Consider the following 144,179-nt stretch of genomic DNA (forward strand, 5'->3'; position numbering starts at 1 on the left):
GTTGTCCCCGCTGTAGCAAGCTAGTGCCGCTGCTAGCTCCCCGCTGCTGCTGCTAGCTCCCTGTTGCTAGCTCCCTTTTGCTGCTGCTTGCTCCCTGCTGCTGCTGCTAGCTCCCCGCTGCTGCTGCTAGCGCTGCTAGCTCCCCGCTGCTGCTACTAGCTTTCCGCTGCTGCTGCTAGCTCCCTGTTGCTAGCTCCCCGTTGCTGCTGCTAGCTCCCCGTTGCTGCTGCTGCTACTGCCCGCGTCCCCTCTGCCCGAGTCGGGTGTTGAGCCGGGGCTGGTCCCGCTACCTTCGGTGGTTGTCGGGGAACTAGCGAGAGCTAGCGGAAGTTAGCAGGGAACTAGCAGCAACAGCGGGGAACTAGCGGGGACACCCACCGAACGTAGTGGCGGCTTGTAACCCGACTTTTACGGTAGTCAGAGTTCCTTCTTCAACTGTTCAGCAGCAATCATCTGTAAACACATGTTTTTCTTCCAGAGATCTTTGGTTGGTGTTGTGTTTTTTCTTCCTCTTTTTTAACTCCTTTCATGAGAACTCATGACAGATCTGTGACGTGTGACGCATTCAGCCGTCTTTCTTTTCCAGTATAATTGTGCATTGTCTAGCTGATCCTTCAAGTTCAATGGAATTTGCTGAAACTTTTCCCTTGTGCGACAGCAAAACAGCTGTGCTGCTGTTGAAGGTGTTGAATGTGTTTCTCGCAACTTTAATGCTAAATAGGAAAAACGACCTTCGGTGTTATTGTCGCGGGGGCGACTGACAGCAGGTGATGAGTCATAGAAAGGAAACGCAGATGCAGAAAACATTGAATTAATTAAGTTGTCCCCAATTTCTACGTGAACTGTCTTTGTGGCCACTTCTGAAATGACCAAAAATCTAGACAATGTCAGCTGATAAGAATTCATAAACTCTATACCCCATCAGAATGTATTTCTTCCAATATTCACTTCAGTACGACGAGGAAGCGTGACTATTATTAAAGCAATTGCTTTAAGGACTTTGACATTTTCTGTATCCTTATTACCTCTCACCAGTCGTGAATTTGTATTTCATGTTCTTACGTATGGTGATGACACAAACAGAAAATTACTACTTTTACTTCCTACAATTTCAGAGCTGCATTTATCCACATGATTCATTTCCATGAATGTTCAGAGGCACAGCTAACTGTTCACGGACGCATGAGATGTGCCGAAGAAAAGGAAAATCACATTTACAGCTCAGGTGATGCACATTTCATTGCTGGTGTTTTCAAAAAGGTAAATGCTCACGACAAACGTTACGCAATATTTAATTCGAGTAAACCTCCACAATCTATATGTGAGAGGGTCTAGTTGACACGTAACATCTTGTTAAAGGAGATAAAACAAGTGGGATGTCACTGAAGAATTGTGCTTTTTACACTTTATTAATAGATTAGCGAGCTTTCGAGGCGCTGGATAAACATCACACAGGTGTCGCTTCACATTTAGCGGGAAAACGTGAGAGAGGTGTGGATCTTCTTATTTGACGTGTGCACTATTTTAACAGACTAACAAGATGTGAGCTAAAATATGTTAATCAATGGAGCAGTGCCACTTTCCATTTTTTAAATATCCCCAACAGCAAGAATATTTTCGAAGGGCTGAATATTTAATTTATTGTATTATTTTAGTTTCACCTTCAAATATAAGCTTATTAATCAGCTTCGAGCAGCTCCTTTATTTCCATTGTGCATCGCACTGTTGCACAATAAAGTTCAGTAAAAAGAGTGGAGACATTTTTGTATGTAAAATGGCCTGTTTCAAGTATACTTTATTTTGTGATGTGAAGGCCATACAGACTGAAAACGAATAAGTCGATGTCGATGTCTAACTGGAACTGGTTGGACGAGAAAAATGTGTATCTTGCATCATTTTGGTAATCCATCACTCTTTGTGTTATATTCATGACACAAAGGCTTTTACATTGAGACCCCAAGCACAGGAGTATTGACCGTTTGATAGTCGTCAACACAGCGGAGAGGGAGGCGCCAGGAGAATCCCAAACACGGGTCGTGCGCTCTTAAAGCCCGACCCGAGCCCCGCCGAGGCCGATGGGAACTAATTGTTAATTAAGCCGGTGCTGATGAAAGAGAGCTCAAGTGTAAATGAATGTGTCAGTCTGGAGGAGCACGCAGACACACCTTTTACCCACACAAAGGGAAAATCAGCATTATTTTAAACTTGACAGGGCACTCCAGCAGTTCAGAACGGCTGCTTATTATTCACGGGGAAATTAAAGTTCTGATGTTGTTGAGTGGGGAAAAAGAAATTAAGGAGGAAGAAAAAAGAAAACGACGAGGTATAAATCACGGGAGAGGTGGAGGAGGCCGTGTGCTTCTGGTGAGACGGTGCATCAAGGTGGTAGCATTTCATTTATCTTGGGGCGAAAGCTTGAAAAAGGGAAGAATTTAATGATTTAACTGACTTTTTTTGAAGCAGAATAATAATAAAAACGACCATAGACACTTTTATTAACAAAATCCGTGGTGAAATAAAATGTACCTTGGGGCCAAAGATGGGGGAATTTTTCTTTTTTAAGGATATAACTGACCTTTTTGAAGCAGAATACTAATAAAATAAAATAAAACCCGGCCCATGAACAAAATCCTCAGACTTCTACGATGTTCAGCTGTCTTGTCACAACCCAATGTCTCTCATCTAGGCTTTACCTGCTCCTGTGGCCTGAGGGCACGACAGAGGCAGGTTCAAAGCGATGTCCCTGAGACTGTCTCTCTCCTCGCGGATCTCCTGTAAGTCCTGTTCGATGAAGGACATCCTGCTGTGCTGCTCCTTAGCGGCCAATTTCAGCTTCTGGATCTTGGAGCCCAGCGTCGGGCTCTCCACGCTCCCGCGGAGCGAGCTCAGGCGGCGCGCCGTCTCATCCAAGATCCGGTCGAAGCGCTCCAGCGGCACGTTGTCGTCTGGAGGAGAGGGGACAAAAAGACGCTTTGGAAGGTAAACGTCGCTCCTACATCAGTGATTCGACGCCCATTACAGTGACGTGGTCATTATCCTCTCCATCGTGTTCACAATGTACAAAACATTACACAACAATGTGTTTTAATGAATATAGGTCAGATGATATGAGGTCAGAAAGACGCCGCTGAATTAATCCAACGCGCAAAATCTCACTTTAGCACGGGGATACCAATCACGGGAGATATTTCCATGCTAAATGAGGCATTAAAAAGCACAGAGCTCTGACATTTAAGAAATAATGAAGATTTACGATTTTTATACGGAAGACTAAGAAGGTGGCACAATAAAAAAAAGATCTATAACTCACCAATCTTGCTGATTAGCTCGGTGAGGGTAACAGAATAGGCCTTTAACTGCAGCTTGGCGGCTTCCATGTCCTCCATGACGCTGGTCAGGGACGCCGCAGGCTGGAAACCAGAAGACACACTCTAGAAACCTCAACTTTAAGCTGCACACGGACAGAACTGATGCATGGGCATCCACTCTGCTGTTTAAACGTATGTCTGTGTTATACCTCCGAGGGGATCTGGGAGGTGACGGCGTCGGTACGCATCTCCTGCTGAGCCAGCTGCTGTAGAGCCGAGTCTATGTGGGAGCTCAGGTGAGCAGAGGCAGTCCTGGTGTGCTTGGCCTGGATCAGCATGGCTTTGGACTCCTGCACACGGAGAGAGGAACGACAGAGCTGAGGAACGGGTATTGAGCATCAACTTTTAAATGGCCTTTAATCTGCGTGATGCACCTGCACATCGCTATCTATCTATTTGCTGAATGGCGGATTCAGCAAATTGGAAAAGAGCGTTTTGTTGTTGTTTTATTTGAAGGCAGAACGCCGACAAATATGGATGGAAATTATTACATTTTCCTTGTTTTTAAATCATTTTTATTTTTGGACTTAAAGCTCTGGAGCTATTGGACATGTTTGGATCACACAACTCCACAAATAGAATAATACTATACATATTAGAGTCGCCTTTATCTTTATCTGCAACTTTAAATGCACTTTATGCACTCTGTGAAACTGATGTGCAAAACTGTTCTCACATTTCTGTGCCTTATTTTATACACATGCATTTACTTCCTTTTTTTTGTATTTTAATTTGTAATTTGTACCTTAAAGTGATTGTAATTCTGTGAGGAAGGAGGACCTAGCAAAGTAAGGTTGTTATTGTACAGAGGAACCGTCTGTTCACTGCATGCATATGACAAAACAAATATCTTGAAGCTTTCAAAATGCGAATGAAAACGTTATGAATAAAGCTTCCAACTATTGGGCACAGCCCTAGAATTGTGTGAAATGAATGAGCTTCATATTGTGTTGACTGATAGAAGGTGCAGAATACAGAGGCGGCGTTGCACTCGGCCTGCAGCCCCGAGGGAGAGAAGCTGCGTAATGAGCGGAGACACGAGCCTCAAACTTTGAAGTACACGTCGCCAGAAGGATGACGAAAGGCTGGAGCACCGTGGACACGAGGCATACTAATATATCACCAGACACAATGGGACTTTGTGTTTTCCTTCACATAAAGAAAGACATTTATTCAACGGAATGCAGGAAACGAAGTGCGGGACCTCAAATTGTGTTTAAATATCAGGAAAATACGGCGCAGTGAACTTTTGACCACGTATTTGTTGGTCAATTTGGTCAACATTTCACAACCAAAACATGATTGACGACCCGGACCGATGAACACACACACACACACACACACACACACACACACACACACCTTTGCCACAGCATGCGCCGTCCGCTCCGCCTCCTTTGATGTGTTCCCGGAGAGGCTCGAGTTCTCCAGCGCCGGCTTGAGCATCTTCTCGATCTGCGAGACCCTTTTCCTGACGTCGGCGAGAACCTTCTCCTGCAGGGGTCTTTCCTTCTTCAGCGCGGCCTTGGTCTGGGCCTGCCGGCGGGGCCACTCCCGCGCCATGTCTGCGTGGAAGAAGGAAGAGATCTAAGCCCAGAGAACTACCAAGTATTTGAATAAATTAAAGAAAAGACATCACATATTTTCAACGGAGCTCCACCCACTTAGACAACATCACAAATACAGATATATCTCATGTGCAATGACCAAAAAAATGTAGTATTTGTATTCATCAGATGATTAATAGTAAAAAGCTGATTAAGAAAATAGGTTTAAAGGGCCTTTAAGACGGATTCAGCTAAAATGGCGGATTCAAATAGATCATTGTCTACTGGCTGAATTAAACTTTCATTACTCATCCTTAGTCTGTGCTACTTTACTAATACCACAAAAGGCCGAGGAGACAAAACCCCTAAAGATTCTCTTCACGTCTCATAAACCACCAACATTTCATTCGGGGAGTTGAAGCTGTGAAAAAAAGTCTCAAAACATTCCACTTCATTGCAATTTCCTACACAAGACGCCGCTGCATTCAATACATGACAATTAGGTCAAAACGCTACAATGGTGATGACATATTTATTATACTGACACTTCAGTCTGTCGCGCTTGTATTTGTTTTCAGTCTATGCACTTGACATTTCAATTTGAGCAGAGTAATGCAGTCGGACGTTCAAGAAAAACAACATTGCAAGACAGACAGCGAAGAGAGAAACACGTCAGAAAGAAAGATGGAGAGAGAGACTCACACTGGAGTTCTCTGTGCAGGGCGATGGCGTCGGATTCCACCTCTTTCCCCGCCACCACGGACGACAGAGCCGTGACCTTTGGCCCCTGAGCGAGAGCTTGCAGCTTGAAAGAGACACACAAGAGGAGGCATGAGCTCAGCTGAAGTGTATAAGCTTAAGTGTTAGCATTAAGCTTGGAGCTAAACGCTAACAGCTACAAGCGTTTCTTTTCTTTCTTTTTTTTGCTCACTGATTTGAAACCAAGCAAATCTTTGTTAAATCAGACTTTCATCACTCGCATATCGCCTGAATGGAAAGATCCTTTGTTTCATATCATATTTCTCACATAAATCAGGGTCGGCCTTAGTCTGTCTTTTGTTTTAATCACCTGAAAGGACCACCTTTTTATCTGTTTTTATTCATTTATTTTTCACTACTTGTTTTATTGTGTTTTTTACTCCATCTTTGAATGTGTTTTAATGTGTTTTTTAAACTGTACAGCACTTTGTGACCTCTTTTGTCTGCAAAATGTGCTTTATAAATACAATCATTATTAATTATTACATTATATAAGCATGCTAACATTAGCTAATTAGCAATAAACACAGTACAGCAGAGGCTGATGGAATTGTCAGTAGATTTACAGGTTATTTGGTTATAATGCAATTCATTGCACACATAAAAAATGTTGACTTGATGACGGAGTTACAGTTCCTCCTCAGGGGAGCATGAACGCCTGGAACAGGTATCATGGACATCCTTCCAGGACTTAACCAGGCATTAAATTGGAGTAGCGATTCAATTAAAATGTTCTTTTATTAAACTTTCATTTAGAACCACTAACGCGGCGGTGCTTGAATTCATCCTCTGGGAACCTCGAATATCTGTCATAAAATTTCACGGCAATCCGTCTGATAGTCGTCGCGGCGAATAAAAAAACTTCACATTCACCATTAAAAAGGAAAAATCCAATATACATTGAAAGTATGAAGACATGAAGCCACATGTGGCTCATTCACTCACCTCCCTGATGTCTCCCACCACTCCCAGCTTCTTACTGGCCGTCTGCTTCAGAGGCTCCAGCTCCTCTCCGATTTTACTGATGAGATGGTCTTGGGTCTGGATTTGCTTTTCCAGTTCTTCTTTTTGCTTTAGCAGGTCCTCGCCCCACTAAACAGGAAGCAGAAATACACACAACTTTAATGTTTTTATAAATATATATATATATATTTAAAAAAAAAATCTCATTTTGCTTTCTCCATCAGTTTTACAAAATATTCTGCCTTTAATCAGACATTTTCAGGAGTAAAATTGGCCTATTTCTGTGTCATTTGACACTGTTTGGTCTGCTCAGAGAGGCTGCTGGTTAATCGGCCTCCTCTGGAACAACATGTACCCCATGAGCAGCTCACCCTGCCAGGAGCCTCTCTCCTGCGCCTCCTCTGCTTGCCAAATGTAACACCAAGAAGAACACAAAAATGATGTGGAGGTAACAGCCCACTCTTCAAAAAAAAAACGAGATACTTGTATTTGTATATTAGCCTAGATACATGTCCCGGAATGGTTTCTTATATAATACGTGCAGCTATCAAACCGGCTCTAATGAGATGAAATGGATCCACTTATGGGTCTGTAATGCAACATAATAACGCTTCAAATTACACCTGTACTCTGCAGGTGCGGTCCAAACTGACCTCTGCTGTGCGGTTGGTCGTGCGTGTTTGGTTGAGCTCTGGTGGTGACGGGGCCGGAGCCAGCTGACGCAAGGAGGACGTGATGTCACCGAGGGCGAGCTCCAAACCGGCAGCTTCCTCCTCCAGGGCCAGCTGCTCGGCCGCCGTCTCATTCACCTGAGCCGTCAGGTTCTCCTTCTGCTGCTGCATTCCTGTTATCCTGAGATGAGAACACCGGACACTATTAGACACCCGCTATGCTTTCCGGTCACTTGATTTGTAACTGAGATTCTACGCCGCAGACTCATTAGAGCGTCACGTATTTTTGCACATAACTCCGTGCATTCAATTTCATATCGTCGGCTGCATCCCGCTGCCGTGTATTTAAATCAAAATGAATCTGAGAAGGAGACAAGGCGGCTTGTTATAACTGAGTAAAGAGGATTAAAAGGTACGGCGGCATTGTGCAAAGACAGCATGATGAAGTCACGGGAGGTGTTGCAGGCACAGCGCAGTAGATGTTAAAGAGCTGTTTTTATCACCTCCACAGCTGTAATGATATCCAATCTGTTTTACCTCAACAGAGCAGAAACAGATTCAAACTGTGACACCTGCGCTTTTTTATATCCTATTTATGTTCAGTGACAAGCACAGGTCCCTTCTCTTGGGTTAAAATGATCCATTTACACAGAACACTAGAATGCTGGAAGATGACTTTCAGAACAAAGAAACAAGTATAATGTAGAAATAAGTGTAGAAGAAGTATTAGATAAATACACTTAAAGTATCAACAGTACTTCAGAGAAATGACGAATATATTTGATCTTATACTACAAAGGATTGTTCAGACTGAAGCATCAGTGCATTAGTACTATTTTACAGGTCAGTTTTAGCTACTTTAATACAGTTATTTAGTCCAGATGTTACCAACCCAGGGTCCAAGAATAGCCCCAAAAAAGTAGATAATAAATATATCTGGTATTTACATGTAGTGGAGTAAAACATTACAATATTCCACTTTGAGTGTAAAGTAGCAGAAAGTGGAAATACTGTATCAAGTATCTCAAAACTGTGTTTAAGTACTTGAATAAATACACTTGGTTACTTTCCACGGCTGACCGGCGTTCTCCAGGGTTAAAGTCACACGCGTGTGCGGTGGTTTAATGTCACACTATTTCTGCGTTTGCTTTCTGAATATAAAGGATGGGGTTGATCGTCAACACGGGCTATTTTAAGGATAGTGATCTTGTGAGACAGTCGGGCTTTCTGATTGGATAGCTGTCCTGCCGATACAAAGTGTCAACGATATGGGGAAATATGTGTAGGAAATGCAATTTTATGCTCCCCATCTGTGCATAAACTGCTCAATTCACATCCTGTAAACTGACACACACACACACACACACACACACACACACACACACACACACACACGCACACACAGTGTCGTACAGCGGCGCTCCAAAGATTAACAGAAGTCTCCTGAACTGAGCTGACTACTGTTAGAAGGGGGTAATCAATTTTGAGTTCCTCGCTTCTTGCTCTCATCACGGCCACCGGAGGGCTTTTTGCATCATTCTGTCTGGCATTCAGGATAATCCTCAGAGCAATCACACGCTAGGAGATGCAGCGGGCGTGCGGCAAATCCAAGAAAGCAATAGGCTTACAGTGCGAGAGAAGCTGTCCCCCTGTGGCTAAATGTCTTACTCCTAAACTCCAATGTGCTTTAAGAGGCTGCTGTGAAGAAGAGGACCTGGAGCTGTTACACAGGGATAGGTGCACTTTGTTAGGAATATACTGCCAGAGCACAATAATCCAGGGAGTCATGCGGCTTGTTAAAGATTTTTCAATACAGGATGCTTCATGTGAACGGGAGGCGTTCTGTCTGCTCGTGCTCGTCAGAGTGGGCGTGTCTTTGCATTGGTTATCGTGCTCGTTAAAGTGGGCGTGTCTTTGCATTGGTTATCGTGCTCGTCAGAGTGGGCGTGTCTTTGCATTGGTTATCGTGCTCGTCAGAGTGGGCGTGTCTTTGCATTGGTTATCGTGCTCGTCAGAGTGGGCGTGTCTTTGCATTGGTTATCGTCAGAGTGGGCGTGTCTTTGCATTGGTTATCGTGCTCGTTGAAGTGGGCGTGTCTTTGCATTGGTTATCGTGCTCGTCAGAGTGAGCGTATCTTTGCATTGTTATCGTGCTCGCTAAAGTGGGCGTGTCTTTGCATTGGTTATCGTGCTCGTTAAAGTGGGCGTGTCTTTGCATTGGTTATTGTGCTCGTCAGAGTGGGCGTGTCTTTGCATTGGTTATCGTGCTCGTTAGAGTGGGCGTGTCTTTGCATTGGTTATTGTGCTCGTCAGAGTGGGCGTGTCTTTGCATTGGTTATCGTGCTCGTTAGAGTGGGCGTGTCTTTGCATTGGTTATTGTGCTCGTCAGAGTGGGCGTGTCTTTGCATTGGTTATCGTGCTCGTTAAAGTGGGCGTGTCTTTGCATTGGTTATTGTGCTCGTCAGAGTGGGCGTGTCTTTGCATTGGTTATCGTGCTCGTTAAAGTGGGCGTGTCTTTGCATTGGTTATTGTGCTCGTCAGAGTGGGCGTGTCTTTGCATTGTTATCGTGCTCGTTAGAGTGGGCGTGTCTTTGCATTGGTTATCGCGCTTGTCAGAGTGGGCGTGTCTTTGCAGTGTCTTTGCATTGGTTATCGTGCTTGTCAGAGTGGGCGTGTCTTTGCAGTGTCTTTGCATTGGTTATCGTGCTCGTCAGGGTGGGCGTGTCTTTGCATTGGTTATCGTGCTCGTCAAAGTGGGCGTGTCTTTGCATTGGTTATCGTGCTCACTGCTCCGCCAGCGTCCTGATGTACTCCTCTGTGGAGTTGTCCTGCAGTAGATCCGTCAGGAAGCCGAAGGTCTTCTCCGAGGCTCTCGCCGCCCCGCTGGCTATGGCCTCGATGTGTTCTGCTGTTTCCATGTGACTACAAAGAATGGAGGGGGAGGAAGGGGATAAAGTGAAAGGAGGAGAAAAAGGAAGTAACAGAGCATTACAACCGCCCGAGGAGCGATATAATGGATTTCGACATCAATGACTTCCCTCTCCAGTCCAGATTTCTGTAACTACCACATAATAATGCTGCATACTCTGAGTGGCCCAGGGCATCGATTCACAATGACCTAACCCCAGTGTCAGTGACAAGAAGCTGAAAGATGGCGGCAAAGAGAGACGCAGTTCCACAGATGACTCGTCCTTTTTCTTGTAATTGGTCCGTCTTACCTTTTCATTAGTGCTTGTGAGTCGTTGACCAAAATGTTCCATTTGTTGGGCTCCGACACCGCATCAAAAGGAATGATCTATGGAAAAGGAGGAGAGGGAACGCAACATGTTGAGCAGGCCTGAGAGTTGAAAAAAGAGACTTTGAAGAAACTTTGAATCACGTGATTCTCAAATTTAAAGTATTTTCTTCCACACAACAGCTGGGTGGAGAGTTTTTCTTTAGACCCAGTGCTGTTCGCTCAGACACTTCAGCATCTAGAAGAAAGCAGTGATCAAAATCTGGGCACAGATTTGAAAACATACATATATCGAAGAGAGGTTCATTAGATTAGCTTCGTCTCGATTTAAAATGCTTTTCTGGACTGCAGCCCAGCCTAAAAATTTAATTCTGCAAATAATGAAACTCATCTAATGAACCTCTACACTTAAGTATATGTATTAAAAAATGTTCAAAGCAGGGGCATATGAAAAAATAAATCCCCTCAAGTTTAGTCCCGATAAATGTAATGTGTATACAGTAACATGCAGAATTCTTCCCCTAGTGACATTTAATTTTGAGAAAATGCAAATAAAAATGGGAAAACCGAATTATCAATTGACACTCTTGCATTGCTCTGCTTATTAATATGGAATTAAATTGCAGCCGCTTCAGGCTTACCCGAGTGATAAGGGCTATGTAGGTACGATGTGTGTGTGTGTCTGCGCACACACAGACACACAATCAGAAATAGAGAGTTGTACACTGGCAAAAAAAAAACAAGCTCTCTCTCATCTCTCAGAATCTGAATAAACATGGCAGCGGTATCCGTAATAGATTCCCCGCAAAGCGTCATGCTGAGGCGGAGAGAAGTTGTTCATTTTAGCGTCCGTCAAACAGTCTTTCAATTTTTTCCTTTGGAGGCAAGAATTTTCCAGGCGGAGGGAGGAGGAGGAGGAGGAGGTGTGGGTAAGAAATATTGTTTTGCCTTGGGGGAACTTTGTGATCTATACAGAGGAGCTCCACCAAACTGCAGAATCCAGTACTAAAAATCAATCGTGTTACCTACAATATCAGGCTGCTTGTGGACCCGTACATCTTCGCCATTATAACCCAATGTGTGAAGAAACAACACGGTCCATTCTCCTACCATGTTGTCCAGGTCCAGTGTCGCCTGCTTCAGCTGTTCCTGCGTCGCTCCGACCACAGACGCCGTTTCCGTGAAGGCTCGACACACACCGGCGCTTCCTCCATCCTTCCTCCTCCTCCTCTCTTCCCCCTCCTCCTCCGTCGCGCCGACGCTGCAGTTCAAAGTGGATGTGATGCCGTGCAGCTGGGCTAAGAGCGTGCCGGCGGACGCTTCCAGCGAGGAGAATTGTTTTATGAAGGCCTCCCGAGCTTCTGAAAGAACAAAAGAGCGAAAAAGCAAATAAAACCACATTAAATCCGTCACGGTAGAACATTATCCCTCCAATTCTTTGGAGCTAGAACGCAGTATTTTAACACGTCTCTCATGTTGCCGTGTGATTTCAGACTTTCATCCTTTCTGTACACACCTGAAAAAAAAGTTCTGTCCACTTTTGTCACAGCCTCACTTTGTATTCAGTGTTTCTGCTCGAGATGAGCACAATTAGTCCAATATGTCCAGGTGTTTGCTGCTTTATTGTGTGAAACATACTTTGCTTGTCTCTTTGACTTTGTGAGATAACAAGTGTGTGTGTGTGTGTGTGATTTGTCTGGCTCCTGGGTGCCCGCACAGTGCGCCTGTGGCTCCCACACACTCATTAGATCATTATTGGGCCCCCTAGTGTCATAAAGGGCATGGCTGGTCACTATGTGTGTGTATGTGTGTGTAAGTAAGTGGGTGTTGGGGGGGAGGGCTTGTAAGACAACTATTATCGTGATTGCAACTATAATCACAATAAACCAGGGATTAGAGATGCATCGCCTGTCATATAAATAGGGATTAAATTGGTCGCACGGCGCCTTGTTCTATATTGTTATGATTTGTCTCCATTCGGCCTGTGCAGCTGAGCCTGTAAGCCCTTTACCCTCCAAAGATAATGAGGATATATCAGCATTGTGTTCAGTAATTGGGAGAGGTTTGTGTCGTCGCCTTCTTCCTGATTTAATCGCTTTGTTTTTGTTGTATCCGTAACGGTGTCACAACGAGGCGACTCAGACGGCATGTCAAATTTCGTAGCCACGCTTGTGCCGGTCTTGTGCCCGCAAGCCAAACACGTGACACAGGACGCGGCTCACAAAAGGCAGAGCGTCTCTTCTCCGTGACCGCATCCGGAAACAGGCCGAGCGGGATTATTATCTCGGCCGTTCTGTACCTTGGAAGGCCAGAAAGTCCTCCAGAGCGTTGGGCAGAGCGTCCTCCCTCTGGTGCTCATGCTCGGAAAGCCGGGCCATGTGATACTTCAGCAGGTGGTGCTGCTTCCCAAATCTACCTCGGCAATCAAAGTGGGCCAGCAGCTTCTCCAGATCCTGCAGGCGGGTCCTCATCTCTTCTGCCTGTACAGTAACAGCACAGAGATTTATCACTGACGCCGGCGATGTGAATGCAGTTTTTCCGAGAGCCAAAAAAAACACATATATCCATCCAGATCTGTATTTATTTATTTATTCAGACGCGAGGATTGAGATAAGGCTTTGATTCTTGGTACACCATGACATTAATATGTAGTATTTCAACAAAAAGCAATGAATAAATGAATAGCAACAACAGGATAAGGGTAGAACACAGGTTTTCATACCCACACACACACACACACTGCTCTCTGCATAGCATGTGGCCAAAGAAAGCGCTTCAGAAGATAACTGGATTAGACTTCTCGGAGAATGGAAGTCCGGGTCGGAAAATTGAATGAAGGAGCTGTGATTGGCACCAATTTGTCGACCCTGGAAGTTAAATGGTCCGGACCTGTAAAGGAGCCTGTGAACGCACCTCATTTTCACACCACATGTCTCACACGTGTGTGTGTGTGTGTGTGTTTACGAGCTGTCGTCTCCGGTCGCAGAAATAACTGCTTCCTGATCGTTTTAGTTAGCGACCGAGGTGTTAACGAGCTCACATCTTCCATCCAGTACATGTTTTTTGCTCCCATTTATTTCCCCCTGTTATCCGGTGCCTTCTTGATCATCGATCACATATCTCCGTCTTATCCAACCGTGCTCTCTTTGCGCTTGTTAGCCTTTTCCTTTCCTGCGTGCAAAGCCAGATGAAAATGTGAGAAGAGAAAGAGGGGGTGAACGAGGGAGAGGAGGAGAGCCGGGGGAGACCGAGGAGTAATTGCAGGTGTTCAGAGCAGACAAGGCTCGGCTTGTTCACTGAATTGCTAATACTGTAGGAATCACAGTGTGCATTCACACAGGTACAAGTCGGTCCGGGGAGAAACACGCAGCTCCCTTTTAGCTGAAAAAAAAAAAACGTGTCGGCGGTATTGGATGTGCTCCAGGAGGCAAATCTAGGGACGCGGCACCTTAGCACACAGACGTGGGCCGCAACAAATCTAAAGGGACGGAAAGAAGCTGCCCAGGAGATCATTAGAGCAAATGTCTCTTTCTGTTACTCGCAATCTACAAACACAAAGGAGCCACATGGCTTTCACCAGGGTCCACAAAGGCAAGGTGTGCAGCTTATGATACATTAGTGAGAGCCAAGGCGGTGAGGAAAACATGGATATACATTTTGGGCAGCAAACACACACTAATAAGTGTTTGATAAGGAGCAATGTACGACATTCAAAGCATTAATGAAGCAGCGAACATCTATTTGATATGTATAAATAGACTGGATTAAAGTGCAGCATATTATTATATCTATATACCGTAAAAGTTGGGTTACAAGCCGCTCCTACCTCCGGTCAGTGTCCTGCTGCTAGCTAGCGCTGCTGCTAGCTCCCCGCTCCTGCTGCTAGCTCCCCGCTGCTAGGTAGCGCTGCTGCTAGCTCCCCGCTCCTGCTGCTACGTCCCCTCTGCCCGAGTCGGGTCTCGAGCCGGGGCTGGTCCCGCTTCCTTCGGTGGTTGTTGGGGAGCTAGCGGACGTTAGCGGGGGAACTAGCATGGCTACAGCGGGGAGCAAACGGGGACACTGACCGAAGGTAGTAGCGGCGCGTAACCCGACTTTTACGGTATATACTCTTTATGTCAGTATAGTGCAATATGTGTGTTGTTATCCGTGCTCTTCTTCCTAGCTTCGGTTCGTCCGCGCATGCGTTTAGCGCTTGTACGAGAGCGCCCCCTACTGGCGCTGCGCTGTACTGCTCTCAAATAGCGGTGACAGCTGATAACGTCGACGTGCAAATGTAGCACCCGCCCAAACTTTTGGTTCCCTCTCAGGTCCACTGTTGTTTTGTACAGATAGCGCTGTTAGCGCTCTTGGCTACGAGCCGCCGACTCAGGCGGTGCCGTCGTGAGAGCCATTTAGAGGCAATCAAAATGCTCCTGATGTTGTATCTTGCACCTGTAAATGGTTTATTGATATTTCAATGTTGTGTTCGCATCTCGCCCGCCGCACACACACATAAAAACAATCACAATCAAACAAGAAACTCACCTGTTTCTTGACAAGACCGTAGCAAACCGGGCATTCCTCACACTGGTGAGTGTCCCTGCTGTGGAAGTAGTTCATCTCACATTTGTCACACTTGTAACCCAAGAAGCCCTGGCGGCAGTGGCAGGTACCGTTACTGTGACACTGCATTGAAATGGAGCCCATTGGGTCACAGTTACAGGCTGGGAGAGGACAGAGGACAGAGGACAGAGGACAGCAGGATGGGACCACAAGGAAAGACGGGGGAGCCGAGTTATAAACTGTCTTTCTGTGTGATCTGTATTAGAAGATGTATTAAAGGATTAGAGGAGGGCTCATAGTGCAGTTGTGATGCCTGAAGTGAAGTCCTGTACCTCTGCAACCTCGTGACGAGAATCCAAAGAAGCCCACTCGGCAGGAATCACACAGTCTCCCCTCCACTCCGGCACGACACACACACCGCCCTGTGATTGGATGACACGCGATGGACGACGAGCCAATTGGATTACACTTGCACCTAAGGAAGGCAGGGAGAAGATAGACTCAGTTTATGAGCTCACTTATTATGTATATACAAAGAAAAACCATGCTGGTTGTTTAGAGGTGATCTCATACCTCTCACATCCTACACCTGCTTGCAGGTTGAAGAAGCCGACTTCACAATAACTGCAATCCCGGCCGGTCACATGACCGAGGCACCGGCAAGCTCCTGTCTGAGGGTGGCATTCATGCACATGCTCAGAGGTTCCTCCGGGGTTGCAGCCGCACGCTAGAGGAAAACACATATAAACAATGAACACGTGACATTGTTACCTGCAAATATGTTTGTAATGCATCACCTTGGTATGGATCACTGTTTTATTGATTTGATTCCAGAGTGCTTGAGGGCAAAATGGAAGAAAATGACAGCGCAAAAGCTGCAAACAGGGCGAACAGAGTAGCAGCTGTGATGCGTTCATCCTCTGGTTTACTTCATACCTCAGTTCTACCGGTACGCCTCGGGATCAAACCTCCGCACAGATTAATGTCAAGGAGAGATCGGAGAGTCTCCGGCACCGAAGCTGAACTCCGGCTCCACGCGAAAGCATCATCTTCTGCATTCCTTTACAAAAGCTAGGCCTCGCAGTCTTTAGTGGAATTTATCTTCTTATTCTTGTACTTGACCCGACCCGTCACGCGGTGAACTGAACAATCTGACTCCTAAAAGGCATCCCGATGGCATGGCATGCATGTCTTGCATAAAAAAAGAAAAAGAAAAGCTCAACTTTGGCATAACAACATGATGATTTTCTGTTTTCCATCAAAGTTCACCATGTTGAACATTATTAAATTACATTCTTGTGAAATCTTCAGCTCCAAATACGCAAAAAAAAAGGCCTTGTGGCCTTATGCTTCATGAAAACGTCTTTAATAACTCAGATTTGAAAGGAACACTTCACTTTCAAAAGGATCATTTGTATTTCAATTACTCTTCACCTTGAATTCTTGAAGAAACCTTTCTTGCCGGCCTCCACAGTGAACTACTCATCCAAAAAAACTGAGAAAAAGTCTTGATGAAAGTGGATGTTTAACAACAGCAAGACGATATGAAAACATCCATTTACGAGTTTCATATTTAAAACACTTCGCTGTACTTGCTCATCCAGAGTAGAAGCTTGAGACTCTTTATGTGTTTTATATATATATATATATATATATATATATATATATACGGAAGTTTTGATATAGTTTTTATTGTTAGGATTTAGTTTGTGTTATTGTACTATGGAGTCAAATTATGGTCAATAGTTTTGTTCATTTGAAAAAAAGATTTGAACCCGAAAAATAAGATTCAAAACTGTAAAAAATAAGAGTGAAAGTTGAATCTATAATCAATAATAATAATAATAATCTATATAAATGAACAAAACTATTGACCCTGATTTGCCTCCCTACTTCCATCAAGACCTTTCTCTGTTGCTGGATCTTCTTTGACCACGGAAAGTATCTGTTGAAGAGCTCGGATAAACTTTCCTCAGCAGGCGAACGTAAAAACTCTGCAGGTGCATCGTTCTGCACGGTGAAGGTCAGACATCCAGGTGAGCTGAGAGCAAGACTTCAACATCTCCTCCTCCATCCGTCTCAGTGCTTGTGACCATTGAAGTCCCCGTTCTCCGTTACTTACGCTTGCACTTCTGTCCGGCCGTCTGGTTCAGAGCGTCGCCGTAGAAACCCCTTCGGCATCGCTGGCACCGGTCGCCCTCCGTGTGCCGCAGACACTTCAGACACCGGCCGGTCGCGTGGTCGCACGCTCCCAACGCGTTGGCGTCCACGTTGCCGTTGCAGTCGCATCTCACGCACCGCCGGGCGTCACCGGATTGTCCCAGGGGGTCCCCAAAGTAGCCGTCTTCACACGTCTGACAGCGCATCCCTGCACACACACAGGTGAAAGAAGTGGGCGGGATTAAAGGGATGACAGAGCTTGAACACCGTTGGGGGTCATCCCCATGTCACCGCAGGCTCCCACTGCTTTGTTCTTCACATAAAGCCCATTTGTTTGCTGTGTGGTGCCAGAGTGATAGATATATATATTTTTTTCCGTTGGTGATGGTGGTCCAGCTCACCTGTCTGTCCTGCGGGGCAGTTGGTACAGACCACCTGTCCCGTCGCCGCAATTTCGGCACAGCTGCTCCGGCCCGGGCACGGGCACGGCCGGCAATCGCCCGGCGTGCCAATCAAAGCGTTGCCGTAGTAACCGTCCAGGCAGCGCTCGCAGGTCATCCCGACGGTGAAGTCCGAGCACTCGCACGCACCTGCAAACAGAGAGGGAGGTGACGAACACACACACACACACACACACACACACACCTGCTTCCACGGGTTATTGTTTTCCACACTCAAGGTCTGACTCAGAGGGCCTCAGAGGGCGCTGTTCTCTCCATCGCCAGCAGAGTGCGCTGTGTCTCTGACCATAACTGCAGCCGGGACATGCAAACGCAACAAAACGGTTACAAAAATAAATAAAAAACATCCCCCCCCACAGCCCACCGTGGAGAGCGGAAGACAACTAAATTCCCCCCGACTATAATTGCTTTGGGAAATATAAGAGCCAAATGCAGTCCGAAAGACCTTCAAGTAAAGCAATTCCCCCGCCAAGTGGGAGAGATTACCAATTCTATGATGTCTTGGAAAAACAAACTGTTGTTTCAAAGGCCTCACAGCTTTAAACCCCCTTTCAGGGATTCGACCGCGTGCAACATGTGCCGACACACGGGTACACGCACCGAATCTCTGCAGGTTTTCAGTCGGTTTCAAGGTACAGGCAGAGCTGAACGAGTACACCACGATAAACAGAAAATATCTACAGCAGTGGAGGAACTGACATGTCTGAACGACTATGAAATAGCCAAAGCAAAAACTCCGGCTGCAGATCAGTGGCTCTAAGATGGTCGGACCCGCATGCAGAAGCTGCTGTGTGGTGATGAATTAGTGCAACGGCAACTTGTGCAATGAAAGCAGGGAAAATGTGACAGGATACAATGTGGCATTCTAATTTAATAAGTAAGGACCACAAAGTAATACATGTTTCCATTCATAGTAAACCACAAAAAAAGAAAGAAAAGCAACTGCTATGAAGCTCAGAAGACCACAATAAGCAGACAAACATTTAAAATATAACAAATAATAACGGCTGTTTTTGCTGCAAGAAGATATTCAGCATTCCAGCAGCGCTGCACGGTGTTTCCCGTTTAGTATTCACCGGGTGTCTCTATATCAGAGAACTTATGCTTTTTTTCTTTTTTTTTAATCATTTAAATAAAATGTCAAAGTTTCTGAAAAGACTTCGGCACGAGCTGATAACAATAATTGCGCTGATTTTTCTAGAGAACACCAATAAGATCTCGATGCACAGCAAATAATCCGCGGGCGTGCGGTTTTTTTTTTACAGAGTCCTCATTAAAATTTCCCATCACTCCCTCATCGCCTCCGGTTGTGATTCAGCGAGCAGCTCTTTGCTGTGCATTTTTAAATCCGCTCGCACCGCTGAGCATGGTAAAGAAAATCCTGCTGCTAGTTAAAGGGTCACTGCAACAAATGCCCATCGCTGCATAAAGCCCTGTGAACCTCAGACCTTGCACATGTGAGATGGAGTAGCGGCTGCGAAGCTAAATTGATCACACATGCCATGAGGGGGCGGGAACAATTAGATGAATGTAAACTTCTGGGTAGAAATCATTAGTTTCTGGGAGAGGTGAGGTGAATAACGCGTGACTTCCAAGCATGTCATTGTCATTTCAAGAGTATTTAGGGACGATTGTTGCCGAGCAGAAAGAAGTGAATTTTTCTTGCGTTTCACGAGGCATTAACAGTGACACTGATGGCGTGCGGCGTCAACCCCCAATGAGCCGTGGGAATATTTAACGGCGGCAGGAATGTGCTGACTTTACCGAGTGTGAAGATGACTGAGCGTGATGCGAGGGCCTCCTCGGCGCTATTATCATTCCGGCGGCTCCTCTGTAAAGCTAACGGCACGCATCACAAAACCGCCGCCGTCTGGCTTCCTCCCGTGACCCTCGCTAATCGTTATCACTTCGTAACCCCCCCACCAGCAGAATCGTTTTTATCAACCAATCAACGAGCGTTCGTGTCGGCCAACCCTTTACAAATCCCCCTGCTCCTATTATCAGACAAAAAACAACCACATATTATCTCCGGAACCACATCGTTGTTTAACTTCATTTAAATTGCTACAATAACGCAACCCTTGTGAGAAGATACATCTGGTGTGAAACATCATTAAAGTAACCGCTAAGTTTAAGCACTTGAGTAAACTCCATTTTTTAACCGAACGACACAGTTCTTTGACAGAAACTCCTTTGAACACCAAAATGCTGTGTTCTACTATGATTGATGATCAGATTCTGGTTCTTTAGGTCCTAATCTTTCCAGAAAGGTGTGTTATTAGTATGTGGGCTGTTGTTAGGGCTCCATAATATAGTTTGAAAAACTCGGTAACCGCTCAAGGATGCATTTTGGGAAATCTTGCTCATATCGTGCTGGATGTTCATAATTATGATCAAAATATCTTAGCGTTCCTGTAAAATTTGAGGTATACCCAAAGTAAATTGGAAGCTGTACTTGAACTATGTGGAGTAAATGCACGGTCTTGGTCTCTTTTGAAAGGTAACAATCTGAAGTTTTTTTCCCTCAATATTCAGAATCACTTTAAGTGCTGCTGACACTGAGTTATATGACTTTGAACACACTAAAGTATAAGGTTTTTATTTCCGCCTGAACATTTCTTTGTAAATAGATACCTGTAGATGACTATAAATGCAATGTAACCATAGCCTGAAGCCTTTTCTAGTCTAAGTAAAAAGCAGATAACAATATCACAGAAAATTTATATTTTACACATGTTTTTCTAATGAAATGTCTCGGCGTTTTTCCATTTTGAGACTGAAAACATTCATGATATATACCTATTAAAAAGGCTTAAAGTCTTGCAAACATATAGAGGTACTATTCATATTTACTACAAGTATTGCTGACAGAGAAAATGAAGTATAAATGCATTTTCATGCTAATTCAAGGTCAAACAGCATCTGTCTCTTCTCATCAAATTGAAGTTGAAATTGATTACACTAGAATGTCCAGTAAAGGACGCCCGTGGGATGGCAGAACGTTAACAGGTTGAAAGTGATTTTTTTTTGGCAGATATAAAAAAAAAATCCCAAGACTTTGCTGAACAAATACATACAATAAACACAAGTATTGGAATTAATTTAGGGTTCCTACGACGACTCAAACACAGGGGAAAACGAAAACGAGGTCTAGAGCCACAATTGGCTCCAGGGTGCTTAAAGGGTTTGGATTTCTGCGGCGCCGCACACTTGGGATCCTTCGACAAATCCACACAATCCCGCCACGCCGCTCCCGCCCTCTCGCTCTCCTCCCCCTCCTTTCAGCGCCGCACTCTGCGCCTGAACTCTGCTTGTCTGTTGTGAGATGGCAAAGCAATATTTCTGTATGGGAGACAAGCAGTCTGGAGGTGTTTTTCTTCTTCAAAGAGCCTGATACACACATTACACTCCACACAGCTCCTTTCTACCAGCGCTCATTCTACCTGCACCTCGTCCCTGCACTCCTCATTGTGCTCTCTAAAGACACACATACACACACACACAGGTCTAATGCACTTCTTTAAGGAAGCCACTTGTATAGGTTAGGGATGCATACATGGCTGTGTTGTGGCCGCAGACGCACGGAGAGGCACTACAGAACGGATGAAAGACGGGCAGCTTCGCATCCACATTTCCCTCATTGAGTGTGTTTATAGTTGTGCGTCATTCAGAGTTCCTCTCAAACAAAGTGCGACGAGTAGCTCTCCCAGAGATTGGGGGTTATCATTGTTTGCAGTCGCTTGTAACAGCTTTAACGCCAGATGGAGATAGAAAAGTGGGAAAGAGAAATGGATTTTATGGAAGTGTGCTTTTGCCGAGGAGAAGATAAGAGCGGGCCTCTCTTCTGTTATTACGTTCGTGCCCCGGAAATTGAATTTATTTGCCGACCAAATTGAGTTTCTAAAGATCGCTGCATGTCATTCGGCACCATCTCGGGAGGTCCGACTGAAGGAGCGGGGTCTTTGGTGATGTGTGAGCTCGGAAATACAAGAACAACAACTCGCCGAGCTCAAAGCAACATGTGGCTGCGTGAGTTAAGCGGGCGCTCCGGATACTTCTTGCTTTTCCAAGCGATGATGAAAAGACGTTCAACAAAGTGGTTCTTTTTTTTTTTTTTTTTTTACATAAACACAACATGGATGTGAAGTCAAAAAGCTTTCCACTGCATCCACAATCTTCTGCTCAGCCCATGTGGAACATTCAAAACGCTTCGGGCCAAGGAAATGTATTTACTAATGCATGTGAGCTCCCTGTTTTTAATGAAGGAGACAAAACCGAAAGAGGGAGGACGAGAGAGAGAGGAGAAGTCGGTTGTATACGCTGTCCACACACAATGTGCACAATAAGGACGACGGGGGATACATGTTTCTTCGTACTGTGACCGTGGAAAATAAATGCATCAATTCTTATTTTGTGCATAGCGGCTGTCAGGGACGCAAACTCTAAGAGCAGCGGTTGTATTTCATGTCGTCTCGCTCCGGCTCGCCAAGTTATAAACGGTTTACTGTGTATTTGACTCTACTCACATGTCAGCGTTTGAATATCTTGCACTTTTATTCAGCTGATTTGACAACTTTAAAACTTTCTCCGGCTTACTCTTTTATTTATGTTCTCGCTCTTTTTAGCCACGCTAGCAGATCGGATCGGTGCAGCCGCTCTGGATTATCTCAACATCCATCTAGTTGGATGAAGCTTTGAATTCTTCAGACGTTCATGGTCCCCGGATGATGATTCCCCTGACAGTTCAGTATCTCAACATCTACTGGATGGGCTCACACACTCAGATGACGCCTCTTCATCACTGTGATGATCCCTGACCTTTCCTCCAGTGCCATCATGATGTTGACGTTTGTGATCTTTGGGTGAACAACCATTGGATGGATTGCCATTGAAGCGGTTATGATGACCTTATAAAATACATCTTGCACCATACATTGTGTGGGCAACACCTCCTTCTGGAGGAAAATAAATAAAATAAAAAGGACTTCAACAGGTTGATAATCAATTAATCCGTCTCAATATCTCAGTAATAAGTTCTGAGTTCATTGATCTTTAGTTCTCACTTTGAAAGAATATGACAGACAACGACTTGACGATAAATGTGTGGTTTATTTATAGTAAAATCATCAGGCTCTCCAACGGGTGGTGATCCCCGCTGTAAGGAAGCAACGGTTGCCGGCTGAAGGAGTCGTAAAGCGGCGGTCCTCTCTGGCCTCAGACGCCCACGCGGTGGGACTGGAGACGTCTTTGAAGTCGACTAAGCGGTTATTAGGACGCAGGATTTAGACACCGGATCCTCGGCAGATGATTCTGGGCGAGCCGGGGGTCAGATAAGTAAGAAGACTCGTTAAAATAAACTTCAAATAATCTCGTTTTGGTTCGACGGCACGACTCAAAGTTAATATCGCACGAGGGTCACGGGCTTTCGAACTAAAACAAATAAAGTTTGCTTCAACGGGATTGAAATACGATACTTAAGGCGGGTAAGAAGGGGAAATAAACTCGGAGAGTATCTGCGAAAAACGAATAAAGGAATATATTTAGTTTTGTCAATCCAGAGTGAGACGGGATTCTATGACGCACCTCTCAGCCAGTATTTAGACTTCATTGTCTTTTAATGTTGACGTATTCTTGCTTTATGACATTATTTAATTTATTTAATTTTACGTGCGTAAGTCACAAACTTTCCCCCACTATTGACCACGATCAGCAACCTTCCACAAGCATCCCTTTATATATATGGAAATGACATTTGGATGTCATAAATAGTTAATACATAATACAAACAGCTATAATACAATAGGAAAAGTATATCTTCCTCCATGTAACTGACCGAAATGTGAAACGAAAGGTTATTATCACTAACTTTAAGTACTGTGGCTAGATGGATACGTGGCACTCAAAGACATATCGTCTATTTCTGGTCTCACAGACCTCCTCTGATGACTAACTTTAGTGAGTTATTGTATAACTTCTGACTTCTACCGGGTAACTCAGTCCTACTGACGAATCAGTAGTCAGTTCCTGTTTGCAGCTCCCAGGTTTAGGACTGGTCTGGTAAGGGAGAGCAGGAGGGGAAAAGAGAGAGAGAGAGGTTATGTTTGAGTGTTAAGAAGGACCAATATCTTCACATCCTGTTGTTATCTTTGTTATTTTGTCTCCAGATCTTTCTCTGAGGGTCGCGGGCCGACAACATTGTCACTTTTACTGGCTGCAGAGAAAGAGTCTCTGAGAAAGTTTATTCAAAAGCTCCCCTGCGTGATGAATGGCCGCGTTCAGAGACACTGGATTGTCTCTGAAGCACTTACCCGCGGTGGAGAGATGACCCTCAAAGGGTTAAATCCATCCAAACCGTGAAATGGATCATTTTGGGTACCCATGTAACGACTTCTAGTGACTTTGGTGACGTCCATAATGAGGTAAAAGTTGCATTTTGTCCAATGCTATCGTTTATAACGATGCTAACGTGCTAAACTAAAGTGGTGAACATGCTAACGTTTAATAATGGTCCCCTTCGTTGCACAACATCTCTCCAATTTCTTCTTTTTTTTATTTCCTATCACCGGCCACGAGCTTTATGTCTTTCGCTGTTAAATGCAGTGTGTAGTTGTGAGGTTTTCTCTTCATATCTGCTGTTTTTAGGAAACTTCCTCATTTTCATTCATTTCGGCGAAGCACCAGTCTGGTTGTGCTAAGCGTTCCCTGTCTAAACTCATTTCATCAAAGGCAAAGGTTGAAACCTTTTCGAATCCGCGGTCTCAGACAGTGCGACTGGAAACCAAGGCAGGCAGACAGACTGTGCACATTGTTTATCTTTCTGTTTATTTTGGTGTAAAAATAAATGCGCTGCTTGTGAGGAGATAAGTGAAGCGTGCTGAATGGGATCAGCAGGAGAAATTACATGGTGAGATTCATTCTAACTGACTACATCTGTCTTTCTTGCTCTCTCTCACTTCTTTCCCCTCCTCATATCGCATCACGCTGATACAGGCTGGGCATCTCAGGGCTTAGCCTGCAACAAATGCAGCCCACCAGAGAGATTAAGGAGCAGAATAAGCCAGCGCTAGAGCCGGCTTCTCTCTCTATCAGTTTGTCTGCTGCAACTTTCTCCCGTACATTTTTCTAACTAACGACCTCAGAGAGCTGAAGATGGCATTTAAGCAGGCATTTGGGAAACGCACGCCCCGGCTTACTCGGTCTCATTCTCAAGCAGTCCTTTGTTGGTAAACACTCACAGTATCTTCCATTTTAGCCTCGCATTGCAACGGTCATTTCTTCATCTAATTGATGCAACGAGACAGTTATTCTAGGTGATGGCCTTTTATTTTGGACCACTTCAATGTTTTTCGCCGCAGGAGCCCCTGGTGGTCCGTTCCCCTTCACAGATCCAGGACTAAGGAAGCGCTGCTGTGTCCGCCGTACCGCAATGTGCGTGACATTTAGCTATGCAAAACCGTGGTGTGCATTATTCAAAAAATTTGGCCCTGCACAAATGTCACAGTGAGAAACAAGCATATGCTGTTATGAAACAAGAACAAGGAGCCCAATTTATATTGAGGGTTGGTAGAGCAGATGCTTCCAGCATGCTGCATCCAGATACTCGCAGGCTAACTCTAGCTAGCCTTCTTAGCTCGATCCAAAGTCAGTGTTAGCTCAATCCAAAGTCAGTGTTAGCTCGATCCAAAGTCAGTGTTAGCTCGATCCAAAGTCAGTGCTAGCTCAATCCAAAATCAGCGTTAGCTCAATCCAAAATCAGTGTTAGCTCAATCCAGAGTCAGCGTTAGCTCAATCCAGAGTCAGTGTTAGCTCAATCCAAAGTCAGTGTTAGCTCAATCCAAAGTCAGCGTTAGCTCAATCCAAAGTCAGCGTTAGCTCAATCCAAAGTCAGCGTTAGCTCAATCCAAAATCAGTATTAGCTCAATCCAGAGTCAGTGTTAGCTCAATCCAAAGTCAGTGTTAGCTCAATCCAAAATCAGTGGAGAAAACGTGGTTTCACTTGAAGTCAACGGATTGGGCAAACGATCCTACGTACAGACCCAAAGAAAGATCATTTAGATCGACATCGATCCGTGTCAAACCTTCCATGCACAATATAATGTGTCATTGATAAAGAGAGGAGGAAGTCAATTTAAATGGTTCCCTGATTATCGACTTCACCCCCCTAATTACTTTTTCATTTGAGACTCATGTTCGGCAAAGAAAACATCTACAGATGTCGTTGTTCTTTGAAGATGTATAGAGAGTGGCTCACATTGGAGGACTCACTATCGCATGTCTTTTAGGAAGCAGGAGCTCTAATCCAGCACCGTATTGCTCAATACCCAGCAGAGGCTGGAGGGTGTGGAGAGCATCATGCGTTTCATTTGTTTAGGTGATTGATGCTCCCCTACAGAGTGGGTAGAGTGTCTCCATTTTATCTATGCATTACAATCATCTCTCTCCTTCCTCAACCCTCCACCTTATAAATCATGGGCTCATGGATGGCGTGTATGCGATTGTGTCCACACACTGCAGAGCAGCGTCGTCCAGGCCGGAGGAACACGGACATGAAAGTACGTCCAACACCGCGAGAGCACATGCGCTCCACGCGCTCTCCGTTGTGTCTGAAGAACATATGTTCGCCTTCATCAGCCCCGCAGCGCAAGCGCTCAGCAGAAATCGCAATTTGCTCGTTCCACCACAAATATTAACATTTCCAATCTGTTGTGTTTCACTACGGCAAATAGAGCCGACACGGCTCAGAGAGCGTTAATAAATCATGATTATGAAGCACCATTGGCTGCAGCCTCCCTCGGCAGCCAGTGAGTAAACTCCGTCCCAATTCTGTCTGTGGGCAACACCCTGCATGATGATACAAGTCGTTAGGTAATTATACAGCAATTAAGATTCTGATAGGAGAAACAGCAGGTTGGTCCACCCTCCTGGTGACAAATGATGAGCCGGGTGCCTGTAATCAACTCACTTTGATAGTTCCCCTTGACCTGGACCTACACATTTATGCAACACGTCTTTTTTTGTATTTTCTTTGTTGAAGACAAGCCAGCCGGCTGTCAGAAATTGACATGTAATCGTCATCCATTGGAAAAAAAACAGACAAGCTCATTTTTAACTTGCTTCCTTTCCCATAGTAGTCAGCTAACGCTATTCAAACCGAGAGCGTCATGCCAAAGAACACAACCATGACTCAGAGGACGCATCGCGTTCCATATTTAGCACTCCAAATATTTCTAAAGCGTCCTTTAAAAGCGATTGCGTGTTTGTGGGTGTATAAAAAAAAAAAATCCTTTGCAGCCTGGGGGGACTTGTCTGTTAAAAGATGCCAAAAACTGGTCTACTTTCTGTTCAAAGAGTCAGAAGGTCCCTGAAAGCTGCAGGTCTGAGAGACGCTCAGCTCCTTTAAATCCAGATTGAAGACTTTTCTGTTGGCTGCTGCCTTTAATTGAACCAGATTCAATTGCTGCATCTCACGACTGCATTTTATTTCTTAAACTGCACTGCAACTTTTATTGAATTTGTATTTTTTATTTAGCTTTTTGACTGTTTTAATGTTTTCTTAACTGTTTTAAATCCGGTTTTCTCTGCATTATGTTTTGATGCTTGTAATGGTTTTATGTGAAGCACTTTGAATCGCCTTGTTGTTAAATTGTGCTCTACAAATAAACTTGCCTTGCCTTGCCTAAATGTAGCTAAACTCAACCTGTAATAATTTCAAACAACTTAGAAAACGAGAACAATCGTGTTTCGGCCACGATAAAAACTCTCTTATCTTCTGACACGTTCAATATGTTTAAAGAACGGGAGAAAAAGAAGGAATTGATGTTTCTGTTTTACCGCTTGTGCTTTAATTGCACCAGCGTGTGCAGGAACAGAATGTTGGATGCTGTATGAATACAAAGACAATGTGTCTGAGGAAGACTGAAGGATATACAAGGAGAGGAGACTTGAGAGGAGTCTGCACAGGAGGGAGTCAAGGGCGCTAAAAACAAAGTCAAGGTGACTGGGGGAAGCAGGTGCAATCCTAGCGGAGAGGAAGAGCGAAGCCAGAGAGAGGCTGACTAGGGAGTCTGGGGAACAAGAAGAGGCAGAGAACAAATGTGTGTGTGAGAAAGAGAGAGAGAGAGAGAGAGAGAGATCCAGATTGAGAGGAGACATAAGACACACAGGAAATCTGCAAGCAAATTAGACATCATTAGCCAAGAGGCGGCTAACAAGTCTAATTAGGGGGGAAGCAGGCAGGCAGTGATACCAGACTTGCTTCCGGACCTCAGATGCACACACACGCACACACACACACTCATAAAAACACACACACACACACACGCAGTCACAAAGCACACTCACAGCCAAAGCTTCAGGCGTCTCCTAACTAGGTCAGATCTCTGATACTTTAAGTCTGAGGGTAGGAGGCGAAGATAGAGAGGAGGAGAGAGAGATTGAGGAAAGATAAAAGATGGAGGGTGGGGCCGTGGACGGGAGAGTTGTCTGAGACGTAGAGCCGCATTTAAAGCTGTGAGAGCGAGATAGCGTGGAAAAAAGACTTATAAATAACTGCATAGAGGTTGACTTGTTTACACGCCAAACAGCTGCTGTTTTACTTCTGTCATTTACGGGACGTGGCGTTTATGAATCTGAGAGAACACTGCAGCTGCTGTTATTTTCTCCCATAAAGATGTCAGGTGTGTTAAGTACACACGCCTACAGTAGTTCAGCTGTTATTCTAAAGATTCCTTGTGTGAAATGAGGGTATTGCCGTATTAGCACAGCCATCCAGTTCTCAGCTTGAGTGATGGCTTGCCAATACACCTGAGGGATGACTGAGCTACATTCCCTTGAAGCGATGACGACTGAATGTCAGCTCTGGGAAGACACGGAAAAATGCTTCAGTCGAACCGCCCGCGTCTCTTTCTGTTCCCTCTGCTCTCTCGGAGTGCACAGTGACAGAAAATATCGTCTCGACAACTTCTGATGATGCCTCATCGCATAAAACGCTGACTGGATGCTTTCGGAAGAACGACATCGTCGGCTGACTTGGCAGCTTGGATCGGCTGAATATTCTACAACGCTGTGATGAACCAGCAGGCTATTTGGTTTAACGAGCAAAGCTTGTTTTTATGTGCAATTCTATTAGTGGTAACTTGTGAATTAGTAGACTTAAATGACAATTATACAAGTATGATTCCATTGTTTTTCGCGCAGCAAATACGCCGCTTCTTTCTCTCATTGTGAGGATGGTTAATGTATTTTGGAAACCATTATCTGCGTGTGGTTTACATTCATTATGACACGTTTATTTCCACAATGATAATGTTGGGGGGCGTGGCTTAGGAGGGAGGCCTGGAGGGCTGTAAGCGTTGCCAACTTGGCGACTTTCCAGCTAGATTTAGCAACTTGAAGTGAGTGCTGCTCGCTACTTTCTTCTGAAAAGGCTTTCAAAACTTCCCAAATTCAGCTCACTTACCCAGCTTTAACAGGGAGGGGTGTTTGGCACAACAAATGTCTTTCAAACTTAACTTCCTGCTAAGTGTGTGTCGCCTCAAGCTTAAATAATATCACTTTTTTTTCTTCTTAAACCTGGCAAAGCTACTCAAAAGCAATACAACAAACCCACTGTACAGCTGTTTTCACGGACTGTGGAGCACTTCCTGTGACTTAAAAGTGACTTTGGCATGTACAACTTGTGGAGTTCGGCTTCAAAGGCTGTTCTTCATGCACAGGTATCAATAAAATAGAAACACTGTCGAATATGCATGCAGCTATTTACACCAAACACACAGTACACGTGTTACCTGTCTCTGCATGGCAGGTTCCATGCTGGTGGCAGTTGCACGGCACACACGGCGAGAGCGGCCCCCTGCCAGAGTCTTCCCGGGTGAATCCCGCCGCACACCGCTCGCAAAACTGTCCCTCAAACCCCGGCGGGCAGGAACAAGATTCCACCCACGGGGCGGGAGGGTCGGCCGGACCGGAGGAGACGGAGGCCGAGGTCAGCGCCACCTCCGCGAGCTGCGACGTGTCTGCAGAGGAAGGAGCAGAAAGATCGATATAAAGCTGATGCTCGCAAAAGGTCAGGAGTAAACTGACCAACTGTTGCCTCCGTGGACCGTTGAAGTGTGTGGAGCATCTGCTTTTCTCTGGAATTAGTGTGAGTGTGTGTGTGTGTGTGTGTGTGTGTGCTACTGTCCGGGTTTGTGGGTCCCTGTATCTCGTTAAGCAGAAGGTTATTAGCATTTGTTGCAGTGCTGTCCCTCCCTCCCTGTCTCATTACAGGTTCTGGCCTGTGTTTACAGTTAACAGTCACACACACACACACACACACAATAACAGATTCATCCACCCACGCGCCCGTAAATGCCACACTTAATGCTCACTTGCACACACACAGACACAGACACGCATGCGCCCACACACGTACACTCGTCACCCGGGGAATCTTTGATATAGCAAATGAATAAATCACTGCAGCATAGCAAGACAAGAAGAAAAGGAGACAGGAGACTCGGTGGAGGTATGTCAGACGTGCGGCTCCTGTGGGGCTTCAAGATCTCTCTCTCCTCTCATGAATAGTGATGGCGGCAGGCCATCCCGAACCCAATCCCTTTCACCCGACACTCTCTAAACCACAGCCACAGAACACAAAATCACTTTTGTTCCCGGGCCAACGCTCTGTCTGCTCCCACTGGAGCAACACGAGAGGGATGGACGGGTTGGATGGGAGGACGGGAGGAATGCTGGGCACGTTCCGCTAGCTTTGTCCAATAAGGAATGAACCGTGTGTGAATGGGCGGCTGCATAATGAGGGGAATCTGCACAGGAGAACCTCGAAGAACTTCTAAGAAGTCACGATGCAGGCCGGTCCGTCCGCGGTGATGAAACCCAGTTCATTTGCACCTCTGAGGGGTAATCAGTAGGCGAGCCCGTCCTCTCCCCTCTCCACGACTCGCCTCATCCTCCACCCTTTACTCCTGAATTCTAGTAGCTCATTCAACGGGGGGAAAATGTGCAATTAAAACAATATTCAGACACTGAACCCTGTATCGCAGTTAATTAAGAAGTCACGCCGTGCGAGTTCGAGCCATCAATCCTTTCTGCGAGAAACCTTGTCAGACAAGTGAAGATTTTTAATTCCCTTGAATCTTTAATGGCGGCCCTGTGGATGATGACAGTTTAGCTCTCTTTAGGTATACCTGCACGCTACGCCGTTTATCATAAACGTCCAATGAGGCGGCCGCTCTCTTTTCGGAACTCGGAATAAATGCGACTGCTGTCAAAGCCCCGTCTTCATAGTCTCGGAGACAATGGTCTCATTTAAATGAAGCAGGTCTGTTCGAGGAGAGAATGAGGAGAATGTGAGAGGGGAGAGATGAGAGGACAGCTTTATGCGGGTTTGATATTAAAGTTAGCGGCGCGGCCTGCAGCGACAAGCCGCTTCCAACGCTGTGTTTGAGAACTAACGCACATCATTAACAGAGTTCCTCCCCTGTGATGTGCAGTAGATGCAGTGTAAACTGTGTGCTGTGGGACTTTGTTTGCACGTGCATGCGGGTGGGTGGTGGTTGCAGGAAGCGGTTTGATGGAATATGCATGACTGGGCTCCAGCTTCTGTGTGCTCTGAGTCTCTTTGCAAGTGCATGTGGAACGCCACACGTGCGTGTGTGTGTGTGTGTGTGTGTGTGTGTGTGTGTGTGTGTCACAACGCCTGCATGGAGCAACTCATTAAAATGGTGTAAGTAAGTGGGTGGGCGCTGGTGATTTTGACCAGCTGTTCTGTCTTCTCGGTGCTCTAATCCGCTGTAATGCCTTTTAAGATCCTGCCTGTGCTTTACAATACTGACTATCAGATAGAGAGGGAGCGGCGGAAATAAGAGGATTTCTAACTAGTTACTAACATCTGGGAATACATGTCCCGTTCTTTGCTCAGCCACATTTGGAACGGTTGAACTATTCCCCGAACACAAGCGCCGACATTGTTTTAGCAACTATTTTAGATGCAGCCCTATATTTACTTTTGTTTGTTTGTGTGTTTTATTCGGTCAATCATTACAATACAATACAATATTCTATGATATATACAAAACAGAAAGACTGAAAGGTATAGGTAGAAGCAAAAAATGCTTATATAATCCTATCATAAATTATTATTATCAATTAAATCAGATAATTAATTCAAAATAAAGAAAAAAATGATTTTATTTTTTCTTTATTTTGATTTTTCTTTATTTTGATTTAATTATCTGATTTAATTAATAATAATATGAAATGAATATATACATACATATATATATGCATGTATATATTTATTTTATTTTTTCTTTATTTTAAAAATAATGAATAGCAATATATAAGCATATATATATAAGCATATATATATATATATATATATATATATATATATATATATATATATATATATATATATATATATATACACACACTTTGTGATGTCAATGTATTTTTGATTAGTGAAATCTTTCTGTGGCACTTCACATTCTGCTGATATTGTTTGGAAATGGTCATGCATTTAATAATTTAACCATAATGCCCAAATGCTCTCACAGATGCGCTCACATAACCATAACCCCTATGGAAAAAGAAGCAATTTCAGTGTAAATGATAAGTTAAAAGACACAATAGAGCCCACACTAAGTTGTGTTAATTGTGTCTTTGCACACAAACAGACACACAAACAGACACTCACAGTTCTGTCCTCCGGCGTTGCTGATTCGGAGAGCTGTCAGGTTGTAAAGGAGTTGTTGGAACTCAAAGGCAGACAATGGAGGTTCAAATCTCATCTCATGTTCGTGAAGCCTGTGAGACGAGAAGAGAGGAAACACATCAGTAGCAGCATTGTGCGTTCACATGCTCACAAACTGTGATTAACAACCAAAAGGCAATTATTTTAGAGCAATTTAATTACTCTCCACAATTAAGAAGATAACATGGCCCGTCACACATGTGCTTGACCTCTTTATGGCGGGTTATCCACAGCACTGCACTCACAGTGGGAAGAAAAACCGAAATGTGCTGACTTCAACACATGTTCAGGGTCTTGATCACTGAGCTTTGACGTTCTGCACAGCTGACATCTGCCTGTTTTATTCCAGAACCCGTGCACTCTTTCCATCTTGATGAGCGGTGCAGCGTCAGCTCCACACAGGCGGCGCCGCCTTCAGACATTTTCTCCCGGTAGCGTTTGAAGGTCCCGAGGGAGAGGAGCTGCAGCATGAAGGAGCCGATTCATGTCATCTTCAAGTACGGGTGTATGACTCACGATTACAGGTAGCATCTTCTCGCTGAGTATTAATACGAATTCATGAGTGTGCAGTTATAAATACAGGTGGTTATGACTATGTCACACTCTGTGACATTCATGGTCTCCAGATAAGGAACCCCTGACTTTTGATTTATTGCCACCATTTGTTGTTTTGAGTCAGGAAATTCAGTGGAGACGCTCGTTTTTTCCCGTCAGGATGAATTGTGGGAACTTTGGTGAATTCTTAACGTCCATCTGGAGACGGGCCGAAAAAACTGTCCTCAGCCGTACTTTGTGTTGAGTAATAATTAGCAAATGTTAGCATGCAGGATGGTGAACATGGCGAACACTCTATGCATAAAGTCGGCAGATGGGGTTTCCAAAGCTATTTGACCTTCGACAAGCAGCTCTAAACCAAGTACCGGCCCTTTAAGTGAGGCCTCATGCGTAGCTGGAGCAACTTACAAACCCAAAATATCAGAATCAGCATCAGAACCATTTATGTTCCATGTATGTTTTCACATACAAGGAATTTTTCCTTGACAAAAAAAACATTTAACAATAAACAGAATTATAGAGAGCGTCTTATTTTGAAAGTGTTACCCAACAATAATATATGGACCTTGTAATCAAATGCCAAAAAACCCACCTTTGTTGACCATATCAGCCTCGCTCAGGCCTTTTGTGTGTGAGTGTTCGATGGCCTCTATTTCATTCAGTCAACAGTTCTCAGCGTGACAACGGCCTCTGTCTCAGCATTAACATTTGTACTGTGCACATGACAGCCTCTCTGCATGTGTGAGTGTGTGTGTGACTCTCAGTCGGTAGCGGCAGGTCCTTGTTCCTTGGCCTGACATGTAGGCACAGTAATAAAGAGAGGCAATTACAAACTGGGCCTCAAAGCCATGGTAATGGAGCCGGTCAGACAGAGATAAGCAGAGTGTGCATGAAAGTGAACAAACTCCCAGTCATGCTTTCCCTACGGAGCGTCAGTGTCCCTTTTAATCAGCAGCAAGCAGAGCGCGGAGACGCTGTAATTAAGCCCGTCCGCTGAGGATGAGAGGAGATCATCGGGAGAGAAAAGCCCAAAATAAAACTGGACACACACACACACATGTCCTTCGAGAGAAAACAGAGATACAAGGTGTGCAAGACAGCAAGACATGAGCAGTGTGTGAGAGACAAAAAGAGAAACAGAGAAATGATAACTGGGAAAACAAGTGCGCATGCAATCCTCTAAAATTGAAAAATACAAGTTACTCCAATGGAAACGTGCATGGGGACAAATCACTAACATATTCCAATAGCATATTCTATTTGTGCAAATCTGCACGTGGACGAAAACACATTTTAATTAGATTGTCTATTAATACAGACTGTAAAACTATCGAGTACGGCGTCCAAGTTTTCAACGGCTCTCTGATCCTCACGAGTGAAATGAGATATCATGATGGATCCTTATTCCTCAACGTTATGGAAAGAGTTGACTAAGGAGCTATCTGCTTTATTTAATGACAAACTATTCCAAAGTAAATCTTTGGTGTCGTAAGATGACCATATCAATATTCCCTTGTTTTATTCATTGGTTATAAGAACGTGAAAGCCAAAAGTTGCCGCCAGGTATACATTTATACAAACATTAGATACTATCAGAATCATAATAAAATGCATCTTGGAACAGAAATCTTCCAGGCAAAACCTAAAATCTGCATATACAGTATTTTCACATCCATAAATCGGGAATGCAATTATAGACGTACAATACAACAGCTCTGGTTCATGTAAACTGGAGTAATACAATAACTGAGCTTATTGAATGTAATCACAGGTTTAACCAGGCAAACAGGAACTCCACGTCTCTCCTCGCTTTGCTCAAAGTCACTCACAGCGTTTATTCTTTTCTTTCTGGCAGCAACGGGCTGGCTTTCTGCTCAATATATTTAGCTGGCCCTGATCTATGATCAAAGTCAGAGAATTATGACAAAACATGACAGAAATGAGCTCAGTGCCAGATGGACCACATGCTGACTCCTGCAAAGTGCTCCATACCTTTAAAGGCATACACGCTGTTAGCTGAAGCACGTCTCTTGACAGTGAAAGCCGGGGAACAGCTGATCGCTGCGTGTAGAGCGTTTATCATCTGTGTATAAGTTCCTTATTGCACAAATATTATGCTTACATGCTGCAGACGTAAACACACAAGAAAGGCGATGAAAAAGGTTTCCAGGGAACAGGAAGTGAACAGAAGGGACTTCAGAGAGACGAGAGAATAGAAGACGTTCACCTTCTCCTCTCATCGGTCCCCTGCGCTCAAATCCCCACGCTCCGTATATTTATCCTCCTTCTGATTTTGAAATAATCTCAAGCCCATGTGGGGACACATAATGCTGTGTGTGTGTGTGTGTGTGTGTGTGGCATGAAGCGACAGAGGAAGAGTGAGGGAACGACAGAGCGCATGCACCACATCTGTGCATGGACCTGAGACGTGTAATGAGATCTGTGGAGAACTTCTCCAGAGAGGAACACTTAATGACATGTCTCTTGTCCCGCAAGCTCCAGTGCATTTCAGAAAAGGGAACCGAAGAGCTTCTGCAGCCGGTGGGCTCGCGGTGCGGAGGGGAAGCTCATTACTGGTGCGCAGACACCAGAGAGAGGCGTGGACATATTGGGAGGCGACAGTTCAGAGGCTAGATCCTCTGATGGAACACAGAGGATGTTCCCACCCCGACTGGAAGAGCCTTTCCTCAATATGAAGACGAGCAGACGGATGGTGCATCAAGAGCTCCTCCTTACATATTTACACCAATGCTGTGTGTTTAAAGCTTGCTTCTGCTGTACCAAAACGCAAAGAAATTACAGGTTTAAGGCTTGATGGACAGCTGGCATATTGTGTACGAGGTGAACATGCTCATAAAATACAGAAATGTGTGCCTGGGTTCCAGTTCAAGAAATACTATGCCTCAGTGGAAACACCTGGTAAATAATAAATGTGGATATGTGATATTTCATGTGCAGGAGTTGAATAAGACAAGTCGGAAAAAAAACAGCGAGTGGATTCTCGGGGCTGCAGAGGATGCCCTTTGAATTCAAATTCGACATTTTTGAGAAGCTGTAATCAGACCGGGATACGTAACCGTGGACAACATGTGGAGAGAGCGGTCCCACATTTTAGAGACACGTCAAATAGCTGGTGACTCAAAAGCACAAGCCCGCGGTGGTTCTAGAGGAAAGGTCAGGGGGTCACCAAAGTTATTGGGAGTCTTCTGGTGACGTGTTCATGAAACAGTCTTGACCAAAGTAGTGGGCCGACTGACAAAAAGCATGAATATCAAATGTGCAGAGTCCAAGCGTTATATATTCCACCACCTTGTCTCTCATCCGTCAGCTGAAGGGAGCGTCTCTTCTTCTCCCCAGCAAACTAAAAGCAATTTCAATAAGACTCTCCTGTCCTTTGTCAAATGTGGTTTCCCCTCCACCACAGAAAACGCTACAAGTGCATTGACTCCTGCCCAAACTGACAACAATGGTGGTGCGATTCTAGACAACCAGCTGCTGACTCAGCACCTTCCTGACAAACCCCAGCAAGAGTCTGCTGCTCTGCACTTCACAACATCGATCAGTCAGACTGCTCCTCGGCTCATGCTTTAATCATCTGGTGCAGCTCCCCGACTAGCAAAGTGCATCTTACTCGGATGTTGCAGCCTTCAGTGCGTCTACTCTAAGATGGAACATGTCCCCGCTTCGTTAGATTCCCGTTGTTACCGCGGCCGTGAGAGAGTGTGATCCCAGAAGCACGCGGAGGCTCAACACGACTGTTTTGAGCTAATGGACCGGATCACACCCCGGCGCCCCGGCTGCAGGTCACGTCGACTCCCATGTGGACCCGCTTCCTGCAGCTCTCTTTGAATAAACGGAGGGAAACAAAGAGAATATAATCCCTTCTTCGGGGAGGAGAGGAGGCTGAGGGGGAGGAAGTCGTGTTGGTCTGCGGTGAAGATGGAGACACTGGGGCAAAATGGAAGGAAAATTGCAGCAAAACAGTGTGAAGGAGGCGCTGAGTGGGATGAGAGGGATTACTGGCTGCAGGACGCCGGGCCAAGAGGGGAGAGAACCGAAAGAGAGTGAATGACTTCAGTCTGTTTTAACAGGTTGAACGAGGAGAGCGAGCCAGCTGCACCCACCCACCCACTCCCCGCTGACGGACCATATGAGAGATCTCTCTCACTTGGTGGTGGAGCGCTGGTGGACCGGTGGTGGACCGGTGGTGACCTGGTGGTGGACCGGTGGTGGAGCGGTGGTGACCTGGTGGTGGACTGGTGGTGGACCGGTGGTGGAGCGGCGGTGGACCGGCGGTGGACCGGTGGTGACCCGGTGGTGGACCGGTGGTGGAGCGGTGGTGGACCGGTGGTGGAGCGGTGGTGGACCGGTGGTGGACCGGTGGTGACCCGGTGGTGGACCGGTGGTAACCCGGTGGTGGAGCGGCGGTGGAGCGGCGGTGGACCGGTGGTGGAGCGGTGGTGGAGCGGTGGTGACCTGGAGGTGACCCGGTGGTGGACCGGTGGTGGACCGGTGGTGGACCGGTGGTGACCTGGTGGTGACCCGGTGGTGGACCGGTGGTGGACCGGTGGTGACCCGGTGGTGACCTGGTGGTGACCCGGTGGTGGACCGGTGGTGGAGCGGTGGTGGAGCGGTGGTGGACCGGCGGTGGACCGGTGGTGACCTGGTGGTGGACCGGTGGTGGAGCGGTGGTGGACCGGTGGTGGAGCGGTGGTGACCCGGTGGTGGAGCGGCGGTGGAGCGGCGGTGGACCGGTGGTGGAGCGGTGGTGACCTGGTGGTGACCCGGTGGTGGACCGGTGGTGGACCGGTGGTGACCTGGTGGTGACCCGGTGGTGGACCGGTGGTGACCTGGTGGTGACCCGGTGGTGACCCGGTGGTGGACCGGTGGTGGCCTGGTGGTGACCCGGTGGTGACCCGGTGGTGACCCGGTGGTGGACCGGTGGTGGACCGGCGGTGGACCGGTGGTGACCGGTGGTGGAGCGGCGGTGGAGCGGCGGTGGACCGGCGGTGGACCGGTGGTGGACCGGCGGTGGACCGGTGGTGGACCGGTGGTGACCTGGTGGTGGACCGGTGGTGGACCGGTGGTGGACCGGTGGTGGACCGGTCCTCTACGTGGAGCTGACGGTCAGCCTCACAACACAGATGATGAGAGGCGGCTGAACCACATGTTCTAGCACCGTCTGCCTGTTCGGTGTCTCGATGGCGCAAACGCTGGGAACATCTTGGAGGAAAAGGCTGATTTTGTCACTTGTCCGGGGGCAACAGCTCAAGATAGGTTGACATGTGTTTGAGTCTGTCTTTATGCTCATGTGTTTATAGGAAGAATTATCTATGGCTGTACTGGTTGTGTCAACACATCCTTGAAGCTAACGGCATCTTGAATTACCTTTGAATTCAAAACAATTGTAAAGGTGATACAGTGATAGAAATAAACTCAGGGTCATAATATAGTGAAGACAAACTAAATGCATGCTGGTACAAGACAACTCTCATCCAATCAAATCAACGACTGGAATTTCTTCAATTGAACAAAGATACAACTGAGGTGGTTGTTTTTGGAGCCGAGGACAAAGTTTTCCACTCAACTCCCATCGGCAATGTTAAAAACAACAGACCTTGGTGTAGTCATGGACGTGATTTTTAACATTCAGACAATTAGTAGGTCAGTTTACACCTTTTAGAATATGCCAAGGTTTCAAAGATTACGTATTCATCTTCAGACTCGACTGCCGTCTCCACAGGTCTGCCTAAAAAAAGGATTGGCCAAGAGCAAGAAAGTGGATCGTAATAGTTTACATTTCTCTGATCTGATTTATGCTACATTATAAACCATCCAGCCCTCATGACTATGGACACGTCTGCCTTCTGTCCCCAGAGTCAAACCTAAACACGGAGAAGCAGAATGCAGTTTTTATGCGCCATATATTTGGAACAAACCCCTCAAAAAGCTGCAGGTCATCTTCAACTCGCCTTGTACACTCGTCTTATTCTATTTTATCTTACTACTTTCTCTTGTCTCTTGAATGGCTATTTTGAAATTGTATTCAAATGTCCTTTTATTGTATTTCTTTTGCACTTTTTTTCTTTTGACGTTTCATGTAAAGCGCTTTTAATTGCCTTGTTGCTGAAATGTGCAACATAAATGAACGTGTGTTTCCAAATAGCGACGCTAATTGACTGTCTACATTACACAAACAAACTATTACAGCTGACAGATGCACAACTCAATATAATCTAACAATAGATAACAAGAAAACACAAACAGCCGACTGCCTACGAGTAACGTAAACATCATCTGCTCTCTGTGACAGGAACTGTGTCACAGCTTGATCTTGATTGCTGCAGCTTTCAAAAGGTGCCGTTGCCCTTGAATTAGAACAGGAAATACACCTGCAAGCTCTAGATAATAGTCACCATGGTAAGGCCTTGTCACTAGGTGGTGTTAACAAAAGAAATCAAGCCTTGAAATGAAATTGCTCTCTGAGTTTGCATCTATATTTCCCTGTACAATTTGATGTGATACGTAAGTAAGAACAAGTGTGCTTGTACATGTCGGTGTGGGCGGCTTCAGTATTATACCTGAGCAAGAGAAACTACTCAGACGTTTAAAACTGCAACCATTAACAGCAAAGTGCTGCTGTATGTCAGAGATGCTCCAACTCAGAGATTCATGGATAAAAAAAAAAATGCAGAACATATTTAATTCAAACATAACTTGGCCATTAAGTAAGAAAATCTGAGCTAAAACAGGGCTTGTGGGGCTGCAGCCATCCATGTTCAAACAATCAGGAGTGCCTTCTTTTGTCCTGCTCATATGTAGGTATGTGTAAAATGTGAAGTAAAGTGATCAATTAATACGTCATGAAGTGCATTTGAACCCCACTCTAAAAAAGTAAAGTCTAATACATCAGCTCTGTCATCTTTTTGTATAATACTATCTACATTCTACTCGTTCTATCCTGCTGAATCCCTGGTGTCGGCACATCCGGCTGCAAGCGGACCACCGGCCACACATACCGGTGCTTCTGGGCCGTGGACTCAATCTAGCACTCTGCATGCTGTCGCTATAATCCAGTTAGCTCGTCCTGCAGCATGCTAGTAGCGTGACCTCACCCGGTCCCGTCAAAACATCGGACTCCTACGAGCTTCAGAGAGGTTTTCCTATATTTATATATTTGTGGCCTGATGTGACCTTTTAGAAACATAATCCCATCTTTCTTATACTAACCTGTTTTTAGCCATGCTGGCTCCGTGGCTGAAGGCGCGGTCGGTCACACTTTGGTCCAGACTGAAATATCTCAACAACAATCTGATGGATAGCCGTTACATTCCATACAGACACTCGTGGTCCCCCAGAGTCCAAACAGGCCGAGGTGATCCCTTGACTTTAAAACCGGCGCCAACAGCAGGTCAAAGTTTTCACCGGTGAAGAATCTCAACATCTGTTTGATGGATGGATACAAAATCTTGTGCAGACAAGTCTCAAGAAGGTTGAAGTTTGTGGTCAAATTAGATTTAGTGCACACACTCACACCCCCCTTGGGAATAACTGCAATACACGGATCCCTTAATGTGTTCAAAGTGTCCAATAGTTTCTGTTCATGACCAAATCCTGTATGTGCAAAACATTCATTCCTATCAGCGTCAGTTGTACTTTGTGTAAATTGCTAATTAGCAAAAGCTAGCATGCCAACATGCTGAAATAAGATGGTGGTAAACATTATCCCTGTTTTACGTCATCATGTTAGCGTGCTGCCTTTTGCATTTAGCCCACGCCACCATTATCCCCATGTACACTCTTGTTTTAATTAGTTTTCCTTCGTTTCCCTCTATTCCATGTTCATTTTAGCGTCCGGATAATTTGTCAGTCGAGTGTAAATTGGACTCCTCCGCTCCCTCAGCAGCAGCTATTTTCTCCTCTTGGTGACTTTTGTGTCATTCCACTTCTGTACATTTCACATCACTCTGGGTGAGACCATCTGCTAAATGTACAAAATGGGAAAAAATGGAAATTGAATGCATCTGCTCTGTACCTGCAGGTCTACATGACAGCTAGCGCATTGGGGGAGCTGGCTCATCACGACATTGACATTCACATCCTGACATTCTGCTGGGACCATGACAGCACAGGCAGCGTAGCTGAGCTGCAGTCAGTGCATTGGCTGTCCTGGATAGTCTGTACTCTGTGGACTCTCTATATATATTGTAACAGGGAACAAGTCAGGCAACAGGGAGTTGCATAGCTGCAGAGAAAAACAAACACCCCGACATCCATTCTTATGCACACATTAAAGCAACCGCTTTGGTATTCTCCAGAGACACAAGTTCAACAGTAAAAAAGCACAGACTCATACACTGACAGCCCCATGCCTGCATCCTGGTACCTGACAACGAAGGAGTGCTGCGGTGTGAGGTCACGGCCAAGCACCGGCCGGGGTGAAAGGTCAGCGGACAGGGAGGCTCCGGAGCCCTGGAGCAGCACGGTGACGTGGTCGGGGAGCAGCTCGGCCGTCTCAGAGGCGAAGGTGATGGAGAGGAGCTGGCCGTAGCTGAGGACTCGATGACCCAGGAACTTCTCTGGTGGGCGATCAGAGGTTGGATGTTAGAGAGGTGAGTGGAGTCCTCTTTATTATTGAAGTATCGGCCGACTCTCTGCCGTTAAAGTAGTAAACACAGAGAGAAAGAGCAGATTTATGTTTGTGCAAGTGTGCTGTGGTGGAAGCTGAATTAGTTTTTGTTGTTGTGCATATTCAGAAATAGTCTGCCCCTTCTCTGCCTATGTGTGTGTGTGTGTGTGTGTGTGTGTGTGTGTGTGTGTGTGTGTGTGTGTGTGTGTTCATCAGGGCAAAAGGGTACAGGCTTTTGGAGCACACATGGAGCACTGCAGGAGTCTATGTGTAATTACCCACCCTCTCATCTCTGGCTCATTACAGCACATTAACAGGACTTCAAAGATCTTAGCCACCACTAGACATGCCCCCCCGCCCCCCCCCCCCCCCCCCCCACACACACACACACACACACTACCAACATCCAAAAACTAGCTGAAGGAGAGAAAAAACATTCACAAGTGGAGCTTTTGATATATAAAAATAACCGAAGCCTTGCCAGCCTTCAATATGAATAAAAAAAATACTAAATAAAATGTCGACAACTCATCACATATTGCAGAATCTAAAAATCACAACAATCTTTGGAGAAAAACAACAACTATGCTGCCTTTCTCCGGGTGAGCGAGTGGGCAAAACCGACAGGTTGCACGCTTGGTTGCCACCTTGTTTTTTGAGTGTAATCGTGTGTGAAGTACATCCTGCGCTCCTCTGGGGGTTGGAAGGGCTAAGGACTTGAGTGGGTGATTTTGCTTGCGAGGTGCCTCCGGCGTCACGCGGAGCAATTCAGACTGTCTGATAGTCTGATATCTCGCCTCCTGCACATCTCCAGCCCACTCTCGCCGCCATATTAGTCCGTGTTTTCGTCTGACCTGCAACACTTCTGCGAGGTCGCGGGATTCGACACACCGCCATTAGGTGTGTGGATGCTGTCGGTAATGTGCTGCTCAGTGGTGTGTTAAAGTTATTAGTCAAAGTAATAGGTTGCTACTTCTTAGTAGAGAGCAATGTAATTACTATTTAAATTATTTTATGGTCTAATAAATAATGCTATTTGCTTTACCACTTCTTTTGGTTTATCATATATATTAGTTACAGTGTATATCATGGGCTCTGCTCTCACATTCCTTGTGAAAACTGGACATAAGCTTGTTTTCTGGGTTTTGGGGGTTTTCTGTTCGCCCATCCACACACCTGCTCGGAATCAGCCTCGTTAGTCCCGTTTCCTGTTCCCCTGCCAATCAACACGTTCCCCTCACACAAGCCCATCGCTGCAGCTGCACTTCGCTCCTCGTTAAATTTAAATCAGGTGGCGGCCTCTGGTTCTGCGGGGTGAAGCCATTGAAGTGCCTTAAGGTTGCGTTCTCTCTATTGGCCAACAGGGGGCGACTCCTCTAGTTACAAAAAGAAGTCTGAGAAAATGACTGCACTTCTCACTTGATATTGGAAACATGGGTTCTTCTTCAATACAGGATGATGTTTATTTAGTACATTATTGTCCCATTTAGAGTCAAATAGACAACAAAGCAGGGTACCTTGCTTTTGAAAGGTTGCTACCACAGCGTGGTCCAGTCTGGGTGTTGTTCATGTCTTCGTCTTTGAACTTTAACCCTTTCACAGTGTTCATGAAAGTTCATTTTTAACATTTTGGTGGCCTAAACATATCTCATTCAGCTCCACACTCTCGTATCACTTCTGGTTCCAAAAAAACCAAGATGGCGACGAACAAAACCGAGCAATTTGCAGAACTCAAGGCTTCAATCCGCATCCTACAAACCAACGGCTAAACATCCTCACATTTAAGACCTACCGTAAAATTTGGGTTATAAGCCGCTACTTTTTTTTCCTCAACTTTGACCCACGCGGCTTAAATATCAGTGCGGCTAATTTGTGTATTTTTTTACAATTCTAAATTTAGCAGAAGTTGCAGAGACATACTGTACAAAATTCTTATGGCAGCTGCAGCTAGCGCTCGGGTGCTAGCTAGCGAGCGCTAGCTGTAGCTGCCACACTAATTTGTGGCTGCACTGTTTGAGCTCAAGTAAATAACAGTGTTGTCAGCGCTAGCTGCAGCACTTAGCTCCCCGACAACCACCGACGGTAGCGGGACCAGCCCCGGCTCGATGCCTGACAGCAGCAGCAACAGCGGCTTATAAACCGCCGCGGCTTCTTTATGATTAAATACAATTTTTGTATTTTATTTAGTAGATGCAGCCTATAAAAGGGTGCACCTTATATCCTGCATTTTACGGTAGTCTCAGTCACTCTTGAATCCTTGGTTTTGTTCTGTATTGTTCAGTTTTGCCTTGCCTGCACACACTTTAAATAAAAGCTATTTCTTTCTATTCCTGTTGCCTGCAGTACACCTGCTCCGCTCTCACCGCCACAAGTGACGCATGTCGGTCTCTGTTCTCTCTAATAAGCTGAAAGCTTTCACAAATAAGAAACCAAACTCAAAAAGCTCAGCTTTTGTAATGTAATGTGACATAACAGGAAAGTAAAATACCCTGCTGCCTTCCGTTCTCATCTGTTACTTTAAGCAATTCCATTTGAATGAGAGGCTACATGAAGGAAGCACAACACACTGTGCTATCTATATTAACCATTCAAAGCTGGGGGATCAGTATTTGTAAGAAATGAAAGGCTTCCATTACACGACCAATCAAAAGCACTTTCTGGTCCGAGTCCAGTCAGGCATCGTTCATGTCAATGTGCCCTCTGAATCAATAGAAAATAGCTAATTACAGCCATTTAGGAGCAGGGGGAGCAGCCTAAAAACCACCAATCATCGCCAGTAAAGACACAGCGCTTACTCAGGAGAAATGAGCTTCCATACGTCTCAGTGTAGTTTAAAAATCAATATATATCGATGACAGGGAATAAGAAAAGTCAGCCAGTCCGGAAAAGAAATGAGCGTGAGATTAAATCCATCACCAATTAGACAGGATGCCTTCAACGAGGCGTCTCGCATCCAGACACGGTACCCGGTGGAAACACAACAACTGATCAATACTCACTCCAAGCCACCTCAAGCCAGTGCAAAGTTAGACCCAAACACAGCACAGGCTACTTAAAGTGAAGACTGTCTTCCCAAATGACTCCCCAAAAATACATTTTCTTACTTATTACTTGCTGTCGACAGTTTTCATAAATCTAGCTACTAAAATGCTTCAGCTGACGTTTTTGTTTGCACTCATCTAGCAAAGGGTGATTAAAGGAGCTTGATGATTAACATTAACTCCACTGGCTGAGATGGTTAGATAATGAAATATAATAATTTTAGCTCGGTAGCTATCGCTAAGAAGGCTTCGTGTGTTTAGGAAATGCGGGTAAATGTTGGTGGATGAAAAGAGAGAATCAGTAAAAGTGTGGACCTGTTACGCCCCTTTTTTAAACTCCACCCTCTTCTGAGAAGAAGGCGGAGTTAAATCTGTTTCAGGTCTGGCACACCTGGAGCATCTTCACCTGAGAGACATCACTCAATCAGTGGGCTGGATATATATATATATATATATATATATATATATATATATATATATATATATATATATATATATATATATATATATACTCCCAGATCCAGTGCTCTGGAAATTTAAAAAATATCTAAAAAAGGGAAAACAAAAAGGCTGATAAGTAAATAGATATAAGTGTAAAATATATTTTGTTAAACTTACTTAATAATAATAACATTTAGTAATTGTCTTTTGTAGTTTCTGAGCTCCGTAGAGCACACCTGTGTGAAACACCTGTGGACATTTTTTATAAAATGTAAACGTAATCTCTACACTCTATTCGGTGCAATATATTTGACATTTAATAAACGTTTCCCTCTCCAGTCATTCACGTAGACACACATCACTTCCTTTACTCAACACACGGTCATCGTCGTCTCTCTTTTGGGTGAACAGAGAAGAAGCAATTACCTATATTTGGGAAGAGATGCATTGTAATAATGAGTAATATAGGAAACTTATGTTCACAGAAAATAAAAGTCAACAGATATTCCCTTTGAAGTGATTAATAGGAAATATATACTGCACATTTCTTGCATAACAGTGGGTAATGAGCCCAGTAATGCTGTTGTGTGACTAAGCTAATATTCCTTCCTTAAGTGCTCCCTTATGGTTGTGAGTGGTTATGTTTCCGCGTGCTGGCCATTATTCTGCTGGGGTTGGATTTGCGTCAGTGTGGTTTCTGCTGGTTCTTTGTCTGTGAGGACGGAGGAACTATACGGCATAATTACTCATAACCCTAATAGACCGTTCAGAAATGGCCGCACTTGCGAGTCCCTCGCCAAAGCAATGAATCTCTATGAAAAAAAACAATGAAAGGATTAATCATGTGTAAGCGTGATCTGCTGTCTGTGTATTGCCGTGGATTTATATTCATTATTTTATCTCACAAGACAAATTGGAGAATATTAAAAAGTTTAGCAATCTCTAAATACCACGAGTACGGATGTTTCTTTCCCCACAATACTGAGACACGTTTTCTTTGGAACATTCAGCGTGTACTTCAACCATTAGACGATATATTGATCAGTCGATCAATTTAGCTAAGTTATCAAATATGAAATAGGGAGTGGCTTGAAGCTAACTATGCTAACGGCGCTAACAGTGCAAACTACAGTAAATGCGCTGGCAGAGCCGACATTATTCCACGAAATCTTGATAAAACACTTTTTTTTTGCTGCTATATGACTGATCTGAAATATACTGAAACGTATATTGATCCTTTTAAAGGAATAGTTCTAGAAATACACTTTCTTTTGCTTCTTGATGAGGGTTTAATGTCTAATTCTCGACAAAACAAAGCAAAACCTCCCATGTTTTAAAATGTTTTAAACATGTGAATATTCTAAATTATCAAATTCTATAGTTAAATTGAATTAAAGTAATTGTTGCAGGGACAGTCCAAATATATGACACATAGATAATATTTAAATAAATGCCGTCACAACAGAATGAAGAGCGCCGAAGCTTTAACTGGTAACTTGAGTCTTTCAGAATGATCTCCATCCTCCGGCTGCTGCTGTTGACGCTCTGCCAGGAACACATTTACAGTCTCTACCACAAGTGATAGATTCCTCTAGAACTTTTGGGGGATGCTCGCGATCAATCAGTGAGTTTAGACTTTGCTCCGAACCAAATTAAATCAACTCAAAATCAATTAAATCTTCACACAAGCCCCACTGAGGCTCCATCATCGACCAACGATGTGGACGCTGTGAGGGCAAAGGTCGCACACACTTTAAACCTTTAATCAGGTCAACTAGGGACGCCACAATGCTAGAAATATAGTGGCGATATTCAATAATTCTAGATATCAGAAAAAAAGAAAACAAACACTCCTTTATTACTATTTGCTTCGAGCTTTCTGCAAATTCACAACTGTTGGAATTGTTGTTTATCCCTGAAGCTTCTCGCCAAAAGCGACATTTTATAAGATTGCATTTGAATGCATCATGATAGCGTTCAAATGCACCTTCATATACACTGCACATACTTTGCATTTTTGCACTTTCTTTTTTGTTTAATTTCCTAAATTAATACGCTCTGCTGTTTTGTTGTATATATTGAGTATTTTTCATTCCTGATATTTTTTGTGTGTTTTTGTGTCTTCTATGTAAGTTGCTTGCTACTGTGACTTGGGGATAAATAAAGTATACATCCATCTATCCATCTATCCATCTACCTATCTATCTACCTACCTACCTACCTACCTATGCACCTACCTACCTCCTACCTACCTTCCTTTCTACCTACCTTTCTACCTACCTACCTACCTACCTACCTTTCTACCTACCTACCTACCTTTCTACCTACCTACCTACCTTTCTACCTACCTACCTACCTACCTACCTCCTACCTACCTTTCTACCTACCTACCTACCTATGCACCTACCTCCCTACCTCCCTACCTACCTACCTTTCTACCTACCTACCTACCTACCTACCTCCTACCTCCCTACCTACCTACCTTTCTACGTACCTACCTACCTACCTAGCTACCTACCTCCTACCTACCTACGCACCTACCTACGCACCTACCTACCTTCCTTCCTACGTACCTACATACCTACCTATCTACCTACCTCCTACCTACCTTCCTTCCTACGTACCTACCTACCTACCTACCTACCTTCCTACGTACCTACCTACCTACCGAGCTACCTACCTACCTACCTACCTACCTACCTACCTAGCTACCTACCTTCCTTCCTACGTACCTACCTACCTACCTCCTACCTACCTTCCTTCCTACGTACCTACCTACCTACCTACCTACTTACCTACGCACCTACCTACCTACCTACCTACCTACCTACCTACCTCCTACCTACCTACGCACCTACCTACCGAGCTACCTACCTACCTACCTACATACCTACCTATCTACCTACCTCCTACCTACCTTCCTTCCTACGTACCTACCTACCTACCTACCTATGCACCTACCTCCCTACCTCCCTACCTACCTACCTTTCTACCTACCTACCTACCTACCTACCTCCTACCTCCCTACCTACCTACCTTTCTACGTACCTACCTACCTACCTAGCTACCTACCTCCTACCTACCTACGCACCTACCTACGCACCTACCTACCTTCCTTCCTACGTACCTACATACCTACCTATCTACCTACCTCCTACCTACCTTCCTTCCTACGTACCTACCTACCTTTCTACCTACCTACCTACCTACCTACCTCCTACCTCCCTACCTACCTACCTTTCTACCTACCTACCTACCTACCTACCTCCTACCTCCCTACCTACCTACCTTTCTACGTACCTACCTACCTACCTAGCTACCTACCTCCTACCTACCTACGCACCTACCTACGCACCTACCTACCTTCCTTCCTACGTACCTACATACCTACCTATCTACCTACCTCCTACCTACCTTCCTTCCTACGTACCTACCTACCTACCTACCTACCTTCCTACGTACCTACCTACCTACCGAGCTACCTACCTACCTACCTACCTACCTAGCTACCTACCTTCCTTCCTACGTACCTACCTACCTACCTCCTACCTACCTTCCTTCCTACGTACCTACCTACCTACCTACCTACTTACCTACGCACCTACCTACCTACCTACCTACCTACCTACCTCCTACCTACCTACGCACCTACCTACCGAGCTACCTACCTACCTACCTACATACCTACCTATCTACCTACCTCCTACCTACCTTCCTTCCTACGTACCTACCTACGTACCTACCTACCTACCTACCTACCTTCCTACGTACGTACCTACCTACCTACCTACCTAGCTACCTACCTACCTTCCTTCCTACGTACCTACCTACCTACCTACCTACCTCCTACCTACCTTCCTTCCTACGTACCTACGTACCTACGTACCTACCTACTTACCTACGCACCTACCTACCCACCTACCTACCTACCTACCTACCTACACTCGATGCAACATCAGCTGTTAGTTCTGTTTATTTTGCCTGTGCACATAATACACATTGAATCCACCCACGCAAACCATTAGTGATGATTGATCTCAGATATAAATCGAACATGATTCGGCGTCTGCTCCGTCGTGCCAATGGCCGTGGCCTGAAATGAACGAGGACGCTGGATGTTCTGGACGAGCGCTCCGTTGTCAGTGTGAAGCTTTAAGGCTTCAGAAAGCTCAAACAAAGCGCTCGACAGACTGAAAGCGTCTGAAGCGTCCTCTCCGCCAAAACAAAGCGCTCCAACCTTGGAATTGGCAGGACCGCGCAGGGATTGGTCAAATGTGTGGAGGGGAAGAAAGCAGCCAGGCTTTGAATCTCCATCTCTCTCTCTCTCTCCAGCTCTCTTCTCTACTACTTCCGTTACTGTTTGTGTGCAGCGCCGTGAAGACACCGCCTAAAAGATGATCTATGTCGAGACGATAGAACCCGCAGGGGACGCAGGGTTCTCACAGAGCGATTGTGGAGGCGGTGGCACGCAGCCAGGAGGAGGAAGCGGCGGCGGCGGCGCTGCACCCGGCCGCTGAGCGAGGCCGCCTGGAACGACACTTTCCCAGTTAGATGTGGTCAGACAACACTTTGCACGACTGAGCTTCAAGCATACTTTACTCTGCCACTCAATCACCTTCTAGGTTAGTGTACTTCCCCTCTGCTTTTGTTGTTTCCACTTCCTCTCTCTGTCTCTTCACAATCTTTTCACCGTCTCCCTTTGCGACATCTTCTTTCTGTTTTCGTCTGGCCACCAGCCTGGTTTATATGCAGACCTGGGAGCAGGTATTGCTCAGCTTGTGTGAGGCTCTTAGCTGCAATTGCTTCTTGAATCGCAGTGACAGGCCGCCTGCAGCTGCTCTCATGGATCCTTACTCTCTTTCGCTCTCAAACCGAACACACGAGCAGCCATATGCTGCTCTGCTGCCTTCTAGGAGAGGGCTGTTTCATTTCAATTCTCACTTCTTTTGTTTTTCCTTTTTTCTCGACTCCCCGCTGCTCCGGGCTTAGCAGGTTGGCCTGCGCTGCAGATATGAAAAAAGGGATCAACATTGCGAGCTCCTCAACAGATGGCTGCAAGGACTTACATTAGATGATCTCCCCTTCAGCCGAGAGAGCCGACGGTCACTGTGTCCAGCACCACCGAGTGGTGGACACAGTTGTTGGAGGCGGGTCAAAGCAACTGTTTTCGGAGAAGGCACTTCATGTTTGTTTATGATCGCTCCAAGTGTTCGGTCTGTTGAGTCACCGAGGGGGGACTCCAAGCTCGGCCCCCGTCAACCAGGAGGAGGACGAGTGGCTTTGCACATGCACACGTCTACCTACACGCATGCATTTATGACTTTGGCACTGGTGAAAAGGAAGGAAAGGGAGAGGGGGAATGTTTTCATTTCAGGACCGTGATGTCCTGACTGAGTTGGTCATTGGGGTGAAGAAAGGAAGAGGTGAGAATAATGGAGGTGTGCGTGCCCTGTTGGCCTCTTTGTCACTGGGAGTTCAAGGGACTCAATAGAAATGATTTCTCTCTCTCTTCTTCTTTTATACGGTTCTCAAACTCTCCCTGTCTGGTCCAACAACTCCTTTGTCAGGCGCCATTGAGGGAATATCTGTGACCTCTGCAGCGTCGGCTGATATTTCTGGAGCTGCGAGAGCCACGCAGATCCCCAAACCCCCGGTCTCTCCAAGAATTCAATAATAAAAAAAAGAGCCTATGATTGAATCCTGTCCCCTTGCGTGACAGCTGAAGCCCAAGACAAACCACGCCGACAAATACATTCACGGGAATCACAGAAATTGCAGTTCGCCGTGATGTTTCGACGCGGAGTTGTCACTCAGAATTATCTCCAGTGCTTTGCCGGAGAACACAGCGGAGGGGATTTTCAGCGCGAATACAAATTAAAAGTTAAAAGAGCCGAGACAGTGGCGAAGAGAGAGAATTTGAGAACTGCTTTCAAAGCCGCTGCAAGTCTGGTATAATCTTTAAAGTAACTGTACACATGCACCGCTATAAGAAAAATAAAAAAAGGGGGAGAAAATGAGATCATTAATAGGGATGGCAAGGCAATAGATTTGTGCATTTATTATGTGGAGAAACAACATAAACAAGCACTGCAGGAAGTAGATAAGCCGGCTGCCACAAAGCTGCTCTCGGCCAGTTGGGCCACTAATCTGTGTGTTGTGGCCCACAGAGACGTCACTGTGGACCGCGTGAAGAAGAAAGCAACTTTAAAAGACACTATTAACGATGTACATTTATAATTAAACACATATATCTATATATACATACATATGGCAAAGAATGCGGGCGTTCATTATGGACTTGCAGATGTAAACACACACACAGCAATCAAACTTGAACACCCATGACTTATGAGCGTATTCATATTTCGACATTCTGCAAATTATGCCTGACCACCAGGCTTTGTCACATCCGGCTGTAAGCGTTTCATCTTTCTAAAAAAAGACGCCTCTAAATGGAGTCGTTCTCTGTGATCGCGCGTTTTGGGCATTAAACCTCCAGGATGCGGCGTTAATGGGATTGCTCCTGTTTTTTTTTTTTTTGCTTCTGGCGGTGGACTGCACGGCGGCTGGAGGGGCTGCCAGTCGATGCCTAGAACCGACTTAGCGGAGACAAGAAGAAGCCAAGCCAATTTTCACTTTGTTGCTTCTCCAGCATGGCCAAGACATCCAATTCCATCAGGCCTCTGCTGCTGGGGCGGCTGATAGAAATGGGCCCCTAAGTCCTGTAGCCGGGCCGGCTTACTCCCTTATCTTCTAATGGCTCGGATAACGGATTTGGAGAAAATGGTGTCAGAATGACTGCGTGACCCGCTGCCAAAGAACCTGATTAATCTCACTAAGGAACAACAGGAACACGCTACGGGTATTAAAGATGCTCTATTAACACTAATATAATTTACATATTTGCTAGAAGAGCAACAACTGGAGGATTTATTACCTAATAACGTAAATGTCAACGACACTAAAACTGCTTTTTCTTCTGTCCCACTCATTTGACCCAGTAGTGATCCGTCTCCATGGATGAACTCACATCTCTATTATTTTCCGTGGTGACTCACCGGGGGCTTTGTAGAAGCCGATGTCTTCCTCGGTGAGAGGCAGCAGGTAGACTTCCCCTTCCTTCCACAGCAGGGGGTATTCCTGGCCGCCGGAGAATTCTCCCAGCCAGCCATCCTGATCTGAAGAGGAAACATTTAAACTTTAAAGACATGAAGCAGAGCTTTTCTCTGCATCACAGACTGGATAGCAAAGAGTCTAAACATGTGAGTTCTTCTTACCAGAGATCAGATTATGTTTCTATTAGTTTTACTCACACAAACACACTGCACACAGCGGCCCTGAGGCCTCAACACACACATACAGAAACATGCTGCATAGGCGAGCAAGTTGAGAAAACACATTGAAGATCATGTGCAATAATACATGAATCCTGCACCCGAAGTGGGAGAATTGAGATAAACCTAAATCGCATTGGCAGATTTTTCTTTTTCTTCATTGTGTTTTCTGCGTCTGCAGCTCGTTTAGTTACGCATGCTTATATGTTGTCAAATTGATTTTCTAATTAGTTGGTGTTTTTGTCTGTTTAAAAGCTTCTTAAGCCGATCTCTTGAGTTTTCATCTGTTTGTGGCCACACGTTAAAAAAGACTCTCTGCAAATGAAATGAAACAACGCATCCAATAAGTCGACACGCAGAAAGAAACACAGCGACCTGATGAATAAAACACACACACTGCAAACGCGCGGTAGTTAGGGGAAATTAAAACGGTGCGAATTACGTCGGAAAACAAAGCAAACATCGTCGGTCTTGTTCATTTTGGCCGGGTAATTACGATCCCGCGGGAAGGAGGGAAACTCGTTAACGGATGCTGAGGCGAGGACGGTACCTTCGGTGAAGTCAGAAGTGATGACGGCGGCGGCGTGGCGACCGGACGAGGAGCAGGCCAGCGAGTGGCCGGAGCAGAAGCACGCCTGGCACCCGGCCGGGTTCACTTGTTGTAGGTCGAAAAAACCTGGCTTGCATCTGTAGTCACACACACACACACACACACACACACACATACACACACTCATGCATAAACAGTAATTAACATGCTGCACACGCGCCTCATTGCAGCTATTTAGCACATCCTTGCTGTGGCGTTATTCTTATTAATCTCTTTATTAAGTTGCAGCAGTCGGGGTGTGATGGGTTCAAAATGATGGGACAAGGGCCCTGAATGGAGATCGGGTGCAAGGACCCTGAGCTCTGACCTCCAGGCGCGAGCTGCTGCCATATGGGAGAGGAACAGCGCTGACAAACAGCCACTACACTGGTCACATTACACAGGAGACGGGCCTTGCTCAACGAGCCGTGGAATCAGCACCAAAAAAATGAAAGTCAACAAACAGGGAGCACAGAATTATTCAATAGTTTGGGACCTGGGGGCTGTGTGTGTTGCTAAAGTCAGGGTGAGTTTATCTGTTTGATCCCCGAGGAGCAGGATGGGAACAGACAGGCGAGGTTATTGACATGTCGCAACAGTCGTGTTCGCTGTCAAAGCAGTCGCAATGACGGACAGACCCAAAACACAAGAGATATTTTTAGACCAATTATTCTTGCCGCACCTGCAAGAAGTAAAATATTGCACAGAAAAAACTATTTCCCCCCATTAATATCAAATCTAGGAGCGATAATGTAAATGTTTCATCCTTAAAAATGAGCGATTTCAAAATGAGACGTATCAGAAACACTATATTCTGTCCATAAGCGGGTGGGTGGTTAGTTAGGGGTTTTACACTGCAACAGTTTCCTCGGTAACCTCAGGTGTGTGTGTGTGTGTGTGTGTGTTATAACACACCTGTCGCAGCTCTGCCCCTCCACGTTGGGCTTGCAGTGGCAGCGTCCGTCCAGAGCGGAGCAGTCGTCCACACTCCCGCCGGGGTCACACTCGCACGGCCTGCGGAGGAAAGAGTCAGATCCACTGCAGCGAAACCAGCGTGCGTGGGTGTGAGCAGTGATTCAGAAGACAGGGATGCTGTTATCTGAACTCCACGAGAGGCGCTCTCCATCCGCTTGCCCTCTTCCACATCACAGACGCTCCGCTACCCAGATACCCAGAGGGCCGTCTCGCTCAAATAACACGGGACGCTTGCCCGGGGCCTCGAACCCGGGTCTCCGGAGTGACTCGTACACCCTTTTTGTCACCGCTACAGAAAAAATCCATAGACACCCCTTGAGAATAAAAAATGTGTGTGTGTGTCGGCGGCGACTTGGGTGACGTCGACATGCGTTTGATCACCTTCATTGATTGATTGCTTTTGTTTGAAACCGTAACGTAGAATCAATTTTTTTAATGAGGCGCTATTACAAATAATTAAATTATCCCACGGCAAGGCGTCTCCACTTGTCTCTGCTCCAGTGGGCTGAATAATTCACACCTCAACTCGACAGCCGGATTTTGCTGCATGACTGAGAGAGAACAGTGTGTGTGTGTGTGTGTGTGTGTGTGTGTGTGTGTGTGTATTGATACAATTACGTCAGTGAGGATAATCCAAACTAAGAGTCAGCTGTAAAATTATTGTTCACTTGTAATTTATGAATTTGCTATTGCCAACACTTGTTCTATTCAGAAAAGCCTCCTTCATGTGAACCTAAGCACAGTCTAAATACAGCCGTGGATTATTATAACCATAATATGCCGAACATCTTGCCTGCAGTTTCCTCCACATCCAGATATGAAGCAGCATTCACATTCATTTGAAGTTTTTCACCCACCTGGCTAATAGAAATCCAATATTTACTCCCATTTCATTTGAAGTTTGGTCTCCGTCTACAAGCTCATGTTTTATTTGCTTTGGGCCAATCGCAGCAGTTTATTTAATATTCTTTACAGTGGATTACTGCTGTAAAACAACCACGATGGCTGCAGCTGATTTTTAACTTTCAGTTGAAGGCATTGGACGATATATTCTGCACTTTTCTTGAGAAGACCGATGTGTTTGCTGTTCTTTTGACAGGATTTGACTGAAGTCTGAGATCCCACCCAATAAAACCCCAGCTCATCTCTGCAGGGTGTCGTCTGTTTGAATTGAACTTTGCAGGATAAACCCTTGAGTCAAACAACTACATGTGCTTCACCGCTGTCTCTTAAACAGGCTCTAAGTCACTAACGCAACAAATATAAAAGATATAAAAGACACATTTCTCTCCTGTCCTACATATAAAGTGCATACAGATAATAACAATAAAGTGCAAATAGATAAAGAAAGCATTGAGACAACATATATATTAAGAAAATCTATCATTCTGTATTATAGCAGCAGTCAGACATGAAGTGTGAAAGAGAGGAGGGAGTGGGAGATTGGGGAGAGTTCAGCTTCCTGACTTTCCTATTTTGGGGTGCATGCTTTATTGTTTGCGGTCCCTATTTATGCACAGGCTATAAAGTGGTTGCCAATGATGGCAACCAAAGGAGCCCAACTGGTTGCCAATCTCTCGTCCCTTCCTTTCTCTTTTTCCAGCCCTGCTGTGAGTCACCCCTTTCATTTCCACATCCTTTGCTTACACCAAAAAGCAGCTTTTCAAGTCACAAGAATGAATATTAAGATTTTTTTTCTTTCAAAAAGTTAAAAATGAAGTTCTGCTTTTCCAGCGTTTGTTGCCACAGTGTCCACACTTGTGGTGTTGCGCAATAATGTAAACACCACACAGCCATTGATATGCAATTCGACACCACCGCAAACTTAGCATTCCCTCGGCAGAAAGAGGAGGTCAGGGAAAGCTGGGGTAGACTTCTTCTGCATATAAATACTGCAACATACTTCTCATAGCCGCGCACACACACACACACACACATGGACCATCATATACATTTACATGCAGGCTCATATGTATGCATACTTAGCAGGACGACTCTCAGGTCAGAGAAAGTTGGAAAATGCTTTTCATCATTAAAATGTGTGCAGCAGGTCAGTGCATCTTCAAACTGCAACAAAGCACGGCGAACAAAACAAAAAAAGGCGCCCAGACTGAGTGTGTGAGTGTGCAAAGCCTCATGGGTAAAATCAGCCTCATATCTTAGGGATGAAAGCAACGGCGCCTATCTTAAAATCAATTAAACCCGCGGAGATCATTCCTGTAGCAGAGCGAGGCGATCCGAATCAGAGGCAAAGTACAAATATAGAAAAACAATACTTCAGTGGACATGCACATTTTGTTCTCACCTCAATTAATAGAGAACACTTGTGATCCGCCCATCAATCAAAAACAAACAATGCTGGTGACATTTTTCCAAATCAGTGATGAGTTTTAAATTAATAGAATCATGTATTCGCTAAAAAATAAACATATAAAATGGCCAAACTGGGGATTAAGTAGCATTACTGAGTTGAATTATTCATGATCTATGAATAGCTCACTAATAATAGTTGGCGACAGTAGATATAGATTATGGATGCTGGGGTCATGTGACACCGCACTGACCGCTCCTCCCTGAAGCGTCATGGCTGCCTTTCAAGGAAAAGCAGGTTTCTGAGGCTATAAGTTCGTCCTTGGGGTTTGACTGCGGCTGAAATGGGTTCTCTGAAGTTTCTGAAGGCGGCGGTAGCTCGATCCGGTCACCATGGTAACAGGTGGAGGAGACCGGTCTCCGGCTTGGTTCTTCGTCAAAAACACCGGGTCCTTTTCCTCCTGGTGCAGGAGGGCTGGCTTACCGACCCAAACACACTGCCGGTTTGCAGGAGGAGGGCATGCAGGACAATAGAAAGCCTTCTTTGGATATAATTCATGTTAATTGTCCTTTAAATGACTTATTTATTAAAAGGTACAATAGCTGACTGCTTTGGGCACGTGGAGACATATTGTCTTCATCAAGTTGATATTTCTTAGTCACACATCCTCCAGACAATAAGCAGCAGCATTCATTTTGAGTCATGCTTCAGGCCACTTGTTGAATGTAAGTCCAATAATTAATCTCTGCTTATAGTAATTAAGCGCTGTTTTTGTCTCCAGCAACTCTGTAGGAAAACTACGGTGGCTGTGAAGGTCCTTTTCTAGAGCCGGGGTTTGGTTTGTCCCTTCTGGGCTTCTGTAGAAACACAGCATACCCCATGAAGGGGACCCACTCTGTATACAGTTAATTAAATAAAAAGGCAACTTATTTCCAGGTATTATACAAGCAAGAAAACATACTTTTATTTATTAATATTATACTTCATTCCTACCAAAAAAAGATACCTCTAAATGCGACACACTGGTTCTTTAACACAAATAATAAGAAGTTTGCTTCACACGATGCAGTATGGAAACACTGTATAAACATCAGCCCTCTTCTACTGTCTTGTAAGAAATGGACATTAATTCTAGTCTGTTGATGATTTGCAGAAATCTTGATTAAATTGAAAGAAGCCTCTTCTTTTTCCAGCGGTTGCGAGCGGTTTGATAGTGTACACAACATCCTGGTCGTCGCTGATAAGAAGGTCTCTAATTCACAGCGGTGTCACACGGAGAAAAGAGAGCGCTCTTGTTTACGGCTGCTCTGTTTGATCAATTCTGGCTCGGAGAAGTTGGATGATATAACTGCAAAACAGGAAGGTTTGAAACGAAGTCCGTGTCCGTTTGACTTGTTTTATTGACCCCTTCTCTCTAGTGCCTGTCAGTGAGTCATCCGTTGTGGTTGTGACTCTTGTGAGTCGGCATGTTGCTCACCTGCAGCCGTCGCGGCCCAGCGAGTGAAAGCCGGCCCGACACGTGTCACACTTCTCCCCCGTCACGCCGGCGCGACACACACACCTTCCGTCTGCGTCGCACTGCAGACTCACTGAACCTGGGAAACGATCAGCAGGTGGGAGGAAAGAGAAGCGGGAAGGAAAAGGGTGCACAGAGAGAAGGGCGACAAAAGGGGTTTCAAGAAAATGGGCGGAAAGCACCTCATAATCCATAAAGTGAATTACCGTAAAAGTCGGGTTACAAGCCGCTCCTACCGCCGGTGGTTGTCCCCGCTGTAGCAAGCTAGCAGCAGCGCTAGCTAGCTCCCCGCTAGCTCCCCGCTGCTGCTGCTACTGCCCGCGTCCCTTCTGCCCGAGTCGGGTGTCGAGCCGGGGCTGGTCCCGCTACCTTCTGTGGTTGTCGGGGAGCTAGCAGAGTGCTAGCTGGCTAACAGGGACACTGACCAGAGGTAGTAGCAGCTTGTAACCCGACTTTTACGGTACTTGAAATGGGTCAATGCATCGTTAATGATTCGCAATGCCGGAGAAAACTGAATACAGGGGTCATACACATACACATCTGACCAATGGATCTCCATGACTTTAAACCAAATGTCCATGACAAACATTTAGTGAAATCTGGGTATAAACAGTAAAAAGTGAGTAAATGTAGTATTTAAACTAACAATGAGAATACAAAGCATACAGTAAACCTTAAATGACACAAATGAATGAGACAATAGTTTGATTAAAAGAATAAACATTTATATAAATGCCTGTATGTATGCCTGCTTATATTTTGAGTCTTTCTTTTAAAAGCATATTCAATATTTCAAACTCAGCGTAAATGAACGACATGAACACATGAATATAACACATTTACATGACTTTTATTAAACTTTGGGGATTTTTTTTTTTTTTTTCAAGGACTTTTCCAGGCCTGGAAATAACCATTTTAAAAAACTCCATGACTTTTCCAGGTTTTCCATGACCGTATGAACATTGTGAATACCTGTTATTGAATTCTGTCCTTTAAAAAACAACCTGTAGATGAGCTTGGAAGCACGGGATGAAACCTGGCAACCGCACTGCAGCTGACATACTTTAGTTAATGGAGAGAAAAGATCAGCTGGGATATTGTGGACATGAGAGAAAAGGAAGCCTTTCTACAACCTTTGATCAATATAATGGACTCCAGCAACTCTGGCAAATCATCTGACACTCTCTATGAAACGTAGACGCAAAGATTGCTGATTTATTTCTCCATTTCTTTGTCTTGTTTCCTCTCTTTACGCCGGCGATGGTGTAATTAGGAAGCCCAAACATTGAACGCCCCTCCACCTAAAATTAGACCCGTTAAATGAGCGCTGATGAAAGTTCAGAGAGTCAAACTGGATCAATTTACAACAGCGAGGCGAGAGCAAAGTCATGGATTTATTTAACGGTCATTTGGGCCGAGGCGAGGATAAATCAGACGGGATGAAGACATGAGACGAACAAGATTGTACACATTATGAAACAGAAATATCTCCTCTCAGGCAAGGGTTGGCGGTTGAGTAGTCGATGGGTTCGTGTAATGTAATATTTCTAATGATTTAAAAAGCATTTAGCCATAACATCTGCTACAACTAATCCTATGAGTAGCTAAATCTTGCTTATGGTGCCTAATTGTGCCAATACAGCATTCCAGTCTCGCCATAATTACATTGTCTCATGCCAGAGAAAACAAAAAGAGTGAGTAATGATATTTGCATGGATTATAATAGGGGCGGGGGGTTATTATCAAAACAATTAAGGGTTTTGTAGCTGCAGCTTACCGTTGGAGTTGCAGTTGCATGGCAGGCAGGGCTCCTCCGCAGAACTCCTGTAGTGGTTCTCCCTGCAGCGCTCACAATGGGGCCCGTCGGTGTCGTCTCTGCAGCTCACGCAGCGCCCCCCGCTGCCCGTGCTGCGGTACTGCTCCATGTCGAACTCGCACTCGTCCGACCTCCCGCTGCAGTTGCACTCTGCGGGAGAGAGAGAGAGCGAGGGCAAGAGGTCAAGTGAGGAGAGGACGAGGAAAGAGCAACCACAGGGAGGAGGCGTGGGCGAGGCAGACAACTAGGTGAACAGAGAGAAGACAGAAATAGACACAGATGTGTGTGTGTGAGAGATTATGTGTTCTGGGATTGGATCATAATTTCGAGGCTCGCTGCTAATCTCATTTCACACAGGCCTAATGAGGAGCCAATCGGCTGTCAGGGGGCACTTAGATAACAGTAATTCATGTTTATACAAGAGCAAATTACCCAGCTGATAACGCAGCATCACAGCCCTCACACCCCTCACATCAAATCCCTCCTTAGTTCACCCGCCATCCTGAGGGGGGATTTAGGTGAAATTGCCCATTTTATTATGAATCGAGCTCTCTGTAATAAACCATGTGATTATTACTTCCTGTTAAGGAGTCGCTCAGCCGTGGTTCAAGGATTAAGATTAAAAAAAAAGATCTCCGGTCGCATTCGAAATCCAACGCGACGCAAACTTTGGCTTTTTGGTGAAAAACTGTAACGGGGTTCAATAGATATTTCGATGTTACGTTACTATGTTAAACCTGCATGAAATCCTTTTTTGGGGTTTTACACACCATTGACATCGCAAACATGTAAAGAAACAACAGAAGCAAAATATCCCCAATGTGATTGGTTTTATAATAACGAGTAAAGTACGGTATTACAATCATTTTTTTTTTTTTACAATTTCTACTCCATGGAGACTAACTCTCGGTTAATAACGGAATGATTCTTTAGAATTGTGTCGTCCGCTTGTTTACTCTCTGAGGACGTAGATATTAAATTAGTCTCTGAGAGGTTAGCTTCGGCCAATCGAGGAACTTTCACATCATCATAACTGTTGTTTTGGTCAAGACTCATTTCACACTGAATACGAATAATACGTGGCGAAAAAAAAGAAGCAGTATAAACAGTATTGACAGTATAAACAGTGGATGTGAATGCAGATATATACAGTCTCTATGTATATATGTCATATTTTTCAGAACAATGTTGATTTTTCGGAGCTTTTGCATATCAACCTCAATCCATCATGTTGTGCAGAACGGACACGTTTACAACATGCTAGCACTGTGTAGCAACAGGGATGCTGCGTAGGCTTAACTAGTCTTGACACAAGCGGCGTTAACCAGATCCATCACTTCCATTCCTACCCGACACAATACAAGCCACAGGGGAAACTCAATAAAATATCTTACTGTGGCTCATAGGTTACACAGACAGGCCGCTCTGGGTCAATAGGATCCGTCTGCCTTCACAACTCTATTCACATATTTATTTCGAAGTGTACCGACTGTCCTAAAACTCGCATTCCTGCATTTTTATTTGTCATGCCACTGGTGAGAAAAGGCCTTAATTAACTCTGAAGTTGTCCAATTCACACATTGTTTATTTTTAGCCTACAAGATAGACACATACGTGGAATCTTCAGTCAATCACAGCTGCGTGGGCTGTTGGTTTTTATTAGAATTATTGCAATTAAAAACTGTAAACTGGTTGTTTGTTAGATCATAACGTCTCATTCAGTATTTTCTATTCCTAGATGTGTTTAATAAATGAGACGCGCGTGTGTGTGTGTGTGTGTGTGTGTGGAGACACTTTTGATAGAGTCAAGAACGTAATTAACAAATAGTTAAACAAATCACTTTTGGTTTACTTTGTTCTATTGGTGGTGATTCACTATCACTGAAAACATCTGCCATCTGAGTCTGTGAACAAACCCCGAAGAGAGCGCCCAGAATGCTGCACCACCGTGAGGCCGTGGCCAGAAAAAAACTAAACAGTGAGCTGCAAGGTGCTAAATTACCTCGTAAAACTGAGGGGGGCTGCAGAGTCGGGTGATTTTTCTTTGTCCAGGTTCTTTACTACAAGGGGATTTGACCCATTGTTAATATAAAAGCATCGACTGCTGCGGCTTTCAGCATCCGTCTTTAAGTCGCCGCCCAGATGGATGCATTGGATCGACGCTGTCGGAGCCCGTAGCCGCTGCTCTGTGGCCTTTTGAGCACGACGCGTCCCTCTGGACGGACGCCGAGTCCCTTGTTATCACATCTGTAACCCCGCTGCTCGCACGGACAAAGACGACACCTGACACCCATCGGCTCTGGTGGGCAGCCAGAGCATGCGACCCGCCGGCTCCACCTGTCGGCTCCCATCCTCTCCGTCTTCATGGAGCCCGCTAGCGGTCCGGCTAGCTGATAGCTGTCAACAACCTGAGCCCCTGTTGCTTCAGTGGTACACATCCATGTCGACTCTGACGGCATCCCATAAAAGGTGATGTAATGCCTGATGTAAACTGTTATTACCGAGAGATCGTTTAACACTCAGGCCGATCAATAGGTCAAAGGTCACTCCATGTGGGAACCGAGCTCCAGGGAAAACTGAACATCTGGCTTCCCGTCCCTCCCGGCAGGTTTAAAAGTATATTTGCTAATATTTTAATTACTTGTGGATCTGGTTTATTAGGCTCTTGGTTTTTGTTGTGTTGTTAGTTTGCCACATTTGGTTATCTCAGTGGTTCTCAAACTGTGGGGCGCGACCCTCTAGTGGGGCGCGAAGGTATTACAGGTGGGGCGCAGGGGGAGATGCAGATTCTTAAAAAAATAAATCCTTTTTTTTATTTTTTTATAATCCTTTATTAATCCCACAGTGTGGACATTATTCTCTGCATTATACCCATCCCTAGTAATTAGTCATTCTTTTGCCAAATATTAGTTATTTTTTGCACAGATAGAACTTTATTTGCATTGTTCTAACAAAGTGAAAGTGATTGCACATGTTATTATTTTTGTCTGATGGAGCAATCTGGTTTACTTGAACGGGATTTCAATTTTCTTTATTCTATTATTTGAAAAAGCGTGTATGGAGGAGTCACGAAAAGTTGGACCATTTTGTTATTATTTTCTGGGGGCGGTGGGGCTCGAACATTTTTCTTCTTCCAAAGTGGGGCGTGACAGAAAAGGTTTGAGAACCACTGGGTTACCTGCACTGAAAAATATGCATATGACCAATTGTGTATTATAACATGTGTATTTTGAGTAGAATAATGTATATTAATAGCCTTTGATGTTGATGCAATTTGGTGTCAACCTCCAATATTGAATAAGGAGACGTTAAACCATTACACGCATGGTAACATGCATGTCTAAAGGACGGGCGTGTGGGACGAAGATTGCTATAAGCAGTGCACACACACACACACACACACACACACAAAGGTATGGCACAGGGAAACTGGGACACGGGAAATCACTTCCAGCTGTTCTTCAACCGATGCAACACAAAGACCTTTACAATCATTTCCACAACCCGATTGTCCGGCTTGACCACATTTAGGCGTGCACGCCCACAACCGCCTCTTCCACACGCTTATTGCTCATAGCTTCAAATGGACCCGTACAGCGCTTTAGTCTTCCGACCACACAAAGCTCTTTAACACTACATGACATCATTCACCGATTCACCCACTGATGAGGAGCTACCATGAAGGAGCCACATGAGGATTATCAACCATTCATACAACGCAGGCGCAGCTACGGGAGACATTTAGGGTTAAGTGTGTTGCTCAAGGACACATCGACACGGGCTAGCGGAGCCGGGGATCGAACCGCCGATCCTCTGATTGAAGGATAACGCTGCTCACCACCATTGAGCCACAGTGATAAGGTTTACACAAGGTCTGGTATGGTTTGGGGTTGATTTATATGTACGGTTGTGTTAAAAGGAACTATTTTTATAGACGTTTTTTTTTTTAAATATGCGTGAACATGTTGGCAACAGAAGTGGCGTTTTGCCCCAGCCATTCAGACGAGTTAACACGCTTTAAACATTGAATTAAAACCGAAAAGCTCATTTATATTCCAACAGCTGACTGCAGAATTCAGAACAGGATCACGACCGTTTCAGAGCAACAGGTGTTGAACTTTAACAGGTAATGTTGGCATAGAAAATAAACACAGGTAGGTACGTATTCAAGATTGATTGAAGGCTTTAAAAACCATACACCCCTAGGTGGTCTAGACCTCTTTTTCCCTGTGTTTGAGTCGTTGTAGGAACCCCAAACTAATTCCAATACTTGTGTTTATTTATATGTATTTTTTCAGCAAAGTCTTGGGGGGAAAAAATTATATCTGCAAAGAAAAATCACTTTAAATATATATTGTGATCATAACTAAGAAAATCCAGCATGATTATGAGCAAGGTGTATCAAAAAGAAGTCCTCGAGTAAAAAAAAAAGCATAACACAAACTAATAGTGCACCTTTTCAGAATGATTAAGACCTAAAGCATCAAAATAAACACAACAATAAACACAATCCAGGAAAGCATTGGCATGTTATGAAGCATATTCAGTCAAGAAAACATGTTTTTTGGTTCAAAAATGGAATTCACAAGATTTACGATATTTTAGCAATTTAAATGAATTGAATCGACTTTGTGGTTGCGGAGATATGCAAGGTGCCGTTTTTAAAACACGCTTTTTTTCAGCAGAACGAGAGCCGAAATGGGGCTTGGTGCTGATTTTAAGACGACACCTACATGTTATGTTTTCAGCAGCTAAGAGAAACCACGGACACGTTTGGCTGAACGTCTCCAGTTAACACCACTCCAACTGGACTGATCAAAATGCTTACTTTTGTAGTACCAAAATGCAAAAACTCATTATGTAGTTGAAAGCATGTCATGTATATAAAGGCCACCAAATATTGGGCCACTCTTTAATGTACCCATTCAGCCCGTAGATTTTGACTTATTTAGGCTGCATGTGCAGTTTGTGGTGGTTAACGCTCTGACTTGGCTTGACAAGTTATTGCCCTCTGTTGGACAAACAAATCCATAACCCTGCCTCATACAAGCAGGAAACCAAAAGCTAAGAATCCTTAACTCTTTTCTGCAGATCTTCTACAACTTAAGTGTAGCCACTACAAAAAAAAAAACCTTCCTGTGTGGAAAAAGGGACGGCCGAGTGCTTTCAGAGACTATGAGCCAGCAGCCCTAACCTTTCTGGTCACACTCCTGCTGAGGGCTTTCAAGGACCCTTTCATTTGCATCTCAAGCCCATGTAGGTGTGCATTGCCCTGATATTGCTCCTTGGGGCTTTCTCTCGTGGAGATAAGCCTGGACACATGGTGAAAGCCATGTTCATTCTCTATCTCCTGTTCCTTTAACAGCTCACAGTCCTTACAGCCCAGAAACACTCCTATTTCAGTGTGGCGCCATGTGTGTTAGAAGATGTCTTTGATCTATGAAGTATAATTATTGCTTTGCTGTTGAGTTGAGTTGCACTTTACTTTATCCATGTCTGTCAAATTGTCGCCACTTCATCATTTTAAACCTATGACACATTTGTCTGAAATTGTCGTTCCTAGCGTAGGAAATCTTGAGCTATAGCCAAAAACGTGTTTCACGAGGTCACAGTGACCTTGACTTTTGACCGCCGACCACCAAAGTCAAATAACTTCATCCTCGAGTCCGAGTGGAAGCGTGTGTCAAATTTGAAGACATTTCCTCCAGGCCTTCCTGAGATATTGTGTTCACGAGAATGGGACGAACACACGGACACAGTCAGCTACTGTGATGCAGACGCTCCCTGAGCTACATGACCAAACAACATGATGTCATGAAAAGATATGTAAATGAGTGAAAAGGTTATGCTTTAAGAGCCAAACTATGAATATTGTGTTTTGTTATTAGTGAAAACAAAAAGGCTGGAGTTATAGAAGTTTAGTGGTTGATGAAACACCAAACAGAGACAAACAAGCTGCACTAACTTTTCCTGATTGGATTATGACATTTTTGCAATGTGCATCAGCCAACTTTAAGCAGCACGGCATGCTTTTTGGAGCCTAAAGGAAGTTGCCACCTGCATGAGAGGTGATGCAATTCACCACCTTATTGTCTTCTGCCCCTTATATTAATGCGCTCTCAGTATCGCTGCAGAATGCATTGCATCGAGGAACCCCTGCAGGCACAATCATTTCTCATTTTTACATCTAATTTGCAGGACGAATGAGATGTCGGACCGGCCGGGAGAGCAGGACACCAGCAGGGATAATGAACCGGTCCGTGAGGGATCATGCTGCATAGATATCTGTGCGACCTTTAGTGGACTGTTACTATTGTGCCGGTCACCTTCCTGCGTGGGTTAAGATTATGACGTGTTAGCTGACGTGCTAGCTTGTAGGGCTGATAAAATCCCGTACTGCGACTTTCTCATGAGTTTTACCTTCTTTTTTTTTGGCATACATCAAGTATTCATACACACGTACATCACTAATATGATATCCAAAATGAGGGAGCCCCTCAGCAGCCCAACAGCATGAATGTCATGCTAGCTTTACTTGCATGAGGGGCGCCTGAAGGTGTGTGTTTGGGACACACACACAGGTACATTCTCCACCTCTAAAACAGCCATTTACTGATTTCCAGAAAGTAGCATTATTTAGAAAGATAAAAAGCAAATCTCAGGGTATATTAATCCAAGTTTTTATGATATATCGGCAATTAGTTGCTGTTCGATTGTTTGTAAATGAGTACAGTGATGCACAGAAGCACTGGGAGTTCAATAGAAATATCGTGTTTTTTGTGTGTGTATTGTCCTAAATTATAAATTCACAAAAGCAAACACACAAGAGGAAATAAAACCACATTTAAAGCAGTAATCATATGTGTATTATGTCACAGTAGGAATACTACAAGGAGGCTTAGATGATCAAATCTGCAGTATTATGGCTGTACATTTGATGTATTCCCCAAAATGATCACAGTCTGCCGGCTACAACGCAGCCTTCAACCTTAAATCCGCGGCGAGAAAAGATTGAAAGCGTCTCCGTGCCGGAGCAGCCGCCGGCTGAGCCGATGACAACTTCAAACAAACAACGGAGATCATGGAGACCCGGCGCCGCCTGCTCGGGCTATAAAGGGTTTCAGTCTCAGGGGGGGAGAATCTTCATGATAATGACATCACATTTCACCCCAAGATCCACACAACATAAACACACACACACACACACACATAACCCACCCTTTGCATAGCTCTCCACACCTATTTTAAGAACACAAAGCAAACAGCAGGCAAAAACAAATCGGCCGTCCAATATCCAGTTTTGATAAACAACCTTGACTGAGAGTGAAATCCACAATAAAACCCTCAGTATTCACATAACTCTGAAGCGCTCACACTTCTACATAAAACCCCTGAAGCTTCCACTCACCACCTGCTACTACTATTTACAATCAATAGCGATCGCAAAGATAACTGTAATAATCACACATGATTGTCACCACCATTCTTCTTTTTGCTCTCTGAATCCACAGCTAGAAATGTCCTCAAACTATTTTTCGAATATATAAACACAGTAATGTTTAGTGCACAGAACACAGATATAGAATAAGAAGGAGCATAATAGCACCACTGAAGCACGTTGGTATTATGTCATAGTGCGTGGGAGGAATACGCTAATTTGCCTAATTGACCAAAGCCAGATCTCCTCACATCCCGGTGGCTGGGATGAGATCAGTGCCGCCGTGCTATACAGTGTTTACGTCTTTTAAATATTAATATCTCCGCGGAAAAACGGCGCAGAAAAAAGAATCCGCTGCTGTTGGATCAGCGAGACTCTGCAGTCTCCGGCCCCCTCCTCACAGCCCCACCATATAATAATACATTTAGTTTTAGACATTTATATTCATATATTCCACTGCTTTTGTGAACTAAGTCCTTTTGGTAAACCAATTTCCATCACCAAAATGTTTCGTCCACATGAGAAAAGGTATGTTTTCACAAGAGATATGAAGAATTTTTAAAAATCGAACTTCAATTTTTCAGCTTTAAGGCCATATTATCACTTTACACTGACAATTGTGCCTCATTATATAGAGAGATTAGATTGCTCTGCAATTTTAGATGAAACACATGGGTATGTATCTCATATGCAAGTGCCTTTAAAAAGTGAATTTAAGAAATTATGTGAAATCGAGAAAAAGGCCTAAGACCCTGAAGGGTTAACTAACCTCAACACCTTTACCATAATGCGTCTTCAAACTTTTGTTGGGGTATAATCATATATACATATATATCATCCCATATATATATATATATATATAATCATATAATATGTACAAATACTGCACTGACATTAAAAACAGCTTGCAGGAGGGTTGTATGTGATAAAGAGGCTCTGCAGTCGAAGAAAAAAAGACAATTAAGTAAAGTATTAACTGTGTGTCTCTTTGTGTTTATTTTGTAAAGTTCAGGTTTTATCATAATTATTTTTTGTTTCATGGTTTCGTGAGCCCCAAAAGGTCACGAATCTGTTACGGTTTATTCTCTCTGCTAAAAGATTACTTGCTAAAACATTTGCTTTAAAAGAGACACTTGACATTTTCTCGAGATTTGTGGGTAAATCGGCGGCAGTCGGTGTGAATAGCCAACGCAGTTGAGCCGCACGCGTCTCGACTTACCGCCGCCTTTCAAAATGTCTTTTGCGCCGCAATAATTGGGAGTCGAGGTTGCAAAGTGTTTGTGAATTAGGGGCTGCCTCGTGTTCGCATGAGTGCACCATAAACATAACCATATCGCTGCCAGGGTCTGCGGTTACAATGAAAACACGTATATTATATTATTTAATGCACGACTTACAGTTTTGATAGTTGTACTTTTTGTTTAAGTTAAATCCACACGGATGAAGATGTATAAAACATACAATGAGCTTTACATTAGCGTTGAGTGATGATAACAGTCTTGTGACACAGAAAAATAAATAAAGTCTCAGAAATGATAGATTTTTTGTAAGAATAAGAAATGGAAAACAAATGCAATCATCACAAATCTATACAAGGTATTTGCGTATTCAAAGCAAGATTAACATTAAGTAGGCAAAAGTATTAAGCTCCAAACTTTATTCCTAAATTATAGATGTGTGTGACACACAAGACCTTCCTGCTCCTAATATTCATGGATTTTTATGGATTCTTCCAGGTGAAAACGGATTCATAACAGAACATCCACATCAACGCATGCATGTGCAAACAGGTGCTACAGTAAACAATGGCAGATGGGGCAAGCATACGTTAACAGAACCAGCACACATATTGAAGTGCAGCACATTAATGCATAGTCTAAAAATAATACCGTGCATGAGTTTCCTTTTCCTTTCTGCTCTTTTTTCTCCTCTTAGTTCCTGCAAAGCCAAAGATCATGTTCCCTGTAGCTTGCTTTATATATTCTAAAAGTTCAGCTAATCCCTTCCACCTTATTTCAGAAGTAGTGCAGCCAAAGCAGTCTGGAGCGGCTGCTGCTCCACAAACTGGATATCAGGTATGAGAAATGTTTCACCCTTAAACCTCTCAGCTCTGCATTAGTAGGAAGACGTTCCTCCCATAAGGAGCAGGAAGAGCGGCGGGACCGTCCTGACATCGGTTCACCTCTCGTGGACAAAATAACAGCAAGTGTACATACGCCATCTTAAGAGCAGAGACACAACAGAAAAGATGCCACATTAGGTTCATTTTGAGATTATTGTGTAAAGCAATTTATTCCAAAAACTCTATTGCAATTTCTTATCCATGCTTAAATGTTTTATATTTCTAATTCTTGTTTCTGCTGTGGTTTAGTCTCCTTTAAGCCTTTCATGGTAACCGTCAAACTCTATAATGTTGTAATATAAACACAGGTTATGATCTCATTCTTTTTTTTTTAATATTTGATATTTTATTTAGCCATTTTTACAGTTTAACAAACAACCTTCAAAAGTAAGAAGGAATATCAGGAATTAACCATGCATCTGGCCACGTGGGCCATAAAGAAAGAAAACAAATAAAAAATGATTTAAGCAGGTAAATAAGTAAAAATAAGAAAATACTTCAAAAGCGTTTCAAGATGGCGTCGTAGATCTAAGACTCTCCTGGTCAAATTAAGAAAAAGCCCCACCAACGACATCACATCTCATTCTTACTAGAAATATAAAAAAGCAGCATTTCTACTGTTCGTGAGTTCCTTTTAAAAATATCTAGTTCATATTCTATTCACTGCATTTCATTTCCTTGATGCTATTAGTTGATCAACATCACCAACCCACACAACTGTGTCCCAGAGGAAGTGCTGCGCACCTGTTCCGGTGCCTGAGAGGGAAATATGAAAGGTTGGTGGGGCAAACCAAGGCAACATGACTGAGATAATTACACTGAGCATTCAGCACTTTGTTTCCATATTCTGTGTCTCTGTTATATGGTGTGTTTATTTATTAATATACCATATATTGATAGAGTTAGGTGCAGTGCGCCATCTGCTTGGAACCAAGAGGACGAGTAATTAAAACACGCTGGCTGCTTAATAGAATTCAGCAAAAAAACAAATACAATTTGTGAGACGCTCTCTTTTATGGTTTTTACCCCTCTGCCAATTACAATTCATCCTCAGCAGCATTCAGTAAATGTGCACGTTGTGATGAGCCAAACCTGATAATACTAATAATGAAAATTCATGGAGGAGGAGGAGGAGGAGGAGGATCTATTTGAATAGACACACATCTTCCATGACGCCAATACATTAAATATAATTCTAAATATATGTTTTTTGCTTTGTGTTTATGCTTTAAAAAGTGAGCTGTGACTGTACGCATGGACATAGATAACACAGTGGTCTTCAGCACAACAACCTCGTACACTTATAGAGCACATTTAGGTTTGTGTTATATATATATATATATATATATATATATATATATATATATATATATATATATATACAGCTCTATGGAATATGCAAGAATATCTCCAAACGTTAAAGTGCAATAAACACAAGCTTCCATGCTCAATGAATCAAGCTGAATAATTATAGAGCTGGAGTGAGAGGAGGGACCCATAGTGGGTCATTTCCTGTCTTCACCTCTTTTACCCCAGCAATTTAATGGCGAACAATTGCGAATGGTTTGCATTCAACTAAATACTGAATATCTCCTCAACCCCAAGGTCTATTTGAATCATTTAAAAAGCTATAATGTACAGAAAACCCTTGTGAATATAGATAATACGTTCATATATGTGTTAGTGCTATATTAGTTTATGATAGTACACAGAAAAGCAAAACAAATTATATATATTTCTCAAAAGAAAGGTTGTTAGGCCTTCCCACTCATGCTCATTTAAAGGGATTTAAAGTGGAGAGAGAGAGACCTTTTTTTGCAAAATACTAATTTGTTGATATATAATCTGCGGTTCAAAAATGCTCCATTGTTGAATTGAACAGTGAAATCAATCACATCAAGTGTAATGATACACTATCAAAGATTTCAGCTGATGTCTTTCGCTGTTCATGGTTTGGGTAATCCATTTAAAAGGACTAAAAACACTATGACAACATTTTGAAATGAGAAGATGCATAACACTTTTCTGCAAGAAACCGATTTACCAAAACAAAAACATGAGAAACAATTTGGGTCTAAAACGAGTAACTATCAGAGAGTAAATATAAAGAGAGAGACTATTCACGCTATTCAATGCCACATAGAAAGAAGACTATCGAGCAACAGACTGAAGAAAAGCTTATACTATAATATACACCAAACAATAACAACAATAATGTAAATGGACAGCATACAGCCTGGCAAATACATAAACTGTTAAAAACTGTTGACGTTAAAATGGAAATCAAAAGATTTCCGTAGGAAAATGACAATGGTGAGGGAGATCCACCCATAGGGGACTCACTGAAGGCTGCAGCATGGGGTTTAATAAGACTATACATATTAAGAAGACCAGAAAGGGACCATCTAATACGTTGACCTCAGATATGAAGGATTGAGGACAGGAGAACACATAAACAAAGGACCAGACGATTCATAAACTACTAGATAGATGGGTGAGATATTGGGTCCAGAGTGAGAGAAAGATGCAAGATTCATAAAACAGGCATATTACGAGCTGGGCTCTAAATCCACCAAATCATTTGCCGGAAGGCTGTGCACAAAGTACAGGCTTCCAAACACCACTCACGACCTTCAGGACCCCTTAACACACATATTGAAGAGTGGCCAAAAAGAATTGTCTACACAAACTTCTACAGAAGATGGGGAATAAATGAGGATATTTTTCTAGATTGACCCTGAATTTGGAGAGCTACAAAATATGAACCATCACAGCAGAAATATCACGGGGGAAAGAGTTTTTGGGCAAGTTCAAAACAAACACGTCTCCAGGCGGCGCCTTTTTCCTGTTCAGTGGAACGAAATATTTCAGAATGAGCTGAAAAAAAAGAAGGCAAGACAACCCCGCCGTGAAAGAGGTTGAAGAGAAGGAGAACTGTAAAAAAACAACGACAAAAATCCATTCTACATATCAGTCGAGACTGAAACGCTCACACCAGATTTAATTGACAAAGAACAGACGGGGTTAATAACCGTATTACAATAACTCTACATGCGATACCAAGGAGTCAGTCCTGCATGTAAGCATGCATTGACATTGACTAGCGACCTGTTCAAAGTGAAGGAGGCTCGGTAACTTCCTCTGTTTGCTCTCAATACTGAACCATTTGCCCAAGAGATGCATCAAGATCTGGAACGGAGCCGTTGTGGACAGCGGACATAGAATCGTCCTCTTCGTGGATTGGGGATCTTGAGAAATGTAATTAATATGCAGGATATACATTGAATATTTCAAAAATTCATCTATTCGATGATGCGCCTCCGAAAGAGAGTTTTAATATTAAATGTGATTGCAAAAATCTATCAAACACATGGGGCTGTATACAACAAAACAATTATTAATGTTGTATGTGGCCAATTATAACCACATCAATCAAAACACAAGGATATAGAACGACGGTCCACATGGATTTTTAACAGATCAAATCAGAGTGATGAAAATGAATATCTTGCAGAGGGTATTGCATTCATTTCAATCCACACCAATAGAGGTACCACTGAAACGTTGCACAGTGGGATCCATCACCACCTGGATGTATGTCGGGAGGGAAGCCAGAGTCTGACACACAACTCTCCACTTTCCAGATGTTAAGATATATTTCTATGCAGCCTAACGAGGACCACTAATTAATTGGTGTGATGACAGCGTTACAGATCAGACTGAGACATGCATCCCTGTCTACGTCATCAAAATGCACTTCTTGGGAATATTATGTGAGAATGATTATCCAATTATTAAAATATTCAAGTTAGAAGTCTGGTTCACAAAAAGAGCATCGTGAATTCAAACCAGGGACGTGTGACTCAACATTTAGGGAGAGGATGAGAAAGGGAATTATGTGTGTACCGTTATTAAAAAATACTTAAAAAAAAATTTGAAGGATATATTTGCACTTCCAAACCATGGCTTGTTAAAATATCTTCAACTGATTTTGAGATTTACAACACAAAAGTAAAAAGTAGAGGCAGCAGAAGAACACAATTATTATTTCTTAGTAACTTTGTCATAGCTAAATGGAAGGTCAGACTAAAACTACATTTCAAGTGCAAAAAGGAATTGAACGTGACATTTTTTTTAGTAGATGACCGGCACCGTACGTGTGTAGCATTGCAGACATAGATGTATTTAATTGGGAAATAAATTGTAATAGCCTAACTTAATTATAACTAACATGGAAAGCAAACAATGTATAATCAAACAGGCTGGAAGAAATGCCACCATACAGATATCTTTGGGAGTTTCTCAAAAGTAGAGCCATTCTGGGAGAGAGTGAATTCAGAATTGAATGAGGTATTAGGAAATATAATCTCCAAGAAGTGTTCAATTTTATACTGGGGCAATATAGCTAAAGTGGTGCTGCAAGAAGATAATGACTTGGTCAAAATCCTCCTCACAGCTGGCAGAAAGCCCATTACAAGAAACTGGCTTTGGAACGGACCAACTAAACGTAGACGGGGGTTTGTTATGGGACGAGAAAAATCACTTATTCCTGAAGAGTGAAGGAAGATGAGTTCAACACAAATCAGGCTAAAAAACAAAGACCTCGACACTGTGTGATTTTATTGACATTAATGTTATTGTATACAAGTTGTACCCGGCATATCTAGTTGTACTCAGTGTACTCCTCTTAATTCTGTATTTATTAGGCAATAAAGAGGAACGCCTTGTTCCCTCATAGCTTTGCGAAACTTATTTTTCCTTTTTTTTGGTCTGAACTGTGTGCCAATGGAATTGTCAATGTATCAGCTGATTGATGAATGAAATACAGATCTGTTTATAAATGTTTTTTTAAGTGAAAGATTCTAGCGCATATATAGCTGCTATTGGTAGAATGCTAACTGTATATATCGGTGAACACTTGGCGCTGGACGTCATATAATACACGGCAGTGACACACCTTTTACAAAAGGCCTAATCTTGAAACCAGCCATTTCGAAGAGGTATACATTTCATAAATCCAAACTTTGTTTTCCTTCCTCTTGTGTTCGGGGCGGCACTGACCCGTTTCAGGGTTTTAAATGCATAAGAGAACCACGTAAATGTATTTATTGCATCAACGCTTTTTGAGGTCAGGAACCTCTATTTCAACAAAGTAAAGCAAAAAAAAAATAATTGCACTAAATTATGAAATGCTCTGGTTGAAATGATGACCTTTGTGTTGTTAGGGTCGGTTTTGACCCAGTTATAAAAATAAGATTAGCTTGATTGGTTGTTGTTTGTTTGACCTTTCAAATCTATATGTTGTGTTATGACTTGTTCTGCTTTTCATTTTGTGTTTGTATTAAAGTTCTCTTGCTGAAAAAAAATGCTTTTTAGCCTTTTTCTTGAAGTAAATATATATGGGTCGAAATTGACTCGTAACACCATAGATGTTACTATAGTTAATAATATTAAAATGAAAAAATAAATAAAACAAAAGTATTTAAGAGATGTGTTCTAATACCCCTCAGTAATAGTCAGGTAACACAACAACCTTTTATTTATTTATATGATTCTCTTGAGGTTAATTTTAACATTTATTTAATTGAAATGGAGGTATCCTGACAAAGAAAAGGCCCAGAGGCTCACACCAAAAATATTAAAACATACAACAATATGTTCATGGATAAGGAAGATAACAAGGTCACCAAGAGATGGGAAACACATTGGATGATGGATAATTGTTTTTAGTGTATTTTACAGCTGATTTAAGACATGGGTCAAAACCGACCCGTTAACATAAGAGATGCTAACAGAAAGCTAACACAAGAGGAATGTTAAGTGTAATTGAAAAACCCTATACACATGTTAAATACCTTAGAAATGAGAGAAATCACATGCAGTACGGAGCCAAGTTCAGCATAATTCATTCCATTACATCCACAGCATAAAAAGAATCAATGAATTTCAATATCCATGTCTACTCAAATGCAAAACTCCTTGTCCGTATCTGCTCGCTCAAGCAGCAAATGCAAAATCTGAGCTACTCACTCAGACACTCGTTGGCGGACTCCCCGGTGGCCCGAGCCCAGGGCCGGTCCCGGTACGACGGGTGACAGCGCTGGCAGTCGTCTCCCACCGTGTGATGCTGGCAGGAACACACCAGGCCCCGATGTTCCACCTCATCGCACTCGCTGGCGTGACCGTTGCACTTACACCTTAGACACAGGCAGATAGTCATGTTAGGGAGGTAAGGACTACTTTTCCTACTCTCCCTCTCTCTGCTCACTGACTCAGGTGTAGACAGACTAATGCACACGGTGAACGGTGTTGAAGGCAGAGGAGAGGGCAACCTGAGAAGGTATTTCCACCTTAAGGAGTTGTCACTTCCTATTAGCTACCACGGGCGTAAACGCGGCTCCAGATCATTTCCTTTTAGCGACCGCACTCTTCAACTGTGCACTCTGTGGTAATACGCTCACTATGTCCAAAAGCAGAAGACACAGCATCAAGCATGTGTAGACGGGTGAGTGTTTACCGACACGCACACCTATATTTACCATCTGTCTTTTTGTTTTTTTTCTTGGGATACAGGATTTATGAAGCATTCTCTTTCCACAACAAGATAGCTAATTTTAGCTAATTTTAGCTAACTTTAGCGTGTTTTTACCGACACGCACACCTATATTTACCATCTGTCTTTTTGTTTTTTTCTTGGGATACAGGATTTATGAAGCATTCTCTTTCCACAACAAATAGCTAATTTTAGCATGTTTTTATCGACATGCACACCTATATTTACCATTTGTTTTGTTTTTTCTTGGGATACAGGATTCATGTAGCATTCTCTTTCCGCAACAAGTTAGCTAATTTTAGTGTGTTTTTATCGACGTGCATACCTATATTTACCTGTCTTATCTGTCTTTTAGTTTTTTTCTTGGGATACAGGATTTATAAAGCATTCTCTTTCCACAACAAGATAGCTAATTTTAGCTAATTTTAGCTAACTTTAGCATGTTTTTATCGACATGCATGCCTATATTTACCATCTGTCTTTTTGTTTTTTCACAACTTTCTTGGGATACACATGATTTATGAAGCATTCTCTTTCCACAACAAGTTAGCTAATTTTAGCTGATTTTAGCATGTTTTTAGCGACATGCACACCTATATTTACCATCTGTCTTTTTGTTTTTTCTTTGGATGGAAACAGGATTTATGAAGCATTCTCTTTCCACAACAAGATAGCTAATTTTAGCAAAGTTAGCGTGCTTTTACCGACATGCATACCTATATTTACCATCTGTTTTTTTTCACAACTTTCTTGGGACACAGGATTTATGAAGCATTCTCTTTCCACAAGCTAATTTATTTCCTCGCCGCATGTAGAAAGCCTATCGTTTCCTCTGCAGCACGGTGGCAGCTACGCCCTCCCGTGTGTAATATTTCCTGGCAGCGGTGTCGGTTGTTGTCAAGTGGCTGCGGTAGGGGACGGGGACTTGTCGCTGAGTGGCAGGCTCTGTCAAATTTAGCCAGCTGTCCTGGATCCAGACACTTGCTTGCCTGCCCGAGGCTCAGACCCAGTTATTTCTGTTGTCGCTGAGACGACAGACAACAACCCAGCGACTCCAAAGTGCTTCCCATCCACACGCCAGATCTTTCTGCTGGAGTAGACGTGAGCTGCTGTGATAATTCAAACTGAATACCATGTGAGGGAGGTGACCCGAGCTGTACAGTCAACGTATGTGCCGTTCCAAAATAACTTGAGCTACCATGAAAATGTGATGTTCAATTCCTTTTCGCACTTTTTTAAGCCTGACCTTCCATTGAACTATGACAGTTATAAAGCAATAATCCTTGATATTTTTTGAGGACACACATCGACCGTCACTTCTCCCTCTGGATTGTTTTCTTCTGCTGCCTCTCCTTTTTACTTTTGTGTTGTAAATCTCAAAATTAGTTGAAAACACCACACCAATTAATTAGTGGTCCTCGTTAGGCTGCATATGTATATCTTAAAATCTGGGAAGTGCCATTCCACCGTTCTCCTGTGGCAACTGGAGAGTTGTGTATCAACGTGGCTTATGGTTGCATTGATATTCTATATAAATCACGAGGAGTCTTTGAAAGCGTGCCGGCTCGGCTGAGGTGTGAAGGCATGTGTACTCGTACAGAAAGGCCGGCATGTCGCCGCGTGGCTCTCTCCCCCAGGTGCTTCGGCATTGCCGGGTAATTTGTCCCGTCCCCGCGGTGATCCAAAGTGTTCATGACATGTGTCAGATTACATTTATATTCCGTCTGAAGGCTTCATCTCAACTAACTTAATCGCCTACTTCCATCTGAAGCTCCAGAGTGCAGACCGGTCCTTGGCACCACGTCCCCTCTCATTACTTTGAGTAATAAAGAAAAAGAAGTGGAAGCAGGATGGAGGATTATCTTGGTTCATTCTCATCTGACGGCAACCCGACAGACAGAAAGCTGTCTTTTTTTGATCAGTTTTGCAAAATAGCTTTTCAGGATGAGGCGCTGATTGCTCGCCATGCTTTGGACACCTGCAGTACCCTTGTGGTGCAAAAGCACGTCCCTTAACACTGATATATATTATATATATACTGATATTCAAACACAGATAATGTAATCTTTAAGAGGAAAACAGAATTTTATTTCATGTATATCTGCAAAAACTGTCCAAAGCAAATGCAAACATGTTAATAATGAAATATATAGTCAATTATGGCTGGTCAATTCTTAAATAATTATTATTCATCATGATTACCCACAAAGAAAGACCATTTTGTAGCACTTCGAGAGAATAATTCAGAGGCTAGATCTATGAGGAATGTGCTGTTTTAAACAATGTTGTGCTCCACTAAACAATGTTATCATAAACTTTGCTGTTTGGTATTTATTCCCCGGTGAGTGCCGGCTGCAGTTGACCCCCCAAGCAGGCTGAAAGAGCACGACTATAATAAAAAGGGGAGCGCTGGATTAATAACAGAAGGCACAATCTTTGGAAGCCAAAATCGCAATTGTTAATCACATTTAATTTATCGCCTTACTCTTTCTGAAAAAGATTGTAGTTTTGGTTGAATTGTGAACAAGGCAAAGCCCAACTTGAAACACCAGATGGGACATGGTGAATTTTTCAATATTTAACCAAAATCGTAATCTTTCCGGCACTTAACTCATTTCTTTAGGAGCTGTTCTAGCTGCAATATGTGAGATATGGCACATAAACCCTGCATGCATTGCCCTGGTTCTCAATGTGCTTTGTATGCCTAACCGCCCACCCCTACCTCCTCAGGCGGCAGTTATGTTTCCTCCAAATCATATTTGGCAAAGCCAATTAGTGTTATATAAATGTGTTTTGTAATAAACAGGGTTTGTGTTCCATTACGTCTGAGATAGCTGGAAGCCGCCAATTCAAAAAGGATTTAAGCGAGGAAAATAAACAACCAAAAATTGTTTTTGTGTTTTCATTACTTTTTTTGGCTCAACCACAGTTTCATGGGACCATGCTCAAGGTAAAGTGGCTAATTCTTAACCTTTCAGAGAGAGAGAGAGAGAGTCGGCTACGCCGGGTGACATTATCCTGGACGGCACATTTGCTGGCGTCTCTTACCTGCCTCCCACAGAGAAATCAGAGATGGCATAGAAGTACGAGCGCAACACTTTGGCGTCCTTGAAGAACTCGTCTCCAAAGGTGTTAAGCCGGTCCAAAGAGATCAGAAGGTCAGTGGCTGTCACCCATTCCTGGAAAAGAGGGAAGGGAAGAAGAAAGGACCAACAGGGTGTTAGAAAACTCCATTTGATGTCATCCGCTTGAGTCCGTGTGTTGGCTGCTGCCGCTCTTGGAGCTACAAGGAAGCAGACGGGAGGATTTAGTTGAGCCAGAAGTTGACAAAGCAAGTGGAAAGGAGAGTTGGTGGATCAAGGAAAGGAGACAGGGGGTGGTGGCGTATCGGCATTGGGAAAAGAGCAGACGTAATGGGGAGATAATGAGTATGGTGTCGGGAATTAAGTTATTGTCAGAAAGAAGGGCAAAGAAAGAAAGGGGATTAATGGAGACAAAAGTGTGAGAAACACTGCGGCACTACTTCAGTTTAATGGATGGCACATGCCAAAGCTCCCATCCCTGATATGATTTAAGCTCCTCTGTTTGAGCTCACTGCAAAAGGTAAAGACAGGATGAAGGCGGGAGTGGGAGAAGAAAGTGGAGAGGGATAACACAAACAGAGAGAAAGCAAACGGGAAGTGTAATAGTGGGGTGCAAGATGAAAGGGAGGCCAGGTAAAGGGAGAACAAATGACATGAGGAATCTCTTACTCGAGAACTTTAAAACAAATGGCTGAAGGGAAACTTTCTGTCTGTTTCTTGGCTGGCTTGGGACTCCGTGGCAGTCCTGCAAAAAGTCTATAATGCTGTACGTTTTGAAGCTTCTCCCAGAGGTGCCTTTGAAGTGTGGCAATGGGAGAGAAGGAGACTGGAGCGGATGTGCCTCAGACTTAAAAACACGTGTGATGATTTCATCCATTCATGTTTTTCTCAGGCACTACAGCCAGGCTTTGTACCGCTAAAGCCCATCAGATAGCACCAGGGTTTGCTCTATTTAAGCCAATTAAGTGATACCAAAAAAAGTACAAATGCCGTATACTTTCCAGAGGATGCATCACTTTGGCGATGCCCAAATAAATTAAACTGGCGCCCCCATGAGATCGTGCCCAGATGTCCCCTCTCCTCATCCCTCTGTGTGGACGAGTGTAGACGGACCCTCTGTTAGCATGCTCACGTTAGCATTTAGCTAAGTGCCGCCACACCGAGCTGTTAGCGTGGAGGTTGACTATAAGTCTGGTTTGAGACTGACTTTGTAAAAGTCACTGCTGTTAACATGGACGAGTGTAGACGGACCCTCTGTTAGCATGCTCACGTTAGCATTTAGCTAATGCACAGAGTTGTTAGCGTGGAGGTTGACTATTAGTCTTGTTCTAGACTGACTTTGTAAAAGTCACTGCTGTTAACATGGACGAGTGTAGACGGACCCTCTGTTAGCATGCTCACGTTAGCATTTAGCTAAGTGCCGCCGCACCGAGCTGTTAGCGTGGAGGTTAACTGTCTTGTTTGAGGCTGACTTTCTACGTGTGACTTGTAAAAGTCACTGCTGTTAACATGGACGAGCGTGAGATAGCAGAGAACATTCTGACAACGTATACGTTGCATTTCAGGATACTCCAACATTGCAATAACCCAACGTGGCTCTTTTGGCAGCCTGCTCTGGTCTTGGCTCTTGTGTTGGAGTCAACAGCACCTCCTGACAACTGCATCATTTTGAATTATGATGACATCGACAGGAGTCAACTTTTGTGGGTTATTGATCTCAAGCAAGTTTTAAATGTGCATGTTGTCCACACAAAAGACTACAGACACCAATGCACAGTATCGCTCTAGTTAAAGTCAGTCTAAAAACACAGCGTTTACAAGACTGTGTAGCTGGTTTCCCTCTGCAGAATCTGTATATACACAATACACAGTGGGATAATGTAACACCATTTTCATTTGTTAGCTTCACGTCCGTTGCCATGTGGAACAAAGCATCACCTTTTTGTTCAGCAAGTGAAGGAAATGGCTTAATTGGTTAGTGGCAGGAAATTGAACAAAGGTGACACTAGTGCCCTCCGAGGCTCTCTTCACAGGTGCCTACCGCGGTCCTTAAGAACCACGTTCTATTAAAAACAGCTGCTTTTCGGGGGCTTTCTTCTTCCTGTTTCAAAGTAAAGGGCCTGGGGATCCAGCCCGCCTGCTGTCCCACGGGATGCACCGAGAGGTCAGCGCCCATTACTGGAACATCTGGTGTGAATGTGCCACACATGTGTTCCTGATTGGTTTCAAACCCTTTTGCGTGAACGGTGTCGGCGTTGTCGGCAAACAGAAGACTTTTCCGAGTGGAGTCTTTGTCTACTCAGCAATGTGCAATAATCAGTGGCAGAGCTCGTAAAAATATCTAATTAACGGGTCATTTTAAAGCAAGAGGACATTCTTTTAATTTAAATTTTAACTAGGCCAGCTGGTGGCTCCTTTCCAGCGAAACTCGGACTGTTCTGCAGGCGTAACTCATCTCACCTTTAGTGTCCTTACCTGAAATGCCCTCTCTCTCTCTCTCTCCCTCCACCAGCCTTATCTCTGCACTCTTCCGCTCGCTGGAGTGCACTTGAGGATTTCCAGACTGTTCTGTGCCTTAGCAGCCTATTGAGGGCCATGGAGCTGATATTTGGGAGCAGCCGTAACTACAGCGGTGCAGAATTGAGTGCCGGTGGCTGCCGTGCTTTTGTTTCCGGCTCTCGCTTATCGACTTTGGCCCTGCTCGACATGCCTCCCCTGGCTAATGGGGTTTGGAAAGACGCTGAATGACCCTGATGCACTGCAGTCGCCAGGAGAAAACAGACGCTAATTCTTTATTTTGTTTTACAATACCTGGGCATTACATGCTTTTCATCCGTGGTCCCCGAGGGGGTTACAGGAAATGTTTCTCGTCCTCTGCATTTTAATTCTCTCATTCTCTCATCCGTGTACTGTTACCTCGGAGCTTTCTGGCATGAAGGGAAATCACCATGATTTCCTCTAACGTTCTCGTAATGATAATACATGCCGTTTGCACGACACGTCAGGTTTTCAATCAGTGAAAGAATTGATTAAAGTACACATGAATGGAAGCAGGTAAGCTGTATGATACAGAAGCAACACTGTGGAAAATGAACGGGTGCCAAACCTGCACAAATTAGACAAAAAGAAAGCATCTGATTTTCTAAATTACCCCCAAACAGCGCTGCTAAGCACACCGTGTGCCGGCGCTCCTCTGGTATTTGCACTTATTTAAAGTCGGTAATATGCATGCATTTGGCGCAAAATTGTCCCGTTTCTATGCAAATGAGGCTCATTGCAAAAGCGGGACAATTCACAAAGATCAACACTAACATCTGCACGCATTACGGAGGAATTATTGGCGTCTTCAGAGAGTCGCTGGTAACCGAAGGGCCGTCCGCTCCAACTCATTTAATTTGGGAAGCGGTAACCGGATGCAATGACAGTGTGGTGGAAAAGAAATGAATAAACCTCCCCTACATTTTCATTTTTGCAATAAATTAACAATGACGTTTTTTTTGTACAAACAAATAAACAAAGTATTTCTTCACTCTCCCTACTTTCCAAAATCCTGATTTTACATGTTTCCCTTTCCTCTCTCTTAATTGCCTTAAACCCGACCCGTTGGCCAAATGCATTTACACTTTGCGTCATGGAAAATGAGCAATCAGACACAAATAAAGGGCCAGCGTGGTAATATCATTAATGCATTATATTTTGTGAATTCTACCTTAAAACGGGGTAGATAATGGTTGCAAATGCAGCTGCTGGTGCAATCTGTTATTTGTGAATGTGAATCCATTAAGATGTGTTTTTCTTTTTATGCGATCAAATCACAATAGACGTGACCTGACTTTTGTGGGCATTTTAAAGTTTTCTCAGCACAATAAAAGCAGAGGCTCTCTTCCATTCATCATAGAGTGCGAGACCTTTATCATATGGAAGAGTTATGATATGCTTGGGGGAACAGTGCTAACTGTGTGAGGAAAAACAGACACGGTTCCAAATATCAGAGACAGAGAGAGAGAGAGAGAGAGAGAGAGAGAGCACTTTCTTAGGGTTAATTAGTAGTCAGCCCGTTATGTATTATTTTTTGTGCAAACCACAGCAAAAGCTTAATTAACTTTGATTCTCACTCCCTTGGAAATTTGGGCCCACAATGCTTCAACGATGCTGACGTAGGGATCGGCAATGAGCCCGTCCTTGGCTGAAGACAATAAAGCTCTAATGATCAAGCTAGCAGGTGAACACAAAGCTAATTTGTGTATGATATTAAACACTATTCTTTCTGCATAACCTTCATCCTGGCCCCTACATGCCTGTCTCCTTCTCCTCTTCAGTCTGTTCCCTTGAACTCTGAAGCCTCTGGCTGCAGGCACAGATGGAAAAGAGAGCAGCGCCCCTCATTCTAAAGTTAATAACTTTATTTTAATTTAATTGCTTATGTTCACTGTGGCCTCAATATGTACTTTTTTCCTCTTTTACTCATTGTCATTCAACGCCGGAGCTCCAATTTGCCACACGGCTTTCTAGAGAGAGAGAGAGGAGAGAGAGACATGTGAGGGTGGGGGTGGTTGGACTGGTGGCAGAAGAGACAGACAAACCGTTTTAATGGATGACTGAACAAATTCAATTAGAATTCAAAAAGCGGCTTTCATCTTCTGCGTTATTATTGAAAAAAGAGAGCTTTACAAACTTGACAACAGAGCCCACTTTGAAGTAAGCCATTACTTTAGAGGAAAAAAACAGAAAACATCTAAATGCCGTGTTGCGAGGTGAGTGTTGTTTATTCCAAATTAAAATCATTTGGCAACGCAAACACGCCACATTATGACTGCTGTAACAAAGAACACCGCTCAGGTGACATTCACGTGATGTTTTTTTCAACGTGATTTAGCTTTGACCGCTCAAATATATGGATATGTATTTTAAAAAGCGGGCAGATGAAGTGTGTGAAGTCTCTATATTGAAAACTACGCGCTCTTCAAACTGAGGCACGAGCGTTAAATCTGCAAAGGGATTAAAATGCTAATAAAACAGGCGGGATGCAATTCTTGTTTTAAGCCTTATGAAATATGCATCCGTATGAGCCATATGCACGAGGAGCAGGGATCATTTTACGCTCTGTCGGCAATCTGTATGTAAAGACTGGGATTTGAACCCCCGACACAAATGACCAATCTTGTATCTCACGGCAGGAAAAGGATGAATAATTATCTGGACATGGACGCATTTTAAAAACCTATGTTTCTGAGAATACTTTATTTTTTACAGTCCGTATTAACTGGCCCACACATTTAAGACGTCTCCTTTTTAAATGTCCACAGTGTCAGTCAGACGGATGAAATGATTTTACTGCGTTAGCTGGATAACGGCTCACGTCGGTAGCAATGTTGCTACAAACAATGCTGGGGAAAGAAGTATAAATGGACAGTGATGACAGCTCCGGGCATTTCCTCTGATTACATTAACGTAATGAAAAACACATTCTGCCCGAGCAACACATTCATAAAAATCAGACACTGAGGCTGTTTCTTGTTGTTTCTAATCAGCGAACACAATCACAACGCTCACATTGCTCCCTACTTCTCTTTTCCGCTGGAGGTTTTTATTTCGGGGGAATTCAAGAACCCCGACCCACTCGGTATTACAGATTGTTCTCCGGCTCTTTTATCTCAATAACACGTGAGAAAATGACGTGAGTGCATTCACAAGTACGAACGTTTTACGCACACAATTATTTTACCGGAATTTCATGTATTCGTTGAAGTGATTGAAGTGGTTACCCGTGATTAAGAAAGACGGGAAGTAGCACCTTCAGGTGTTAAATGGAAAAGGTCCTTCCGTACTTCCCCCTGACTGTCACTAATCTTGCACCCACACGTTTAACTTTATCCCATATTAGCCGCATTAAAAAACCCAGCCAAGAGCACCTGTATATGGCAATATAATCCCGTTCACACACGGTTTGACTTAATGAAGAGGTATCTGGAGCTGAAGGACTTCTTCGGGTGATTGCTGCCGGTGGGCCATTTAGTAAGAGGACAACAGATGCGCACTTGATCCGTACAACATAAATCATGCAGAAAAAAACTAAAATGTAGACTTTGACAAAGTATTGTATTACAGCAGGGGGTTTGAGATAAATATTAACATCTGTACTAATGTTGTGACAATGACAATGCTGACATAAAGCATGATGTTTATACGGTTTAACCCAATGTAGCTGAGCCTGCTAGTGTGCTAAGATGAGCTAATTCTCACTGAACACAAAGTAAACCGCAACCTGACGGCAATGTCATTATTTATTTATAAAACAATGTTTGAGGGAAGTGGGAATGAAATGCATGTATATGGAAGATGTATATATTTGTTTTCTTTTTTCTTTATTTCAAATTAATTATCTGATTTAAATGATGACTGAATAAAACACACAAACAAACAAACACATTTCAGCAAATATGTGTTCATAAGTACTGTTGACCTATAAGTTGACCTGCTGGTGGCGCTAGAGAAAAAGTCACACACTTCTGCAGAAAGAAAGCTGGTAATGACAGAATGACGGTGTGTTTTTCTTCTTCTTCTTCACGTTCCCCTCCCAACGGGGGGCTTCACCTCCGGCCCCTAATGTTCTCACAAGGTCGGCGGTGCAAGCGGGCGAGGCCCACGTATCCCGGAAATCCCCGGAGCCCCAAAAGAGCGCTGCATTCCAGGAACGCCTGCAGTGTCGTCGTGACGAGCGGACAAAGTCGCCTTCAGGCCGTCAAATGAAACTAAAATCCACACGAGACCAACCCACTGCAGACATGCGAGAAATGGATTCATCGTCTGATTGTTTGGTTCTGAAATATGCATTATTATGCAGGATACTGAGGTGAAAGAATGTAAACTATTCACTGTTTACACTACAGAAAAAAAAAGACGTGTTGGGGGATTTATGCAAGAGGTTGTATTTATGGATCAGAAACAAGAGCTGTAATAACCTCACATGTACTCCCTCTCCTCCTTTTCACGCCCTTCATTTCATATTCAAGAAATAGTGCTGTAGTGGGAATTATATCGAGTGCTGCTCTCAACCTCGACCCTTGTATTGAGTTGCCCATTTGCTTCTTGCTTTTCTAGGGGTTTGTAGCTCAACTGGCAACCAGTATGTCGTCATTAAAAAAGAGTTTGCACCCTTTTTTTTTAGGATTCACTGCATGAAAAGAATATTCTTAACATTCCGCCGACATTGATGGGTTTGTGTGTTTGCTCACGACACCCACATCGCTCCCATCGCCCTGAAAATAGAACGTGAATCAGAGATTTAATGAAAGAAATTGTGCAATTGATCCGCCTTTTATACTAATGGGAGAACGGATCAGAGTCAATTATGGGTCTTCTCATCTTGTTGTTTAGGAGGGAAGGCGGCGAGGGAAGGTGGAGTGAAGGAGACAGGTTGTTTGGCAGGTCTGCTGAGAGATTTACCACCCAATCTATGTATTCTTGGCTTATATTGATCCCCACAGCTTTACAATCACTGGGTCGATGTCACAAACGCAGACTGAAATCCAGCCAACAGCAGCATTAGCAGGCCGGTCTTAATGTAAGTACAGTAGGGCCCATACGTCTGCCACTCAAAACCTCTAACGGGTCAATAGGTCTGTGAGAAAATACAATATGCTCTTTTATGAAAGAGTATTCATGCTTCTTTTTCTTTTTTTTTTAACTGCGACAGGTAAGGGAAAAAATAAAGTTCCTGTTTATAGAGCGACGAGAAAGGAAAGGAAAGAGTCGGCGTTCATGTTTTCACACAGTAATTACGATCAACAGCAGCAATCAGAAATGAATGGAGCAATCCTGCAGCGACGGCAACTCATAACAGGACAATAAAGATGTAATTCAACCAAATTATGTAATTTACTCAGCTGCAAATACACGTCGTTCTGAGTAAAATGCATTTTTTATTTTTTTGCAAAGCTTCCATAACAGCAGCCAATCCAATAACAATGTGTACACAGCAAAAATGCACACTGAGTTCAGATATATTGATGTGTATCTTTACTTCAGTCGGCTATAAATCTGATGCAGTATATATATATATATATATATATATATATATATATATATATATATATATATATATATATATCAGTCTACATTATTATGATATGTGTAACAGCAGTTTTCACAAATCTGATAGCGACTTTTGATAGTGATCTTAATTACTTTTCTACAATGATTCAATACTTCACAGTAGTAATTTATGTAATCGTATTTTACATTTGACCTGAGATTTGATGCCCAGGCACAGAAAATACATGTTGTTCAAAACTGCCATATAGAACATAATTGAATTAGTGGCAGTAAACCTACTGCTGATCTTAACCCCACACACTCTAATGCATTAATTAATGCATTCATTTTCGACGTGGTTCCACATGCGCAGAGCAGCAGCATTGATCTCAGAGACGTTGGCTGAGGAACGCTGATCTGGACGAGGAGAGACGGGAATCAAACTCTCCTGGATTACCAAAGCAGACTGTTTCGGGATGAGTCCTCTGAAGTGTGAAAAGCAAAAAGCAATCGACTGACTCATAAGGATGTTTACTGGAACAGCAGTGCTCCTCTCAGAAGCCAGGACCAGAGGAGGCGTTGCTATAATAGAAGTGCTTTTGGATCCGCTGGAGTCTATCAGTGCTTCAACAGGCGCTAAAGTACCTTGTTATTTTGCATTTTTTAAATATGCTATTGTAGATGTCAAAGAGGACCTTGAAGTGCAAAAACAAATCTAACCCGTCCAGTCAAAAGTTCAGTGTTGGAGTCAACGTTAACAGCATTCCTTTAACAGTGTAACATTTGGTAATTAGCGCTTAAAACCAGCGCGGATGAGGACGAGTGCATGATGGGAATGTTGGTATTTTTGGTCTTTGAGGATCACTAAAGTTAAGACAGTTCATCCTCAATAGTTGAGGATTTCACTCAAAACCATAAGCGTTAACCTAGCGGGATCACAAAGGTCCTTCAGATACTTTATGATTGACATTTTGCAAAACAGTGCCAGTGTTTGACATTTGATTAGATTGTACATATTAAGGTGATTTCTTCCCATCGTGCTATTACTCACTCTCAGACTCCGACTACCTGTTTCTACCAATGCCAGCCTTGCATATTCCTCAATCCCCTAATTCTTTAATCCCACATAATTCTTTCAGGGTAAAAAGATTTACTTCCAGTTCGTGTATTTCCAAACTGAAAACATAACGCTCACTTTACAAAATGTCAGCAGACCAGGCTCTCCAGTCTGCTGTTGTCCAGAATGACATAACAGATACACAGCGCTAGAAGACTAGCAAAAAGGGATTAATCAGAAAAGGACAGTTGAACAATCTCTGAACACGGAAACCAGGCTGCTGCTGCTGCTGCTGCTGCCTTTTCTTGAAGGCATTTCATTACTGCTCTCTTGCTAAAAAACACTAACAGAGGCAGAGTAAAACACTCAGAGCAGGAAGGGGATGATGAACATCCTCGCTTGTGAAAACTTCTCCAGAGGGACAAGTAGCTATTGGTTAGCGACATAAATATGTTCTTTTTTCATTCACTTGTCCAAGTGAAGACGGATAAGAATAGAATCGCTGGGCTTTGAGATTAGGGGCCAAATCCAGTCCTGCATAGACTGCATGTGTCCCTACTTACACAGCAACACTAAAGTAAACCAACGCTGCATTTCCTTTGTATTTCCTCAGAAGAAATGTCTCTCCTCTGCTCCTCGGTGCAGTTTAGCTTCCGCTTGAGAGCTGATGTGGCTTCACCGCTGATGTCTCTTCATCCTCCATCTTTTCCCAGTTAAAAAATGGGACGACTCTGGAGGAAAGCTGCCGCTTTCTGCTCTGTGGGAGGTTTCAGGGATGTCACCCATTCAAAGTGCTGCGGTTGATGGGAGGGACAGGGTTTATGAGAAGACAGCATCCGGCACAGAAGGTATGTGAGTAAAGGGTGGCAGGGGGTTGTGGGTAAAGGTCTGTGAGCAGGCAGATACCATATGTAGCCCTCAGGGCTTGTCAGCTGCATCACACCGCTCTGCTTTTGAAATCTTACATCTCGGGGAGGTTTAAGAGTGCAAATAAAACAAGGATGGCATCACAACAAATCCTCATCAGTGACAAAGCTCAGCCGGTGCAACGTGTACTTCTGCATTTGAAGATTACATGCAAGTAGTTTGTTTAAATCGAACCTCGCGTTGCAGCGTTCCTGCACAAACTAAATGAGATTTGTTAAAAGGTAATGATGAGATTCAAACAAATTCCAACTACAGGAGCGATGGCACGCAGAAAGACATTCATCTGCTCCGAGTCAGTCTCCAGTTTGCTTCAGCAGTTTTTCCTTGACTGCTGCATTCAGAGATTTCAAAACACAACATATTTCATTTTCATAGTTGAGTTTCAAAACATCAAGAGTGGGCTGAGAGGCATATTGGAATCCGGGTGTGCAATCGCTAAATCATCTTTAAATTGATTTATAACAGCCACATGCAGTACACTGCAAACACACTGACAGGCGGAGCAACACACATCCTCCAGAAAATCCCCTCATTCTTACTGAATTAAGTTTTGGAAGATGGCTTCTGTCTCCGGGAGCGGGTTATGGCTATGCAGGGCTACACTGCACATCCTCCAAAAGACACCCTTACTATTCTTATTTAATGATGTGGAGGAGGACAGCCTCCTTTACAGAGGTGCCAGTGTTGTGTTGCCAGACCTACAACCCTCACAGCATGTTGGGAGAACGGTCACGCGGAGGAAGAGGTTGTCATTAACTCACATGAGGTCTCAATGTCTGTGGCCTGATCATCGTCAAATAGTTGCAGAACTAATTGAAGGTCCTTGTTGACGACGTACTGTACGTCCACGACACGGCCGGCTCCATTTTGTTGTTGTTGGCATAAAAATAGCAGCATGCAGATCTCACTGTGAGGGACAGTGAAGGATGCAACGTGCAGAAGGAGAACATTGGGCTGTGGGAGGCCTGAGGACAGCGTGTCCACATCCTGCTCAACAGGCTATACAGGTGATGGTGACTTTTACTGAGGAAGAATACATTAGATTGTGAATGAGGCTCCGGCTGGGTGTCAATACAATGCAATGCAGGGCGGGGCTTGAGAACGGCTTCACTTATACTTCTTACTTCTTATTACAGTAAGTACTGTTTGAGGGACACATGCTAGTGATCCTGGCACTAGCTTTTCATTCACGTATTTTTATATCGCGTTAGAAAAGATGTATTGAAACACCAAAATAAACTATCCAGCTCTTTTTAATAACATATATATTGCACATATCTCATCTTATCTTCTTTTTATTTTTATTTTCTCTTACAATGTTTACTGTTATGCACCAAAACATTCAGACAAATTTCATGTAAAAGGTAATAAACCTGATTCTGATGCAATTTTTCCACCACTTGACTCTTTGTTTTGCGTTGACTTTGTATATATTTGTGTATACATCTGAATAGTTAGACTAAATGGGTGAACTAAAAAGAATCATGAAATATCTGAGAGTAAATGTTGCTCTGATTGAGAAGCGGCTGACTCTTCTGTGAAGCTTAATCCTTATTTCACGTCCTGATCGACTATTTCTGGACACACATACACGCTTCATCTTCTTCCTCGTGGAGGTATTATGAATATTATTATTATAGGTATCGTGATATATCCTCCTTCAGTAGATGGTCCTGTAGGATCTCTGCTCTATTGGGCTAATGCAATGCAGTTAGCCTATAAGTTACTGTAAGTAATACTGAGACCTGGACATTATGATATATATTTCACAGTAAAGTCTTTCACTGCAGGGCGGAAAGATGCACTCATGCATAGTTACAGCCCTGTGAGAGAAAGAGGAGTGTCTGCATTAAGTGCTATATTTACTCATTTTTAGCCGCGCTTTGCTGTGCCCACCTCCTGGACTCTCCCCCAAGAGGCCGCCATTAATTCAGCTCAGCCTCTCAAAGCTTCATCAATGTTAACCAGAGCTAAATATAACATCAGATTCCCTCCAGTTGCTTTAAGGCTTGAAGTCATGCTTGTGTGTGTTTGTTTTTGGATAAACGTGTACAACTCTGGCGGCAGACCACATTGTCAGCTGCACAGAACTGCTACAACATGCCATCTATGTGATAAAATAAAAATAATAATAAGAAACTTGTTCACAATGTCAAACTCAGACACATTTTGTTCATCAAAGCTTGTGAAAATAAATAAAGTATAAAGTATGAAATCAAGGTTTTCAAATGTAATGCATTGGCTTTTTGTTCATATTTATTCTACATAAAAGATTAGTCCCTAACCAGTAGTGGATATCGAAATCATTATATGTATGAATAAATACATGAATAAATTACATTTAAATCATTGTTTTTTTTATCATTTTCTAACACTTTATAAATTATCTTATTAATCATCTATAAGTCCTTAATACTTCATTTACAAATGGGGAATCCATCATTTATAAAGTATGAAAACCCAATCATGAAACACATAATAGTCAAGCTCATTAATCAAGAATAAAACATTCATAACTGTGTTTATGAATTGCATACTAATGAGTTACTAATGAGTGTTAATGTTGGAACAATGCTTTATAAATGATGAATTAAGTGTGTAGCATCAAAGTTTATGAAAATAAATATGGTAAGCATGGAATCAAGGTTTTCAAATGTAATGCATTCAGATGAAGACAAACATTTTTGGGCTTTTTTTTTCATATTTATTCTACGTAAATGATTTGTCTCCTAAGAAATATAACATTTGTGCACATTTTTCCATTGTAGTAAATAAAAAGGTTATGAGATTAAGTCTCTTTGTTGTGATCGTTCTGCAAAAATCACCTTGAGTGGAGCTAATAATTTGCCAAGAAAAAGAATCATAGCCGTTACATCCACAAAACAAAAGGTGCCCTCACCTTCAACACCAGGCTTTGGTCGAAGTTGTAGGCGCTGGGCCGTCCCTCCAGCGTGGAGAACGCCACGTTTCCCCCGGTGAGCGGCGAGATGTCGCTGAACTCGTCCGTGCACAGAGCCGTCCTCTCGTCGTCTCCCGGGCGGATGTACGCCTTGGCGTCCTTCCCGTACGTCTTCCTGCAAGAGGCGCTGTAAAACTGGTACGGAAGCCAAGGCCCGCCTTCTTCCGTGCGCTTGTAGATGGCGAAGCTCTCCGGCCGACTGGTGTAGAATTTCAATCGTACGTAGGTTATCTCGAAAGCCTTCCCTGTGGAAAACAGATATGATTAGGATTGTTGAAAGAATTACTGCTGGAACTACATCCATTGTAGTTACACAGTTAGATCAGGGCTGGTTATATAAGAGACGAATACTGCGGGGTGATAGTTTAGGGCCCAGGGGCGAAAGAGAAGAAAAAAGACATAATTGCATTATGGAAAGAAGGAAAACAATGGGGGACTGGCTTTATTTCCCATTGCCTCTATGCAGGATAAATGAATGTGGCTCCTGCAGGAGTAGAAGAATACCCAGGATTATTTTCTCATTATCCAGATTAGAACGGCCCCCAGAAGTGAAACATAGGTCAAAAGGATAAACCGACACGTTGATTTTCCTCTTATAATAACTGCAGGAGAGAATAGTCCAATGAGTGCACAACCACAGGGGAACGTGTTCGTCAACTCACTCGGAATGTAGTGCGACGCAACATCAGAGGAGCGGCAGGAAAGCAAGAGATGCAATCGATGGAAACGTGATCGGTCAAACATGCTAAGCACTAACGAGTGTCACGGGGGCTGAGTGTGGCGTAGAATTAAACATATTGATCTATATAATCAAACGTGAGGTTGTAGTTGTGTATCAGCCATTTGTTTGCAGGGTTCTTACGGTCATGGAAAACCTGGAAAAGTCATGGAGTTTTAAAAGTCCTGTAAATGTGTTATATTCATGTGTTCATGTCGTTCATTTACGCTGAGTTTGAAATAATTAACATGCTTTTAAAAGAAAGACTCAAAATATAAGCAGGCATACATACAGGCATCTATATAAATGTTTATTCTTTTAATCAAACTATTGTCTCATTCATTTGTGTCATTTAAGGTTTACTGTATGCTTTGTATTCTCATTGTTAGTTTAAATACTACATTTACTCACTTTTTACTGTTTACACCCAGATTAAAAAAAAAAAAAGTCATGGAAAAGTCACGGAAATCCATTGGTCAAAAAGTGCATGAACCCTGTATTCACTTATCACCGGCATTGCGAATCATTAACGATGCATTCACCCATTTCATGTACGGTAAAAGTCGGGTTACAAGCCTCTTCTACCTCTGGTCAGTGTCCCTGATAGCTCCCCGCTGTAGCCAGCTAGCGCTCCTGCTAGCACTCCGCTAGCTCCCAGACAACCACCGAAGGTAGCGGGACCAGCCCCGGCTCGACACCCGATTCGGGCAGAGGGGACGCGGGCAGCAGCAGCAGCAGCAGCAGCGGGGAGCTAGCGGGGAGCTGGCGGGAAGCTAGCAGGGAGCTAGCTAGCGCTGCTGCTAGCTTGCTACAGCGGGGACAACCACCGGCGGTAGGAGCGGCTTGTAACCCGACTTTTACGGTAATTCACCTTATGGATTATGAGGCCCATGAGGCGAGAAACAGAGAGGAAGAGGAGGGAGACATTTTCATAGATTTGAGTTGCTATTGGGGGATTTAGCCGATCCGGCTAAGTTGCGATTCAATTGCTGTTGCATTGTAACTGAAGAAAGGCCTGTCAAGAATGTTTTTGAAGGTGCATAATCAGTTGAGGAATGAGTCTCACAGGGGGGAGGGTTAGGAAAGAATGCCTTCGAGCATCTTTTTTTAACATTTTGCATACTCAGATGGTTTGAATTATTTGGCAATTTTGCTCCACAGTGTCTCCCTTTTTCGGAAAGTGAGGATTTAGCTGTTGTCCTTATTGGGGTTTTGTATGAAAGATGACATCTTCTTCCTTAATCTCGGAGCCAACAGAGAGTCGGTGCTTCTTTTTTGATGGAGTGTGTCATTTTCTCCCGTTGTTTACTCGCCGTGGACACTTCAAACTATAAACCTGGAGCCGTATCAGGGAGGCGAGTGGAGCTACACGTCCAGAATATGAACAATCTTTTTGCAATATTTTGCAGCTTTTCCACTGGGCAGAAACCAACTGAAGTCATATTGACACCAGGATGATAAGTAGCATGCAGAAAGCCTCTTAACGGGCGTCTTCATTGCACTCTTGGGGATTTTTTTCTACATCATTAGATACCAAGTATCTGCCGCTCTGCATAGAGGGATGCCATCCACTGCGACAGCCATAATGACATCTGTTGCTTTTCTCTGCCAAGTCAGACGGAGGCAGCTCTGTCTCTCGTCTCTGCAGCGATCTCTAATGGTATCTTTCCTTTAGGAGCCCTACGATCATTTAGCTTTCATTTACTCCCTGCATGAGGTGAGCTGCGCCCTGCTGGGACTGAGGCAAAAACATAAAAGAGGCAGAAGATGAAACATTTGTTGGATATCCCGTGACGAAATGCAGACTAATTGCAAAGGATATTCGTATGTTGTTCTGCATAATGTTTAATGATTTGTGATTCATCCTTTTTCAGGAGTGCATACTTTAATGCGTTTAATGAGTTTATGTGGGCACGACGGAGGGCATTTTAGCAAGTAAACTAACATATACTGGATATAATACGCCCAAGGATAGAATTCACACATTTTCTTTGGCAGTTTGGACCGCTCAATCTGAAGCAGAAGTCTCTCTTTGTTTGCCAAGCGCCGGGTCTTTGAGCGTTGGTTTGGAAACCGAGGAGAACAGCATGGTGTAACTTTGTAATGCTGATCCAGAATCAGATCCAAACCGAAGCGCACTAACAAAAAGAGTGTTTGGACCCAGACTTTAAGGAGTAGAAGCTGGGAGCTGTGGAAGCAGCGTCCGACCCTCCTCTGAGTCATTAGTGTCATCTTAACACAGCTGCTCTCGTCCGGCCGGACCGAGAGCGGCTCAGACTAAACTCGCCTCAAGTACCGGAGACTCAATATGTACAATCTGTTTACTCCAAGCTGAGATTTTAATTAATCATGCTGCGTCTCAAAGATTGCGAATGAAACAGAACAAAATGAAATAGGACAAAACAGCCTCTCACGGAGAGCTGTGACTCATATTCTGGCTGTGAGAGCGCCATGCCGACTGTGGCAGACTTTTTATCATTGTTTTAAATCCGAGGCAGGATGTTGCTCGTCTTGAACGGCGCTGAATGAGAACCAGCTGCAGAGTCTGTGTGCATCTCAACAAGTCTTTGTGGGAAAAACCTGACCCCAATTCCTTACCGGCCTTTTCTTTTTTCTACCCCCTTCTTCCTCATTATGTTTTGTTTACTCCCCTTGAAGCCGCCCGACTCCCCCCTCCTCCTCTTCCTCCTCCTCCTCCTCCTCCTCCTCCACGGAGCCACTCTGACCTGGCTGCAATGTGTGTCCCCGCATCCGACTGCTGTGTTTATCATCCCAGCATTTGCCTGTAGCCCCTTCAGAGAGAGCTTGTTGTGTTTGGAGAGGCAAAAGAAAACACTAACGTGGAAAGACACCCCCCACCACCGACCCAGATGGATCACAGACCTCTCATACGGACCGAAGGGATGCCACGCATCCACAAATGTCGGGATATTCATTTACATAAAACTGCGTGCTAAGAAAACATAATCATCGTTCTTTTGAGGATGCTGGAATAATTCAAAAAGCATCGGGTCTAGTAAAACACATGCATGGGAGAGGGGAGCAAAGGTCAATCTAGTCTGAGGGAGACAGACATGTGGGTGTTGGGATTGTGGGAAGAAAAACAAACCCTCCAGACAACGCAGAACATACCTCTGGAGCAGCAACATTGGCGGCTTTCTCCAAAAGAACCCCAGATTACTAACAACAAAGCCTCAAAACACAGCCAGACATCTAACTCGCTATTGGAAATCAATATTCTCCATTTGACGGAGGCCCTGCTTGCTTTCAGAGCATGTGACAAAACAGTTCGACTACGCCGGTCAAAGCTCTGACATTTTCAACTTCTGTCATCTTTTTGTCCCCGTCTCTTGTTCCTTTGAAGAGGAGCTTTATTTGTATTTTCATGGGCAGCACCCACTCCGACCGGAACAGAGAAGGAAGAGGGGGCAGGAAATATAAACAAGAAAAGTTCCAAGTTTTGAACAGGAACTGTCTTCCCTGACTGAATCCAACCAAACACAGAGCTAAAGCGACTGAATACAATATTTTCAACCCCACAAACCCCACCTGACTGACGTTCTCTTAGCATTTTTCTTTTTAGATTGTTTAAACATTTTCTCTTTGTTTTCCATTGTAAACTTTACTGTTATAGGACACTGACCGCTTTCCCTGCGTTGTTTCCAGTCACAGCAGGCAGCCGTTTTTAGCTACTAAGCTAACCCTTCACATACGGATAGCACTTTGTAGTTTAACTTTATTGAAGAAATTGTACTTTCTTGATTCTTGTTGCTCTGAGTTTGTACTCATGGTTGAATTGCACTTATTGTAAGTCGCTTTGGATAAAAGCGTCAGCTAAATGAAATGTAATGTAATGTAACGCACTATATGCAACTTAAAACAGCCGACAGAGTTAGCATAGTGTAGCGTTAGCGGCTAGCTAAAGAGCCGGATATTTCCCCTGGGCGATTGTGGAGATAAAAAACAACAAAGGAAAACTAAAAGAGAGTTAATGTTGGATTTACATTCACCAGGCAGGGAGCCAAAAACACAGTAAACACCAGTTACTGGAAGTGCAACTGTTAGCTAACAAGCTAGCACTATGAAAGCTGCGTTCACAGCCTGTTTTTGGAGTCTATCAAAGCTGGCATTGGGAAAAATTACAACCTGGACAGATCATTATTCTACCTCAAGGTTTTCCTAGTTTCTCGCATGCACAGGGTCTAAGCAGTTATCAACCAGCATTTGTCTGATTACACAATGAATTCACTATGACTTTGAGAAAAATTAAAGAATGAACTATGCACAGGCTGATGGATTGAAGTGCCCAGTCTCACGACTAAGGAATCGTTTAACATTTTGGGAAAAAGCCTAGACGCTAATTCATTCACTTTCTAATTCACAAGAGGGTTGATAACCTGACACCATGTGTGTGTTGCCATATGGTGGCGGTCTAGAAGACAACATGTTAAACAAACAAAATATAAATATACAACCTTCATGTTTACATTCTTCATGCTAAGCTAAACCAACAATCTCCTGGCTTCAGCTTCATGTTGAATGGATAAATACAAGAGAGGTAGCGATCTTCTCATCCAGCTAGAAAACCAATAAGCCTATTTCCCAAAATGTAGGACTATTTCTTGAAGATTACATGGCGGATTAATTGTTCAAAAGGTTCATTTATTGTGGGACTGCCAGCTTGTTAGCAGCCCGCCAGTCGCAAGTTACAGGAAAGTCACTTCTGAGTTATTTAGTAATATACTGTATTTATAGTGTCTGTCATTTACAGAGAGAGGAGATTAAAACCAAAATCCATCATACATTTAACACCGTAGAAATACTGATTTCAACCTTAATCGTGGACAGTAAATAAAGAAGGATCAGAGCAGTATTCTCCAGACGGGCCCACATTTCTGTCTACGCCCTTGCTGAGAAATTACACACACACACACACACACACACACACACACACACACACACACACACACACACACACACACACACACACAGCTCAGCAAATAAATGAAAGTAGGAAAGGTAATTTCATAGATGCTTTGTAACATTAATCGTCCCAATTTAATTCAGTTAAAGTGACAAATGTGCTGTGTTACGTATTCCAGCAGCTTTGCACCGCATGCTAATGGGATAATGATGCTAATGGCTCAAGCTGGTCTCATAAAAATTGTGTGAAATGAGAAATGTTTTCAAATGCAAATGTGTACACGGTGTACAAAATAAGTAAGTCAAAAGCAATTGCTCAAAGGCAAAGAGTGCGTGAAGAAGGCCGTCGTAGAATCTGTGACTGACGCAGGAATAATGCGGCGCGGTCAAAGGGTGCATGGTGACATGTTTGTTTTGAACTGTGAAGACTGCAGGTTCAGTTCAAGTAAAGTGAAGTCTAATTATTTTAACTGATGGTTTTCACATTATGCAATGACTAAATCCGAACCCCCAAACAACAGAGCTGGCCCAGATAAAATGTACTGTCCATGCATGTGAGTCACTTTAGTCAAGATGTTGACTATAAAAACAAAAGTGTTTGCACTGAACTATATGCCACAGACTTCACTTCATGCTGGAGAAGCATTGTGTTTACATAATGTGTGCCAACAACAAATGATTTGTCTGTAAAAGTTTGGCTCAGTTTACAAAATATCAAAAGATATTGCAATTATTCAAAACAATTGCTACCATATGCCCAAAGGTCTCCGTTTAACAAATGCACTCATGCATATGTATCATAAGTTGTATCAATTAAAACCACAGCAAATGGAAAAGGCAGAAACTTGGTTATAATAGTTGCACATTTCCCTGAAGAGCTCTTGGCTATTTTAATATGTTGCTGGTCCAAATCAATGCTGTTTGTTGTTGAGATATTTAGCTGTTAATTGAGTTTTGACAGTAACTGTTAACTGCAGGCGTTTGACAACATTTCAAAAACTCCAAAAGCTGAAATGCATATCTGAGTGCTTCTCTCCAAAAGTTCAGAGACAGAGTAAAGGGGCAATTTGCATAATTTAAAGTGACAGTGTCCCTGCTGACCAAGTCCCCGCTATGCAAAAATGACTCTGGCTGGGGGGGTTAATGAAATGTACCTGCCTGCAAAGTAAGTCTATCGTTTGAATTACAACTACATTTTATGTAAATGCCTGCCTGGTTGGTTCCTTATCATAGTCTTATTTCTGCACAACTCAGGGCTTTTTTTTGGTGGAGGTTATCACTTGCATATTTCCTGGAATTTCTTATTTTTTTGATTTCCAGTCAGTTGCACAGTATGTTTGTTCCGGTGAAACCTGATCACTGCTGAGATGAAAACATTGAATGCAGCCTGCAGCAAAAAACATTTGAATTTATAATATATATGAGAAATATGGATTTAAAAAATAAAAGAAGCCTCGTCAGTTTGAGTTGTGACTGTATTGTGGCAGCCGGATTCGGATGGGTTCATCACCAATACCCACGTGGGCTGCAATGTAAACTCAGGCCAGCACTGAACCATCACTCAGTTGCTATCTGGGCACGCCAGATGCAAGTGTGTGTCCTCTTCATCCTCTTTCAATCCAACCAAACTCTCAGACGTGCCCTTGTGGCTGTGTGCTCGCAAACACTCCAAATCTTAGCCGCGTCTGGGCTAAAAAGTGTGTGTTCATGAAGACAGTGCAGAACACAAAGAATGTGTTGTTAAGCACAGCTGTTTTCTATTAAAGACTTCCACATCAGTGGACTTGCAGTACTCTCTGCAAAAGAAAAGTAAAGTGAAAGAAGTGCTGAAACCTCAACTCAAATGGCCTGAGGACGCCTAACATGCAATGATGTGAAATCCCATCGCCGGACTCTTTAACGCTGGAAACCACCTGCCTTCTGTCGAGCGCTAAATCTATTACTGATAATCATATTTTATCCCAGGACACAAAGAGCTTTCAAGCACTTTAAAATGAAATGGGACATTATACACAACATTATCGTAACAGAGAGCATAATTGAACCCTGAGGACACACATGCTTGACCTAGATCACTCAGCCGGGCCGCAGACCACACTGCCAGTGGAGGGGGGGGTCCGTTGCGGGGGGGTCGGGCTGCGCTCTTACCCAGGTGGAGGGTGAGGTTGACAGAACTGGGGTGCTGGACGCCATAGTACATGGACTGGCTCTGCCACCAGGTGGGCTCCTCGTTCCTGTGGAAGTCCGTCAGCAGGCCGGCATTGTGGCTCAGGTCCGGATCCGACGCGTCGCAGTGGTGGCACGAGCGCGTGGAGCCGGTCTGCATGCAGTAGTCTTCGGGCGGGGAGCCGCACACGTTGGACGCCACCGCGGTGCGGTTGAAGGCCACGTTCTCAAACTTGGGCATGCAGCGGCTCGGGGCGCCCTCCTCATCCACGCAGGAGTCCATGGCGGCCCGAGCGAGGAGGTGGCAGTGCAGATGCACAAGGAGCAGCAGGGCCAGGAGAGGAGAGCTCACAGCAAAGGATGTTTCCATGCCTAAAAGCACTTTGAAGTACACTCACACTTCACACACAAACGTTCACAGGCACACACACTCTGATGCAAGGACGCAGACCCTGACTTGAGAGAAGTAATCCGACAACAAGGAGTCCAGACTGTGGGCTTTGTGCGTCTACTGTCTGCCCCTAAACTCTGAGGAGTCTCCAGCATGTGTTCTCCCTTTGTGGAGCGGAATGAAGTTTGTGCAAGACCTCCTCTCATCAGGGGCAGCATGGGACACACAGAGGCGGGACAGGGGTGGGGGCGGGATGGCAGAACAGGCCTTAAAAACGTCTCCCCCTGCTGGTCAACACGAGCGCCGCACCACTATTCGCTTCAGATGCAAAGCGGACCGAGCTAATGCCGTTTGACAGGGAAAACATTCAATATCATCTTTAAATAAAACTAGAGTGAGGCTGTAACACCTCTGGGCATTGAGGTAGTGAGTACCAAAGCACCTGCGTTCAGCGCTTACAGGAACGCAAAAAAAAATATCATCGATATGGTGATGAATGCACTTGGCAGTCGGCCCCGCAGCAGGATGTTCTGGTAAACGCTGACTGTAGTGATTCGCAGTGGAATACCGGAGGTGCTAAAACCGTCTGGAATATTTCAGCCGGCACGGGTCATCTCCATAAAGATGTGTCGCTCAGGGGAGTTCTGTGACCTGAAGGGGACAATTTATTTGCAGAAATAGAGGAGTGAAGCAGCTGCACTGCTTTTTCTGCAATATCCACTCAAGGCCCAGCCACCGTGAAAGGGAGGATTGGTTTGCATTTCCCTGTAATTCATCCGAAGTGCTCGGATAATGCAACCCATCCACCAGCGTCTGCTTAGATATTAGACATTAGCCATGAATTAAAAGGCATGGAAACTATGGCAAGTAATTGTAACTCATAAACAGATCAGCTATTGGTGGGAATGCCAGCGTGTTATTATATATCCCAACAGTTTACAGTGGGAAGTAGAGGCACTGGTCACATCTACTGGTTAATGGTTGGATCCGTGTCTTTGCAACGGACAATTTGAATCAGCTGATGGTCACCAAGACCAATTTTGTCCAACCTCAGTTCTTTGTCGGCTGGCTACATGCTGGTAATAGTCAAGTTCAGAATCAGAATCAGAAATTGTTTATTGCCAGGAATGTTTACACAAACGAGGAATTTTGCTAGGCGGAAGGTGCAAACATTAGACGAGACAAACAACAATCAACAGTCAATGACAACACCAGTGCAATGATATTGAAATCAAGTATAAGATAAAGTGCTCTGACAAACAGATAACGTTGACGGGTTATGTCAAGTTTCACAAATAAAGACTTCATTTAAAGATGCTACCTTTTCAGAGCATACCTCATATTGAGGGGTTGTCTCAACACGGCTCTCAAAATGGCGGCGACGGATGCTCCTGCGTCCGTCAATGTGCGGTTGTGGAAACCAACGACTAATAATAAGCAGTTACAGCGAGAGCACACATCATCTCTCGCACATTTTCGATGATGACTGCATCAATGCCGACATGGGGGTGTTTGAGGGAGAAAAGGAAGAACAACAAAAGAAGGTAATATGAAGACGGAGAGGGACGGGTAGTGTGGACAGACACATTTAGACGCTGTACATTTATGATCCCGGTGGGATTTACGGCAAAGTCTTTCCCGTATCTCCTTGTGATCGCCTTGATTTATCGGGGCTCTATCAGTACTCAGGGAGGGGCGTTGTAAAAGGGACCACATCAATTTGCAGTGAAATCCTCTGCTGGCTTTAGATGAGAGCTGGCCGTGTGTGGATCAGCCGATATAATGAATAATCTAATGCCTCTGCAAAAAAAAACACTTTTCATCCCCTGAGGAGGTTCATTATGACGCCGCCTACACGCCACGTGCAGTGAGACAACACAACTGTTGCTTTGGAGGACGACGTCTTTGAACAATATGCACGGGAAAAAGATAATCGTATTCACCGAGCAAGGGAGGGGAATGTGGAACATTTTTATTATACATCCGAAACTGTCAGTGCAGTTTTTTTCCAGGGCAGCTGCAGATGAGTTAGCCCCTCTAGGTCTGTTGAATCAGCGTGATGCTGCAGAATTCATCCGCCGAGAATAATGAATCCGATGTAACCTGTGACTCATCCGGCAAGCTGGAGAATCAAATTCTTCCCCTCAGAAAAAAATTCAATCAACAGAGTCGTATTCTTGACTTCAAAATTGCGGGCAGTATTTGAGTTGGGTGAGTGAGCTCAGCATGGGGCCGGCGAGAAACTAGGGGGAGCGTCTGCAAAGCACCCATGGGTAGACTATTGCCTGGGACCCCCCACTGTTCCCAAAACATACAGACAAGCCGACCACAAGGCAGCACAAGAAGAGAGGCTCGCTTTCCTGGCTTCATACTAGTCCTCTTCGAAAGTCACATAATATACCCACGCTGTGATACAAGTGTAGAAACATGCAACTCGTGGGCATATAGTGCAAACACTTTGTCTGAATCAGTGTCACAAAAAACACTCTTGTGTCACTGTTTTCTGCTCCGAAAAAGATCCATTATGATGTCACAAAACTGATACTGATCTCTGTTTAGGAGACAAGATGCGTTGTATATATATATATATATATATATATATATATATATATATATATATATATATATATATATATATAATATATATATATATATATTTCCTGCAGGATTTCAAATGTATTGATAAATTCCCAAAACCAACGTAAGAGCTGTGTACAAAGGCACAACAACGATAATGATGTTAGCTTACTCCTCGTTAGCATGATTAGCATACACACATAGAGCCAACACTTATGCTAATTTCCTTAAAACATACACAGTTATTACATTTATTACAACTTTAACTAACCTTGTGCCTCTTCGGGGGAGTGCTAATACCGTTAATGTCTCTAATTTGTATACAAAATTGACCATATGTTTTCGTAGCTTTCGACATTAAATCTGCGACTTCCTTTTTAACTCCGCGAGCCGCCTTCAAAATAAAAGCATCGCATCTTAAAACTGGAAACCAGATACATTTAGCTTTAGGCAGGCAAAAAACATGCTACAAAAACAACAACATTGATTGACAAACCGTTTCTAAATCAGAACACACATTGAGTTAATATTATATATATATATATATACACAAATATGGACAGAATATTAATTTCCAAAAGAGTTTTGTTTTAAATGAGATGATTGTCAGTCTATTCATACTTCAGATGTCTTATCATCCATACTTTTGGTCTGCTTTACCCCTGCTGTTTCCTGTCCTTTGTGTTCCTCTATGCACTGACATCTTTCTCCCCCGGTGCAATGTCTCACTTCCTCTCTGCCCTCCCACATTCTCTCCTCCTTTCCCCATATGAGTCTCACATGCTTGTCTCCCCTTCTCTCAATGCCACAGATCCTTTAGCCTCCACCTGCCACCCTCCCCCTCCCCGCCTCAGATTGCAGCAGCGGGCTGTCACCACGTGGAGCTCGCTGCACCGAGACTAGCAGGTCCTCCTTTTCCCGATGCCGCGATGTCGCAGCGATGAGTTACGCTTTCAAACAGTGATTTGATGTCACAGCTGTCAGCGCTCCACTTTGCGATGCAGGAGGCAGCTGCCACATCCCTGCAGGGAAAGCTTTATCTGACAAAATAATGAGCGCGGCACAGGCGGCGCGTCGTCACAAAGATTTCCATGGCACCGCACGCACCTTCATGAAAGTTCTGGGAAAGTGTGAACATAAAAAATGCATTTATGTACAACAACTCTGTTTATACTGAATGACTGTATTTAATTGTGTTTTGGTCGCAACAAAAGGTTGAAAATGTTCACACGCTTGGGACAGAAACAGAATATTCCCACGAGCTGAATATTGTGAATGGAACATGGGATAATACTCAGATATTAATGGGAAACTCTGGGTGTTTCTTAAGTTGGGTTCATTGTGGTTGACATGTGTTCACGGTATACCTGTCAGGCGGGAGAATCACTCCACCTCTGAGAACAGGTCTGCCTTCTGTGGCTGTTCTCAGACACTGTTTTTAGATATTCTTACACAAAGTAATGCACTATTACTATTCATACATAACTATAATATTCCCACATTATGAATGAATGAATATATACTTTATTAATCCCCAAGGGGAAATTTGGTGTCGAAGTAGCAGCAATTTACAGACAAAAAATAAGATATAAAAACAACAGGGATGAAAGATATATAGAATAATAATAATATTAATAATAATAATAATACAAATACAAATAGCTGGGATGAAAGAAGAAGAAAAAAACGTATTAATTTAGGAATTAAATTAAACTTAAACAGTAGAAGTGCAAAAATGCAAAGTATGTAAGTGTATATTAAGTGTGTGAGGTGTAAAAAAATTTAAAAAAAAAAATTAACAAACAATAGGTGAGTGCAAAAATGCAAACTATGTATGTGGGTTGGGTCTAAAAACACCCGACTTTCACCCAGGAGACCACTCACCATGTGAAACCCAGAAGTCAACGTTGACAAATTTGTCTCATAACTATTGTCCGTGACGTCACGTCTCTAGGTATTTGAACCCAAACCACCGTATTTCCCTAAAGTAGCAGTTGTGTTACCTGTCATCACTTTAAAAATACTCATATATAGCATGTAACTGCTCTGTTCATTTACTCTCTGTCTATGTTAGCTCACCCAACATTATTTTCATATTATTACAAATACTCGTATGACGGGGAAGAGATTTATCTGCCAGTCTCTGGTGCAGCAGCAGCTGAACAAGGTGGGCAGAATATTCATTAAACACACACACCAGGGTCAACACCCAGGCCGGCTTTTACTACCAGTTTACCGCCATGAAAGCAGAGGCCACACGGGGCTGTAATCCACACAGTAATCTGCCCGGCGGCAACGACATCAACCTCAACAGGGGGAGGACATGCCACGGCTGTGGATTCATCAATAAACAAGATTTACTCGCGACAAAACAGGCCATCCTCACCGTCTACAATTTGGCTAGGAATGAAATCAGCAATACTGCTGTTTAGCCTGTGAACTAAGACGAGCAGAATACTTTGCAGCCACAAATTAATCGCACTAAACAATTGTTCTGTTATTGTCACGGTCACTTTTCATCTCGTACTTGTTTCTCAATTCCTCAGTTAACGCCGTACAACACACTAAATACAATTATAGATGGCCTTCTCTGTTACCTGCTGATCCCTCAAAAATGTTGACACCAGGTGTCAGTTTAGTACATGTTTAGGTGTATGGATGACAACATTTTGAATGGTTTCAATTAGCTATTCTTACTTTTAAAAACCCAGATAACCAAAAACCAAATGATGAGATATCAATGTGAAACATATCACGGTGTTTCAGCCTGTGCACTTTGTTTCTCTGCAGGTGGATGAAGATAATTCAATCTGATCACGTATTGGTCAGCTGTGAAGATGATCTAGTGGTGGAGGACACTTGTTCTGGACCAGGAGATGACGCACATGACCATAAACCTTCGATGCCTGTGAAGCCAACTATTGGGCCACCAGTGTACTTGAAGGTGATAATGAGCGATGAACAGTGGACCCAGAGTCCTATTTAACCTTCCTCTTGTGTTAGCTTTCTGTTAGCATCTCTTGTGTTAGCTTCCTGTTAGCACCTCTTGTGATAGCTTTCTGTTAGCATCTCTTGTGTTAGCTTCCTGTTAGCACCTCTTGTGTTAGCTATCTGTTAGCATCTCTTGTGTTAGTGTTCTGTTAGCACCGTCTTGTGTTAGCTTTCTGTTAGCATCTCTTGTGTTAGCTTCCTGTTAGCACCTCTTGTGTTAGCTTTCTGTTAGCATCTCTTGTGTTAGCTTCCTGTTAGCACCTCTTGTGTTAGCTATCTGTTAGCATCTCTTGTGTTAGTGTTCTGTTAGCACCTCTTGTGTTAGCTTTCTGTTAGCATCTCTTGTGTTAGTGTTCTGTTAGTACCTCTTGTGTTAGCTTTCTGTTAGCATCTCTTGTGTTAGTGTTCTGTTAGTACCTCTTGTGTTAGATTTCTGTTAGCATCTCTTGTGTTAACAGGTCGGTTTTGACCCATGTCTTAAATCAGCTGTAAAATACACTAAAAACAATTATCTATCATCCAATGTGTTTCTCATCTCTTGGTTACCTTGTTAGGCTTCCTTATACATGAACATATTGTATATACCTCGATTTAAATAAAAAAAAATGGTAAAATGAACCTTAAGAGAATCATATAGATAAAAGGTTGATAAAAGGTTGTTGTGTTACCTGACTATTACTGAGGGGTATTAGAACACATCTCTTAAATACATGTTTTATTTGTTTTTTAATTTTAATATTATTAACTATAGTCACATATATGGGTCAATTTCGACCCATGTATATTTACTTCAAGAAAAAGGCTAAAAAAAAAGTCATAACACAAAATATAGATTTGCAAGGTAAAAACAATCAAATTATAACTGGGTCAAAACCGACCCTAACAACACAAAGGTCATAATTTCAAACAGATTTCATAATTTAGTGTTTTATTTTGTTGAAATAGAGGTTCCTGACAAAGTCAAAAAGGCTTGATGCAATAAACACATTTTATGTGGTTCTGTTATGCATTTAAAACCTAAAACGGGTCGGTGCCGACCCGAACACAAGAGGACGGTTAATCTGGCATGCTGATTATCCATGATGCCACAACCTTGAATATACTGCGCCACCAGGCCTGTCATGTCAGAGACGGACATCCCGAGGCGTGACTATTACCACGTATGACACGATGATAGCAGGAGGCCAGAGTCACTGGCTTTCAACAATGCCCTTATGCATGAGCCATTCGGATCGAAAGTAACCAATCATCTGTGACCTCGGGTCGAGGCTACATAGGCAAGTACGTCATGAGCAGAGAGGAGGTGTGTGTCGAACAGCACAGACAAAACCACCTGCTCACATGCAGTGAGACAAGCACGGATGAGTCAATGACTAACGCTGTGTCGCTGAGCAGAAGATCATTTAGAAAATGGTGTTTGTTTTGGCATCAAAACTAACGGATGTCTGTTACCAAGAGAACAGGGAACCACATAAATGTTGGAACAGTCACAATCATCTGTCATGTTCACTCTGAGCCAATAATTAGATTTAACTTCATACAGAAACATTCATACATACAAAAAAAAAAAATGTATTTGAATGCGAGCGCTCCAGTGAGTGAAACACAGGAATGCTTTCAAGCCGTCACAATGCGATAGTCCATGTTTCTGCTTCTTCCGATATGACGTGAATGGAAACAAAAAAAGACCAACTGCGAGCCGAGTAAAGAAATGTGGGCAATGCCGAGGAATGCTAAAAATATAATGGAGACATGGTAACGGGTCAATCACTGCTATTTAAAGGACTGTAACAGCAGTGTTTTCAAGGGTTGAACTCACTTGTTTTATTGGCTTTTTGGAGTTGACTGGATGTGATGGCGGGGATCTTCGGGTGTGTCGGGATGAGCAGCACTGGGATCGGCTTACTGATTAATGGCACACAGCCATTGTAACACAAATCAGCGTCGAGTCGACCAGTGCAGCAATCAAATAAAACAGTGCAAAAGTGTCCTCTGTGATCCCGCTGTGGAAGATAAACTGTGAAGAAATACTGCCCTTCCATGTGGAGAAAATGTGTGTGGTGTTATTAAGGCGGCTACACCTGAATGTGGACTATAAAAGTACCTTTATTTTGTATTTAATGTATAAATCCACGGAGTTGCACCACATTTGAGGTTTGTAAATGGATATGTATATGGATTATAATATATTAGAGTTATCTCTGTCTAAAAAAGAGATTTGAACTCCCAACCTTCACATTACAGCACAGCACCTCCAATAGCTGCGCTAGCTGGTCAGCATATTGCTAGCATCACTGAAGAGAAATTGGTATAAAGACATTTTGGTGAGCATGTTTCAGTGTGAAAAGGTTTCAGTCACTGAAGGCCGATGAAGGTGAAGTTTCCGCAGCTTATTTCTCTTTCTGGATTTTTCCATTAGCTAGCAGGCTTACAAAGCTAGCTAGCTTTGTAAGCCTGCTAGCTTGGCCCGCACCTTGGTTGCTTTAGTTATCACTTTACATAATGAGCAGTCTTTTAGTCTGCAGGCTGTTTGACTGACTCTGCAGGTCATACTGGGGCTGATCATGTCACCTTCACCTGCATATATTATAGTAATCCCTTTTTAATGGATCCACTGTATGCTTTTGTTCAAATTGGTTCCTTTTAATAGATATCCACCCCTTGAAATATGAAACATTACAACTTTCACTTTAATGGAAAATGGATTAAAGTGCTCATATTCTGAAGTGTAAAAAACCCTTAAATATTAAAACATAACGTGTGTTGAAATGTGAAGCCGAGGCGTCCGGACCAAGTGTCCGGATGTGACGAGCCGGGGGTGAAAATGTGTTGAATAATTAGCCATCAACGTGCAGTAAATCTGGCATTTCTTCCTGCAATTGCAGTGCAAACCCGTCCAGCGCCTTATTAAAACCCCGGCCTGAGACCAGATTGCCAGACACTATACCTAATTATGTAGTCTGAGCTAAGAGGGAGGTTTCCTTCTTGGTAAAGGGAGCATTTTCCACCCATTACTTTTGCGATTTGTGCAGTGAGTGGCACAAAAACAACTTTTCATGATCCCTCATTAGCTGTCAGTCATTCCGGTTTGTTTTCCACCCCACAACGTCCTAAGTAAACTCGTGTAAAGTTGATAATCAAAGCTCTGTTTCTTGAGAGGCGTGTCCGTACCTTTCAAACAGAAGCAACACGGCGGGATGACATCATTGCATTCGTCCTGCCTGAAGAGGGGCCCGTGAAACTTCTCTGGAGAACCGCTGTTGAAAATCAGCAAACACCTCCAAAACCTGGGCCTTGTTACACCATAACGTCTTGTGAGTAGATTTTTTTCAAGGGGCTTGCCCAACTTGCTAAGTAGGGACATACTGAGGAGAATTGATGCTTAATGCACGTCGGTGAGATTACGCAGGACATTTAGTGTTTAGAAACCATCACACACAGGTTGAAAATAACAATTATTTGTCATGTTTAAGTACGCTATTTATCCTTAATGCTGTAAATGTCTGTCCCTTCAGCCATAGTCGGTGCTCGTCTATGGCTGAATGTATTTAATTAGCTCTATAAAGCTTAAACCTCTGACTGCAAACCCTCCATTATTGCCACAGTGAACACACGTTTAAGCCGGGCCATTGGATGCGATGCTCAGTGGCACACATATTTAACTTCTTCACTAAACATTTTATTCACACATTTTGCTACTTTTGACTTTCTTTTTTTTTACAACGCTGATACAAATTGCACTAATAATTCATGAGCAACATATTGTGGTCATCCACATGTTGGCAGAGCAATGCGGAGGCCTTGTACCCCGTACATCTCCGGCTGCAGAATATCCCCCTTTGCTGCTCTGTTAGGCCACACTTTGTCTTCCCAGGGGGAAAGTATGGAAGCCCATTTACGCAGGAAAAATAAAACAATTATGAGATAAAAAGTCATAATTATGAGATAGTAAGTCATAATTATTAGATAGAAAGTCAAAATTATTAGATAGTAAGTCAAAATTTTTAGATATAAAATAATAATTATGAGATAGAGAGTCAAAATAATAAAATAAAAAGTCAAATTCATGAGATAGAAAGACATAATTATGAGGTAGTAAGTCAAAATATTAGATACAAAATAATAATTATGAGATAGAGTCAGAATTATTAGATAGAAAGTCAAAATCATGAGATGGAAAGTCATAATAATAAGAAAGAAAACAATCATGAGATAGAAAGTCATAATTATAAGATAGAAAGTCAAAATATTAGATAGAAAATAATCATTATGAAATAGAGAGTCAACATTATTAGATCGAAAATAATAATATTAGATAGTACATTTTAATTATTAGATAGAAAGTCATAATTATTAGACAGAAAGTCATAATTATGAGATAGAAATTGGAAATTGTGAGATAGAAAGTCATATTATTATGAGATACTAAGTACGCATTTTTTTCCTTCCTGTTATCTGGTGGAATTTTTTTTTATAAAATTTAAAAAACCCAGCCCCACTGCTGCAGCGCATGCACACTTACTATCTCAAATTTTCAACTTTCCATCTCATAATTATGACTAACTATCTCATCTTTTTTTCCTTTTACCGGTGGAAATGGGCTTCCATAGATTTGTTAGCTTCCAAGGCTGAAGTGACAATAATTTCCCATTTACAGTGTTGGGAACACGGAGCGGAATAAAGTGATCGATTGAGAGACCGCTCTCCAGAAGAGCTTCAAAGTTTCACAAGACCTACAAACGTGGTAATGTGACATGTTTGCACGGGGGTGCCATCCAGGAAATAAATAAATAAATCATTTGAACAATTTAAGGGTCCCAGAGCTGGACAGAGGCGCTGTAACAAAACAGGGACGGTGGATATTTATTGTGTCTGAGCTGTTGTTAAGGTGTTGTCAGAGGCCCAGCATCCTTCAGAGCAGTTTTCTTTCCTTTTTTTTATGGACAACAGGGAAGGCCACATTTTCTCATCTCTCTGTCCACCCATATTCTTGAAACCGGCAGCTTTTTATTCGTGACATCCCTGGGATAAGTCATTAGTTGACTGTTGATTAAAAAAAGGCTTTCGAGAGAAAGGAGAGATCCGGCAATTACCCAGCATATTAATCCCCTTCAGTGGCTTCATTAGAATGCTCCACGCCGCCTGGCTTCAAGTTTTACATTTAAATTTGAGATTTTTCACACTGCAATTTTTGCACTTTTAATTTGTGCTTCCCATAATTGGACATAACCGGTTTGTGCTTGAGTCGGTTTTTGTAAGTGGAGCCAATGTTCTGTCCGGCTATTTGTGTGTGACTGACTGCACAGGTTTGGAAGTTTTTCTGCCGTATAAAAGTTAACTTCCTCTCCTGGCTCACAAAATATAAGCAATAATACACAGAAATGGCGCCTCATATATACAAAAACAACAAAGTGAATGCCAACACTTCCTCCAGGTTTATTTGAACCAGGACACCTTCACGGTGAATTTGCATTCTCGCTCACCTTGGGCCTTTAAAACAGAAAACAAATCAAACAAGTTTTCAAATCATCATCCATGTTTTAAAAAAAAGAGTTTGCTTTTGGTGTGTCACACCAATGAGAGTCTGTACATGACCCTCTGGCAGGAAGACACCCAGAGAAGGAGGAGGTGTGGCTACGAGGGACGACAATTCTTCATGCACACACACACACACACACACACACACACACACACACACACACGCTGATGAATACAACCGAAAGAGCAGCATCCGCTCTCACTGAAGCAGGCGATTCCTATACATCCAATTAATGTTAACACTTTGAAGTTACACACTTCCTCCCCAGAGTTCCTTCATCAAATCAGACTCCACCCTCCAGATAACAGGTACGCTCAATATTAATATTCATCCATGATGCATGGATGCATAGCTTGTCTTTTCACATGGATGCTGCAGTTCCATATTGTGAAAGCTTCTTCAGGTATCTAGGCAGGAATCCTCAGGAGACACGTGGAGCTGCTTGTCGTCCAGTCCAACTCCCATAAGTAATGAGGTATGTTTGATTTGATGGACACACATGATTCATTCATGCGTAAAAGCTAGACATTGGGGTTGTTTTGAGGTATTCTATGAATCACGCGATGCTCATTTTCTTTAAAACGGTCTTGCCTCTATCTTGTCTTTTATCCTTACTCATATTTCATGTAATAATTTACATTATTTGAGGTTCTTGTTTGTGCGCTTGCATTGTTTTCACACACACACACACACACACACACAGCCTCATACGCACATGCAAGCGTGGAGACCAGCCATTAATTTAACGGCTATTCCACCTTGGACGACTTGAGGAGGGAACTGTGGGTGCTTATGTTCAATCTTTGCACATTTGACCTCCGCGGTGCTGCAGCCCGCCCACACATGCAGTTCATCCGCACACACACACCATTGCACATTACCTCCATTATTATCCCTTTTTCCTCCTTCCCTTCCCTTCTCTCGCTACATGCACATACTGTACATCCACATTCAGAAGCACACATGCTCTCGCACCTTAAGGCTCGCCGTGTCTGCTTAATGGAGTTACTGATGTCTCCATTGGGCGTCCTGTTCATTTACAAGTCAGTAGAGGGAGGAAAGGAAGGCAGGCTTGGAGGAGGAGAGGACGGTGAGAAGGCTAGAGGCTGCAGAGGAAACTGCAACGCAAGGGGACCAGCCATAAGGATGGAGAAGAAGAGGCGGGGCCAGTGTGAACAATAGGTGCGAATGATAATTAATCCCACACCAGGGCTATCACTGAAGGGTGATACTGTGTGTGTGTGTGTGAAGCTACTGAATAATATGAAGACATCACCACAGTTATTTCTTTGTGTATCAGCAGGTTTTTATTGTGACATAAAGAAGATGATTTTGCCTGCAACTGGCCTCATGCAAATGGCCAACCTTTAAGTGAGCGCTCAGAGCCTGCAGTACAACATGGAGGATTAAAGTTTAGAAGCATGTAGATTAAAGTACTGTAATGACTGAAATGTCCTATTTACATCTGAGTGATGCAACTTAATGATTATTTCAAAGTAAGAAGTAAGGGATTATTAGTGGGAAGCATTAGTCTTAATGTCCAGGCTGTTGCTATTCATTTCCTTGTGTTGATATGCACCCTCTGATTCCTATAGGCCAAGTTCATAATGACATTATAACGGAGCAGATAATGCTATTCCTCATTGACCTCTCCAAGGCTTATTTCAGTGTGGTGGCTGTGATCAACCCCGAGGCGAAAAGCTGTGACCTCCACCTGCTAATTTTCCTCTTTTCCTCACGTAACTGTTCTATTTTTTCCTCCCGAAATGTTCTTCTGCACGCTTGACCTGACACGGTTCGGTCTGGACACACTCTTATGTGTGTGTGTACTAGGCCTCTACATCTGTGTGTGCACATCCCCGTGTCACAAGCACAGTTTATTTTGGAAGTGCCCTAGTTGTGGTGAATAGCTCCCAGATGCTAATGCATGCTCCTGCATGCTGGTGTCATTAAACTACACGCAACATTTTGCAGCTGAACGAACACGTGTTTATTGGAACGTGCAGGTAGGCACTTTATGTTTGTGATTACTGAAACAAAACTATTCATTTCTGTGACAAGTCCTTCAGTCACAGCTTCAAACACTTACTTGAATATTTCTGGAAACACATTTCAACCTTCCCCATGTTTTCAGTCTTGCACAAAAATAACCGTTTCCCCATGCCAACTGACAGAAATAAGCACTAAGCCAGGCCTCGACATGTAGAGAGACTTCACTAAAAGTGTTTGTTTTTGCATCGTAAAAACACGACGCACTCACAGTGGAAAATTGATTAATTCTGTGAGTTGCTTTCTATGTGTTTTAGTTGAACGCTGGTCAGAATAGTGTTATTTCATTTTGCACTGTATGCAGTTACATGTCACCTCCTTTGTGTCCAGCACATGATGGGCTGAGTGTTGATGATGCTGCAAGAAAATAAATACGACCACTGAGGAGGGGGTGTACGTGACTTTTTAAAAGCATGTACAAAGTTAAAAATTCAAATAAAAGAAGATTTTTGAAGTAAAATTACCCCAGAATTGTTGTTTTTTTTTACAAAAAACGAAAGAAGCGCTTTACTGCATGTCTATTAAGACTTCTTCTGCTCTGATTCATGTTTCCTGGCGAACGCTCGCGTCACTGCGGGTGGTGAAAACCTCTTTGCAAGCTCAATGAGTGAATCTCTGGAGGAATTTAGGACTATATGGTCAAAGTGTGCATCTCTGAGCTGCTTAGATGAGCGACCTTCACTGCTTTTCCAGCCTCTCAGACGAGCTTAGAAAGAGCTCAGCTGATGTCTTTACCAACCAGACCAAATATGTTGTCAAATCTAAAACAATATATCAACATTTCAAGTCTGTGTAACAGTGATCTTTTCATAGTTTTTCAGAAAAATTTGACATTTAAAAGACACTAAAGATCAAGATTTGATATACGATTCCATTTATGGAAGTTGAAGCAGAGACTCATAACACATATCTACAATTCTTGCAGTTTCAATTCATGCCTGAGGAAATGTGAATAAAGGTGTCCCCTCCTGATCAAAGTTAGATACTGTATATTTCAGCCACAGTCTCATTCATTTTGTAACACCCCCCTCTGTGAGCAGCACCCGACCTTCAGGTAATCCTGACCATTCTCTGCTCAGTACACCAGTTCTCCACGATTTGTACATCACATTCATATGTATATTAATGCTCTGAATTGGTCATTTAGCACTTTAAAAAAGAATGTCATGTCACATTGTGTCAATTTACGTAATCTACACATTAAATAGTTTATTCTAACTCATCTTTTAACAAACCTTAACAAGCAGCGTTGTTGCCCTAAAGGATGCCCAGCACATACAAAAGTGATGCCGGTTGATATACCGTAAAAGTCGGGTTACAAGCCGCTACTACCTTCGGTCAGTGTCCCTGTTAGCTCCCCGCTGTAGCCAGCTAGCGCTCCTGCTAGCTCTCCGCTAGCTCCCCGACAACCACCGAAGGTAGCGGGACCAGCCCCGGCTCGACACCCGACTCGGGCAGAGAGCTGCTGCTGCTAGCTAGCGCTGGTGCTGCTGCTAGCTGGCTAGCGCTGCTGCTAGCTTGCTACAGCAGGGACACCCACCGGCGGTAGGAGCGGCTTGTAACCCAACTTTTACGGTAGTATAGCAGTATTAAAACACACTTTGGCAACTATATATTTCACAATACACATGATGTTCAGAAAGTAACATTATAAGAGAACAGAGGTTGTTTCTCCATTCATGAAGGAAAAGCAAAGTGTCCTGAAGTTAGAGGCTCTCGTTGCTCTGAACACTTCTTAAATTGTACTTACAGTTATTTTTATGACATTTGCAAAGGATTGTTTTAATTTGTATGCAACTATAATTGTGTTGTGTGCTTTACTCGTCTTAGTCGTGATCTTGGGTGTGTTTAACTTGTGTTGAGGTCTCTCCACTGATCTCAGGGAGTCTTCCAGAATACATAAAGCTGAATAAAAAACGTACCCTGGCAATCGTCCCTGAACTAGAATGATGCTCTGTGGCGACCTCTGGGATCTATAAACGAGCTGAGCTGTGTACCTGAGTTAAAATAAACTGTATTGAGTAAGAGAACCTCTCTGGAGCAGCTGCACTGGAAACAAGCTGGTTTAACTGGTCGTCATCTGTCAACCCAATGACCACCATCATCCATATAGCAAATGAGGGGTTATCATTTGGAAAAGTAGCGTTCATCCAAAATATAGAGTTGTAGAATCTGTGCCAGCGTGCATGCAAGACACAATTAGATTTGTAGTTTTTTTCCTACGTCAATAATTTATAGGAAACTTGTGGAAATTATCTTTAAACCCAACCATTTCTCAGTTTCACTTGTGAGAAAATAGCCAGATGCAGGAACACGGCCCGTTCGTGTCTGCCGTTAGAGAGACCTGCATCAAGTGTAAATTCATTTAAGAAGTAGAAGTTCATATATTTCTATTTTAGCTGTGAAGTCATTCATTTCGTATACTGACATTCCACAGAGAAGATCCTTTCTGGACCCGTATGTCAGTATTGTGTGGACTCATGTAGTCTGTGGGCGTTGTGTAAAAGCACACTTGTGATGCTCTAAGCACTTCAGTGGTTTGAATCATTAGAGATGCTGCAGCGTGCAATGGGAAAAAAGTCATCCTGAACTCAATTGGAGGACAGTCTATGCCTCAGCATATATCAGTGTGTCCTCGTACTTTCACATCTACAGTTATTCGTTATTATTCCACCCTCTTTAATCCCCGTTCCTTCACTTCTAACTAAACAGGTTGTACAGCCTGAAATCGTATTGCATTCAGTACATAACCTATTAAATTATGTCTGTTGTGTATATATATTATATTATACCCATCATTATTAAATTCCGAGAGCCCCAACCCTGCAAACACACACGTTTGTTTATTTTATTTTTGTATGCCTAAAGTATTTGAGTGAGTGTCAATCAATGCATTAAAACATGCATTGGGAATGTAATGGGAGACCTGTGAGACAAGTCTGCAAGTTTCATCCATGAAGCGACCGCTGTTCATAGACTTAACCTCACGTAACCTTCACTCAGGACCGTCCCGTCTCCTCTGGACATTCATCCCTTGCCCTCATCGTTTCCCCATGTATACCCCAACATCAAACAATCCCAAATCCCCCGAAAACCTAGTGTGTGCAGAATAAACCAACATTTCAATAAGGAAACTGACATTCTTGTCCCGCTCAGAGTGGTGCCAGTATTTCGCTCACACCGTCTCTCTATAGAAGAGATTACGTTGCTTTGATGTTTTTTTTATTTTTTACGCCAGCAGCCCAGCGAGACGTTGCCAGGGCATGATGAAGAGGACACGTCACTCCTGAGATGTATGCTGAGACAGCCCTCGCCTTTAAGGCCAGACTTAAATTACCTCAACTTCACAAGGCAAGGAGTAGCAGCCCTCCATGCCAAGGGGTACAAAGGTAAGATATCGCTGTTTCACCGATTTGTCAAGGGTGAGGGTGAAGTGAAAGCTTAAAAACGACAACAACAAAATATCTGAAACTGATATTGAAGCAGTCACGCCAACTACTACTCACTCTAACTATGTGCATGATGAGTCAACTGCTAACCGGGTGCAACGCTCTCCGGAGGAGGCAGAGGAACAAAGGACGTGAAACGAGTTGAATCAGAGTTCAAGAGTAAAGGAGATTGAAACAGCACAGCCGGTTAAATGGCCCCAGCAAACAGGATGAGCAATGTACACTTATCTAATATTGATGTCATACTTTACATCAAATATGAAAGCGGAGCGCTCTCTTCTTTTTACCTGGCTGAGGTTTGACTCTATTGTACACAGTCAACTCCAGCAACGTGACGCTTTGAATTGTGCTGTTCGTTTATAGTTAATATCGTACAGCTAAATTTAATGTTATGCAATATAATTAGGTTATATTTAGCTTCTCTCAATTTCGTCTACAAGCCACTACTACCTTCGGTCAGTGTCCCCGTTAGCTCCCCGCTGTAGCCATCTAGCGCTCCTGCTTCGGTAGGCCTCTCCGCTGTAGCAAGCTAGCAGCAGAGCTAGCTAGAATGTGGCTAGCGCTGCTGCTAACTCCCCGCTGCTGCTACTGGTGGTTGTCGGGGAGCTAGCGGAGCGCTAGCAGGAGCGCTAGCTGGCTACAACGGGGAGCTAACAGGGACACTGACCAAAGGTAGTAGCGGCTTGTAACCCGACTTTTACGGTAGTTTATCAACGTTACGTGTGCATGGGAGACACATTGGGATTCATCCTGAGTGCAACAGACTGAATGAAGTGTAACTTTCTACCCCAAAAAGTTTTGCCAAACTTTACTGACAGATCCTGTCAATATTCCATTGTGTTTATGCCACATTTATGCATGCAGAAGAAAATAATCGCTCTGTGAGTGCAGTTTTGTTGAGCAACTTCCTAATCTATAGGAGTCTTAAAGAAGTGGAGGCCTGTTGAGATGGAGCAGAGAGGTGATCCGGGGAGCCGTGCACAGCGATGCTTCCCTCTCCGGGGGTTTGGCGGCGTCACGGATGACTTAGCTCGAGACAAACATCTCAAGTAGGCAGTGCAGTAGATAATTGACAGCTCTCTCCATCCCTCAGTCATCGGCAATGAACACTTACAACTCTCGATTGGACAGATGCATCCCTCAGTTTCCCAAATGCATACTGTATTAAAATGGTGGCTGTTCTTGACACATTTTGAATTGTTTCAGCTTTAATATAACTGATTGCTTCCCTTACACAAAGGATTTACGTATGTTGGGTCATTGTTAAGTTAGAGCCAGCAGGAAATTAGCTTAGCTTAGCTTAAAAACTGGAAATCAGGGAGCCTGGCTCTGTCAAAAGTTGGTAGAATAACTAAGCTTAAGATGTGTGGGCATCAGGAGGTCAACGTGGAAGAGCCTTGAACTTGAATTCTTTGCTAAGCTATTCCATATTTTTTAACTAATGTTCTCAAATGGATTGCTGCTACATCAATCTCCTTAAAAGCCCTAAAGCTGCCTTAACATGCACAATGTGAGAACGTGTGCAGTTACCCTCAAGGTCTGCATACCAATAGAAGTCCAGCTGTTATGCATGCGGATCATGCGGTCTCTCCCACATTAGCCGCCATTATTCCAGCGCGCGATGCCACGCGGACGTCCACCGCCGGGCAGAACCAGCGCTGTACAGTAATTGCGCATCGGGGCTTTAAAGATGAAGTGCATTGCTGTGGTGGAGAACAGTTCAACTGTTGTAAAGTTCAAGTGAGACAATTAAGTGCCATATGCTCCTGAATGATATATTGCTGGAGAAAGATAATATATTCATTCCTCCCCACTGAGTTTGAGTGGGATTAAAACTCTCTCTCTCTCTCTCTTTAGTACACACTCTCTCTCTCTCTCTCTCTCTCTCTCTCTCTCTCTCTTTCTCTCTCGCTCTCTCTCTCTTTTAGTCCAGACTCTATGTCTCTCTCTCTTTTAGTACAGACTCTATGTCTCTCTCTCTCTCCCTTAGTACAGACTCTCTCTCTCTCTCTCTTAGTACAGACTCTCTCTCTCTTTTAGTAGCAACTCTATGTCTCTCTCTCTTTTAGTACAGACTCTCTCTCTCTCCCTTAGTACAGACTATGTGTGTCTCTCTCTCTCCCTTAGTACAGACTCTCTCTCTCTTTTAGTACCGACTCTATGTCTCTCTCTCTTAGTACAGACTCTCTCTCTCTTTTAGTACCGACTCTATGTCTCTCTCTCTTAGTACAGACTCTCTCTCTCTCTTTTAGTACCGACTCTATGACTATCTCTCTCTCTCTCTTAGTACAGACTCTCTCTCTTTTAGTAGCGACTCTATGTCTCTCTCTCTTTTAGTACAGACTATGTCTCTCTCTCTCTCTTATTACAGACACTCTCTCTCCCTTGTACAGACTCTCTCTCTTTTAGTAGCGACTCTATGTCTCTCTCTCTTTTAGTAGCGACTCTATGTCTCTCTCTCTTTTAGTACAGACTCTCTCTCTCTCTTTTAGTACAGACTATGTCTCTCTCTCTCTCTCTTTTAGTACAGACTATCTTTCTCTCTCTCTCTCTTTTAGTATAGACTCTACGTCTCTCTCTCTCTTTTCGTACAGACTCTCTCTCTCTCGCTCTCTTTTAGTACACACTCTCTTTCTCTCTCTCTCTTTTAGTACAGACTGTCTCTCTCTCTCTCTCTTTTAGTACAGACTATCTTTCTCTCTCTCTCTCTCTTTTAGTACAGACTCTCTCTCTCTCTCTTTTAGTACAGACTCTCTCTCTCTCTCTTTTAGTACAGACTATGTCTCTCTCTCTCTCTTTTAGTACAGACTATCTTTCTCTCTCTCTCTTTTAGTATAGACTCTACGTCTCTCTCTCTCTTTTCGTACAGACTCTCTCTCTCTCGCTCTCTTTTAGGACAGACTCTATGTCTCTCTCTCTCTCTCTTTTAGGACAGACTCTATGTCTCTCTCTCTCTCTTTTAGTACAGACTCTCTCTCTCTCTATCCCCTCTCTCTCTATCACTCTCTCTCTCTCTCATCCTTAATATTCTCCTTCCGTCCTCATTTTCCTTTTTTATTTCCTTCCTCATCCCTTCATCCCTTCATCCCTCTGTAACCCCCTACCGCTGCTCTGCTCCCAGGTTGTCAGTTAAAGGTGAAGCTCTTCTTTAGAGTGCTTCTCTCTGCTTTTCTCCTCCTTTAAGGTTTTTTTCATCCCATCTCCTAACTATAGAACGTTCTCCATGAGCTCTGGTGGCATTTCTGATTGGCCGGTGTGAGAAGGGAGATCTTTGCTGTGAGTGACCTTTGTGGATTTCTAAAGCTCATTATTCCTCATTGGACTCAGTGGCGGCGCTGTGGGGTGTGGCACCAACGTAGTGACAGCTGCTGCTGCGCCAGTGCAGATCTTTTTTCATCCTCCTCCTCCTCCTCCTCCTCCTCCTTCTGACCTTTTTTTTCAGTAATTTCACCGGTTTTCTCAGTATATCCATCCCATTAAACCCATTCTGTCTTCATTCTGTTCTCACGTGTCTCTAAGCTTGGGTAACAACTCAAAATGGTTGAAATAATCCCGTATTTCACTTGAGAAATTCACTTCTTTTTTTGTATGATGTGCAACCCGATTGCGTTTAGAAAGGTCACCATTCAAACATATCAGCAACGGTGTTTTTAAACCCTATATTCCAACGAGGGTTGAATAAACTTGACACTGCTGAGTAGGAAAACATCTTTCCGACAGTAATATTATGATTTGGCTCACTTTACAATAACTAATGCTGTAGTTTATGTGCCCAGATGTGGGTTTATTTGCATTAAGGTGCTTATCTTTTAAGCAAGATGCTGGCACAGCGACACAGGAGAGGAAGGGAAGGCCGGAGGAGGAAGCCGTTTGAAGATAAAGGCCTGTACACTGGGACCAGGATATCCCATCAAAACAAATTAATATCTCTCACAACCTCGATGATATATATATATATATATATATAAATATATATATAATGCAGATCAACTTGGCAGCAGTCCTCCCTCTGTGCAGGAATGCAGCATATTAACAAGGAATATGTGGAAAATGAAATGTTGTGTGCAGACACAGGAGCGTAACCATTCGTCATGCCGTTAAGTGTGTGTTTTGAATCACAATTAACTATATGCATTATGAGTGTGCACGGCATACCCTTGGCTGCCCTTCTAGTCTGCATCGACTCACTGATAGTCTTAATAGGAGGTTTGCTTTCTCCGAAAAATAGACACTCTGCAGCCACATGATTTTTATCTAAAGTGATTACTAGGTGCACCTTTGACAATAGACATCATTTCTTTATGTTTTTTTTAACATAACTTTAACACAACTTAACAAACCACGAAAAAAAAAAGAGCCATTTAGGCCAGGTAATACATCTTCATCTTTTTGTGGACAATGTGAGAGGTGTGTCTCCTCTTTTACATCTGTATTCAGCAATTCAATATCAGTAGCTTTTGTATAATTCATATTATTTAATCTGATCTATAGAGACAATGATTGAACAAACTCACTTATGAGTGTTGACTTGAGTGCACTCATAATGAGACGAAACCAAGACAAAGAGAACGTGTAACAATGGAAACTGATACAAGATCACATGAATAGAGCTCACAATGCAACCGCTTAGGAACATTAAAGGCATGCAAGTCATCCAAAACCCTAATTTAGCTCTCACTGTGTTATTGCTTAGCCTCCAGCTTAGCTTGCAGACAATTTAGAAGTAAAGACAATTAAGCTTCACTAGACTGTATCTACCTTATCAAAGCTATATATGTATGAAGATGAAATATAATTGCAAAGAGGGTTTTCACTCACTGACAGTCTCGGTCAATTGTCAAGTTTCACGGCCTCATTACTCAAACAGCCTGGGTTTGACTGGGTTTTACACGTGGTGGACATTAATGAGCAGAAAAATATCACACATTGACACGTATGACATTCTGTGATGTGCGTGTTCCCCGTGGCTCTGACACATCACGTAGTTAGTCAAGGGGCTGCTCACTGAAGATGATATTTCAAAGCTTGTCTAAACCCCGTGCACTGGACAGTATATGCTATGTATATAATGCACGTACTGTATGTAAAGAAGTGAAGGCTCGAGGATGTTTACATAACAATGTGGGAGCGAGACATATTCCACATGGGCATGTCTGCACACATTATTGTATTGAGGCGAATTAAAGCAGCATGGCACATTTGTTTCTGTTGGCAGTGAGTGACCTCACTAAGCACGTCCTTTATATTCAGTGATACATAAGGTCACCAGTATTCTGTGACGCCGAATCATATTTCCAATGTCAGTTTTGCGTATTCACTCAAAGTGATCAAAGGACTTGCGATTCAAAAGGTCAGCGTGACGAGAATAAATAATAAATAGGTTGTGTTCAGAGGGTAAGTGCAGTCGCTTTGGACGGACGCTGCTGATTACATTTTCATGAAGTTTGAACGGACACCTCTCGGATCCTCGTACCACATGGGGTTGAGATGCGGGTTTTAATAAAGAAGCTCTTTCCAGAGGAATCAATAACACAACGCAGCACCTGTGGGGAAGGAGTCCCGCCGCAGGAGAGGCAGCCGGCCTCGCTCTCCCAGACGGGCTCGGCAGAGTCTGGCATGTAAGTACAGCGGCTGTAATTGCAAGTCATTGAGATTCATTAGCCGGTTTCCTTCCAGAACAGCAGAATCCATACAGAAGTGCCCTTTTGGTGATGGCACATCCTTACACACACACACACACACACACACACACACACACACACACACACACTCATATGTTCGGAGATGTTTCCCACTGTCCAATTCACAGCAATGTCAGCATTGATTTCGGCGAGATCGCCCCTAGGATTAGTGGGAAGCTACACACTGTTGGGAAAAAAAAACAACACAATTAACTGGGAGGCGCCATTAACTTAAATGGGGATGATACTTAGGATCACCACGCTAATTTATCTCGATTGCAACCAGGCCGCATGTGCAATTGATGGAGGATTAGCACTTGTTGCAGCTGCATTCATAGCCGTGTGATCAGTGGACTTTAGGTGTGAATGCTAAATGTCATTCACACCCTGATGGCGCAGCATACGTGAGCAATTTAGGGTTGTAAGTTGTCCAACGACACATCGACAAGGACCAGAGCAGTGGTTCTCAAGTGGGGGTACTTGAAGGCACCACCAGGGGGTACTTGAGATTTAAAGATATATATTTAAAATGAGCATAAATTCAAAAAATCCTTTAAAAATAGTTATTTAATAAATATTCAATACAAGATAAGTGCAAGTTCATTAATTGAATTGTATATATTCTATATTAAATCAGACACTCATGGCACAGTGCTGTGTTTTACATTTTTTTTTCAAACAAAAATGCTTTACGCTGCTATTTCATTACTGAAAAAAGGCTGAGAACCACCGGACTAGAAGACCAGGGAATCGAACAGCCGATCATCTGATTAAAGGACGACTCGCTCTGTCTTCTGAGCCGCAGTGTGTCAGTGCATTCTGTGTGAAGGAGAGAAGAAGAAGAAATCTGTTTCATGAAATAAGTCTTAAGTATAAAGGTAAAAATGAAACACCAAAGTATGGTTTACCTTCTGCTCTACCTCATCATTTGCCTTCATCATTTCAAGTGTTGATTGTATAAAAACAAACGTTATTTGTCTGCTCACAGCTGTCGATATATATATATATATATATATATATATATATATATATATATATATATATATATATATATATATAATTAGATCTCAAGATGTGAGACATGTAATTGCTTGACGTAAACAGCTAACAGCTAACAGCAGCTGACTTGTCGCCCTATTTCTACCCTTCTGTGCCATCAATACTAGATAAATGATTCGGTCCATTTGCTCCTGGCAAATCCAATTTGTTTCTCAAATTTGACCTTTAGGACTGACCGTCCACACTGTAATTTCCCAGCAGTGGATGTGTGTGTCAACGCATCGTCGTCATTTGTTGCTGTGGTAACCGGACAGACGTGGACTAAAACGTGCTTAAAGTATATTTGAAGGTTCTTGTGTATATATGGTCATGAAAAACAGCTTATCATGAAATATGGCACAAATATATATATTTATGTATTTTTTCTTCTTTTCAATGCTCCTCTTTCAGAAATGTTTAGGTGCTCTGCTACGGAAAAATGTTTTATTTGTTCCAGACTGAAATATATCAACAACTATTGGATGGCTTGCCATGGGATTTTGCACATGCTTTGCAGCAAGACCATGCATCTTGTGTGACGCCTTGACTTTCCCTCTCTTGACGTTTTTTCTTTCATAAGAAGTCTATATAAGTCATATATATATATATATATATATATATATATATATATATATATATATATATATATATATATATATATATATATTTATATAAGTCTTGTATTGCTATGCAATTTGTAATCCAAAGACATCCATGGTGGTCATGGGAACAATCCCAATGACTTTGATGGCTGACTCTTATGTCATCATCGGGCCAAAAAAATGTAATTCATCTTAGCCATGTCAGCAATGATATTTTAAGAAAGTTTAACCTCCACAAGCGTTTAATGTCTTTAATTGTTTGCCTCCTTTTTCTACTGTTGAACTAATTACCCATCAGCCTCAGTTATCCAGTGCGTTTAGTGCTAATGAGTAAATGATGGTATGCTAAACTAAACTCTTGCCTTGTTAAAATACATTTTTCTTTTCCACCAATCTTCATCTTTGTCCGTCAGCCATTCAGACAGTCTTTGCTTATTTGCTGACATTTAGCAAATGCAATCAAATACTCCATATGCTATTTTCAATACACGGCACAGGGAGCCTCTCATGCTAAGAGGCGGGAGCAAAACAAACAGTCCAGATTTGGAAAGGGGGTTATTTCGGTGAGAGTGGGGGGAGAATATGGACCCACATGAGCAATAGAGTACACAGGGGGGGCGATAGTTAATCACTCAGTCTTCAGGCTACTTGCAGCTGTATTTGTGTACTCTGGACTGGATGTGAGGAAATAAAGATGAGAAGGGACGGAAAACAGAAGCGGTTCTGGAGATGGACAGAGCACAAAGAAACAGGGAGATGAAGAGATGAAGAGAAAGTGAGCGAGACGAGCGGCGAGAGAGGCAGAGCTTGGATTCACACACGTGTGTGTCTGTGGTTCATTTATTGCACACCCCTGCACATTTCTCTAATGGCCGAGTCATTTTGAGATGCAGTCTAACAAACAGAAATTACATGGGGCTACCGCGGATTACCTTGAGTAGTCTGCTCCATTTAGGAGGCTGTTTGGGCTGTACGCTCTGTGCTTTACTCCCGCGTGTCTCCAAAAGATAAATTGCACTGTTTGGGGCCTTTTCTCTGCACTCTCTGGATCATATTTCATGCCACACAGCCCAGGAGGGCTGGTAGGTAAGGAGAAGACAGAGGAGGTGGAGCGGCAGAAGGAGGAAGGCATGGCGTGTCCCTGGGGTCTGTCCTTAGCCAGAAAGTGCAGCCAGTTAACATGTAAACTTCATTATGTTCCTCACTTGGTCTCTGCATTTAACCCATCCACAGGACTTTAGGAGCAGTGTGAAGCAACAGAGTTTTGCTCAAGGACACTTTGACATGCAAACTATTGGGAGACCAGGGATTGAACCATCGACCTTGCGGTTACAGAACAGCCACGCTAACCATGAGCCATAGCCGCCTTTTCAAAAGCTCTGTTCACACTAAAAGAGTTAGACGATTAGTTTACATGTTAAGTCAATGCACAGACGCGAATGGTTGCGAAAAAGCAAATTTTTCTGCAAATTTTTCTGCAAATTTTTCTGCAAATTTTTCTTTGCGAATATTTGCTTTTTCGAGAATTCGCGAATTCGCCCGACGCCGAGTTAAAAAGCGAATTAACCACATAAAGTCGAGCGAGTAAACTCAGGCGAAAAAGCGTTTGTGAAAATTCCCAACTCTTTTGGTGTGAACACGGCATAAGCGGTACATATATTATAGTTCATTTTGGATGGATTGAAGAATGAATATGACCCATAAAAGTATATATTTAATGGCGCTGTTGTTTTAGATGTATAGGTGACGTTTATCTTGCCAAGATGTGAGCTGAATGAACAGCCTCGAGTGGGCGGTACTAGATGAGAGCAGACTGTTGGCTGTGTCTTCCCCCTGCCTTTCTTTTGCAAGATGGCTCCATTTGGTGTGGGATGATAGAATCACGTCTGCTATTTATGATCACCAATAAAAAAAACATCTAATTTATGTTTCCTCTGACTAGAGCCACCAATTTGATTTTCATTAGCAAACAAAATGTGCTGGTTGCCTTCACCCGTGTTGGTGTGAAAACCTCCACGGCAGCATGTGTGGTTGATGACAAAAAAGTAATTTCTTGAAAGCTCCGGCCTTAATGATGGTGGTTTGATGGCGGCATGTCAGCAGATGTGACTTTATGGTTAATATTCAGTCAGCAATGCAGAGTTGGCCTGATAGATAGGTCTATTTGGTATTATTCTACTTATAGCTGCCCAGGGACTAAAGGCAGAACATAGCAAATTGCAAAAACATTGCATCCGTCTTTATTTTATTAGAAACATACGGACACACACCAATACCTCTTTAAGAACATATTCAGATAAACGTGCCTTTACTTCAAAACGCCTCATTTCCTGCTGAGTAAAATGTTTAATTCCACGTAGGGTACACATAATATTTCGTTCCACTTTCATTTGTCAGTCTCCTCATCACTAACTGAGGCCTGCTGCGCAGTCACTTAGACAAAAATGTCTGCTTATAATACACAGAGGGAGGGCCAACACGGCTGCAGGCTCAACAATTTCTCTCTTTTATATCTTATGCCTGCATTAAAAACTGATATGTTTGACTGCGCTGGCAGCAAATGAAAAGAAAAGACAATTCATTTGCATGTGTGACCCCTAATGCCGTAGATAAAAGCTTTTTGAGATGAGGATGAGAGCAGAATTAGAAGCAGTTGGCGAGCGGAAGAAAATAAGAACACAATTCTGATGGTTCAGAGAGGAACTGAGAGATGAGGGAAGGGTGCAAGGAGATAGAGAAGAGAAAAGAATGTGTGTGAAGATGCAAATGTCCCGAGCCGATAAGCAGGAAGCCAAATCGCAGGCGACACATGGAGAAGGAGGTCCTTCAGCACGGGCCTTATCTGCAGAGCGACTCCTCTTCAGCCTGATGGAATGACTAATCTCCTGCTCTGACAGCATGAGAAGGATGGAACTACGGAGGGAGCTGGAACTCTGGGGGGCATCGAGCCTCAAGATGAGACAGAGAAGGGAAAGGATAACATGATTGCCGATATACTGGGAGCAAAAGGGTGTAATGCACAAAAAAGCAGAAAAGACAACAGTCACAGGTGAAACAATAGCAGAACCCTCTTCCTGTTGGAATATGGATAAGTGAAGATGAACACTGAGTCATTTGTTATGCAAATTTCCCCAAGGAGCGTCACCAGCCTGAACTCTCCCTTACCCGCCAATGCCCGCCACTGATTTTTCTCATTTAGACCTCCACGAGTAATTAGAGTTCATTACGAGCATTCCTGATGCAATTACTTAGCAAATGGAATCTAATTAAAAACCCCGCAGTCAACTGGCCTCATTGTTTTTGCTCCCTGGTGTTCATACCTGTTGATAATCAAGAACCTCAAGTCATTCGAGGATAAACAAAAAGGAGGAGGACAACGGCAACAACGTGGCATTTCCTTTGTTCTTTTTTTAGTTGGAGCATTTACTAATAGTTGTGTTGAATGGTGATAACTAAGACGTATTATTGTGACTCCCCAATGACTCATGTCAATAGGCATGTCCAGGTTATTCCACTCAAGGTCTGAGTCAATGGATTATTTTTTTAATAAACTTGTATCATTCAAAGTTTTGCCACTGAGCCATAATGTACCATTGGGTCATGGTATGTAATGGTCTTTCCAGAAGAATCCTCTCTCTCTCTCTGCGTTATGACTTAACATAGTGCTTGTCAAGGTTAAATTGAATACCATAGGCGGCTGATTATCACAAACAGAATTCTTTTTCTTAATTTCTCATCAAAATAACCACGTAATTGCCTTTTTTTTTGGATTCCATACATGAATATAAAAGTTCTGAAACGGACAGCTCCACTTTTCATTCCATTGATTGTTTCAAAAATACAGTCCGGCTGTTTTAAACTCTTTTACCTGACCGGTCTTCAACAGTCCACTGGATGAGGGCGGCATCGAACACACGTGCTTCCTCACATGTGCGTCTCCATCACCGGCGGCCATGACACCAAGTTTGCTGCTGCATCCCATTGGTTGACTTCAATCGAGGCAGTATCATGGGGTAAAGTAGTTACTGTAGTTTTAAACGTCTGTCCATATGTTTGAAAAGACCTAACATTAACACTGCAAGCAGAGTATTTAAAGCAAATTATTCAAACAACACTTGTATGGGTACGATTCTTCCTCAAGCTTTATCCATAAAAGTTTACCAGTCATATTCATGTGATGTGCTGTAACTCCGTCATGTGGTTCATTCTGGTCACATGACATCTATTGCTTCTGTCCATCCGGGGAGAGGTATCCTCCTCTGTTGCTCTCCTGAAGGTTACTTCCCTTTTTCCCCTGAGAAATGGTTTTTACTTTATTTGGGGAGTTTTTCCTGATCCGATGTGAGGTCCCAGGACAGCGATGTCATGTGTACAGATCGTAAAGCGCTCCTAGTCAAATTTGTATTTGTGATGTTGGGCTATATACAATGAACTGAATTGAATTTGATCCATATAAGCTGTTCATCACTGTCGTTACAACTGAGAATTTAAGAAAAAACATGGTCAGACTGGCTTACATCTACATTTTAAGTGGTACACAGATTGGAACAAGCCTGCGATAAGAGATTTACTATTTGAAAACATTGCCAGTGGCGTATTACTGAGATAGCTGAACAAGAAGAGTGGCATACGGTCCGAAAGGACTGTGACTATGGGCTTACATCATGTGTTTTTCCCCCAGATCCCGACGCAGAACAGCAATGTTTCATCTAAAGGCTTAAGCGATTCCCTGTTGAGAGATAAGGAGCCATGTGGTGATGCATGTTTATAACCTTTGATTTGAGCATTTTCACATTCAGGAGCGTTGCTACAAAGCCAGCCATGCCAGACACATTGACTTTCTGTGCAGGTTATGCAGCTCTTTAATATGACCAGACATGAATCATTAAAGGGACTACGGATTTATGGAAAGGAGCATAATTAAAAGATAATAAAAAAAGAAGCTTAATTTGACATTCATAAGAAGACACATATTTTTTTTGACATTTTCTTTACTTTTTACTATAAGCACGTATCCTGTATCTTTGTTTCCCTGAGGAAATGTAGACCTAATGTAGGAAAAGTCCTCTGACGGAGACATTGCGATATATGATGTAAGGTGCCTGAAAGATCCTCACGCGTTTACATTCTCCAATAGAGAAGAAGTGTTGTCTGTATTCAAGGCTTCTGCTCAGGAACAAAAGATAACATTCTGGCATTATTAAAACTGGAGGAATCATCATTTTTCTGTCATGCTGTGCCTTTTTTTCCTTAATTGTGTTTCTCGTTGGTCCCCGTTTGTCCTCAAGCGCCAACAGTCCGCTCCAGTCTCAGTTCTCAAATACGAATGTGACGGCCGAAACAGGTTCCCAGCAATTGTTTGCGTGTGACTTTGTTTAATCCGTGTTTACCTCCGCCTCCGGTTCACCGCCTCCCTCGGGACCCCCTGTGGCTGGCCTTAACTAGCCAACCTGCTAGCAGCCGGCCTCCATGCCTGCTCAACACCTCACCAGAGCCTGTCCAGCTCTCATTCGACGCCATATATATATACTGTATACATATACTGTGTGTATATGTATACCGTAAAAGTCGGGTTACAAACCGCTCCTACCTCCGGTCAGTGTCCCCGCTGTAGCAAGCTAGCAGCAGCGGAAGTTAGCGGAGAGCTAGCGGAAGTTAGCGGGGAAGTAACGGAGCGCTAGCTGGCTACAGCGGGGAGCTAATGAGGACAATGACCGAAGGCAGTAGCGGCTCGTAACCCAACTTTTACGGTATGTATATATATATACATATATATATATATATATATATATATATATATATATATATATATATATATATATACTACCTTAAACATAATGTTGGTTCTCTCATACATGCAAAAATGCAGCAAATACCTCATTTATTGTGCTTTAACCTGCATTTATGTTCTTATAATAACAATTAAATTCATTCGTACTACTATAAAAAGTCTGAATAAGATCACTAATTCTATCGAGATGAATACACAAAGGGTGAATCTTTCAGCTTTAGAACAACACTATCAATATCTGACTGCTCATTTGGCTGTATATGCTTTTCAAAAACATGTTTCACAAGCCACAGTTTTAGTGCACTCTAAAGATTAGCCTGCAGCTAAAGTTCACACCCCCACTAACGAAGAGACTCACGAGTCAACAGCCCGTCCTTCACACGTTGCCTTTGTTTCCTGCTTTCAGCTGCGGAGCCAATTATGTCTTTGCAACAATGAGCCCTGACCCCCAGCGCCCTATAAACACCACTAATTTACAGACGGGGAGTTTTCAATCACATCTCTGGCGTTGTTATAAAAATCATATTCGTGGTGCAGCAACATTAACCTGTCTTGAGGCATCAACAGGCGCGCTGCGCATAATGCTCTTTCTCAACATTTTAGAAAGAAAATCAACTTTAGTTTTGAGCTCACACACACACACATGCACACACACACACACACACACACACACACACACACACACACACACACACACACACACACACACACACACACACACACACACACACACACACACACACAGAATCCGTTCAATACAGCAGCAATCTAATTAACACCTTTTTTGTTTTAATCCTGACCCCAAAAATAGCAAGAGCATCCTTGTTTCAGTAAATGCCCAATAAGAGCGTATTATTATTGTAACCGTGACCACAGAGGTCCTACAGCATTAAATCAGTAAATAACCCACACCTTGACCAAGTGGAAGATGCACAGCAGTGCTTCTCTCCAAGGTACAAACTGGTGCAGAATAAACCAGCATAAATATCAAAACTCACACCTGGATGTTAGGATGGACACCATTTTACTAACAGGTGCTGATTAGCATGCATCTCATTATTTAGAAAGGCACACCTGGCACAACGTGAATCTGATGAGGCGACATCCAAATTGCATCTTTAATTCTCACAAAAACAAAGCATGACACATCTGTATTGAACATAGACTACAGAAGAAGTGGACGTGGTTTGGGGAGCATGGTTTCGATCTTGGTTTTTGCATCCGGTAGTGGAATGAGATGGAGGAGCTGAACTGAAACCACCGAACACTGAACTACAGCATCATTGAAATATTTTAATCAACATGTTATTTTACTGATACATGTCCACTAAAAAAAATAGATTTAATTTTTTTATTTTTTGCCTTAAGTTTATTGTAATTCTGTGTTAGGAGAACCCAGCAAAATAAGCTTTTCATCGTACAGAATAACTCTGTTATATGTGCATATGACAATAAAAACATTAAAAAAATATCTTGAATCTGCTACATACTATGCCAGGCGACTTGTTGGCATTTGTTATAATGAATGAAGATGGATGGCATTCTGATTATATGGTTAATCTACAAAAGCACAAATATCTTCATGCATAGAGGCTAAAGGCTGCCACACAGGAACGGACGTTAAAGCGGTACTTACTACTGCAGACAAAGTATTTTTACAGCTGCAGAATGATACATACGAATAAAAAGTCCAGTTCTTTTATACCTGTCATGACTCGGCTGTAATGTGTGCTGGGCTATTTTAAAGGGAAAATGAAGTTTGAGCCACGTTTTCCCCAATTGTTCATCCCGGTTAACAGCGGACACAACCTGCTGTGTGATGAATACACTGACAGTGGAGATGGACTTGATAATGAGGCATCGCTTCAGACAGCTACAGGCACGGTGCACTTTAAAACCAAGGGAGAGAAGAGGAGGGTTGGGGGAGTATGAAATAGAACATGACACGACTGTTGGATCTCCACTTATTCTCTCCAGCTGAGCTGCAGTTTGATCACAGCACTGGGACTAATTTCTTGGCAGTTTTCAGGCGGTCTGCCTTTGTAGGCGGGCAAAGGTTTAGATGGAATAACTTGAACATATTTCCCACCAGTCCCGTGGGCTTGAGTGCTGGGACAGTGGGGATTTCTAATTGACTCAATTATAGTCTGTGTGTGTGTGAAGGACAGCTGAATGCTCATGTTTTACATCAGAAAGGGATGTTTGATGAAGCACTTTCTGGGTACCAACATGGTTTAACTTCACCGTCTACATGCGTGTAACTCTCATCATCATCCATGTAGCCCCAAGTAGTCGATAGATTCTCATTCTTGGAGCAGCCCGGCGACGCAGCGATATCAGATAATACTCGTCGTGGCATTGTGATGTTTCTAAAGCCCTCCCAGCCCTGAGATGAGAGATGCTTCCCCTCGGCCTACAGGGAACCCTAAGACGCTCACTAATGGATTGTAATGAGCTTAATTTGCTCCAGGATGAGTGATAAGACTGTGAGAGCACTGAGACACGTCTTAAGCCTCCATTTCACCCATATTTAATATTAAGGAAAGAAGGAAGGGAGCGGCGTGAGGAAGAAGTTCATTAAACGTGTACGTGCACATGTCATGTGCACTGAATGTGTTGTAGCGCTGTGGTGTTGTTCATTCTGGTCACATGACATCTATTGTGCAGAGGGATCCTCTGAGGCAAATTTGGCTCCGCAAAATGAATTGAATTGAAAAGACGGAATCACTTCCCAGTGGTGGGTTGTCTCTTCCCAAGAAAAAGAAGCAGGGCCGACATCTCTCTGAGTCCTGCTGCCCTGAAGCTGCGACACCGCTTCACCTCCACCTGGAATACAGATCTGCTGCAGAAGTGAAAGAAAAGTCACATTAGTACGTTTAAGCACAACCGTCACAAGGAAAATGCAACGCCTGGAAATAGGGCAGGGAATCGAAATAAGAAAAAGCTCTATCTCAGCTTTTTGCATTGGGCTTTTTTCCAGGGTCGTAAATGTGCTGTCAAGTGAGGAGCCGGTGTTTATTCATAATGATACTCATAGTCTATGAATAGGTCCCTTGTTAATATTTGTTATAGATGGATGGCATTCCAGGAACGGCTCATTTGCAAAAGACAAATATCTTGATGCCAAAGTGAACTTCATCTGAGGAAGTGGAGTGAAAGCATTTACGACTGCAGACTTTTAACAGATGGACAATGTTACATAAAGTTGGCAGATCCTATTTAACATTCCTCTTGTGTTAGCTTTCTGTTAGCATCTCTTGTGTTAGCTTTCTGTTAGCATCTCTTGTGTTAACGGGTCGGTTTTGACCCATGTCTTTAATCAGCTGTAAAATACACTAAAAACAATTATCCATCATCCAATGTGTTTCCCATCTCTTGGTGACCTTGTTATCTTCCTTATCCATGAACATATTGTTGTATGTTTTAATATTTTTGGTCTGAGCCTTTTCTTTGTCAGGATACCTCCATTTCAATTAAATAAATGTTAAAATGAACCTCAAGAGAATCATATAAATAAATAAAAGGTTGTTGTGTTACCTGACTATTACTGAGGGGTATTAGAACACATCTCTTGAATACTTTTGTTTTATTTAGTTTTTAATTTTAATATTATTAACTATAGTAACATCTATGGCGTTATGGGTCAATTTTGACCCATATATATTTACTTCAAGAAAAAGGCTAAAACATTTTTTTCAGCAATATAACTTTAATACAAACACAAAATGAAAAGCAGAACAAGTCATAACACAAAGTGTAGATTTGAAAGGTTAAACAAACAACAACCAATCAAGCAAATCTTATTTTTATAACTGGGTCAAAACCGACCCTAACAACACAAAGGTCGTAATCAACCACAGCGGTTCATAATTTAGTGACTTTTGTATTTTGTTGAAATAGAGGTTCCTGACAAAAGCCTTGATGCAACAAACACATTGATGTGGTTCTTTTATGCATTTAAAACCTAAAACGAGTTTCAAGAGGACGTTTAGCTAACTACTAAACACATGTTTGTACCCCTGCTGGAGACTCAGCAGAAGTGTGTGTGTCTGTGTGCAGGCGGATGGGTTTCACCTGGCACCTGGCACTTTTGTGTGCCCTTATCATCTGGATGTAATGGGCCCCTACAAAGCGTGAGCCGCTATCTCTGTGGGTTCACAAAGTGTAATCCTGTTTGGGGTTCGCAGCGTGATCAGATATGGCAAACACGTCCGTCTGGGAATACTGAACCACTGGAAGGGAGTGGAGCCATAACGTCGAGTAAGTTTGCCTCTGTGATGGCTTGGTGAGGCAGAATAGATGAACACGGAGTGGAGCATGTTCATTATCGTCAGCCTGTCACCTGTAGCGTGTGAGGAACCTGTGGACCAGGGCCTTGATTTCACCCTCTAACCTGTCTCCCCCACCATCTTGAGGCTGTAATTATTTTTCCTCTTATCCTTCATATTACATGCAGAGACACGCCCACACTCATAAGACGCTTCAATGGTGTTAAGCCTCCGAGTGGGCAAACACAATGTGCTTTTCTGATCTAATTAATGCAGCAATTAAGAAAAAGGAAAACTGTCTTCCCAAGGGCAGCGCTGCTAATTAAATCTGGGAAGCATGAGTGATATGCTTCCTGATCGGATGTGACAGTTAGTTCATTGGTGCGGACAGATACAATAGGTAAAGGACCACACACACACACACACACACACACACACACACACACACACACACACACACACACACACACACACACACACACACAGGCAGGTGGAAGAGTGGGGGATGCCTTGTGTCCAGCAGATTTACGTAAAGTAAAATAAAATAATAATATATATATATAAATAAATATATATTATATATAAATATAAATTATATATATATATATATATATATATATAAAAATACAAATTATATATGTATATAAATAAATTAGATATATAATATAAATAATATAAAATAAAAAAATATATAATATAAAAATATAAACATAAAATAAATCAATTAAAATATATAAATACATATATGTGTATGTAAATATATATAATTAAATATATAAATACATATATATATGTATATAAGTATATGCTGTATATGAATATATAAATACATACATACATATATATATATATATATGCCTTGAGAACCACAAACACAACTTCATTCTCCTCCTTTGACAGAAGACTATGGAGCCAATTTCTCAAAATTTCAGCAAGAAAGTAAATTGTCTGCTTTGCTCTAAACCACTGGGGCAAAGTACAGAACTTTTTTTGTCTGATTTGTGTGAGATATCTCAAGGTTTTCCAGTGATTAGAGAACAGAAAGAAACTTTTTAAAGTGTATGTGGACAATTTCTATGAGAAACACTCCCTCATACCACCAGCACTGCCGCCATCTGCTTCTGTATGTTTAACCTTCCCCTCAAATGTTAAGCAAGTCAGCCGCATCTGCTAATGTTTGTATCCAATTAACACACTTAGAATTAATTGATAAAGTCTTTTCATTTCACCATAACTTCTAATTAAATGCCACAGCTATAGCCAAAAGGGCAGTCAATGAAGTATCAGTGCTGGAGAGCAATAACAAAAGAGCAGCTATTCCAGTGCAAAGACAATCTAATTCACATTCTGTACTTCCCTCATCGCTCATTAGCATTTCAAAGGCACTTTGTTACATAAATGTCTCAGGCTTGTGTTGTCTTTCAGGGCTGACGGGCTGAAATGGGACCTGTGTTGAGTGCATGTTTCATTTCTGTGCTCCTTTATACGATTGGGGAGGGCCAATGCTCCCGACTAGAAAATAAACGGCTCGGATTAGTTTTTTTTTTTTTAAGAATTTGGAATATGTTTTTGTCCAATGCATCTTTTGGTGGGATCAAACGAAAACACTTCATTCACTCAGGTGGAGGACATTTTTTTTAGAGGCTGAAAAAAACTCCTTTTCGTAATTCTCACAATACCCAATTTATCCATAAACAGTCAAGCACAATGACACAAATGTGAAATATTAATAGAGTGGTCATGAGGTCGCAATGAAAGAGCCCCTGCAGTTATCTGAAAAGAATATTCTCCACGGCTTTGACTAAATAAAGGATCTTCTGTGTTGGGTATTTAGCATGACAATGCACTGGAACAACTCTGCAGGTCCGTAAACGGGAAACTACATTTCTCCAGCTTATAAACGAGATTCAAGCAACCATTTAGAGACATTCTGTCTCCATCACCTTGTCATTGTTTTACCAAATTAATCTAGCTTCAAAAACAGTTAAAAAGGCAATTATTCCATCACTCACCTCATAGCATATACTGATTTTCCAATTAATCTTTGCACAGATTTACCTTAAAAACGTCCATTTCGTGTCCTCCCTTTCCCTTTCTGCTCCCCTCTTGTCTGTGTGCTGCAAGCTTCTGTCTTTCTACGTTTTTATTCTTTTGTTGACACAATAACAACCTTAAAAACACAACTGGCTGAACGTGGAGAGAGGAATAAACACTTAGCGTCTTTGTCCTTGCCCTTTAACACACATCCAAGCCCACGGCTAGCAGGTTGTGTTCTTCTTCTGGCCTTGAGCGGCTGATCCAAGAAGACGGACACGATAACAAGGTCATGATAACCTTATATACTGGTGCATTGAAACCTTTTTGGTGAGTAGGAATGGCGTTCCCCTTTTAGCTCTTTATGGAAAAAAGGTCAAACTACAGTATCGGGAGATCAAAATCGCAAATTGCATGGAAAAAACACACACATGCACCCACACACAGAGGCGTGCTCGGTTGAACAATAACCCAGTGTGAAAATATAATGATGGGGGGAAGTTGACTTCAAAGATTAAATCATTTGCCCGGGGTCAGCTCTACGTTTGTGGTGATGTATTATATTTTGTTGCTTTATATTCACGCCTGGAGATTCTGCATTTCTAAACAGTTTTCTCCAATTGTGCTGAACTCTCAACATATTTTTTTTCTCAGATTGTACCCGGCTGTGTGAGCTTGTGCTTCCGGTCATTAAACAAACAATATCTCCGACACACAATATCTAGCATGGAGACGCTTATTAAAGTTTGAAAAAGGGTTGAATCATATTATCTATTTCAATAGAATCGTTCAGGTGAGCGGATTCACAGCACATCTGTACAACTCTTTCATTCCAGCAGTGGCGGGCCGTGGATTTTCTACCTGCACCTTCAGTCTGAGTCAACTGTGTTCATTCTAGAGGGCCGAGTCATTGTGAACATATTTGCGTATTGAAATGATGAGATGAAGATGACACATGTGGTCTCTCTTCACTGCTCTCCTCACTTCTATGTCTTTTCCTCTGCACTCATTTGCTTCAGCTGAAAAGTTGACGACGAGGGCGGACTATTTCTGTTTATTTAGACTACTCAAAAAGGCAGGAAGACAAAATGGCATGTCAGCAAAAAGAAGGCCTGAGGATGCGTCACAGATGTACAGAGCAGAGAACACGCTGCTGCCTCGAGGACAGGTGAGGAATAGCGTGTTCAGAAAGAAAACAACACGGAAATGCTAACGCTACTTGTGGATTAGGCCTTTTGGAAGTCATATGTGCCACTGAGCTTCAAGGCTATTAAGCGAGTTATGAGATTAGGTATATCAATGCCACAATATCCACCTTGTAGTTTAAGTATTTCTTTCACCACATATTGAATTAGTGCAAGCAATACGGTAGCAGAGGCTGCTGCCTGGGGTAGATCCACGTTTCTGGCCACAATTGCCTTATTTACGTGATGGTGTAATGTCTGATGTGCATTGTAAAATCTCCCATTAATTTAAATGGCTTACAATTGACAATGCTGTTAACGCTCTATTGACCGTAAACCCTCAGCGGAGTAGCCTCTCGCCCATAAAAAGGGGATCGGATGGCTTTCTCAATTGAAATAAAATCAACTTTTGCCTGTCTAACCCTGCATAGTATACATAATATAATAAAGAAAAGAAAATATTGGTCTAGACCAAATTAATTTCACATGCAATAGCAAATCTCCACGAATATACACATCAATCTCCTTCTATTGTATATTTTAACCTTGTTAAGGTTGCGTTTGTTTGTTTGTTTTGGGCTCTTTTGTTTCCAAAGGTGTGTAAAGTCTGGATATTTGTATTCTGCTGGTGACCAGCTCAGGTACAGACAGAGGGAGAGGCCATAAATGTGGCCATAACAGACTTTATTTCAAATTGTCTGCTTCCTGTCCTTTCCAGTCTTGCAGTCTGTGTGTGTTTTTGTCTCCTGGTCTTGAGTGCCTCTCCAAAAAAAAAAGTGAGGTCGCTGGCCGTGAAAGAGGAAGCCAGAACTTTTAAAACAAATTTGAGAAAAGTTGCCCTTTTGCTGCTGATACACAATTTGCTCTGATCTCTATTCTGCTCTCTGCTCTTCATCATGTACTCTGACTCGTGTCCCTGTGTGTGTTCTCATTACCACACACACCGCGTCCACTTCTGAGCCCGGGAACTTGCAATGTGTCCACGACATGGAAACCCGGCTCAGCGAATGGAGCGAGTCTCAGGACTAACATCCTCCTACCCGTAATACTATCTTCCTTAACACTAAAAATAGTTACACCATCACTAACGTCGGGTATATTTTCACTCTTATTTTACCCTATAGAAGTTCCCATAAAACAAAAAACAGGTGTCATGGGGGGGACCCTAAAAAAAGACTCAAAATCGGGTGAAAAATTAGGGAATCGTCAATAAAACATGATTCAAAATATAAATAATGGAGCTATGAACTTGTTCTTTGGTACACATGTTCCTGGGACATGTGAGTCTTGTCCTGTGAAGGAAAAGTCTCCTTCAATGTGAAAACACATCCAAAAAAGTTTCACCCTCTATCACTAACGTCGGGTGAAAATCACCTAAACACGTGCCTGTTGAAAAAAACAGGGATTGGATCAGAGAGACACGCCCACCTTCAATAAGACACGCCCGCCTTCAATAAAACACACCCACCTCCGATAAGACACGCCTACATTCAATAAGACACACCCACCTTCAAAAAGACATGCCTACCTTCAATAAGACACAACTACCTTCAATAAGACACACCTACCTTCAATAAGACACACCCACCTTCAATAAGACATTCCTACCTTCAATAAGACACGACTACCTTCAATAAGACACACCTACCTTCAATAAGGCACGCCCACCTTCAATAAGACATTCCTACCTTCAATAAGACACGACTACCTTCAATAAGACATGCCCACCTTCAATAAGACACTCCTACCTTCAATAAGACATGCCTACATTCAATAAGACACGCCTACCTTCAATAAGACATGCCCACCTTCAATAAGACACTCCTACCTTCAATAAGACATGCCTACATTCAATAAGACACGCCTACATTCAATGAGACACACCCGCCTTGAATGAGACACACCCGCCTTCAATAAGACACACCTACCTTCAATAAGACACACCCACCTTCAATAAGACACGCCTACATCAAATAAGACACTCCTACCTTCAATAACGTCTGACCACAATCTCACGGGTGAAAATCCCCACACATTACTGTTCTAGGGTAAAAAAGGATAATGGTGGAAGAGGGGAACTTGTTGTTTTTCCGTGCCAGAGTGTTCCTCTTATGGCCGGCTGCGCTCCCCCATCAGTCGCGCTCGGACGGCTCCATCATCTACCTCTGGCGGACTCGGCTCGTGTGCCATTTTGGAAAAAGGGTCGAGTCTGCAGAGCGGCCGGACCGATAATGTGTCTATAATTCTGAGAGGTGGCTTCTAGGAGGGTGTTCTTCCGGCACTAGAGAGGAATAATAATGTCACCTTAGACTAATACGACTATGGATGGCTTCCATCATTGTTAGAACGTGACATTTCAGTTTACCACCCGGTGAGCTGGAGAGCAAAGGACTGAGATGCAAACAGCTCATTCATTTAATGTGACATGAAAAAAGCAGTAAATAGCCCAAGTTTTTTTTTTTACCTTCATTCAACCCTTCCAAAAAAGATAATGTGATATCCTGCAGAAAAGATTATGGCAGAAAATGTGTATGGCAGAAAATTATTAAGTCTAACTATACTTAATAATAGTGAATGTTTAAAAAAAAAAAGTCCTTTAGGTCTCACTTCCAAAACGACATTATCCTCCTTTCTTACAAAAAACGACAACACAGTAAAACTTTGCAACTACCCTTTTTTCATTATTTAGATAGAACTGCTGAATATTATTAATTTTTTGACAATAGAGAACACTTTGACAAGTTTAAAACACAGCGTAATGTTTATCTTATTCATGAAACATAAAACAAAAAGATATTAGGTCTGAAGTGACCTCGTAGGCAACTTTTGAACATAAAAGAAACTACACAATTAAAGAAAAAGTGTCTTCCACCAAGGAATTCCCATTAATTGTAAACTAAAGCCTGCAGAGTGATCTCCGTGGTGGAGAACAGCTGTGAACAGAACTGAAGCGGTGACCCTGGTCTTTGTCTGAACCCACACAGCACAGATTATTTTTTTCATAACAATTTGTCAGTACATCAACTTTATTGTTCAGTTCTCCGGCAGCAAAGTGTCCTTGGTCGTTCTTGGTTATGCAGACTGCAGATGGGTTTTCATTCAGTGTGTTTTCTGCATGCATTCATGCTGTGCAAAATACCAGATTATAAACACTTACAGTAAATACTGCATCAATATGTTAAATGGCAAGATTTAATGTGTGTCCTATTCAATAACTATCAGAATATTGCTGCATTGGAAAAGACTTCTCAGGGTAAAAGACTCGAAAAACATATTGAGCACAGTGAAGGTGGACGCTTCCATGAGTCGCACGACTTTATTCATTCAATGATGATTGGTTATTAAATGTTTTTCTTTTCTTGCGATATTTCTCTCAGTAGGACTATTTTTTTCGGCAATATTGATTAGTGTCCACAGCAGATAAAGTCGAAGGATTTGTATGTTTCATATTTATCAGCACATAATCAATGAAGTAGAAAATGAAAGGCGTGAGACAAACTGAAAAGCTAATCGATGTCAGATAACAGCACATGTTGTTCAGTTAAACAGCAGTAACTCTAACCTCACTGCAGTCTGATGGGAAATAAATGAAAGTGGAAGAACTGTGTGTTGAACGCTGGACTGAAGTACTCCACCAACGGATTGGACCAAATCAGGATAATCAGAAGTTGATGCTGCAAGAGACGAGTGATGACATCACAGGTTTGAATGTAACAACTTTAAAAAACAAACTATTGTGACAAATTTCCTTTTTAAGTTATTCTTAACTTAAAAAGACGAGATATTGTTATTGTCTCTGCTAGCTGGAGGCACCGGGGGTTCAATCTGATCCAATGAAGGCAAAAAGAAAAGAAAAAGAACAAATTAAACACCAACCACCAAACGCAAAAGCATCACACATATGTGTTTCTGTCTTTGTGGTTTTGTTTTCATTTAATTAAAATGACAAATTAACTCCTTCATTTTACTAGAATACCTCCACCAACCATTAACGCTTTATTTTCTGGAGAATCAGAGTTAAGCAGTAGTCCTGCAAACGGCACAATTACCGTAAAAGTTGGGTTACGAGCCGCTACTACCTTCGGTCAGTGTTCCCGTTAGCTCCCCGCTGTAGCCAGCTGGGGCTCCTGCTAGCTCTCCGTTACTTCCCCGCTAACTTCAGCTAGCTCTCCGCTAACTTCTGCTAGCGCCCTGAAAACCACTGAAGGCAGCGGGACCAGGCTCGACACCCGACTTGGGCAGGGGGGACGTGGGCAGTAGCAGCAGCAGCGGGGAGTAGAAGCAGCAGTGCTAGCTAGCAGCGCTAGCAAGCAGCAGCGCTAGCAAGCAGCAGCGCTAGCTTGCGACAGCGGGGACACTGACCGGAGGTAGGAGCGGCTTGTAATCTTTTGCACCCAATACATTCCATGAAATACCAACATACTGACTGAGAATGAGCCAACAAGCAACACTGTGGGGTTTCCTTAGACCTTTATGTTAAATACAAGCAGCGCTTCAAACAGAAGGCAGAAGATGTATTCTTCCATTGCCCTTTTTTATGCCTAAAACCAGAAAATAGAAGATATACTGGGCAGGTATGAAATAAGAAAGACGTAAGGGGTGAAACAAGGCAACAGCAATGTGTACTCTTCTTTTCTTTATGTATTTCCTCCCCAAAATACTCTGTATTGCTGGATCCAAATCAGCCATTTAGCCCATTGAGGCCGAACAGCCATCTTGAGAATGATCAGTCGGGGGGCGACTCTATAGAGATGATGGGAGTTTTTCTTCTGGCAGGGACACTTTGAAGTCAATCACGTCTTTTATTAGTGAACGATGATAATAAGTGTCTGCTGGGAGTAGAAAAATAGACATAGCTAACACTACTTAAACGTATTGTCCGGACAATCTCCGCTTCAATAATAATTTCCCCTAACGACGTTATCTTAATGTGGCTGAGCCGTAGAAATAATTGTATTTCTGAGCATTCATTCGGCACTCTAATTATAATCCACTCTCCGAGACATCCAGAGTGTTACCATCTCGAGAGTTATGGATTACACGTTTCAACCAGGGATCATTTTGTTAAGTGATGTTAAATATGCTCCGGTGCAATTGTGGGACGGAGATTCCTGACAATTTAAAAGAACGGGCGGGCAGAATGACAGCCGAGATGGAGCGGAGATGGAGTGGAGATGGCCAGTATGTAGCAGCGCTGGACTAATCAGAGAGATGGGGAGCAGGGTGAGTGGGCGGAGACGGTTGGGTGATGGGGAAAGAGCGGGAAAGCATTGGCTGGGTCTGCATTAACAGCACTGATCTGGAGCTTTGAGTCCTTTCATCATGTTTGTCTGGTTGTCTGTGTTTGTTGTCATGTGTGTCGAGACGGATAACTCATTTTCTACTTTTTTCTACTGCAAACCAAGTCTACCTACGGGTGCTAATAAAGTAACAAAACCAATGACAGGGTTAGTTATCATGTGGCCGAGCAAAAACGAGAAGGTATGAACGTTCATGATCTGGATCGATTGCCTTTTTTCAACCTACTTGATTGGTGGCGGGAGACGAAAGCGTGACCTTTTATTTATTTACCGAGTATTTACTGAGCGGCTCCACTGGAGCGGTTAGCGTCAGCATCACAAGCAGGTTCCTATTGGCTGCACAGTGATTTGACATTGAAGAAAACAAAAAAAATCCCTTAGCAGCAGTGTCAACAACAAGATATATAGTCTCACGAGGTAATTACCTAATGTCTGTAACCATTGTGCTCCATTAGTGTGCAGTAAACACGCTGCAGGAATGTGCCATGTACCGTCATCTGTGAAGAGCCGGGCTGGAAGTCTGAGACAACACATCCAATGACGGGCATGTAAAGGAGAGAAATAGGAAGATTTATATAGTTTTTCTTATGTGTGATAACAGAGGCTGACAGCGTCCTCATATGGGATGCTAATGTATTCTAGGTGAAAGGGTGCTGTTCTCCTTATTAGCCGCCTCCCAGTTTGACAGAGGTGTTGGGGTGGCTGCCATTCACCCGGCCTAATTATCCAAAGTGTGCACTGAAGAAACCCATTTTCTCCTGAACAAGACTCCCCGAGAAAACAACAATGCAAAAGTCAAACGGGTTTTTTTCTGTGACGGATTTGTTTGACTAATGGCCTATTATGCAGCTTAAAGATGCATGCACTCTTGATCAAATCTTCACAAAGCAAAATTCCCCAGTGCAAGGTCATTTTGCATGTCTTAAAATGTGAAAATGCAAATTGTTGCTTTCACTGGCTTGTTTTTTATGTCTTTACGCTAAATGCTATTGTGTGTCCAAGGTGGATACACACTTCAATGATGTTTCCCACTGTGGCTCAAAATTACAAGGCTGTGTTTTAGAGGCTCATTTTTAGGCCAAAGTTATGTTGGCACTCACTCAGTCTGTCTTCCTTATGTGACACAACATCAGTTTACGGGGACAAAACACGACCTTAGTGAGCGAAAATCCGACAAATCAGATAAAAAAACAACCACATATTATCTCCGGAACCACATCGTTGTTTAACTTCATTTAAATTGCAGATACATCTGGTGTGAAACATCATTAAAGTAACCGTTAAGTTTAAGTACATACGTAATTTTTGAACCGAACGACACAGTTTTTTGACTGGAACTCCTTTGAACACCCAGATGCTGTGTTCTATTATGATTTTTGTATGTCCTAATCTTTCCAGAAAGGTGTGTTATTATTATGTGGGCTGTTGTTAGGGCACCATAATACAGTGCAAAAAACTCGGTGACCGCTCCAGGAGGCATTTTTGGGAAATCTTGCTCATATCGTGGTGGAAGTTCATAGTTATGATCAAAATATCTTTCAAAAGTGATTTTTTTGCAGATATAATTTTTTTTGCCAAGACTTTGCTGAACAAATACATACAATAAACACAAGTATTGGAATTAATTTGGGGTTCCTACGA

The 144,179-nt window shown here is 42.9% G+C and overlaps 1 protein-coding gene across 1 annotated transcript; it reads right to left on the bottom strand.

The window, feature by feature from the left end:
• Window positions 1–2,430: 2,430 nt before the first annotated feature.
• On the bottom strand, window positions 2,431–100,014 carry lamc3 (laminin, gamma 3; the record flags this gene model as incomplete). The annotated part of the gene is made up of 28 exons (XM_079235073.1): window positions 2,431–2,945; window positions 3,311–3,410; window positions 3,518–3,658; window positions 4,731–4,933; window positions 5,618–5,720; window positions 6,620–6,766; window positions 7,291–7,489; window positions 10,095–10,229; window positions 10,526–10,602; window positions 11,653–11,903; window positions 12,842–13,022; window positions 15,067–15,245; window positions 15,417–15,559; window positions 15,658–15,811; window positions 17,207–17,452; window positions 17,646–17,834; window positions 29,492–29,719; window positions 32,401–32,510; window positions 41,399–41,591; window positions 52,182–52,301; window positions 53,008–53,144; window positions 53,962–54,060; window positions 57,810–57,927; window positions 59,626–59,814; window positions 75,255–75,421; window positions 78,826–78,956; window positions 91,778–92,082; window positions 99,627–100,014. 28 exons carry the CDS (start codon window positions 100,012–100,014, stop codon window positions 2,683–2,685), a joined length of 4,896 nt encoding a protein of 1,631 aa, XP_079091199.1. The 3' UTR covers window positions 2,431–2,682.
• Between the last annotated feature and the right edge of the window lie 44,165 nt (window positions 100,015–144,179).

The sequence above is a fragment of the Taurulus bubalis genome (assembly GCF_910589615.1).
Source record: "Taurulus bubalis genome assembly, chromosome: 19".
NCBI classification, from domain to species: Eukaryota; Metazoa; Chordata; class Actinopteri; order Perciformes; family Cottidae; genus Taurulus; species Taurulus bubalis.